We start from the raw sequence: 144,179 nt of genomic DNA, 5'->3' as shown, positions 1-144,179 counted from the left end.
TTATCCAACCTTGTTCAATAGATACTAACTTAGGAGAAATTTTCGTTTGTTAACTAAGTGAACTCAGTTAATAGTGTATATTCACAAAGTTCCTTTAGTAACTAGGTGAGTTCGATTAGCACCAGTTCCATCCAACATTTTCTTCATTAATTCAGTAAGCTCAATTAACACTCAACTTCTACAAACATTCCTTTGATGTCCAAGTGAACTTGGTAGACACTATCCTCTAAACTAGGAAAACTCTAGAATGGTCACTAGACATAAGAAACTATCTTCAATGCCCAAGTGAGCTTGACATACACTAATTGGCAATGATATGACAATTTGTGTAAAATAAAAAAATAATACAAAATTAATCAATTGTATTCAAGAATCTCCCTCTTTGGCATTAATGGCAACACAACATGTCATAATACAATGAAATTTCTAGAGAAAGAATAAAGTAAGGAACATATCCTTAGTTTCATTCAGAATCTCATTTGTGAGAACTCCTTTTATCACTGTGAACATTGCCTTCAGTTTCTCCCCCTATCAGAAAAATTTTGTCTTCAACATCTTCTTTTGATAGAAAACTCTATCTTTGATATCAAATCAAGTTCATTCTCCCTTTTTGACATCTCTTTCCCTTTTTCTTTATAAAATTTCTATGAGATATGAAAAAAAACTTCTCTCTCTTTGACATCTCATGCCAAAGACAATATGTACAAAATATCAATGTACCTCATGTAGTAATTCAGTTGCAATATGCCCTTTGTCAATGCTGCATCAATTAATTGATCTTCAACATGCTCTGGTTGATGCATCACTAAACTTCCTTTAGTGAGCTTCAGATAGGGGAATGACCCCTAGCTTACCTCTTAGATACAGAAATGCATTCTTAGGTAATGGCTTGGTGAATGTGTTTGATATTTTTTCTTTAGTATTCACATAATCCAATCTTCTTTATCTTATACCAATTCTCTCGAAAAATTAATATTTTCTAGCAATGTGTTTTGTTTTGATATGCATCACTAGATTATTTTATATATTAATTGCATTGATGTTATCATAGTATATAACCACTAGATCCTTGATCTCTATCTTCATACCTGCCAATAGTTGTTTCAATCAAATAATATTAGAACAATTAACTATTGCTGCCACATATTCTACCTCTGTTGTGGACTGAGAAATACAATTTTGCTTCTTGCTTGTCCAATACACTAGTTTTTTTATCAAGAAAGAATGCCTCACCACTAGTTCTCTTTCTATCATCAATATTTCCTACCTAATCAACATTTGTGAATACTTTTAAATCTATATTGCCTCCAATTTTGTACCATAAACCATAGTCTTTAGTACATTTCAGATATCTAATGATTCTTTTGATTTTCATCATGTGATTTTCTTTTGGATTTGTTAAGAATCTTGCCACCATACTAACTACTAATACTATATCAGGCCTTGTTTGCACTCCATGCTACAATTTTCCAATCATTAATCTATATGTGGTATGATCTACCTCTTTGGAATCATCATTTTTGTAAAGCTTATGTCTAGTAGATATAGGGGTTCAAATTGGTCTTGAGTCTTCCATTCCAATTTTTTTAGTATTTCCTTGATATATTTAGATTGAGTAATGTAGATACCATCTTTCTTCTCCTAGATTTGCAATCCAAAAAAGAATTTTATTTTATTTCTATGAACAAAGACATCTCAAATTCCTTAATCATTTCTGTGAATAAAGTGTCATCTATGAATATTTCTGCAAACACAATCTTCTCATCTAGTCCTTCTTTGATATATATACTACTGTTATCATTTGTTCTTTGAAAAGAAATTTTTATCAAGTAGTTATGAAGTCTTTATACCAAGCTCTGGGAGCTTTCTTGAGATGATATAATGCTTTGTGTTATTTGAAGACCATATCTCTTTTTCTACGATCTAAAAAACATTTAGGTTGTTTTATGTAGACTTCCTCATCAAGAATTCCATTTGAGAATGTAGATTTTACATCCATTTGATAACCTTTAAATCCTCTATGTGTTGCATATGCTAGTAAAGTTCTAACACCTTCTAATCTCACACCAAGAGAAAAAGTTTCACCATAATCAATACCTTCTTCTTGAGAATAACCTTTACATACTAACCTTGCTTTGTTTCTAGAAACTTCTCCATCTTCATTTAACTTTTTTCTAAATACCCACATTGTACCAATCACATTTTTATCCTTCGGTCTAGGAACAAGTGTCCAACTTTTATTCTTCTTTATCTATTATATTTCCTTATTCATTCCTTCAATCCAACTTTCATTATCCAAAGAATCTTTAACTTTTTTAGGTTCAAATTAAACAAGTAAACATGTACCTTTCAATTTATTTCTTGTCATTGTTCCATCTGATTTGTCTTCAATGATATGATTAGGTGCATGATGTCTTCTAACATATCTTGCTAGCATAGGTACTTTGGATTTGGATTTTGTTTCATTTATTTCTTCATGATTTTCTATGATAAGATTGGGTCCCATTGTCTGTACCTCAAGTCCATCAGACTCGATTTGCTCTAGTAGTAGTCCAATAACTTCTAACTACGACTCGTGTCAAATTCAGACTGTGACTCAAGTTTCACTAATTACTACTCAATAGCTTCTAGAGATTTTGAGGACTCAGGAGGTGAGTCCTCCTTTCTTCTAGATAGATTTGGTAGATTATTAGGTTCATAGTAAACAAATCTTTTGTAATCCTTAGGCTCTTTGTTGCTTTCTTCTTCACTATTTGCTGCAAACTCATCAATTGTCACATGTGCACTTTGTATGATTTTATATGTAGACAAATTCAAACATTTACATGCTTTACTTTTGCAAGAGTATCCTAGGAATATGCCTTCATCATGACCTTTAAAATCAAATTTACCTTTTCTAGATTCTTTTAAGATATAACATTTGCTACCAAATACTTTGCAATAACTTACATTAGGTTTTTAGCCATACCATAGTTCATAAGGATTTTGATTTGAGTTTTTTTTTCAAATGTAATGTATTCAAGGTATGAACTACAATATTCATTGCTTCCTTTTAGTATTTGATTGAAACATTCTTTTCTATTATTAGGGCATGAGCAAGATCATGGTCAACCAAACTATGCTCTTAAGTGGCAATAAAATATCAGAAAATTAGGGTCATGTCAACTTGATGTGCAATTTTCTACTTGTTATTAACACTATATGAAAAAGTTGAGAGAAAATAATCTCTAACAAATTGGATCTAGTTTCTAAACTACTAGGACTTATCTCAAAAAAAAAAAAAATTGATTGGTCAAAATTTTGAATTTTAATGCAATATTACAAAAATTTTAGAAAAAAAAAAGATGTAGATGTATGCTTGACCACCTTAATAAAAATCAAATGATAATATTCTTCAATAATATTCTAGATATAAGTAGTAGACTCATGCTTGGATGTGACACATATTTTGGGGTATTTTTATTCTAAATAAATAATAATTAATTAATTTTTGACTTTAATATTTTTGAAATAAAAAACTCTCATGTCTAACCACCTTAACTAATTCAAAACACTGTGAAATTCAAATTTTCAAAAAATGTTGTACCATTTGAAAGTTCTAGTTGTTTTTCAAGTAGTGTGTCAGTCAACACTTTATACATAAATCCATTAGAAAATAAGTAATAATTTCTTACTATACTCATAATTTGACAAACCTTACATTTATGGAAAGATAAGAACATTCTTAAGAAACCTTTTTCATTTCATCAAATTTTGGTAGAAAAAAGTCATCAACTACATGTTTGAAGTAAAAATCACTTTAAAATAGACCAAAAGCACATTTTTAGGATGTTTTTAAAGTTGACTAGATATAGGTTTGGTATCAAAAGATATAATAGACCTTATAAAGATATTAATTATTTTTATTTAGTATCAATGTGGGTGGGAAAAAAGTTGGAATAGATTTGAAAAGGTTTGAGATATTTTAGAACTACAAATTTTTCAAATTGCCACTTTTTGGCACACCATGATCCTACACACATCCATCAATGTTCTTGCATAATACATGATGGATCTGTTGCTTCTTTCAACTATACCATTCTATTGAGGTGTACTAGGGGTTGATGCCTATCTCTTAATTTCTTTTTTAATGTAGAATTCATTGGAAATGAATTCACCACCTCCATCTGATCTTAATCATTTCAGCTTCTTTCTGGCTTCCTTTTCTACTCTTGCTAGATACCACTAGAATTTTTGAAAAGCTTCAAATTTTTCTTTTAGATATATTATAGTCATTATTCTAAAATATCATCAACAAATAGAATGAAAAATTTATCTGCACTATAACTTTCTATTCCAATAGGTTCACATAAGTCTATATGTACAAGCTCTAAAAAGTCTTTAGAATGATAGTTAATGCTTTTGAAACTAGTTTTTCCCATCTTACCAATTTGACAATTTTTGCATAGACCCATATCAGGTTTCCTCGAGCTAGGAATACCTCTTAAAATTTTGTGTTTTCTTATCTTAACTAGGTTATCAAAGTTCACATGACATAATCTTTTGTGCCATAACCAACTTTCTTCTACTTGAGCAATAAAACATGAACTTTCACTGAGATCAAGATAGAATAGATTACCTTTTGTTTGTTTTTTGGATCCAACTAGATTTCTTTTTCCATCCGACAATTTGGCCTTCCCATTCATAAATTCTACCTTGAATCTAATGTTATTCAATTGTGCTACACTTAGTAGATTATTCTTTATTCCTTCAACACAATAAGCATTGTCACATCTAAGTTCTTTGGTTAATGAGATACATCATTTTCCCTTTATGGAACAAGGTTCATTATTTCCAAATCTCACACTACCACCATCATAATGTTCCATGTGCTCAAACTTTCTTTTGTCTTCAATCATATGATGTGAGTAGCCACTATCAATAATCCATGTATCATTTTTTCTAATATGAGAGATAAGTGCCATTTTATCTCCATCATTAGATTCATCTTTTACAATAATATATATTTTTCATCTTTACTCTTATCAGAATCTTTAGCCTTGAAACAAGATTTCTCACCTTTTTCCTTCTAGTCCTTCTAGTTTTTGAATTCCTTCTTTCCTTTGTACTTATTTCTTTTACTTTCATCCATGTCTTCTATGTTTGGACACCTTGTAGTAGTGTAACCAACTTTTTCACAAGAAAAATAGATTAGAGGAATCTTATGTTTGTATTTTGCTCTACCTTTGGAATGTGTCCTTGCATGTAGGGCTTTAACAACATCAAGATCACTTTCTAAACTTTCTTCTTCTTCTTCACTTTTAGATTGACTGGCCTTTAATTTTTAACCCCTTTTATTGAGTGAAAGCTTAGCTTCAAATGAAAACTCAATACGTTTGGAAGTAGTGACATAGTTATCATAGTTATCCAACTCAAAAGCTATTAGTCTTCCAACTAGAATATCCAAAGATATTTGTCTACTTGGATTACATCTCATCTCTTGATAGAAGATACTACAATTGCATAGATAGGAAGAAGGGTTCGAAGTACCTTGCTTACAACTATTTTGTCATCATTTTCTCCTCCAGATGCTTTGATTGTGCTCACACTTGCTTTAGTTCTCTCATATTTTGCAATGTTTTCATCTTCATCTGGTCAAACTATCCTATAAGAATTTCAGCTTTAGCTCTTCTTACATTATCATCTCAACCATAGATGTCTTTCAGTTTGATCCACATATCATAAGCTATATAGTACAACTTTTGACATCATCAAATTTAGCATGATTAAGAGCAGAAGCAATGTTAATAATCATGATGTTATGTTTTTTTTTTTCAACAATATCTTCAACTCCTTAAATTTCCAATAGGAGTCCTATACTCATTATCAAGATACCTTCAACCTGAATCATTGATAGTTTCCAAATGTAACCTTATAAGTCCTTGTCATGCTACAAAGTAGTCTTAGTTCAACTTGCAAATCTCTCTTTTATAAGACAATTCCTAATCATTAACTTTGGTCAATAAGCCTTCTCTAGAAGCACCAAATGCTTTGATACCAATTTTTGGAAACATAAGAGTAACTGAGAGGGGAGGGGTGAATTTGTTACCACTAAAATAAATCCCAAATCCCTTAGATGTTAGTACAAAACAAAATATGTGAGAACTCAACCCTACTGAAGCTCAACAAATACACAAAAAAAATTATAACATGGTAAATAATGAAATAGCTCAGTAAATTCTTACCATGAAAAATTTAAGATATTATTGCATAAGAGGAGTAACTAAGAGGGGATGGGTGAATTAGTTACTACTAAAATAAATCCTAGATCCCTTAGATGTTAGCACAAACTACAAACTAAAAACTTAATACTACTAATGCTCAGTAAATGCTTAACATATAAACTTTAAATATTATCTATGATTACTATTACTTTGACTTAGTTGCAAACACATAAAAGAAAATAGGAGCCAACCCTGGTAAAGATTACAAAATGTACTGTTAGGTGTGACTCTATTAGAGGATTTAATCACCTTGTTAGGATTGGCCTTTTTAGAGGTCTTGAGACAATTATATAGAATTGCCATCTTATTAGAGAATTTGCAAATAGTTGTTAAGCCAACTCTGTTAGGAGATTTAAATCACTACTACAATGGTTAGAAAGCAAAAATGAGATGAATTGAATAAAATACAATTGAATTGATAATTACATATCTTCGTTATGGCTTGTACTTGATCCTTGCTAATCGAATATATCTTTTTTGCTCCACAAGGATATTCTACTTATCCTTCAAATTTGCGTCCTCTTCTCATCATTAAATATTCAAATAAAATCTTAATTTTCACATCCACACACTTTGAAATATGTATATCTTTTACTTTTTCAAGTAAGCTCAAATAATTAATATTCATCACCTCAGTTAGCTGAAATCAATAGATAAATCAATTACTTGCTTAATATGCAAAAATAAAAAATCCCTTCATTAGTCGACCCAACTCAATAGAAACTAACTCAAAAATGATTTTCTTTGTTAACCAATATAAGCTTAGTTAACACTGCAAACTTGTGAAAATCCTTTAGAAATTGAGTGAGCTCGGTTATCACTAGTTCCATCCAACTTTCCTTCATTAACCATGTGAGCTTGATTAACACTCATCATTTGCATATTTTCCTTTGATTCCTGAATAAACTCGATATACATTACCTTCTGAACTGGACAATCACAAGAATGCTCAGTAGACATAGAAAATTGTCTTTACTGCCTAAGTGAGCTTGACATATATTGACTGATAATGATATGACATTTGTGTGACATTAAAGAAAATACACAATTAATTAGTTGTATCTAAAAATCTCCCTCTTTGGCATTGATTGCAACACAACATGTCATAACACAATAAAATTTTGGATTCATCCTTGAGAACTCCCTCTATTAGTAAGAGCTCTTCCTTTTACTTGATTTTTTCACTATCTATAACAACTACTACCAAGTTCATTTAGATATTTCTCCCTCTTACAACAAACTTCTCCTTCTCTGGAATGATAGTAAACTTCTCCCTCTTTGACAACACATGTGAAAGACAATAAGTCTATTAATACCAATGTACATTAAGTACTAATTCATTTGCAATATGCTCTTACCAATTTTGCACCAACTAATTTATCTTCAAGTTAGCTCATGTTTATGCATCACTAATATTTCATTTAGTGAGCTTTAGATAGGGCAATGACACCTATCTTTCCTCTTAAATATAGAAATGCATTCTTAGGTAATGGCTTGGTGAATATGTCTACAATTTGTTCCTTTGAATTAATATATTCCAATCTGACTTCTTTATCTTGCACCAATTCTCTTAAGAAGTGTTATTTTATAACAATGTGCTTTTTTTTTGGTATGCATCATTGGATTCTTTCACATTTTGATCGCACTAGTTTTATCACAATATATGACTATTGGATCCTCAATTTCTATATTCATTCCTTCCAATAATTATTTGAACCAAACAATGTTAGAACAATTAATTGTTGTTGCCACATATTCTTCCTTTGTTATGAATTGAGATGCACAATTTTTATTTTTACTTGTCTTGCCCAATCAGCATTAGTAAATACCTTTAAGTCCAAATTGCCTCCACATTTATACCATAAGCCATAGCCTTTAGTACCTTTCAGATATCTCATGATTCTCTTGATTACCATCATATGATTCTCCTTAGGGTTTGCTAAGAATCATGCCAATCTTCCAACTACTAGAGCAATATTAGGTCTTGTGTGTACTACATATTACAATTTTCCAATCATTGATCTATATATGGTCTAATCTGCTTCTGTGGAGTCTTCATTTTTGGAGAGCTTATGTCCAGTAGACATAGGGGTTCCAACTGGTCTTGAATCTTCCATTCCAAATTGTTCAATATCTCCTTGATAGAATTAGAGTGAGTAATGTAGATACCATTTTTTTCTACTCTATCTACAATCCAACAAAGAATTTTATCTCACCAAACATGGACATATCAAATTATTTGCTCATTTCTTCTAAAAATGCTTTGCATAAGTCATCATTTCCTATAAATAGAGTATCATCAACAAATATTTCCGCCAACACAATCTTCTTGTCTGGTCTAGCCTTGATATGTAGGCTACTATTATTATTTTTCCTTTGAAACCCAATTTGTACCAAGTGATTATGAATTCTTTCATACCAAGCTCTAGGATCTTGCTTGAGACCATATAATGTTTTGTGTAACTTGCTAACCATGTCTCTTTTTCTAGTATCTACAAAACCTTCTAGTTGTTCAATGTAGAATTCCTGATCAAGAGTTCCATTCAAGAATGTAGATTTAACATTCATTTGATACTCTTTAAATCCTCTATGTGTTTCATATTCTAGTAAAGTTCTAATGCCTTCTAGTCTTTCCACAGGAGCAAAAGTTTCACCATAATCAATATCTTATTCTTGAGAATAGCCTTTGCACACTAGACTTGCTTTATTTCTTGAAATTTTTTTATCTTACCAATTTGGAAATTAAGAGGCATGTATAGAATTAATCATCTTTTTAGAAACAAGCATCTAAAGTAAGGCAACCAAGTGTTTTAGGTATTATATTTTTGCATTCTTGCTTAGTAATATATGTTCCTAGCTCCATAGTTAGAAGCATTATCCCAACAAGAAGTAAGGGTTAAGATCAGTACAACATCCATGTCCAAAATATAATAATTCAATGTTGAGATAAAGCCTTATAAATTGGGAACCTAATTTCAAATAGTAGGGAAGAGAATGGTAGACCATTAAATCTTATGGTTATTTTATGTGATTCTATGTGAGTGAGTATTTCTGAATACTTAATATATTAGGAATATCATGAATACATGAATTCCAATTGATATAGGAATTTGAGACTTCAAGCTATATAATATGTAATTGTGGATGTTTATCTGGTATAATAAGATCTAAATGGGATATCTTTAAGGTCCATAGGAAAAGATTAGGAGCTATTGAATACATTTCATAATGAATCCTAGTGTGTCTATTTTCTCATAAACTATAAAATCTTGTAATATTCTCCATAATTAGTATAACAAGGAATGTTTATGGACACATAAGAAATGAGAGTCAATCCATTAAAAATATAAATTCTTTTCTAGTAAGCTACATGTGGTATTTTTTCCTTAGTCTAGTGGTCATAGATGAATCCTTTAAAAAAAATGGGGCTTGGATTTTTTAGGCCTTTTGAAGCCCCCATGTAGATACAAACTCATTTTTATATCCATAGATAGCTACATGAATTCATTATAAGTTTGTTAGTAGTAAAGAAAACTACTAAAAAATTTGTTTGTCTCATTTTGAAATAGGATATCTTGGTCCAATTTGATATCCTAGAGAAGATAGTAATTAACAATAACTCTATTTTTTCTTCTGAGGAGTTAACTATTTGTTGATATGGCCATGGAATTTTTTTATAATATTATTTATATTATAATTCTAATGGAAATGAGAAATCTTAATCCACCTAAAATACTTTGATTAATAATATGAGGAAAGTATTGAACAAAAATGTTAGCAAAAAACATACAAGAACATAGGATGTACTATGGCCTAATATAAGTTATCATAGGAGACCTAAATTAGTGAATGGTATTGAAGCACAACTATCTCTCTCATTTGAAATCTTTATAGAAATATTACAAAAGATAAGGGAGATGACTTGTTTGAGAATTTCTTTAAGAAAAGAATCATGTCCTTAACCAAAACCATTTTGAAAAAATAGATGATACTTTTCATCATATCACTCATCATCAATTTAGGGTAAAATAAAAATTTTACCAAAACACAAGACCAATAATATTCCTAGTTAGAGATTTTTTATAGCTTTAAGATAAATAAAAGGAACTAAAAGGACTACATCGAAAGTTTGACTCATTCTAGTAGGGGGTGTTTGCAATTAACCAATTCATTGAACCAAAAATATTCAAGTTATAGTATCCACAAGATACTTTCTTACTACTATTACATATAAAGGATAGGATTTTAAAATTTACAAACTATAAAATAAATGTTCCTTACGTTGTAAAAAATTCTTTTTGATGTGACATTTTCCTTTCTATTTCATTTGTTCATTTTTTTAACCATCCCTAGTTTCATAAGGTCTATTATGAAAAATAATACACTTAGTACATTCATAGTCCTTCGTAGTCCTACTCTTGTATAAGAGTTAGTTTTAGCCTCATATTTTTCTTATTTACAGAACAAATCGTGAAAATAACATGTCATATCTAGTAGATGTTAGAATTATTTAGAATAACTGAGAGGAGGGAGGAGGGGGGGGGTGAATCAGTTATCCAAGGTCCAATGATGTCCAATACAACTTTTACTTCTAATTCTTAATGGCACATAACTTAAATTATCATGCATGCAATTGAACATTAAACAATCATGAAAAGTAAACATGCATCACACCATAACACTAAGAATTTTGATGACCCAAAAATCCTCCAAGAATAAGAAGGTAAAACTGGGGTGGGGATGATACCCACAAAATAATTACGCAATTGATTTCAACCACTTCTGATGGTCTGTCCTATTAAAGGCTTTACACATTGTAAGATGTGACCCTGTTAAAGGATTTAAGAACATTCAACTTAGAATGTCACCTTATTAAAGGATTTACATAGAGCTGTTAGGCTCACCCAAGTCCATGGGATTTTCAGTCAGCTTCTCAAAAGAATCTTTCATCCCTCTCTAAGGGTCTTCTATCCTCCTCTCCAAGGATCTCTTATCCTTCTCCTAAGGATCTCTTTATCCTTCTCTTGAGGATCTCTTTATCCTTCTCTTGGGGATCTCTTTATCCTTTTCCTGAGGCTTATCCACCTAGCTATTAAGCTAACCTAGCAATGTAGGATTTCAATATCTAATACAATAATAAAAAAGTATTAGAATGGTTTTGACCTGATATAGATTGCAATCCTAATTGTGCAGATTTTAGATCACTTTTCAATTATTTTCTTTGCTTGGCTTTCCTCCCTTGTAGCGCTAACAACTTGTTTACCCTTCTCCTTGAGTTCTTCCACTCTTTATGCCAAAGCACTCTATGGTCACTTGATGAACTCAGAGTCTCAATGCTCTGTTCTCACTCCTTTGGGCTTCTTCACATGATCACACTTATGACCAATTTCCTCTCAAGCATGCGCTATTGATTTCTAACCTATAGTTGCTTATAAAGAAGTTATGTTCTCAATTTCTCGCTCAAATCTTAATTTTCTCTTGAAAAAATGGTATTGTTTTCCCTCCAAATTGTTTCTTCTAGAAAATTCATAATAAATCCATTAGCATTCGCCTTGAAAATGGTTTGCATGGATTACATAGAATTCTGTGACATCTACTCATCATCCCTATCATCCAACTAATTCACAAAATTTGATTTAACAACCTTATCGCTGCTCATCTGGCAAATCTTTGTCTTAACAAATAATGCAGCAACTCGGCATCATTGGTTTATTGATGCTTGACTTCTTCTGTATTACTTGGCTTCTATTGTTCTTTACTAACGCTCAACACCTAGAAAAATTATGTGTTACTCGGCACCTGATCTTCACTCCACACCTATATCTTGCTTGACACTTGATCTTCACTCAACACCTAAAGGATTACTTGGCACTTGATGATCACTCGGCATAGACTGAAGTTGAACTTGTTCGACTTTAACTAAGAATCTGTTTGGCTCTAAGTAGCTTGCTTGGCTCTCTCCAATGAACTTAGTTAGTCTTTACAAATGACTTAGTTAAACCTTACATCTTTGTTGTGTCTTATTGTGTCCATCCTCTTAGAGTATATCATCAATACACTATTTCATCAATGGTTTAGCTGATCCTTATACTTCATTACAACATCATTACTTCAACCTTTCTCTAGGTACTCTAGTTACATCTTATTGATTACAACCTCCTTGTCAATCAACCAATTGATAGTATTTGGATCACTAAAGAAATTTTCATTCATGTAAGTAGCAAGTTTGACATCAATGACAAATCAATGATTGAAACATTCTTTACCAGTTCCATTATTCATGATCTTTTTCAATCATTTCCAACAGTTGAGTCTTTGAGACATGGGAGAGTCATTTTTTACAACAACATTTCTGTTAAATTACACACTCTTATTGAATTTCCTTGGGGTTAGAACTTTAAAATCAATCTCTATCAACAATATTTATCTTTTAAATATGAGGTCACTAGAAAGTTAAAAAGTGAGGCTTGATTAAAGGGTAAGTGCACAAAGTTGTGGTGTCAAAAGGTGGGTATAAGTGGACACCTTTTTCCTGAAATCTACAAATTTTGAACTTCAACAAGAATTTGAAGATACTTGTGCTCAAAATTTTAAGATACAAAAAAAAGAAGTCATAGTCCTTTGAATCTAGTTTCTAAACTACTAATTTTTTTCCAAAATCGTTTAGTTTTAGGTCCTCAAGAAAGGGGTCCACAAAAAGTGGTATTGTTTATTCCAAAAAAATATAACACAATACAAAGTGTGGCCCCCCTACAATTTTAATTTTTTTTTTGAAATTTTTTAATCGCTCTGGTCAAAAGTTACTTAACACTATGTAGTTTATTCCAAATTTTTCGGGTAATTTTATCTTGTGTATTTTTTTTAATGAATTTTTTAACTAGACACATCCCAAAAATGTTAAATATCTGTGTGATCCCCCTAGAAATAATTAAAAACTAATCTAAAATAAAAACTTTTTTTTTTCAAAGTGTGTAGAATGGAGTCTAGTTTCTAAAAAACTAAGTTGTTGCAAAATTCGATAAACGAGCTAAAATCTGTAGCCCAATTAGTACATGGTGGTTTTTGACAAAAAATGAAAATACATTCAAAAGAAATTATAGATGAAAGATTTGAAATAGTTCAAATTAAAAATAAATTATATGGTTAGATAGCTAACACAGAGACCTATAATTCTATGTAACCTGAACATATCGATTACCAACCACAAGGAATCTTGAAGGGGAGCACACAAGAAAAAACAATAATTTTTGGTATGTTTGCTGGAAAACATGTCTCAGACCTGCTCATAAACTCCAAACCTTTGGGTTGGATCTCTAAGGCAAAACCAAGCCTTAGGCTTGGGTTTAAATAAGCTTTCAATAGTGCATGCGCCCTATAGCATGCACGCACTATCTAAAACATAATTTCTCAGTAGCGCATGCATGCTATAGTGCGCACACACTATTAAGACCTAAATTGCATAAGAGAACTAGGTTTGGGGGGGATAAAGGAATGGCCATGTGTGTATGTGAGAGAGATAGAGAGAAAGTGAGAAAGAGTAGAGGTGGCAAAGAGAGTATAGGATGGGAGAGAGAGTAGGGATGGCAGAGAGAGTACAAGATGCGAGAGAGAGTAGGAGTGGAAAAGAGAGAGTGCGGGATGGGGGAAAGAGATTGAAAGTAGAGGATGGGAGAGAGAGGAAGTATGAGAGAGAGAGTTCAGGTTGGGAGAGAGATTAAGAGTAGGGGATGGGGGAGAGAGAGAGTAGGCGATGGAAGATGGAGTGGGAGAGGAAGAGTGAGAGAGAGGAGGATGGGAGTGCATGTGTGTGAAAGAGGGAGAGTATGGAATGGGAGAGGGGGAAGATAAAGTAGCTCGAGAAAGAGTAGGAGATGGAAGAGAGTAGGTGATGGGAGAGGGAGTGGGAGAGGGAGAGAAAGGGGGGATAGAAATGTGTGAAAGAGAGAAAGAGAGAGAGAGTAGGGGATAGGAGAGAGTGTGAAAATGTAAGAGAGAGTAGAGAGGGAGGGGGGGGGAGGGAGAGAGAGAGAGAGAGAGAGAGAGAGAGAGAGAGAGAGTAGTGGGAGAGGGACTAGGAGAGGGAGAGTGAGTGAGAGAAAAAGTAGGGGATGGAAGAGGAGAGAGGGGGGATGGGTGTGTGAATGTGTGAAAGAGAGAGAGAGAGAGTAGAGGATGAGAGAAGGGAGAGAGAGATAGAGAGAGTAGGAAATGGCAGAGGGATGGGAGAGAGAGAGAGAGAGAGAGAGAGAGAGAGAGAGAGAGATTGAGAGAGAGAGAGAGAGAGAGAGAGAGAGAGAGTAGGGGATGGGAGAGAGTGTGAGAGAGAGTAGGGGATGGAAGAGAGAGTGAGAGAAGGGGATGGGAGAGAGAAAGTAGAGAGGGAGAGAGAGTACTTGAGAGAGAGAGATAGTAGGTAGTGCAAGAGGGAGTGGGAGAGGGAGAGAGAGGGGGGATGGGAGTGTGTGACAAATCTAGAGAGTAGGGAATGGGAGAGAAGAGAGAGAGGGAGGATGGGAGTGTGCATGCAAGAGAGATAGAGTAAGGCATGGGAGAGTGTGTGAGAGTGAGAGAGAGAGTAGATGGTGGAAAAGAGAGCTTGTATAGGATGGGAGAGAGACAGTGAGATTACGGGATGGAAGAGCATGAGAGAGAGAGAGAGAGAAAGAGAGAGAGAGTAGAGAAGAAGAAAGAGAACTTGAGAGAGAGAGAGATATTAGGCAATAGGAGAGGGAGAGGGAGAGAAATAGGGGATGGGAGTGTGTCTGACAAATGTAGAGAGTAGGGGATGGGAGAGAAGAAGAGTGGGGGGATAAGAGTGTGTGTATCTCTGAAAGAGAGAGAGTGTGAGAGTGTGAGAGTAGGGGGTGGCAAAGAGAGAGTATGATGATGGGGGAGAGAAAGTAGGCAGTGGGAGAGGGAAAGAGAGAGTGGGGATGGGAGTGTGTGTGTCAGAGAGACAGAGTAGAGGATGGGAGAGAGTGTGAGTGTGAGAGAGTAGTAGATGCGAGAGGAGAGAGAGAGCAGGGGATGTGTGAGAGAAAGTAAGTGGTGGGAGAGGGAGAGAGAGAGGGGGGATGGGATTGTGTGTGTGAGTGAGACAGAGTAGGGGATGGAATAAAGTGTGAGTGTGAGAGAGTAGGGGATGGGAGAGGAGGGGGATGGGAGTGTGAGAGAGAGAGAGACAGAGTAGGGGATGGAAGAGAGTGTGAGTGTGAGAGAGTAGGGGATGGGAGAGGATAGAGAGAGCAGGGGAAAAGGGAGAGAAAGTAGGCAGTGGGAGAGGGAGAGAGAGGGGGGGATTGGAGTGTGTGTGTGTGTGAGAGAGAGATAGAGTAGGGGATGGAAGAGATTGTGAGTGTGAGAGAGTAGGGCATGGGAGAGGAGGGGGATGGGAGTGTGTGTGTGTGTGAGAGACGGAGTAGGGGATGGAAGATAGTGTGAGTGTGAGAGAGTAGGGGATGGGAGAGGAGAGAGAGAGTAGGGGACGAGGGAGATAAAGTAGGTGGTGGGAGAGGGAGAGAGAGAGGGGGGATGAGAGTGTGTGTGAGAGAGAGATAGAGTAGGGGATGAGAGAGGACGGGGATGGGAGTGTGTGTGTGAGAGAGATAGAGTTGGGGATGGAAGAGAGTGTGAGTGTGAGAGAGTAGGGGTTGGGAGAGGAGAGAGAGAGCAAGGGATGGGGGAGAGAAAGTAGGTGGTGGGAGAGGGAGAGAGAGAGGGGGGATGGGAGTGTGTGTGAGAGAGAGATAGAGTAGGGGATGGAAGAGAGTGTGAGTGTGAGAGAGTAGGGGATGGGAGAGGAGAGAGAGCAAGGGATGGGGGAGAGAAAGTAGGCAGTGGGAGAGGGAGTGGGAGAGGGAGAGAGAGAGGGGGAATGGGAGTGTGTGTGTAAGAGAGATAGAATAGGGAATGGGAGAGAGTGTGAAAGTGAGTAGGTGGTGGTAGAGAGAGCTTGTACAAGATGTTAGAGAGAGAGAGAGTAGAGAGGGAGCAAGAGAACTTGAGAGAGAGAGATAATAGGCAGTAGGAGAGGGAGAGGAAGAGGGAGAGAGATAGGGGGAATGGGAATGTTTGTAAGAGAGACAAAGTAGGGGATGGGAGAGGAGAGAGAGAGAAAGTAAGCTGTAGGAGAGGGAGAGAGATAGGGGGATAAGAGTGTGTGTGAGAGATCTAAAGAGTCAGGGATGGGAGAGGAGAGAGGGTGAGAGAGGTAGAGAGAGTAGGTGGTGGGAGAGCAAGAGTGAGAGAGAGTAAAGGATGGGAGAGGGGAGAGAGAGTAGGAAGAGAGAGAGGGAAGGATGGGAGAGAGAGTAGGAAGGATAGAGAGTAGTAGGGAGGATGGGAGTGATGTTAATTCACATAGTGCATATGCACTATAGTGTGTACGTGCTATCTCAAATCCCCTAAAAATGGCAAAAAACCAACCTTGGGGCCCAGTTCTTGCTTTTGTTCTATTATGCACTCTGTTATTTTGACAGAAATCACGGGTTTCAACATAGCAAACACTATTTCAACACTTTTGGAAGTTAGCAAACTCCAAATTCAATCATTGGATACGTGATTTGAAGACTTTTTGAATATTTCTTGTATAGAAAAGGTTAGTGCAATCAATTTTAAATATTTTTTGTCAATATATAGATACAAAATTGATTATAATTTGACACGTTATTTAATATATCGTGAATTCATTGAAAATTGTATGTTTGAATGAAATGTTATTTCGGAATGGTTAGAAATTTGACAAGTCATTTGATATATATTGTGTATTCATTCAAATGATTATAATTTTTATATGTAATTGAAAAATTTTTAATTTACACATTTTAAGTAATTGGGGTGTTTGAATAATTTGACATGTAGAAATCATCATCATGCCAAGGAAGAAACCAAAGATTAAAACAAATGAAGATAAGGAGAGAGATTTGGCAATTAAAAGAGATAAAATGAAATTACTATGTGAACAAAGAAAATTATAAAGCAATAATGAAGAATTGACTTTCGAAGAGGATCAAGAACCACCAGTACAAAGAAACAAAGAGGAAGAATTAGAAAGACAAAGAGAACGAATGAGATTGTTATGCTCAAGAAGACAATTGAATTTTGAAGCTACACCATTGTCCAATGTTGGAGTCATATCATCCGCTACACCATCTTCCAATGTTGAAGGCATATCATCCTCTCATGTAGAAGAGACACTGATTTGTAGATCTGATGATATGCACAGTCCATCGTGTCATGTTGAAAGTACAACATCAACACATCAAGTAGGTGATATTCCATCTTTTACATCTTATTGCCAAGGCACATCATCTTCAGTTCAAGGTATGCAATACACTCAACCTTATATTGATGTTCAAATTTTTGAGAGAATTGAAGAGATTAGAATACCTTCTAGAATTCGTTTTAGAGGACCAAAATATTTGATTGATATTGATAATAACATTTTGAAATCAATGCCTGACAAGATTAGCAAGCATACTTGTCAAAGAAAAGTTAATAGTATGTGGAGATTATTTTTTGAAGAATTAAATATTATAGGTCAATGCCAATTATTTGTTGAAATGATGAGAAATTTGAAATTTAGGCCTATCATGAAGATTCTTGGGTTAAGAACGATGGACGATTCAAATGAAAGAAATATTGTAAAGAATCTAATGAGTCCTTATGACAAAGTGGGTTCTAAATCATGTACCAAAGATAGTAATATCACAAGATGAGTACTCACATCAACAATAGTAAGTAGCCAAATGAAGAAAGCTCAACTCATGAGAAAGACAAGAAAAACATTAAAAATTGGTAGAGGTACCCTAAGGAGAGCCATGTTAAGGCATGAGCGATTAGAAGATCCAACAAAAAATGAGTTGTGGAAATTTAGCGATAGACTACCACAAAAGGATAAAGAAACTACTCAAGCCTTGAAATCATTGATCGAAGATTTTTGAAAAAATAATACACGTGTTTCTCCTAATCAAAGAGATGTTGTAAGAAGGAGGATTGGTAGCCAAAATCGTGAGCCACATGCGAAACATTTTTTGGACTCAACTCAGACACAATTTTTTGCAAAATTTATTGGTATGTATCCTCAAATTTGAATAAGTCAAAGATTTTTTTAGATGGGTAAACCTTTTTATGTGAAGATAAATCACACATGCACAACTTGTTCTTGTAGGATAAATATTGAATTTTCCAACCATTTTGATATTTTTAGGCATATATGTGTAGTTTTGCATTCTCAATTTGTTTTGCAGGATTGTGACATAAAAGAGCCACCAAGATCTTCAAGGGAATTCATATCCAACATTTTATGTAAAATATGGGATGACCAACAATTTTACAAGACATCATGCTCGGATGGTACGTGCTTATTTTGTGGTTCTTTACAACTTTTATCAACTTGTCAACATATGGATAGTACACACGCAATTGGAAATGAAATAGAAGATTACGAAAAATTCAAGACAGTGACATATGCTCTAAAAGATGGGAAACATGGTAAAAGATGTCATCTAGTCATTGAAAAGATTCTAGTGTATGAGTTCATGAATTTTTTTCATGAAAAGATTATTTACGAGTATGCAAGGCATACCCATAGAGCTTGATGGTTGGATTTGCAATTCAAGTTGTGCAAGGATATGTTTCCATTGGATACCATTGTTTTGGTTGTAGATTTTGTAGAGAACTACACACTAAAACCACAAAATGAGGTGCAAGAAAAGTATTATATGTCTCAATAGGTTTGCATATTTGTTCACATAACATTCATGCATTCACCTACAAGTACATAGGATGATAGGAAGATTTTGAGGGAGTACCATTTTTACATCAACAATGATCGATCACATTCTACGGAGTCCATACATGGTTATTTTCAACTATTTTATGGAGATTTGGCTAATAGGGGCATATCATATTGTCAACACATTATTTGGTCAGACAATTGTGCATCTCAATTCAAGAATGCATGGATGTTCTATTGGTTGAGCAGGATGCACAAGTTGTGTATAATTTAATATATGTGGAATTTCACAGAGGCTGGTCATGGTAAGGGAGAGCATGATGGTCTAGGCCCATGCATTAAAATAGCCTTGGCTCATGAAGAACTAAAGTACAAAGATGGAGCAATATTGATAGATGCAAAATCCATCATCCAATGGTGTAATGGTACAATGGGTCTAGGTACGGAAGGTGAGTCTACAGTTCATAGATTTTTTTGGTTGATAGATAATACTAACATTGCACTATATAAGGATTGTTGCACACTAATAGTATCTAGTGAGTTACACTCTTTTAGAAGCTCTGATGCAGGTTCATGGAGTATCCACATATGAAAAATGGCATGCTATTGTCCATCATGTGCAGAGAAAAATTGGGATGACTATGAGTCAACTGAATGGGTGGACAAATGGGATATACAGGTGTTGGACCCAATTGACACCTATCGTCTCTCACAAGCACTAGAAATGGTAGAGATGGATTCATTTATTGACTTTGACCGCTTGTCAAATCTAGTGCAACCTAGTAATATATATATATATATATATATATATATATATATATATATATATCTTTGTAATTTCAATATGTAACTTTATAATTTTTACCCAAGTATTTTCTGAATTAATAACCGCATTTTGTACATTTGTCAATGCAGGCCATGTTTTTGCTATTATTGCACCTGAAGACAATGAAGAAGGGATAGATTATTATTTGTGTCATTGTGTTGAAGCAAAACAAAAATTGGATCACTCGGTTATAGATGGTGAAGGTTTAGAGTACCATGTCGGTGCAGTGGTTGTAACAATTATATCTTTAAACTTGACTATTATTTATAGAAAGCATATAACTTCCATCTTGTAGGTCCTACTCCTAGTTACAATCAACTTGGAATAAAACTAATCTTATATTCCCATCTTTACTTTTAATTTCATTATCTCCTACTCTTAGTCCTCATACCTTTATTTAATTTTCCTACTTCTTCTCTACTTCTAACTTCAATATGTGCTGCTAGTTCTTCTTTATCTAATTCTTTCACTGCCACTTCTACCTTCACTCCTAATTTTTGAATTAAAAGTAGCCAAAAATAGGGGGCTGACCCTTTAACAAGAAACTGACCTACTATCAACAGATAACCATTAAAAAAAACTACCCCTTACCACTTAGTAAAACAAAAACAAGGTTTCGATCCATAATTAAAAGAGCATCAGTAGGCCTAACATACATACTGCTTGTGTAAAAACCATAAAAGCTATAGTAATATATAAAAAATGGTTAACATTTGAAATTTTGAGATGAACTATTATAAACAACAACTAAAATGAAGAAAATTCTTTCATACCTCCGTCAATGGCTGTGAGCTAGCCACAACTACGGCCACTCCACTATCAACAAATTGTCGCAGATGAGGAGGTGTGTCTGACATCATGAGTTGCATGTCATACAATACAAATTACATCTAACATGAAATATAAAATAAATATAATCAAATAAATTAAATTAACATGAAACAACTATACCTGTGCGAAGCTCATATGATGTCTATGCTCCAAGTCTGTGGTAAAGGTTGAGGGTCCTATGGAGAACTGATGCACATGCATAATTTTTTTTGTCAATCTTTAATATGATTACATAATAAATATATGTATTAATTAAAATAATTAAATCGATGAGGTGGAAGGGACAAAAAATGGGCCTAGAGGATCACTGCTAGGCCCAACAACACTTTGACCCTGAATTTTGAACAATGTCAATAGATGCTAATTAATTAATCATTCAGTATAGATATGAAATGTGATCAAATTAGTAAATTATAATTGTAATTTACCTGCGTGTCAATGCCAAATGTGTTGTTCAAGAACTGATCGGTGACAAGCCCGTCATCTGCACCATCTCTAGCATGAGTGCCAAATGTGCATAGGGATCCGCATGAAGTGCACATGTGACCACGATGCACAAAAGGCTCCCCCTCAACTAATGGGCTCATGGAATGGATGAGGGTTTGCGTCAAAGCATTAATGGTCCCTAGAGTGTTGGCCTCTACATTTTCCTTCACAATTGTAGGAATAGTCACATGCTCGCATTGTGGCTTGACCATAGGTGCCCTAACTACATTAGGGTCATGACATGCTCTCAGCCTCTCAAATGATGACCCCCCAACCTCTACCCTGGGAGTCTAATATATCAAAATAATTGGGGATCTCCCCAAGGAAAAACTCACAATATAATTTCTTCAAAAAATACATGGGGACCTCATGATTGTTGCAAGGCGGGGCATCAAAAACCATCCACCATCTATCCCAAAAATTATTTCTAATAACATCGTGTATGCACCAATGGATGGGGAATCATTTAGTACCCTCTCTAATAGTATTTTGCTCACCAAGTTTTCTAAATAATGCACATATACTACCTTTTGGTATTTCTTTTTTTTTAACATCTTCATATGACAATTTATTTGCATAAAATCTTTTTTGTTCATCCCTCTTAACCCACCAAATATCTAACTGACCACTAACTGAGGCTATCTAGGTGTTAATGGATTCAAGGGATGATGCCAATTGAGCCCTCATTAGATTGGTTTGTCCAGATTCTTTCATCCGAACAATGAGTCTTTCTAATTCAATTTTGCCTCTCACTATTTCATTTATTATATTTTCTTGTGTGCCTGGTGGAGGTCTTGCAATTGGTTCAGGTTGTGGAATTTGTTCTTCTTCTTGAGGAGGGTTTTGGTTTTGAGGTTCTTGAGGGTTTTGATGTTCTTATGGATTTTTTGGTTGATTATGGACATTTCCTGATAAAAAATCAATTGAAATCCAAATAAGTAAACAAATCTAAATGAAATTTGTAAAAACCCTGCAAAAAAATATAAAAAACCTACAAAACAATACGAAAAACATATCAAACAATGCAAAGTTAGGTTTATATCACTTATGACATCATTGTGGAAGTGCTTGTCATCTTGAATTTCGTTGACGAGGAGGCATTTTGGCAAATGGTGGTGAAAATGTAAGTTTTCAACTCGCGTACGCGCTGCTCGCTGTAGGAGTAGAAGAAACTACTGATGAAAATGATGGGTTGCAGGTTTGTAGCCCATCATATATACTTTTTGTGTTTTTCTAATAGTGCATACACACTATAGTGTGCACAAGATATGGCTTGGGTTACCGAAGCCATAATGCGTGCACGCTATAGTGTGCAAACACTATTTAAAATTTTAAAAAAAATTACTTGTCATCTCTTTCACACCACAACTCACTGCATACGCCCTAAACTTAAAACTTTAAAAGTATTTGAAAACTGTTAAAAGTTTTATTTTTAACCACCAAATAGTTTAAAAATTTCACTTATTCATATGCAATGAGTCCAATTTTACCATTTGTACAAATTTGTCACTTGTCACTAGTAGTCATTCAACTTGAGTGCCATAAAGTGACACATTTCTTGAAAGTTTTACAATTCAATATTTAGTGAGGCTTATATTGTAGAGGAAATTATTACAAGCATTGAATTATAAGAGAAAAATAGATATAAATAGTATACATTATATGGTCATCTATGCTGGTGGCTAACATTGAAATAACACTATTTGAATTAAATTTTATAGTGGAATGAATTTCAAAATGTTACATACTAGCTCATAATAAGTAGTTCAACTCATAGTTTTCAGCTAGGAAATGATCCTAGAAAATATGATCAAGAAATATTTGTTTCTACAAAGGATGTGTAAGATTTCAATTTAAGTAGCTTAGGAGATATCATCCCAAAGCTTCGGGTTTCTTAAAAAAATAATTCATTAACCATTGATCAATTCCTTTTGGATAGTTAATTATTTTATCAGAAATTAAGAAGCATTGGTTATACAGAGATGATATTTAAAACTTGGTAAGGTTTAAATCTATTAATCTTCCTATATTATATGCCATGGATCACAAAAATTAAAAGTGTTTGTCAACTAATCAAAATTTTTAAATGAAATCCTTAAAATTAAATCTCTATAGATGGCTACAAATCTACTACAATAGATTTGAATAAGAAATAGTTATATAGCTCTGCAATCATTTGTCAGTACAAATCACATGTGACTCTCTTATCTCTCACTTTAAATTGGTTCATCTATAATTTATAAGGCTTGAATCCCTACATAAAATGAATCCCAATGTTGTGAAAATTCATGGCACAATGATAGAAGCGACAAATAAAGGACATCCTTGTTAATCTAAAATTGGTTTTTACATATGAGTGACTACACACTTAGTCATATTTATAAAGTGCATACTAAGTACATAGTGTATGCCATGAATAAGTTGTCAGATAATGCAAGCCAAAGAAAGATATATAGTAAGTGTCAAGCACCAGTATGTGTTGAGTAGATAGTTAGTGTCAAGTCACTCCAGTGCTAGGCAAGTTAGTATATGTCAAGTGATTCACATGCCAAGTGAAGAGTGGATGTTGAGTCATTTAGAAGACAAGTTACAACATTCAAGATATAGTGGATGTTGAGCATCAAAGGCTTTAATATCCAAGTAAATAGTTTTGGACATAGTTTTTTATAATGGAACTATGTACACCATTTGATGTCTAACTTAAGGATTCTAGATGATAAGAAAAAATCTATATTGAGAATCCCTATGTAGTACATGTAACCAATCAAACTAAGATATGTTCTAAGTGAAAAATTGTGTGAATCACAATCATTTATTTCTACCTAACCCTAAGTCACCTAGGTCTTCTTAAGGAAGAAAAACCCTAAATATTCTAAGGAGAGAGTAGAGAAGTTGGTATGCACAAACATAACATTCATGGTAAGGAGTTGTGAATTGAGATATGCATTGCAAAATTAGTTAGAGATAATAGAGGAAAGTAGAGATGATACAAGTGATACATCTAATCAAAGAGGATCAATTACACATTAGGAAAGAGGTGATTTTTTAGCTATCAAAGAAGTGTTAACCAAATAATCAAGACTAGGACATTCTAACATGTGAATTAGTAAAATATCTTAACCAAGTAGTCCTAGTAGTCTTTTGTGAATCCTTTAATAGGGTTCTTAATTTAGCGCAATTTGAAGTCCTTTAACCAGGCACACTTCTAATAGGGTGTTGAAATCTTTTAATAGGGTAAGATCTAACAATCTTTGTAATTCTTTAATAGGACAGACCTTTCACATGGTAGATCATAGTTTATGATCAAACACTGTAACTTTGATTGGATATAGTTTACAACTATAGTAATGAAGATTTGTGGGTGTCATCCCCACCCCAATTTAACCTTCTCATTGGAGCCTTTCTGTGTAACCAAATATCTTGTGTCATATATGTGTTGAATGCTTAACATTTTCATGCTATGGATGGACATGCTTAGTCTAGTATTTTAGTTTATATGCAAACTATGAGATGGATTTTTGATGAATGTTTCAGTGGATAAAATTTTAAAAGGACTAATTCACCCCCTCCCCCTCCACCCTTAGAGTTTCCTTTCCCTATTATATTTCCAATAGCTGGTATTAGAGCCTAGTTCTCTAAAAAGGAAATCTTTGTAGCTTTGAAGAAATATCTTGAAGATGGAAGTCTACAAGTTGGGAAAGGTCATTGAGAACTAGAAGATTGAAATCCAACTTTCCCTACATCAGCTAAATGAAGCAAGAGATGATTTGAAGTGATCATTAAAGAGAAGGAAAGAGATATTGATTGAGGAGAATGACATACATTACCAAGAGGAAGACACTATTGAATTTTTTGTAGATGGAAACTTGAGTGAATTTAATGTAGTAGTTCTAGGTCTCATGGAAAATAGTGGTGCCCTAAATGAAGATATTAGAAACCTTAAGATAAAACAAGAATTCCATTTAGTATTGCTATGCAAGGTGAATGAGTAGAAGGAGAAAGTTGAGAAAGACAAAGTCATGATTGAAGATGAAAAAAGGATATTACCAATAGACTAGAAGAGAAGACATCAATGGTGCATAGGATTTCTAGCATGCAATTGGAAACAATGAACCAAGTGATGATTACCAATCATGAATTTAATTATAAGGGCATTGATATCACAACCCTGAAGTTACATAATGAACAACTAGGAAATGATCTAAAAAGAGAAAAAGAATTTTTTGAAAGGTTCAACAAACCTAATGAAGCCATCAAGTACTTTGAGAAATAGATGGGATCTCCTTGATCGAACAATGATGATACAAAATTTGGATACACCAATGCTGAGGAGGGAGAATCATCTAAAAGTGGTTAACAAAGAAGCAACAAAGGTAAGAACTACAAACCTACTTTTCATAATTATAGAAAGATAGTTCATAAAACAAATATTTGTAGGAGCAACACTGCAAATCAGATCCCTAAGAAGAAATCCATGGGTTACCATCATAAGTGAAACAAGCAAGGACATCAAGAAAATAAATGAAGGACAAAGACTACAAGCACACAAAGATTTGAAGAACATTGCCATAATTGTCAGAAGTATGGACATAGAGCATATGAACGTAGATCTAACACTAAGTGGACAACTAACAAGAAGACAAATGAAAAATGCAATGGAAAGCCCTACAATTGGGATATCAATACATGGTATAGTTGTCACTATTGTAAAGAGTATGGACATATTGCAAGATTGCATTAGAACACATTTCTAAAGTGACTATAGTAGATGGTTGAGTCAAACTAAATGTTTTAGCTATTTGAAGTCTAGTCACATCAATGGGAATTGTCCAACAAGGTCAAAAGAAAAAATTAGTGAATTCAACAAAGGAAAAGGAAAGATTGATGTTGAGAATGACAAAGTGTAGGAAAACAAGACATGGAAGAAAAAGGAAGATTATAGCACATCAATTTCAAATGAGGTCACTTCATCTAATGGATTAGGTGATTAAATCAACTCCAACTAGGCAATCAAAAGGCATGTGGGATTGATATTCTATTGATATACTTTACATTCATTCCAAGAAAGTAAGTTCTAAAAAGAGTATACATACATGAATTAAAATGTAATGTATTGGTTAGAACCTAGAATAAAACTACAAGTTTTGTTAGTTTTCATGTTGTTTTTGAGCATGAAAAATTTTAGCTAGTGCCAAGCTTGTTGTGGTTTTTGAGTGTAAAAAAAATTATGTGTAATCTGAGTGAGTTGAAAATGTTATGATAGCCAGGCATACAACTGTGTAAGCACTAAGCATTTATTGCCAATTTTTAAGGGCTATATGGTCAATTTTCATCTCATTTGCATTCATTTGAGATCGAAGAGAGCATAGAGAGCATAAGGAAAATTGAGGAGATTGATTTAAGAATTTTTGAACTAGATTCAACTATTGCTTGTCACCAATCATCAAATTCATAATGTATTTATCATGTGCTGAGTTATGATGTTTGAATTATCTCAAACTCTAGTTATTTGATAAGGAATCTAGTTCTTCTACTATAGTTAGTAAGGAAGGAAAATATATTTTAAATGTTCAATTGATAATGAATGAGATTAAACAACCACCCTTCTGAGCTATTTCTGAGATTGCATACAAGGGAGATCCAACTAGTGTGTTATCGATGATACCACCAAAGGTTTTGATGATACAATATGTAAGACATTGTTACAATTGTAAGGTTGGAAGTATTAGAGACATGGAAATCAGAGATGTATATTAAAAACTATGTGTTTGTGGAGTGATGAATGAGGAAAACAAGATTGTAGAGAGAAAAGGGTTAACATGTGCCCTATATTTTCCAAATGTAACCAAAATAAAATGGATTAAGATAGTTTTGAGCAAAATACATGATCATTCTATATGATTAGAAAATGGCCCTACTAAGATCACTAAAAGGATCATTCAATGTGTAACAAGGTATAATACTCTAGATTGACCTAAGACCATGTGAAGTGATGCAAAGGAAGTAATTGAGAAGAATAAAATGGGCTATATGGAACAAAAGAGGAATGACGATTTCAAATCCCCTAATTTCATTTGTAGTGAGAATTATTGATTAGAAGTTCTTTCAATCAAGTAGATTGAATAGTGTGTCTTGTATTGTTGTGGATTTGGGCTACAGGATAGTCAAGAAGGATTACTCTTATGACCTTTCTGTGTTACAACTTGAGTAGATATTAGAAAACTTGGGAGCCATAAGAAAGTGTAAGAGTGTACAGTGCATATTCAGTTCATTACTAGTTTATATATATTTTTATTTGCAAAATACATTTCCTTCATTTGGTAAAGTTTCTTGGAAGACCAATAGGTCAATCATAGTTTAAATTAGAGAGTTCAAAGAGCAAATTGGAGAAAACTTTGAGTTAATCATGACAAGTTACTTTGATCACTTTAAGACATCTTTGAAATTGAGACTATGGATACCAGTATCATGAGTAGACAATTTCAAATGAGGTCACTTCATCTAATGGATCAGGAGATTAAATCACCCCCAACTAGGCAATCAAAAGGCATGTGGGACTAATATTCCATTGATATATTTTACATTAGTTCCAATAAAATAAGTTCTAAAAAGAGTATATATGCATGAATTAAAATGTAATGCATTGGTTAGAACCTAGAATAAATCTACAAGTTTTGTTAGTTTTCATGTTGTTGCCGAGCATGAAAAATTTTAGTTGGTGCCAAGTTCATTGTGGTTTTTGAGTGTAAAAAAAATCATGTCTAAGCTAAGTGAGTTAAAAGTGTTATGATAGTCAAGCATACAACTGTGTAAGCATTGAGCAATTATTGCCAATTTTTAAGGGCTATATGGTCAATTTTCATCTCATTTGCATTCATTTGAGATCAAAGAGAGCACAAAGAGCGTAAGAAAAATTGAGGTGATTGATTCAAGAATTTTTGAACTAGATTCAGCTGCTAGTCATCACCAATCATTAGATTCATAATGTATTTATCATGTGCTGAGTTATGATGTTTGAATTATCTCAAACTCTAGTTATTTGATATGGCATCTAGTTCTTCTACCATGGTTAGCAAGGAAGGAAAATAGGTTTTAAATGTTCAATTGATAAGTAATGACATTAAAAAACCACCCTTCTATGCTATTCCTAAGATTGCATACAAGGGATCCAAATGGTGTGTTATCGATGATACCACCATAGATTTTGATGATACAATATAAAAGACATTGTTACAATAGTAGGTTGGAAGTATTGGAGATATGAAAATTAGAGATTTATATGGAAAACTATGTGTTGGTGGAGTGTTGAATGAGGAAAACAAGATTGTAGAGAGAAAAGGGTTAACACCTACCCTAGATTTTCCAAATGTAATCAAAATAGAATGGATTAAGATAGTTTTGAGTAGAATACATGATCATTCTATATGGTTAGAAAATGGCCCTACTAAGATCACTAAAAGGATCATTCAATGTGTAACAAGGTATCCTACCTTAGATTGACCTAAGACCATGTGAAGTGATGTGAAATTCAAAAGAATATAGGGGCTATATGGAACAAAAGAGGGATGCAAATTTCAAATCCCCTAATTACATTTGTAGTGAGAATTATTGCTCAGAAGTTCTTTCAATCAAGTAGATTGAATAGTGTGTCTTGTATGGTTGTGGATTTGGGCTACAAGATAGTCAAGGAGGATCACTCTTATTACCTTTTTGAGTTACAACTTGAGTAGATATTAGAAAACTTGGAAGCCATAAGAAAGAATAAGAGTGTACAATGCATATTCAGCTCATTACTAGTTTGTATATTTTTGTATGTGTAAAATACATTTTCTTCATTGCGTAAACTTTCTTAGAAGACCAATAGGTCAATTGTAGTTTAAACTAGAGAGTTCATAGAGAAACTGGGAGACAATTTTGAGTTAGTCATCACAAGTTACTTTGAGGACTTTAAGACATCTATGAAATAGAGACTCGAGATACTAGTATCACGAGTAGAGAAATATTATTATGATGTTTTCTTTCTAGTTTATGCTGACCATACCTATGTTCAAGTAGTTGTTCCTAGAGTTAGATGGCTTAGGCCACTATCCTATGAAATCAATGTGGATGAGGCATCAGTAGCTATCACAACTTTATTAGTAGAGGAAGTTGATTAGAGTGCAACCTCATTTGGAAAATATGAGGAAGTCAAATCTAGAATCACAATAGATTTAGACATTTTTTTGTCATGAGAAAGAAGAAAAAGTGAAGAATCTTAAAAAAATATTTGGTGAAGGGGAAGAAGAGGAAGAAGAAGATGAAGATGATAAGGATGAAGAAGATGAGAAAATACTCAAGCCCCTCTTGTACTAACACAAGTTCAAGGAGACAACCAAGAAGAAGAGGAACTTGAACATTATGAAGGTGTTGAGGGAGAAGAAGCTAGTAAAGAACCTAAGTTTGTAGAGAAGAAGAAGACAAAATCCAAGGAGCCAAAATAAAGAAACCTAAGAAGGTTGTGAAGGAAATAAAACAAAAGCTATTAGTACCTATCACCAAGGCTAGCACAAGGGCTACTGCAAAGAAAACATAGGAAGTTGACAAGCCCAATGATAAAAGATTCAATGCTACTATAGAGTAGAGTCGGCAAGAAAAAACAAAGAGGAGAATTTATATTGCTCCAGATGAATTAGATGAGGAGAAGACTAAGTGAGATGACAAAAATCAATTCCAAGTGGTAAGCCACAGTCCCTCTTCTTATTTGGATAGCTTGTGTGATAACACTAAGAACAATGCAGATTTATGAGCGTTCACACATGTTGAGTTTGAAAACCTTAGAAATGTAGAAATGAATAATTTTTAGGAATCTATATACAAGATGATTGCCACATTCAAGACCACTCCTATTGAGATTTCCAAATCTTTACCAAAAATTTTATATGACAAAGTTAAGCGAAGGTGGAGATACAATTTAAATATTGAAAGGAATATAATGGAGACAAGTCTAGTTAAAGTAAGGCTAGAATTGGATAACTCATCTATGACTAAGGACATTAATAAATACAAGGGAAAATTTTCTCCCAAATATAGAGCCTTTAACATTTTATAGAATAACATTGAGAAAGTTATCAAACAGAGCACCTGAATATGGAAAGTTATCTATGGGTTGCAGACAAAAAAAATACTAAGAAAGCACCTAAGGAGGTAAGTGAGGATAAAGATGAAAAAGAGGTATTTGAGGTTATGAATGATGTATCTATCAAGGATGGTCATGAGGGAGACATACAAAATGAAGTAGAGGCAAAGGCAATAACTAAAGAAGAGCAACAAAAAAATTAGAATGTACCTAAGGTACACATGCTAAGTTCTAGTCCCCCTCATGTGGAACAAGTTAGTCAACAAGAAACAATAAAGATCAAGGATGTTTTTGAAAAAACCATATAAAACATAAATCCTTTGATAGAAGATAATTTGAAGAGAATTCAATTGGATTCAAATTTAGCTGCTAAACTTTGAACTAATCCTATATTAATCAGTGTAGATGAAATTGACAAAGCATCAACAAGGGAGAAACTAGAAACTAACACATCTAGTGTGCCCCTTGCACATACAGAGACAAGAGGTCCAAAAGCATAGTAGGGTGTCACCTCTAACACTCATGTGTCCAATGCCCATTCTAGTATGCCAAAGAAAGGACCCAGTGACATCAAATGTTAGCACACTGGTGTCAAATGCTTTGATACAAGCAATTTTAATAGTTGAGAAGATTGGGATAGAAGTCCAAATAGGTCAGGAAGGTAGTCCTACACCTAAATCATAGATTCAAGGTGAAGAAAACATAGAGAAGGAGAAGGATAGTACTTAAGATTTAGTCTTGACTACAAAATCTAGCAAAAAATATCATAGAATAAATGAGCATATTGCAAGAAGCCCTAAGAAGGAAGAAGAATCAAGAGTTACTTAGAACGAAGCACAAAAAAATACAAGTGCTATATGACATAAAAGACATATTTGGTGATGTATCTAGCCTCCCAGAGCCTAATACAATTAAACCTATGCTTGAGAAACTAGTGAAATTAGTTGACAAGATTAGTGATGGAGAGCTAGATATAAACACCAAACTTTTAGAATGGTTTGAGAAGTGATTTTTAACAAAGGTTGTTAGAGAATATATTTTCTCTATATACAAAGCTTTGTGATGTGAAATTTTTCAAACAAGAATCATAGAGGGGTATTGACTAGCTAGAGGGAGACTTGAAGACAATAGGTAATATTCTTAAGTTGTCACCTGGTCATTGTTAGACTCAGTTTCAAAGGTTATTATCTACTCAAGGTCAGCTAGATGCACTACATGCACAAGATGCAAATACTAGCGCTACCTTGATGTTGGGTGATGCAACACACTCCCATGCCCATAGGTGGTTAATTATATGGTGTTCCATGTTCACTAATAGTCATGGCTTTTGGTGCAATGGTAAATGGGCCTTACAAGTGGTATCAGAGCTATGGTTTTATTATTGTAACCCTAGATTGAATCTATGGGAATGCATGAGAGGATAAAAGAAAGGGCAAGATATATGAATGATTTATTGCAGATCTGAGGGTTTTGGGTTTGCTATTATGATGAGATGTTAAAAGATTTGGGCATGTGAAATTGTTGGACAAAAGAATTTTTTTGGATGTTTCATTTAAAATGAGGGTTTTGGGGGTTAGCTTGCATAAATGACCTCTTGGGTAAAAACAGACCTCACCATTGGAATCGGGTCAATGTTTCCATAAATTTTGATATATAATATGCCCTCGTTTGGCCATGTTAAGAGGAAATGAAAGATTTTTTAGGTTTCAGCTCATGATGGCCGTCAAATTTAATCCCGTCAAAATTTTTGTCACAGGAAAAATAAAAAAATGAAAAATCATACTGAAAATGGTAAAAAGACTGTCTTAGTAAAATGGCCATAACTTTCTCTCAAAATATTGGATTTCAGAGTTCTTACATGCATTGGAAAGCTAATTCAGAGCACTACAACTTGGCATAGGTTTGGTTCTATGATTTTGAAATTTTATCATGTTTTAAGAGCCCTAAAGTTAGATGTTATTTATTTTGAGAAAAGATTGTGGCATAACTTGGGCATATGGAGTCGGATTTTGGACTTCGAGTAGTCAACAAAATCCTCTTGGAGAGCTGTACAAATTGTTCCAAATTTGGTGCATGTTTGACATGATTTATTTGGTGATATATTTATCTAAACAGTTTATGGTATATTTTTTTGACTATGATAACATTGTGAGTTTATGGCATTGGCAATTTAAGTTTTGATGTCATTGTATACTGAGTTCATTATTCAGATTGGTGGCTTGGATTTGGGTTGTCTATGCCCTAAGTCACATGATTTTATGATTTTATCTTCATGTAGAAGGGATGAGATGTTGTTACCAGGTACAGTCATGGTGGAGGATTGTGGTTGACTATTTTATGCTGACAGGTTGGACACTTTAAGAGATGATGCTTGGTTCATGGATGTGATCATGGTGCCATGGATTTTGGTATAACATGATTGGATATACAGGTACATCTTTGATGTTCATTAGCTTGGATTTCTAATTCAGTTATGGTGGTATATCTTCTCGGTTGAGGATGATAGTTATTTAATTTCTTTTAAGGAGCTCATGATGTGCACTTTGAGGTCTTTGATGGTTTGATGCCTTAGTTGATTTTCATGGTTAGTTGATGGTTTTTCATCATTATGTCATGGATAGCTTGGATACATGGTTTAATGGGAGCTTGTGATAGTGATGGGGTGACAGTGCTGGATTAGTTCCTAGTTTGGTTTGGATCTTCAAGTAGGAGATGGATTTTGTGATGCCATAGGTGACTTGGTACCACAGCTGAGTGGGATTTGTTGGCATTGATATATTTATTGAGTGTTTGCAGATGTTGGAGGTTTTTCTTAGATCCTATTGCTGCAGAAGCGTCTTTGACATTTGCATGGTGCACTTGTTATCTTCATGGTGTGTGAAGATGGTTAGATCTTGAGGGCTCATGGAGTTCTTGGTTATCTTCATCGTATGTGGAGATGGTTTTCTTCATGGTGTGTGGAGATGGTTGCATCTTGAGGACTCACAGGGTTCTTGGAAAAGGTGAGTTTTATGCTTTTATTTGGAATGTTATCCTTGGTATGAGGATGGTTTCATTATTATGTCATGGTATAGTCTTGATACACATTTAGATTTGTGACATGTTCTGGTGTGTTCATATGGAGCATGTTATCTCTTTAGTTGAGATGGTAAGATCATGTTGTCATGTTTATGTTCTTGAGGCCATGGTTGGAACTTTGACATTGATCTTGGTTTAGTTTGTTGGTATTGAGTACACTAATCATAAGCTGGATACTTCATGATATTGCTATGTTGCATTTGGAGTTGGCATGGATTGATTGGTTACAGGTGCTCACGGATACTTAGAGATGGTGGTGACGCTGATTTCTCTTGGATTAGAGAAGTATTTGTTGGGACAGTTGATGGTTTCAGCAGGAAATCCAAGGGGCAATCACTTGATATGGACTTGAGAGGAGATTGTTCTTAGATCAGTCTTGGTTGGAGACTTGGGTATCTGGATAGCATTCTCATTCCCCACTCTTGGTCTACTCAGTGGTTCGCTACTTGAGAGGTATAGCCCATTGTTTCTCTTAGTTGCATTATATTTATGCTTGTCTTTCATGGATATGGATCTTGAGCTATGGTACATGAGTTAGTTCTGGAGGGTTCATTTGAGAGATGGTTTAGCATTAGTTATCTCCATGTGCATATGTTGTTATGCTGGTTGAGTTTGGTAGATGGTTTTATATTGGGCATTTTCCTTGGATTAGGAATGGTTATTCCTTGGTTTAGGAATGGTTTATTGAGTTTGATCTTCTTGTGAGAGGCTTACATCCATGAGTAGTTATATGGTATGGTTTGGGTGTTGTTGAGGCTTCTTGTTGGGGTTTTATGGAGGAGATCATACTTGCACAGTTTACATCTAGAGGTGTGTGTAGAAGGACATGATATAGGTTATGATTTGCATGGTTTCTCTAGTCTTGGTTATCTTCTTGGATGTTCAGTTTTTCCTATATTGCATTTGATATTGGTTGGAGATTGTGATCACTAGTTTGTGCTCATGTATGTCATCTAAGAGGTGACATGATTATTTCTTTATCTTTCCTCTGTTGGTTATGGAGAATTTGGGAGACTATTGGAGACCTGTTATGAGAGTTTTTTCTTGCAGGATATTAGTTTATGTATTGTGGATGTCCTTGATACTACATGGATTCACTTCTTTGAGATGTTGTGAGTGGATTGGTTATAGATTTGACATTATCTTTTACAGTGGGAGCTTCTTGGTATATATGTGGTAGGTATTGCTCTTAAGGCTTGTGATTTCAGGTTATAGATTGGATATGTCAGTGATATGAGATTCACCTGTTATACTTTTGAGGTATGGATAGTTGGATGGGTTTGGCACTTGTTGTGGGTGCTATTTTAGCTATGGATATTTTGACAACTACGAATACATGTGATTACCTTTGGATTAGGTTTTTGTGCTTGGAATTTTAGTTGGTATAGGATATTATGATCTTCTAATGCGATAGATTGGGTGGATTTCTCTTTGGATGACTTCTATGTATGTCCAATGGTAGTGGAATAATAGGAAGTGAGATCATTCATGTTTGAGATGCTAGATACTTTGATTTTTTTGCAGGTACTAGGATGGAGCACTTGGTGTATTTTGATCCATAGTGGTGGATGTGCTAGGAGGGATTGTTCCCTTGTTCATTTATGTGGCTACGAATTGACCCTATGCAATGTATACAACAAGTGGGAGATTGTTGAGATAATGGGTGTTGCACACATTGCATAATATTGTTATATTTTATTATTTTATTTTATTATGTAATGTTGTGCCTAGATGGCCATGCAACATGTAAAGATTCCCATGAAATATTCTTGATGAGTTGTATTCTAACATTGTGATAATATTTTATGTAATTATTTAATATTGGGGAAAAGAATTAAATGCCCAATATTAAATGTCGAGTCAGTGGGTTAGGTAGCACATGGTTTTAGCACATGGTTTATGTAATACCGCTTAGTGGTTTTGTGGGACTTGCTACTATATAAGCAGCCACAAGGGTAGTTTTTGTAGAGAGAGTAAGAGTGAAAGGCAAGAGTCAAGCAGGACAAGGCTTGACAGGTTAGCCAAGGGAGCATTTGTGAAGGTTGGAAGCATGGCATGGGATATGTGGATTCATGCTTGTTCACATAGTTTGCTCGGTTGTGGCTATGGCCATGAAGGCTTCCATGGTTGTATGGCAATGGTATTTTTTCTGAATAATACATAATGATGGATGCTTTTGGAGGCTGGGTTTTTCCCTCAATGAGGGTTTCCCAGGGTATATCTTGTGTCACAATTTTATGGGTATGTTGTCTATTCTCTTGCATGTGGATTTTAATTCCATGTTTATTTCAGATCTATTATGGGTTATGTGGAAACAATTATATTCTTTGTTGCCAAGTTTCCCTACAATTGGTATCAGAGCCTGGTTTTGGCTTGGTCATGGGTTCAAATCTCCTCGGTGCCTTCCCGACCCGCGTAAGCACCTAGTATGCATGTTGAGGGAGAGATTGTTGGGTGATGCGACACGCTCCCCTGCCCATAGGTGGTTAATTATGTGGTGTTCTATGTTCACTAATAGTCATGGCTTTTGGTGCAATGGTAAATGGGCCCAACACTTGATAAATATTCAAGCCATGTTGACCCCACACATGGAGGTGTTGCAAAAAGAACTGGACTTTGTAGAAAGAGTGATGAATAAAGATACTCATATTTCCACTCATGAAATCTTAGTGGACCTTTCTTCCAAGGTAGATGTACAAATTTAATCTCCAAAGGTGGCATGCAACAATTGAGATACAACTCTAAATATTATACTAGAGGTCCATCAAACATTTTTGCACATTTAACACACTATTCATTTACTACCCATGACATAAGTGTCAAAAAGGGGGATAGTGAAGAAAAGGGGAATTGAGATAGAAATAGAAATTACCCAAGGGGGGAGTATAAGAAGAAATAGAGTAAGCCAACAATTTTGAAGAAAATTTACTCAAAAGGAGTATCAGATTTAGATACAACATAGAACAATCACCTCAGGGGGAGTTATTAAGTTTTTAGGTATTTCTAATGAAGTTTTGAGTATAGATTATAGATTATCTAAGTTATGCTTAAGTTAAGTATATATATGCATGATAAAGTGTTTTTGTCACTCATGTCAAATGGGGAGATTATTAATTTCAGTTCTGTTTTCACATATCAGTGACTACTCACATAGTCATATTCATAAATTGTATACTGAGTATGTAGTGTATGCCAAGAATAAGTTGTTAGATAGCACAAGATGAGTGAGATATATAGTAAGTGTTGAGCACTAGTATGTGCTGAGTAGATAGTTAGTGCTAAGTCACTCCAATGCCAAGGAAATTAGTATATGTCAAGTGATTGACATGTTGAGTGAATAGTGGATGATGAGACATTCAAAAGACAAGTTATAGCATTGAAGATATAGTGGATGTCGAGCATCAGAGGCTTTAAGTGTCAAGTAAAGAGTTTTGGAAATAGTTGTTTGTAATGGAACAAACTCCTATTAAATCATTTTTGGGCTGATTTAAGGATTATTTTGTGATTTGAGATGATAAGAATGAATCTATATTGATAATCCCTATGTAGTACATACAACCAATCAAATTTAGGGATGATCTAAGTGGCAAATTGGGTGAATCACAACCATTGCTTCTTATCTAACCCTAAGTCACTTAGGTCTTCTTAAGGAAGGAAAACCCTAAAGATGTTAAACAATGAAGTGAGAATTTTTCATGTAAAAACAAAGCATTCATGTTGACTAAGGTGTTATCAATTGAGTTATGCATTGTAGAATCAGTTGGAGAGAATAGAGGAAAGTAGAGAGGATAGAAGTGATGCATTTGATCAGAGAGGATCAAGTACACATTAGGAAAGAGGTGATGTGTTATCTAGAAAATATGCGGTAACCAAAGGATCAAGGCTGAGATATTCTAATAGGTGAATTAGTAAAATCTCTTAACCAAGTACTCTGAGCAAGCTTTGTAAATCCTTTAATAGGGTTCTTACTTCATTGTAAGTTGAATTCCTTTAACCAGGAACATTTCTAATACGGCAATGAAATTGTTTGATAGGGTAAGATCTAACTATCTTTGTAAGCCTTTAAAAAGGCATAAATTTCATAGGGTATATCATAGTTTATGATCAAACATTGTAACCTTCATTGGATACACTTTACAACTATGGTAATGAAAATTTGTGGCTGTCATCCCCACCCAAATTTTACCTTCTCATTGGAGGGTTTCTAGGTAACCAAATATCTTATGTTGTATGTTTGTTGAATGCTTATTATTTTCATGCTATGGATGAACATGCTAAGTTTGATATTTTAGTTTATATGCAAATTGTGAGGTAGATGTGTGGTGCATGTTATAGTGGATAAAGTTTTTAAAGGACTAATTCCTTCCCCCTCCACCTACCTCTTAGAGTTTTCTCTCCCATTTGTATTTCCAACAGTACTAAGATTATCAAAAAAGAAGCCAAGCACATTAAAAAAGAAAAAAAAATTCAAACGAAGATGAGAATATGGACAGGGTATAATGTTAGTGGCCACATTGACAATGTAATAGTTATGCTCTCGTCTTCTATGATTTTTTGATGCAAATTCTAAGAAGATAATATTCCAAAGAAAGAAACACGAATATAATCTCATATCTTCAAGATCAAGGAAATTAAAATGTTTCATATATATGTAAAATTTGTGCTCTATGTATCCCACATGAGTTAAGTATTTTCAACTACTTTAATTTTAAAATACATTTCCTAGTATTTGTAGGTGTGTATTTTAAATATATTTCTTTTTGAATAATCATAACCATCAAAATCTGTGCACAAAGCTTCATACACATGCCACACTATCACTTGCATTGGATGCAAAGGCACTAATTAAAAACTTGTGTATTTTTAAACCTTCAAGAAAGAGTTATTTATATTTAACTTACCACCATAGCATCTACAATTATTTGTTCAAATCCACATGCAACATAAGAAGAAATCCCCGACCACCAAATTTCCTTAGCCGATATAGAAGGGGATTTGTAAACATGTATTCCCCACCATTGATAGCAATGAAAGCCTATTTAACTGTGTTTTCTCTCTAATTTACAACTTTAGGGGTTCTACAACCACTCAAATATAAAATTAATGACTGCACAATTACGGTTCTTTAAAATATTGGTAAATAATGTAATTTTTGGCATACAAACATTAGTAAGGAGATATTTATAAACAATATGATAAATTGAATTGGAAGGTAATAAAATGTTTAATAACTAATAAATCAATTTAGTCCTATCTATCATTCTTTATACTGAACTAATTTGAGTTCATTCCCAATTTTTAAATATAATTTTTAAGGAAGAGGGAAGAGATTTCTCCAAGTACATTAACAGCCAAAAACAAAAAAGAAATTCTATTATTAATCTTTTATTATTATTGTTATTGAATTTGTATATGCTATGTCAAGATTAAGAAACAATATCGCATGTCAAAAAATACTAGATAAAATTTGAAAGATAATTAATGGCATTACCATGTTAGTTATCTATCCCACATATGTAGGAATTGTCAAACAATATTTTACATTTTATAGATCTATCAACTCAAATTGATTGTTAGTACAATAATTTTTTTTCACATGGTTCTTTTCTATAGTCCAATTTCTCAATTTTTAATTTTATTTTTGAAAATATTAGAAAAATTAATCTATTTTTTGGAGTAATTCAATATTACACATTTATTGCCAAGATTTTAATGATGCGCATTAGAAAACAAAATTTAAATGTATTCAATTGAAATGATTATAAAGTTGCACTACATTTTAATCTCTACCCTATAATTTTCACTATATTTTAACCATAAACTATATAATACCTTCTTCTTTTCACTAAAAGAGTGGTAAATTTTTCATTGAATACCAACAAGACCAAAACAATAGAGGAAACAAAGAGCACTAAAGAGCTTTATCTTGGTCAACAAGTTGAGCCAACTTATGAGATAAATTAGGGGAAGCATCCTATGATCAACAATGTTCCAATCTAATGCATGCTTGTAGGCCCATTTAGCTAAGCAATCGACCACACCATTTCACTCCTAAGGGATATGCACAAAAGATATAGAATCCAAAGAATTACATAACTGAGTGATCTATTGAATAACTAGAGCCAAATTCTAGTCCACATCCACAAGGTTCCATCTATTCAATAAATTCACAACCACCTACAAGTCCGTCTCATAGGTAATTCTTCTCTAGCCACGTTGACAAGACTGTTCCACTGCAACCAAGATAGCAAGGGCTTTCATGAGGTTATTTGTATGGTAACCCTTGCAGATAGAAAATAGAAAGTGAACATCACCAGAGCTATCACAACCAACTCTCTTAATCCCAACTAGTCTAGGATTTCCTCAAGAAGATCCATCAGTGTTGATTTAAACACCTTCTACTAATTATATTGTACTATATTCTAAATTATGAATACAAACCCTAACCTTGTTAAAAAATTCCAACAAGATAAACAAAAAGAAAATCAAATTCAAAGCGAAATTGAAATAAATTTTATAATATTATTGTTCACTAGTTATTAATTGTATTTATTGATTAGTTAAATATTACAATTTTAAAAAGAAATATCTATAATCTTTCAATAAGTTTGTACACATAAAATAAAATAGCTCTAATTATTTTGATTCTATTTTTGCAATATTAAAATATTTGATTTTAAATATTTCTATAATTCAAAAAAGATAGCTTGATATGTTATGAATAAGCTCATTTATTGTAATTAGTATGGTATTCTATATGTTCCTTTCAAAAGACTTTAATAGTTTCTATTATGCTAATTTTAATAAGATAAAACAAAACTTTAATTATATTATAAATAATTTCTTAATCATAATATTAAAAATGATTATTTGAAATTAAAAAATAACTATATTTGAAATGAGAAAGCATGAAAAATTAGAAAATATCACATTGTATAGATAGAAATTTATTGCTCAACAACATTAACAATATGAGTAATTTTATTTAATATAACAAAAATAATTATATTTTGATAGTATCTCAATAATCTTTAAAAAACAATTTATAAGTTTTAAATTAAATTGTATTTATTTTAATTACTATTTTAAACTGTATTCAATAATCTATTAGGAATATTAATTGTACTAATATAGATTTTAAATGTTCTAATATAGACATAAATTGCTTCAATATCATTGGGAAGGTGGTAGGAATGACAAATATATTCTGCAATGCCTCTACAATCTACCAAACTTAAATTTGTCATCTATCCTTTTATGTGTATGTTATAGTTATTTTTGGAACCTATCGGCTATACCCTTGCACCATTGCTTGGTGCAAACACTAGTTATAAATGGTTTCTCTTTGATTTTTGATTATCACTCAAAGAGGAAAATAAGATAAATGAAAAGGTCATTTAATTGTTGACTCTAAATTTAGTTGTAAGACTTCTTGATGCTATAGTTAGTCTTGGTATGCTTATCTATATGGTTAGTATTGTTAATCTAGAATTTATTCATATAACTTAATTTTAAATTATAATTAGTTATTCATTAGTTGCACAATGATTGATGATGCTAAATGAGTGTATTTCTTAAAAAAGAAATTTAATAAACTATTATCCTTATTTAAGTAACACTTTGCTATCTTAAAACTAAAATCTATATGTTGATAGAATTAAGAAAACTTAGGTGATACAAATAACTAATATTGGTTAGGTTTAGAACATTATTAGATGATATCTCTAAAGAGAAATAGTCCCACCTTGTGTAAGAAAAAACAAGTATGATGCATTATAGTAATTCTTTGAAGAACATAAAATTTGATCTAAGCATTTTGCTAATTTACAAAAGTTGCAAAATGAGACTTCCATAGTTCAAATAATCAAAACTTTAGAATCTTAGTTTAGAGTTGAATGGTATGTCAATGAAAATATCTTTATAGGTAAGTGAGGCATAATACTATAATACTATTAGGTAAGAAAATGAGGTGAGCACATTAGGATGTTAATCAAAATTTAAATTTAAAAAATAATTTATAAATATCATAGACAAGGTTGAAAATATGCAACAAAATAGTTGGAGTACATATCCCAGACTTCTAAATTCTCTATATTAAAATTACTAGAATATTAGGGAAATTGTTAGCATGTGATGCCACTAGAAACACAAAAATTATAGACAAGGAAAGGGAACATACTTAAATGCTTGAAAAATTTAGCATACTAGAATAGTAGATATAAACTAAACTAAAAGAATATAAAAACTCTAACAAGAAATAATATGAATTCTTTCTATTTATATTAAATAAAAGGACACAAAGAAATTTGGAATTCAATAATATAGTTTAAGTATATGATCTTATGAGCTTCTATTTTTAAGTATATTTAAATGTATCTTACATAAGATTTGAACAAAATATCTAATAAAATATAATAATAAAATTTCTATACATCAAATATAGAGTTTCAAAGATTTTGAATATAACATTTAAATGTTTTTTAAGTATTAGATAGCAACCAAAATGACGAGGGTTGACCCCAAGTATAAAAAGGATAAAGAATCAATTGGAGGTTACCTCCCAGTCATCTAACTAATGCCAACTTTAAACTTTAAAAAACAAGATATATGCATAGTTGAATTAACAATACTATTAGTCCTTAAATTAGTATGTAGAAAAGACTCTAAAATAAACTAGTAATGCTTAAAAAAATTGATATTATTAGTCCCATCAATAGACAAAAGAATAAAAGGTAAAATCTTGTGGGGTGCCAAGTTCATGGGTATGAGCATAAAAATGACAAAAATAAACACCAAATCTAGGGTTAGCTACCCTCTTCCTACCCATGGTTTTCCTTCTTCATTTCCTCAAGAATATCCTTATCCATACCCTTCCCCTCCACCTTAACTAGTTTGTCCATGAAGGTCTTTAGCGAATCCTTTGCCAAAAACACATAGATGTATATGCTTGTCTTGATAGCCTTGCCCAAGTCTTTCTCCTTTTTATTTTCTTATAAAAAGTAGAGGGTTGTGGCTAAAGAGTGCATGACCTTGGTTGAAAACTCAACCAAAGTATCAAATCTCTAGTAGACACTAGTTTGATTGTCTACCATGTCCTTCATAGACTTCACAAGCCTTTCCCATCTCTCCTTACTATGGCTATGCTTGCCTTTCTTCCTAAAACCTTTGGGGGTTTCTTTCCTTGGGGGTTTGATATCTTCCATCTTGCTTCTAGTTGGGGTAGCCTCAAGTGTGTTAGAGATATGAGAGAGCTTAGGAGAGTTGGGGGCAAGCTTGGTGTCCTAAGGTAATCTCTTCTTTCTTGTAGGTTTGACATCTCTTTTGGAAGAATTAGAGGTGGAGTTATACTTTGTGGGGGGAGGGGGGGAGGGGGGGGGGGGGGGTGTGGTGGGGGACTTCAATTTTTCCAACTAGAGATGTTTACTAGTTCTCTTGGCACTTTGTCTACCCTTCCTAGTATTTGAATATGAAACTATGAGGCCAATTTTAAACTTAGGGTCAATTTTCACCTTAGAGCTAGGGGTTGTAATGTCCCCTTTTTCATGAGAAATGGAGTTTAGTGGAATTAGACTATTCTTGATCCTCGTAGGCTAATGGAGCTTGATAAGAGGGTCATTTGGCAGATACCCAATTGATTGGTTGGTTTGTTTCATGAAATATCACTTCAATTATTGCAAAGTTGAGGGAGTTGCTTTAGACTTTCTACTTGTACTACAAAGCAAAATTTTATGTCGTTTGGCCAAATTTTGGTGGTTTCAATTTGATGAATTGTTGGAGATATTTTTGTGATCAAAGTCTTCATCTTTTGCCAATATTAGGGTTTGACTTGTAGTGATCTTCATTTCCAAATTTATGATATATTTATTCAGTTATCTTTAAGTCTACATAAAGCCATGATTTTATTGAAGCTACAATATTCAACAATTTTGATATGAAGGTCTTCATTCATTTGGCATTTAAGGAGGTCAAATTGCATTTGGAAAAAATATATTTTTAATGTCAAAAAATTACTAGTCAAAATTTGCATGCCATGATTTTGTTTGTGAAGACTTTATTGTAGTTCAATTTGGGAAAGTAAGTGAGGCGCATGAATCTTGAGACTTAGGTGACTTCTTTTGGTGTGGTTGGAGGTTGATAATAGCTAGTTATGATTTTGTATCTATATTTCCATCAGAAATAGGGGTTGCCTCTTGTGTGTGTGAAATTTTCACCTTGGAGGAGTTAATAAAAACAAATAAAAATTGCTATCAATTTGTTGGGTATCAAGGAGTAGTGGTGTTGCAATTTGGAGGTCAAATCTGCTTTGTTCAAAGAGAATTGATTGAGTATATGATGGCTGTAATAATTTTTGGGTTTACTTCAAACATTTGCATCTTAGTTTAGTAATCTTTAATCTGCCTATTTGGCATTGTAAAATTTTTTTTAGTGAGGTAGTGTAATTTCAGTCATTAGTGTTGCATAACAGTGCATTAGGAGATCATGGTCATTGCATAGTTATTTTCATTTGAAGCTGTAGGTTTGCATTTTTATATTAGCAAAACACCATAATTGTATGTCATTGTAATTTTGCAAGAGTCTCAGCTATTTTGAAATCAGCATTATATTTGAAAGACATTTGTTGTTGTGCACTAAAATATATTAGTAATCAGCATTAGAGTTTGCAAACCAACTATTTGTAAAAATTACTAGTCGGCTATAGGTGATAATTTCTAATGATTGGAACTCATTTATGCATTCAATATTGCCAAATTAGGTAGCACATTCATGCTAGAATATTGTCTAGTAAATTTAGAGTCATTTGTAAGCATTCTCATTGATGCTAATTGAAGAAAAGATTCATTGTAGCAAACTGAAATGTTATATTAGTCATATGACCCTTGCATGTGAGTTGTTTGACGAAATTCCTTGAGCCTCCAATTATCATTTTGAGGTCACATTTGAGTAGGGTCATTATAGTGGTATTAGAGTAGTCTCTTTCCATCTTGTTGGTTGAAGAATGAAGACGTTATGGCTATTCCTAGGATGTAGTTAAATGCTATGATGGGAGAATTGGAGAAGCTTATACAAGGTCAAAGAAAGATGGCCAAATTTCTCTAACCAAAAATCATAGACAAAATTGCAAGGTGTATGACTTTCATTTCTAAGAAGTCTACAACACAAAATGAAAGGAAGGAAGAACAAGATATCTCTACAATTGAGGTATCTAGAAACCTCTACAAGGACTTTGCAACAGTGGGTGACCAACATACAACTTAATCTAGGGAGGACAAAAATTAGATCAGCTTGGAGGAAGATGTTGGGCACACAATACTTCAAGAGTACTTCAAGGATGAAGATGAGCAATAGGTGTTTGAAGACCAATTAGTTTTATTAGAGCATCCACATGAAGATATGGATTTATGTGATGCTTCAATAGGTGAGTTTAACATTGCTTCTTCTTTTCATGATAAATAATTAGATTGTAGTTCAACGAATGTTGATTCATATGGAATTCTATTGGAGGCACAAGATATAAGGGATGATATGGAATTTGATCCTCTACCTAGTGGAGTAGCCACTAGTGTTTTTTTTTCACATAATGAAGAAGGCATTCTACAATGGCATGATGTCATAATAGATTGGTTTGAGGACAGAAACCTAGTGCATTATCATTCTCATAAAAAGGAAGCTTGTGATCATGAACAAGCCAAAGATATGATCTCATTTCTTGATGGTAGCACTGCACCTATTAGAGGAGATGCAGATATCAAGAGGACTGATTTTTTGTACTTTGGCATTGAAGAGATTAGAAGGTCTAAAATGATGAATGATGAGTGGATGAGGAAAGTCAAGGAGGCTAGGTTAGTGGCCGCCAAGGCAAGACAACACCTTCAAGACTTGAAAGAAAAAGTCAATCTCTCCAACTTCATAAAACAAAAAGGAGTAGATAACATTAGAAGACTTTTTGCTTGAGGGAAGGATGCATTTTGTGATGAGGTTGATCATTCTTTTGAGGAGGACATTGATATTAGTGATTACACTCTTAGTGGACCAGCCACCCAAGAGTTGTCCATGGAGGGTAATGAAGGCATCTACAACTCATCTTTGGATTGGTTACCTATTTCATACGATAGGGCATCTATCTATTTGTTGGTTGGTGACTTACTTCTGATCTCACATATTGATTCCAAGTTTGGTAGGTCTTCTACTTTGTTCTCTCATGATTATTAACATTTGATGTAGGACTTTTAGACTTGCTACATTTTGGAGATGGAAGGTATCAGAGTGGCACAATGGGAAGTAATGGGAGGTGGCTTTCCAATAGTTTGGGTGCATAAAATTTATCATCATAGTTTTGGGGTTGAGTTGATTCAGTAGGATGTGCTTGGGCTACAAGAGTTGTTTGGTAATATTTGGGACATTACATAGATTTTCACTTGGGACCTAGGTGGAGATGAGTTGCACTTGTTATTGAGATTGCTTAGGGATAAGCAATTTTAGGAGGGGCGGACTGTAATGTCCCCTTTTTTATGAGTGATGGAGTTTAGAGGAATTAGCCTATTCCTGATCCTCGTAGGCTAATGGATCTTGATAAGAAGGTCATTTGGTAGATACCTAGTTTATTGTTTGGCTCGTTTCATGATTCAGTCTACATATGGAGGTGTTCTAATGAATAGTTGATATGGTTTTATTTCTAGAAACCTCATGTTAGAAAGTAATTTTATTTTTGCACTTTACGTTATGAATAACTATTTTATTATGAAGTGCAAAAAAAAAATTAATAAAATAATATTCCTTCTAGAAGGTGATTGGGAAAGTTCTAGAAGGAGGCTGACCTATTGAGGAAAAAGAATAAATAGGCATCAAGATCTCATTGTCTATCATCCAAATCTTTTGTGGTTGTTGTTTTTTGTTGATGTGCATTGTGGAGCCTAAGGTTTCTATAGTAGTCACAATAGGTGATTGAGAAGGAAAACTCTCAATTGGTATGCAATTTTGAGGGTCTAAAATATCACTTGAATTATTGGAAATTTGAGGAAGTTGCTTCAAATTTTCTACTTGTACTGCAAAGCAAAATTTTATGGCCTTTGGCCAAATTTTGGTGGTATCAATTTGATGAATTGTTGGAGATATTTTTGTGATCAAATTCTTCATCTTTCGGCAATATTAGGGTTTGATTTGCAGCATTCTTCATTTCTAGATTTATGATATATTTGTTTATTTATCTTTAAGTCTATATAAAGCCATGATTTTATTGAAGCTACAATATTCAACAATTTTGATATGAAGGTCTACATTCATTTTGCATTTAAGGAGGTTGAATTGCATTTGGAAAAATCAGATTTTTAATGTCAAAAAATTACCAGTCAAAATTTGCATGCCATGATTTTGGTTGTGAAGACTCCATTGTGGTTTGATTTGGGCAAGTAAGTGAGGTGCATGACTCTTGAGACCTAGGCAACTTCTTTTGGTGTAGTTGGAGGTTGATAACAACTAGTTATGATTTTGTATCTATATTTCCATCAGCAACAGGGGTGGTCTCTTTTGTGGGGGCAATTTTCTCCTTGGGGGATTTAATAAAAACAAATAAAAATTGCTATGAAGTTGTTCGGTATCAAGGAGTAAGGGCACTACAATTTGGAGGTCAAAGTGGCTTTGTTCAAAGAGAATCGATTGAGTCTATGATGGCTATAATTAATCCCAAGTTTACTTCAAACATTTGCATCTCAGTTTAGTAATCTTTAATCTGCCTATTTTGCATTGCAAAAAAATTGTTAGTGAGGCAGTGTAATTTCAGTCATTAGTGTTGCATAAGAGTGCATTAGCAGATCATGGTCATTGCATAGTTTTTTTATTTACAGCTGTAGGTTTACATTTTTATATTAGTAAAACACTATAATTGTATGTGATTATAATTTTCCAAGAGGCTTAGCTATTTTGAAATTAGCATTTTATTTGAAAGAAATTTGTAATCAAGGAGTAATAAGTGCTTGTTGTTGTGCACTAAAATATATTAGTAATCAACATTAGAGTTTGCAAACCAATTGTTTGTCAAAATTACTAGTTGGCTGTAGGTGATTATTTTTCATGATTAGAACTCATTTATACATTCAATATTGCCAAATTATGTTGTACATTCATTTTAGAATATTTTTTAGTCAATTTAGAGTCATTTTTAAGCATTCTCATGATGCTAATTGAAGAAAAGAGTCATTGTAGAAAACTAAAATGTTATATCACTCATATGACCCTTGCATGTGAGTTGTTTGACAAAATTCCTTGAGCCTCCAATCAGCATTCTAAGGAAAAATTTGAGTAGGGTTATTATAGGGGATTTCTTGAATTTATTGTGGCTAGGACTAGGGCTAGGGTCCAAGGAGACTTGGGGGGTGACAAAGACAAGAGGGTTAACCAACAGTAGGAAATTTTGAGGCTAGATTCTTGATATATCATTTATTCATAATCCCCTAGTGCATAAGGTAGAAAGTTTTACCATCCTCATGCTTCCTCCTAGCCTTATAAATATAATCTTCTAGCAAATGCAACAAAATTAATGGGAAGGAAATGTGGTCTATAATCCTGAGGTGATTTAGAATAGGGAATGGTAATAATAGATTAATTGAAAGTGGTCCTCTAGGGTTATATACCACACAATCACATAGAAAATTTCATCCCAATGCTTAGGAAGGGCTTCCTATGAGAACCCACCACACATTCTCATTGGTTCCTCCTTGAATTTGGAAAAAAATTTCCAACTAGCTTCCTCATTAATGTTGACCTACCTCTACCAATTCTTTCCTTCCGTAGTAAATTCTCCAACCCTCATAATGGTTTCCTGCAAAATTTCAAATCCCATTCAATTGATAGTCGCCTTTCTATCCTTCCAATTCTAGAAGAACTACATCAAGACATTCTCATTGTGCTTCACCATACACCCCATATATGGTAAGGCCACCCTCCTATAAGTAAACCATAGCTACCTCTCTACTACGGATATATTACTCCACACCAACTAGTTCAATGTAATTAATAGTACCCATGCTATCACCCAATTCAAACACCAAATCTTTAGATAACATAACCTTCTTGCAGGTTTGGGAGTTGCCAAATACAAAATAGAATGCCTCAATGATTAAAATGAAAATAAAATGCATAACCATCATAATTCTGCAAGGTTTCCTAGAAAACAAGAAACCAACCCCCATAGCTTGTATGACTGATCTCTTTCCATCCATAAATGACCATTGTTAGTTGTAGCTTGTGTAGGAATTCAACAACTTGTCATTTTGATCATTAGTAGACCATTCTCTACATCTCACTAAATCCACCCTCTATGTCCTTTTTTTGGAGTAATCAATACTCACAACAATTAAAACATAAAATCTTTCCAAGCAATCCCTTTATGGAGTGCCTATCCTCATGCCCACACAAAAAATTGAAGACCTACCACACATTTTGATTATTTATATGGCATTCTTGATGGTGCGCTTTCATTCCATTGTAGCTCACATTGATGATGGCAATAATTTGATGTCATTCCATTCAACTAGTTGGATGACACCATGGCCAAATTTTGACAGATCATTTGTCATGCTATTCCTTTCCTAATATATGTGAGCCAAGTGGATCTCTATTGGATATAATTGATAAATTGCATATTTTCTTTGATGTTACACAAATGTCATATTAATTGATAGTTAGTGCATGCTAAGCTTACTTGGTCAGTAAAGACAACTTTCTTTGTCTACCGAGCATTCCTATGTTTTCTCTATGAAAAGACAATGTCTACTGAGCTCACTCAGGCATCAAAGGAATTTACATAAGAAAGAAGTGTTAATTGAGCTCACTTGGTTAATGAAGAAAAAATTGAATAGAGTTAGTTTTAACCAAGTTCACTCAGTTACCAAAGGATTTTCACAAGTTCACAGTGTTAACCAAGCTTCTGTTGGTTAACATTGGAAATCACTTCTAAGTTAGTTTCTACCAAGCTAGGCCATCTAATGAAGGATTTTCTTATTTTTCCATGTGAAGCTTAATTTTTTTATCTATTGATTCTAGCTGACTAAGGTGATGAATATTTAGTTATTCTAATTTATATTTGAGCCAACTTGACAATCTAGAAGGTATAAGTAAAAGATCAAATTGTGATTCCAATGTATGTAAGATGTGTTAAATGAATTGTAAGAGATAAAAGGAGGAAGTGAACTTGAATGATAAGAAAGTATCCTTGTGGAGAAAAAAAGTGATATTCAATTAGGAAGGATCAAGTATAAACTAGAATAGAGATTTGTAATCAGCAATTCAATCACATCTCAATCAAGTCATTTCATTGCTACTCTCTAACCATTGTAGCAATGATCTAAAATCTATTAATAGAGTTGGTTTGATAGCCATTTACAAATCCTCTAACTAGGTAGAAATTCATTTGAATTGTTTCAAGACTTCTAACAAGGCCACTCCTAATAGGATGATTAAATCCTTTAACAAGGTCACACCTAATAGTGTGTTTTGTAGCATTTAATAGGGTTGGCTCTTAATAGGGCTCACTTAAGAATAGTGAAAAATAGTAACTAGTTACAATTGGTGGTTTTCCCCATTTTAGGTTTCCATGTTAAATCCTTGTGTCATATGTGTTCGTGTTATTTCTTTCATGTTTACAATTAAGATTAAGTAATCATTGAAAATATCTTAAGGTCTACAAAGTGAACACATTCAACACTTACCAAGTTACAATATTTTATGCATGTTTACCGAGCATCATTAGTATTTAATTTTAGTTATAATTTGTATTGACATCTAATGGATTTGGAATTTATTTTAGTAGTAATTGATTCACCCCTCCCCTCTTAGTTACTCCTCTTATATTTCCAACAATTGGAGAAGGTTACAAGGATCTAAGGTAGAGATCAAGATGTCTTACAAAAGAGAGATTCCAAAGCTAAATAAAGACAACTTTGGAGTATAGCAATGACTTATGAGGCTTCATCTAGCTACCATCAGTGACTAAGGTTGCAAATATCTTGATGAAGAATTCAAAAATCCCATTGGAATATTATCAGTTGAATATATTGGTGAGAAAAAGAACCATAACATCATGATGATTGATAATGCATCTACTCTCAGTTATGTTGAATTTTATGAGGTCAAAGATTGTAAAACTACTTATGATTTGTGGAACAAACTGGAAGAAATCTATGGGGGAGATGACAATGTAAGAAGAGCCAAAGTAGAAAGCCTTAGGGGACAATTTGATCAAATGAGGATGAGAGAAGATAAAAATATTGTAAAATACGTGGAAAGAATCAAGGCCAATGTTAGTGCATTTAGAGCATCTAGAGAAGAAATCAAAGAGGAAATTAATGTAAGTAAAATACTCAAAACTCTTCTTCCCATCTATGCAATCAGATTGTTTGCTATTCAAGAAAAGAGATGTGATCCAAAAAACAAGATAGGTTTGGATGCCCTAGTAGGAAGAATAACAAATTTTGAGCTAGACAACTTTGAAAACTATGTTCCTTCTTCCAAGAATATTGAGTCTACATTGAAGCTAAACTCTCACTCAGAGAAAAGGGCAAGAAAATAAAAGACAATCAATCAGAAAGTGAGGAAGAAACTGAAGAAATTTCTGACAGTGATGTTGAAATTTTTGAAGCTCTACTTGCAAAGAAATACTCCAGGAGCAGAGGAAAGTACAAAGGTAAAATTTCTCTAATTTGTTTTACTTGTGAAGAAATTGGTCATATTTCTGCTAGGTTTCAAAACAAAGAAAGAAAGGATAAAAAGAAAAGTCACAAGTACAAAGAAAAGAAGGAATTCAAAAGTCACAAATCCTACAAAGAAAAAGGTAAGAAAATTTATTTTATGGCTAAAGATTCTAATGATAGTAAAGATAAAATAGTGTATATTGTTATAAAATATGAATCTGGTAATGAAGGAGATAAGATGGCACTTATCTCTCATGTTCATAAAAATGATACATGGATCATAGATAGTGGATGTTCACACCATATGATTAGAGATAAAAAAAAATTGAGCATTTTTAAAAACTATGATGAAGTGTAAGGTTTGGAAACAATGAACATTGTTGCATAAAGTGAGAAGGTTGTATCTCATTAACCAATGAACTTGTATGTCATAATACTTATTGCGTTGAAGGAATAAAGCATAATCTATTGAGTGTGGCACAACTGAACAACATTTTATTCAAGGTTGAATTCATAAATGGCAAGGCAAAGCTATTGGATGATAAAGTAAATTTGATTGGATTAGGAAACAAAACAAAAGATAACCTATTTTAACTTGATCTTGGCGATTGCTCATGTTTTACTACTCAAGTTGAAGAAAGATGGTTATGGAACAGAAGGCTATGTCATGTAAAATTTGATAATATGGTCAAGATAAGTAAACTTAGAAGAGTAAGAGGTATCCCTAGGTTGAAGAAACATGATGCTGGATTATGCAAAAATGATCAAATTGGTAAAATGGGAAAGACTTGTTTTAAGAGAAAAAACTACCAGTTATAAGATGTCTTGGAAATTGTGCATACTAATTCTTGTAGATCCATTGGAACAGAAAGTTATAATGGAGAAAAAATCTTCATTCCTTTTATTGATGACTATTCTAGAATAATGACTGTGATGTATCTAAAAGAAAATTTAGAAGCTTTTGAGAAATTCAAATGGTTTCTAGCAAGAGTAGAAATTTAAATTGGGAAAAAATTGAAATTCTTAAGATTGGATAGAGGTGGTGAATTCATCTCAAATGAATTCAATAATTTTAGCATTGAAAGAGGAATCAAAAGACAAGTATTAGCCCCTGGTACTCCTGAGCAGAATGGGATAGTTGAAAGAAGAAATAGATCCATTGTGGATTGTGTAAGGACACTAATGATTAAGAAGAATGTTGCTATCAAATACTAGAAGGAAGCTATTAGCACTGTAGTTCATACTTTGAATTGAGTTCAATTAAAGAAGGACTCAAATAAAACTCTCTATGAACTATGGTATGGTTACAGACCCAATGTAAGTTGCTTGAAAGTATTTGGTAGCAAGTGTTATATCTTGAAAGGATTTAGAAAAGGGAAATTTGATATAAAAGGTGATGAAAGCATATTTCTAGGATGTTCTAGTAGAAGTAGAGCATATAAATGTTTGAATTTGTCTACTCACAAGATCATAGAAAGTACACATGTAAGAATTGATGAGTTTGTAGAAAAGAGTGGAGAAGAAATCCAAAAGGAACAAGAGGATTACAAAAGCTTTGTTTACTATGATCCTGATACATTGCCAAACATATTTGAAAAAATGGACACTTCATCTCTTGAGCTCCCCAAATCTCCAATGGTTACCGAAATGCAAAAAGTGCAAATGAAGTCACAGGGACCCAAGTACCATGCAGAGGCTACCGAGCTAGTTCAAACTAAGTCTAAAGAACTTGAGCCATAGATAGAAGGACTTGAACCTAAAGTTGAGGTTCAAAATGAATATAATGGAATTCATTTAAAAAACAAGGAACTTATATTGGCCAAATATGTGAGAAGACATCATACACTTGGTCAAATCATTGGAGAAAAATTAGATGGAATAATGACAAGAATAAAATTAAAAAGTACATGTTTACTTGATGAATTTGAACCTAAATGTGTTAAGGATGCACTAGAAAATGAACGTTGAATTGAGGCAATGAATGAAGAAATGGAACAGATAGAAAAGAACAAAACTTGGACTCTTGTTCCTAATCCTAAGGATAAAAATGTAATTGGTACAAAATGGGTATTTAGAAATAAGTTGAATGAAGATGGAAATGTATCAATAAACAAAACAATATTGGGATGCAAATGTTACTCTCAAGAAAAAGATATTGACAATGGTGAAACTTTTGCTCTTGTAGCAAGACTTGAAGGTGTTAGAAATTTACTAGCATATGAAAAACATAAAGGATTCAAAGTATATCATATGGATGTTAAATCTGCATTCTTGAATGGAATTCTTGATGAGGAAGTTTACATTGAGAAACCAAAAGGTTTTTTAGATCCTAGCAAAGGAGACATAGTTTGCAAACTAAACAAAGCTTTATACGGTCTCAAGCAAGCTCCAAGAGCTTGGTATGAAAGACTCCATAATTACTTGGTACATATTGGTTTTCAAAGGACTAATGATAATAATAATCTATCTATCAAGGAAGGACCAGATAACAAGATTTTATTGGTAGAGATATTTGTTGATGGTACTCTATTCACAAGAAATGATGACTTATGAAAAGTATTTTAAGAAGAAATGGGGAAAAACTTTGAGATGTCCATTTTTGGTGAAATAAAATTCTTTATTGGATTACAAATATAGTAGACCAAGAATGGTATCTACATCGCTCAATCTAAGTATATCAAGGAGATACTCAAGAAGTTTAGAATGGAAGATTCAAAACTAGTTGCAATCCCCATGTTTACTAGACTTAAGCTTATCAAAGATGATGACTCTAACAAAGTAGATTAGACCTTATATAGACCAATGATTGGGACATTATAGTATGTAGTACATACAAGGCCTGACATTGCCTTAGTAGTTGGAATAGTGGCAAGATTCTTACAAAAATCTAGAGAAAACCACATGATGGTAATGAAAAGAATCATGAAGTATCTGAAAGATACTGAAGATTATGGTCTATGGTACAAACTTGGAGGCAATCTTTACTTGAAGGTGTTTACTGATGCTGATTGGGTAGGAAATCTTAATGACAGAAAAAGAACTAGTGGTGGAGCATTCTTTCCTAGTAAAAGACTAGTATCTTGGACAAATAAGAAGCAAAACTATACATCTCAATCCACAGTAAAAGTAGATTATGTGGCAACAACAGTAAATTTCTCTAACATTATTTGGTTCAAACAATTGTTGGAAGGAATGAAGGTTGAAATCAAAGAGCTAATAGTCATATATTGTGATAACATGTGATTAGTGCAATCAATATATCAAAGAATCCAATGATGCATTCCAAAACAAAGCACATTGCTATAAAATATCACTTTGTAAGAGAATTATTATAGGACAAAGAAGTCAGATTAGAATATGTGAATACAAAAGAATAGATTGCAAATATACTCACCCAGCCATTAACTAGGGATGCATTTTTGTATCTAAGAGGTAAGGTAGGCATCATTCCCCTATCTAAACCTCACTAAATAAGAGTTTAGTGATGCATCAATAGGAACTAAGTTGAAGATCATTTAGTTGATGTAGTATTGACAATAACATGTTGCAGATGAATCAGTACTCAAGGTATGTTGATACTAATCAAAATTGTGTTTTACATGTGTTGTCAAAGAGGGAGAAGTTTACTATCATATATTTCTAAAAAAAATTTATTCCAAGAGGAAGAAGATAAGTAGTTCATTCATAGAGGGAGAAAAGTTGAATTCTCATACTGATAGAAGGATTCTTATCCTCAAAATTTCATTATGCTATGACATGCTATGTTGCCATCAGCGCTAAAGAGGGAGATTGTTGGGTACAATTGATTAATTGTGTGTTGTCTTTGATGTTACAAAAATGTCATATCAATTGATAGTTAGTGCATACATAGCTCAATTGCTTAGCAAAGATAGCTTTCCTTGTCTACTAAGCATTGCTATGTTTCCTCTCTGTAAAGATAGTGTTTACCGAGCTCACTCAAGCATTGAAGGAATTTATGTAGGAATGGAGTACTAATCGAGCTCACTTAGTTTATGAAGGAAAAATTGAATAGAGTTAGTGTTAATAAAGTTCACTCAGTTACCAAAGAATTTTCACAACTTTGCAATGTTAACCAAGCTTCTATTGGTTAACATAGGAAATAACTTTTGAGTTAGTTTCTACCGAGCTAGGTCGAATAATGAAGGATTTTCTTATTTTGGCATGTGAAATTTAATTGTTTTATCTATTGATTCTAGCCAACTATGGTGATGAATATTAGTTATTCTAACTTATATTTGAGCTGACTTGACAATCTAGAAGGTATAAGTAAAATGTCAAATTGTGATTCCAATGTATGTAAGATGTGTAAAATGAATTGTAAGGGATAAAAGGAGGAAGTGAACTTGAATGATAAGTAAGTATCCTTGTGAAGCAAAAAAGTGATATTTGATCAGGAAGGATCAAGTAAGAGATCTGTAATCAAAAATTTAGTTACATCTCAATTAGGTCATTTCATTTATACTCTCTTATCATTGTAGCAATGATCTAAAATCTATTAATAGAGTTGGTTTGATAGCCATTTACAAATCCTATAACAAGGTGGCAATTCCATTGAATTTTTTCAAGAGCTTTAATAAGTCCACTCCTAACAAGGTGATTAAATATTTTAACAAGGTCACACTTAATAGTTCATGGTGTAACCTTTACTAGGGTTGTCTCCTAATAGGGCTCACTTCAAAAGAGTGAAAAATAGTAACTAGTTACAGTTGGTGTTTTTTCCCATATTGGGTTTCCATGTTAAATACTTGTGTCATATGTGTTCATGTTATTGCTTTCATGTTTGCAATCAAGATTAAGTAATCATTGACAATATCTTAAGATCTACAATGTTAACACATTTAGAAATTATTGAGCAATAGTATTTTATGCATGTTTACCAAGCATCAATAGTGCTCAGTTTTAGTTTATAATTTGTATTAGCATCTAAGGGATTTGGGATTTATTTTAATAGTAATTGATTCACCCCTTCTCTCTTAGTTACTCCTCTTATATTTCCAATAATGTGGATCTCATGGTAATCATCCATCAACATTCCAATTTCATTGATTATAATTTTAATTGACTAGTTGCTCTAGCCCTCATCCTTAGTAGCCTTAATGATTAACATAGAGTCCCACTCAATGGAAAGCTTAATGATTCCTTGACCTCTTGCAATTTTGAACCCCCACAAGAGCATCAGTGCTTCAACTTCATTATTAGAGCCTCCTTCATAGTTTCTAGTATAGGAAATCTCCATATTTCCAATATTGTTATAAAGGACACCTCTTGCTATGGTGCTACCCATCATGGCCAAACCATCAAAATTTAGCTTGATCAAAGACTCTTTGGTGGGGTGGGGTGGGGGGGTACCACACAATCTTTTTTTTAGCTAAGAATTTGGAATTGTCAAATGGTGCCACAATTTAGCAAACATTCAGAGTTGATGCCCATTTCATATCTAGTGGACACCTAAGGGCTGAGAGGGGGGGGGGGGGGAGGGGAGTTCCAATGCTAGATCTTGCTAGATTATTTTAGGAGCCTATTAATCTATTGAGCCACCTTAGGGTGGTTGTGGCTTGTTCCATTAAAATCCTATTTTTCCCATCCTTCCATATTTTCCATGTAACATATGGGGGAATAATCGACCATAAGTATTTGATGTATGGGTGGGAAGCCAGACGATCCTAATGAATAAATTTCTTCAACTCACTCTCTATACACCAATGGACCTCCCATAAGGAAAGGAATTCTATCCAAACATTTATGGAAAAGAGGTAATGGATAAGTAGGTGTGGAATAGATTCAACATCTTCGAGACACAAAATGTAGTAGTTAGCAAGTTGGGACCCTCTATGCTGGAGGTTATCAATAGTGAGGATTGACCCATGCAAATTCGTCCACCAAAAGAAGTTTATCTTTGGTAGGATTCATTTTCCCCAATCACTCTAGGCCACCTCCCCGCTAGAAAAAGAGACAAAAAGAAATAACTATGAACTCCCCTAAGGATGTGAGTTTCCACACTAATGACTCCTCAACTAGAGTGTGGGGAATCCTATAGTTATGGAGAAGGTCCTGCGGCTCCTAACCAAGCCCCAACTCCATTGGCTCAAGGTTTTGAAAAATAATCCCTTGTTTGTCAGGGGTAATATTTTTTTAATTCCTAGGGCCATACAATTTAGTACACATATCACACAGAGGAAAGAACATAGCATGCAGGAGGGGGTTATGATGAATCCATTGGACTTCATAGGAGTCAATAGAATTACCATTTCCCATAATCCAATGACACCTCATTTTCAGTATCTTTTATGTGTGAGCCACATTTTTCTAGATCATGGAGCCCTAAGGGAGAGCATGTGCCCAAAGGAATTGGTGGGGAGACAATCCTCTAACATATTTAACCATTATAATGCTACACTAGCTACCTTGGGAGATCACCTATTTCCAACCAATTTTAGTTAGTAGGGCCTTATTCAAGTGTCCTATTCTTCTTAAATTCAAAGCTCCAAGATCTTTTGGTCAAAAAAATTTCTTCTAGCTAAACAAATTCATTTTGGTCTTTTCTTTAGTGTTAGACCATAAAAAATTCGACTGGATTTTCTCAAGAATATGTCTAAATCTGCCCTAGATTTTTAAGATGGATAGGAAATACACTAGGATGCACTACAGGGAGGCAAATAAAATCTAGAGTTCCCAACGTTACTCAAAATTTTTCTTTTCCAACATACCAACTTTCTTTCAAAGTGTTCAACTAGGCCATTCTAATATTGATTGGGGAATTTATCTACTGTAAGTGGTAGAAAAAGATAGGTGTTTAGAAGGGATGTATCCTGGTAACCAAGAATACCTATCATCTTTTCTCTCAAGCTAACAATGGGGTTAAAGAAAAAAACTTTTCTTTTCTAGTAATTTATGTATTGACTAGAGACTAGCGCATACTAATTCAGGATGTCTGTCCATTCTTTGGCTTCATGGATACAATAGATTCCAAATAAGAAAATATCATCCACAAATTGCAAGATTATTTGTGGTGGTTACCAAGAGGTAGGTTTAGTACCCTTAATTCTATTAGAGTTAGATAAAGAAACTAAATTTCTACTTAAGACTTTTTCTGTAATAATTAAAAGGTAGGGAGATAAGGGGTTACATTGACAAAGACCTTGCAATGAGTCAAAGAAATTGCCAAGGGCTCCATTAATGAGCACTAAGAAAGTAACAAAGCCTACAATATTTTTTATAATATTATTAACCTTCTCATTAAAGTTGAGTTTGTCAAGAATACCAAAAGGAAAATCACACTCGACCTTATCATAGGCTTTAGAAATATCTAGTTTAAGGGTCACACCTAGGTTCTTATACCTTTCCATAAAGTGTATTATCTCATGGGTGGCCACAATCATGTTAGGAATTTGCCTCCCAGGTACAAGGCCATTTTGATAGGGTCCAATGATTTTTTTGAGGAGGTGATTGATTTCATTCACCATAACCATAGCAAGAACCTTATAAATTATGTTACAAAGGCTACTGGGTTTGAAATCATCTAGCCTCTAAGGGTCCTCAGTCTTAGGGATAAGAACAATGAAGATCTAATTGAGGTCCTTTAATAGATTTCTCATCCTAACAAAGCCATGAGAAACATGGATGATGTCATACTTAACAATGTCCCAAAATTTCCAGAAGAAAGCAGGAGGAAAACCATCAAGACCAGAGGATTTATACTGATTCATACTAAAAACAATCATTCTAACTTTCTCTTCTTTAAACTTTCTTATCATTTCCTCATTCATCTAGTCATTAATCATTGGTTGAAATGACCTTAGGATATCACTTTGTAAGTTACTATTAACCTAGGTAACTAGGGGGTTGTACATTTTGTGGAAATAGGAATTGACTTTATCTTCTATCTATTCCATTTTAGTGACCTCACAGTCATTATCATTCATCAACATGTTGATAGCATTTCTCTTTTGCCTTCTCAAGGTTGATCTATGAAATAATGCCATGTTTCTATCTCACTCCTCCAACCATTAGAACCTATATCTTTATTTCCAAAAGACTTATTCCCTATTCATGATGGTTTTGCATTTGTATATACACTCCCTTTCCTCCTACTATTGCTCAATCTATGTATTGCTTTATACAAGTTGAATTTGGAGAGCTTTGAGATTCTTTTTAGTAGCCTTCTTTTATTTGAATAAATTCCCAAATGTGGATTTTCTCCATTCTCTCACATCCTTTCAGATTCTATCAAGTTTTCAAGCAATCCAAAACATGGTTGTGCCTTCCATTGGATCCTTCGACCACCATGAAATGTTGTCTCTAAATTCATTATGTGAGTGCCACATGATCTCATACCTAAAAGGCCTTCATCTAGTTGAACTCTATGTCTAGGAGATAGGCAACATAGAATGATCTAAAATGATCCTCAAGTACACCTTTAAGGAGGTGTGTTGGAGAATGTCCCAACTAGAAGAGATTAAGGCCCTGTGAAGCCTAACATAAATCAAAATTTTCTATAGTTTGTTATTAGATCAAGTGAAGGTAGAACCTCAGAGATCAATTTCCATCAGATCATTTGTTCTCAAAAAATCCTCCAAGTCCTTCATACTATCTGAAAAATCCTCTGCTCCCCCCAATTTATTTGAATGGTACAATGGGGTGTTAAAGTCACCCATAGAAAAAAAAATCCTTATCTCATGGAATAAGCCATAGTGGTAGCTTCATTCTAGACAGAAATGTTGGAAATATAAGAGGAGTAACTAATAGGGGATGAATCCCAAATCCCTTAGATGTTAGCACAAAATGAAAATAGATAACTAAATACTACTAGAGCTTAGTAAGTACACACAAAATGTTGTAACTCGATAATAACTGGATTAGCTTGGCAAATGATTAACATATAAACCTTTAGATGTTGTCTATGATTACCATTACTTTAACTTAGTTGTAAACATATAAATGAAAATAGCATGAACACATTTGATAGGAATATTTAATGTGGAAACCCAATTTGGGAAAAACCACCAATTGCAACTAGTTACTATTTTAAACTCTTCTAAAATGAACTTTGTTAGGAACCAACCCTATTAAAGGTTACAAAACACACTATTAGGTGTGACCCTATTATAGAATGTAATCACCATATTAGGAGTGGCCTTGTTAGAGGTCTTGAGAACAATTCAATGGAATTACCACCTTGTTAGAGGATTTGCAAATAGTTGTTAAGCCAACTTGGTTAGGAGGTTTAGATCACTCCTACAATGGTGAGAGAGTAACAATAAGATGACATGATTAGAATGCATCTAATTTTTTGATTATAGATCTTTTCTTTGGCTTGTACTTGATCCTTCCTAATTGAATATAGCTTTGCTACTACATAAGGATATTATGCTTATCCTTAAAATTTGCTTCCTCTTCTTATCATTAAATCTTGAATAACATCTTCATACTTGCACTCTTTGAAATCACAACTTCACCTTATACTTATATCTTTCACTCTGTCAAGTTAACTCAAATACAACTTAGAATAATCAATATTCATCACCTTAGTTGGCTAGAATGAATAGATAAATTAATTAAACTTAATATGTTAAAATAAGAAAATCCTTCATTAGCTAACCAAACTCAATAGAAGCTAACTTAGAAATGATTTCCTTTGTTAACCAATAGAAGTTCAGTTAACATTACAAACTCATGAAAATCCTTTGGCAACCAAGTGAGCTCAGTTAGCACTAGTTCCATCCAACTTTCCTTAATTAACTAAGTGAGCTCGGTTAACACTCACTTTCTACAACTTTACTTTTATTCCCAAGTGAACTTGCTAGACACTACCTTCTAAACTAGGAAAACACATGAACACTTAGTAGACACAAAGATTTGTTTTCACTACATGAATGAGCTCTGCATATACTGAGGGATAATGATATGACATTTGTGTAACATCAAATATAATACACAATTAATCAATTGTATCCAACAAGCAAGCCTACCATTATGAGTGTTGGGGGCATAGAAATTAAAAATACTCTAGTTGCTATTTTGGGTGGTTAAATTTGTGGCAATAAAATGGGTGTTGACAAAGATATCCACGCCCATGACCTTGTTAGGAATCCACATCATAGAAATGCCATGAGAAGCTTCATTAGAATCACTGGAGGTTTATTTAGTACCTGTTGAAACATAATTAGCCACTCTTGGGAAGTCTTGCTCATTTTCTAAAATAGAGTTCTAGAAGGTTGGAATACCCTTAGATATGTTGCCATCAGGTAGGACTTATTTTTCTTGTTGGGGGGAGTATATTGCAAGAGAACCTAAGTAACCTAAAGGGTAGACCTAGGGCTTCTTTTGTGTTTTCAGCTTTCATTATTTCTAGATGCATCACTAGAGTAATAATAGGGCCAACTTGGTTCTAAGGTAAAGTTAAATAGGTTTGAAGATTCCCATAATGCAATATTTCTCCTAATTACTCAAAATGTGCTCCTTTGGCTCCATAGAGAATTTGAGGGTTTATAGGGCCAAATAGGGTAATGAAGTGATTTAGGGTCCTTATTAGGTGTTTTAGATCCATCTTATGATTTTTTGAAAGTTTGGTAACAAGTAGAGAAATTTTGGGTAGAAATTTTGAAAAAATTGCAAAAATTGCTCTTTTCTTGTAAAATTGTCATCGACAACTTTTGTAACTTTTCTACAAAAGAAGAAACTTCTTTGTGAGAGCCATTCAAACACTTAAAGTTGTTGGGAACATAAATTATCGGCCTATATAAGGTCAAAATCAACCTTTTCAAGAGTTCGAAAGAAGAAGAAATTACATTGTACGAAATGTAATCAACATTTTGATTATTACAATAGTTTCATCTTTTGAGTGTTTTTTCATCCATTGTACAGATCAAACCTAGGGTCTTATGACAAGGAAGTGTTAGTGAAGGTTATCCTTCATTTATATTTTTAGATTTTGTGTTGTTTTAGAGAGTTCTATGTTTTGCAATAAATTATCTTGTAAGTTAGCAGGTTGATGTTCTGAACTGGGTGGCCAACACAAAATGGAGTCTTAGGGCCATTTCATAGCATATGAAATTTACAAAACCTTTGGACTTGGAACTAGACTCCTTGCACATTATGTAAATCAAAGGAGATCCCAGTGGGAAGATAAGAAATCATTTTTAGTGTGATTCCCTAGGCCAGCAAACCATTTTTGGTTAAGGATCACAAATCTAAAAAAGAGCATTTGGAGTGGATTGAAAGGTCGGATTATTCAATCCAAGAACATGGTGAGTAAGTAGACGGTGAGGGATAACTTCAATCTAGTGGAGGATTTTTAGTAAGGACTTTAGGATCTTGAAAACCCATATAGCACCAAAATCCTTGAAACCCTCAAATTAAGCCTAAAATTGTGCTTGGGTTGTATGAACATGTTGGGGGATTAAGCGTTACAAAATCTTCAAGGAATCTAAAAAGGGTATCTGGAAATGTGATTTTCTCCCTCATGGTTAAGGGATTTTTCAAAATATCTTAGTTTTAGTCCATTTGGAGAGACAATTCTCGTAGCCTTTTTTCTAAGGAACTAGTTACAAATTGACCATTGGATTGCAATTCAAATAGGGTGAATGCGAAATTGGATGCATTTGTTGAAGCAGCCAGGACAAATGAAGAATAACCCTATCTTGAATGAAGAACCCTTCTTGAAGGCTATCAAAGACCAAGGAGGAAAAGTTTTAGAAGGTGTACCACTTTTTAGTGGCAAGATGGACATAGATGCATTCATGAACTGGATAGATGGCATAGAGAACTATTTTGAGTGTGAGGGAACATCAGAGGCACAAAAGTTTAAAATTTCTATGTCAAGGCTTAGAGGCTCAGCTCTAACATGGTGGAAATATGTACAAGATGAAAGAATCAACATGGGTAAGTCCTATAGCTAATTGGAAGGCTATTGTCACTAAAGTGAAGGAGAACTTCCTGCCTAAAGACTTTGAAATTCAGCTCCACAAGAGAAGGCAAGGACTAAAGTAAAAAGACCTATATATGACCCATTATAATGAATAATTTTAGAAATTATGTTTCAAATCCAAGCAACAAGAAGATGAGCCAATCAAAGTGGCAAGATATCTAGGTAGCTTAAAGTGGAATATCCAAGAGGAGTTCAGTTTGTTGGCACCTACCACAGTTCAAATATGCCATAAACTAGCTCTAAAGGTAGAGGAAAAGAAGAAAAGGACAGGAGATTCTAACTTCAATGATAGAAGCAAGGGAAGAAATCAGAGAGGGCAAAGAAGTGGCTATGAGGGTAGAGGTAGTGAGAAAATGAATCAAGGTGAAAGTAAGTTTATAGTGCAAGCTAGTAATAACTCCATAAGAGCTAGTTACAATAGATGGAGAGGTAACCAAGGAGGATCAAGTAGAAGGAAATGATCGAGTAGATCCAATTCATACATTGCAAGTACAAAATATCACATTTATGGTCACTTGGGTTATCCAACCTCCAGATGTCCAAAGAAGCCTTGTTCCTCAAATTAGGAAATAAGAGTGACATATGTGCAAGAGGATTGTAGAAAATAATTTGATGTAGATTAGACTAAATCTAAAAAAGGTGACAACCTCATGTTTAGGATTTTCTAATAAAACAACCAGCTTCTAATAAACTTAAACATAGGAGGGCACTATTTAGGATAAAATGCAAAATCCTAAGAAAAGTATGAAAAGTAGAGGTTGATTTTGGTTCTACTGATAATGTAAAATTAGATGAGGTTATTACTAAGTTGAAATTGTAGAAGATATCTCATGAAAACCCTTAAAAGGTTGCTTTTCTCAAGAACGGACAAATCATCTTAGTGAATGGGCAAGCTTGGGTGGAATTTTGCATAGTGGGATACAAGGACAAACTATTGTGTGATGTTTTTCCTATGGATGCTTGTCATGTTTTGCTAGGTAAGCCATTGAAATTTATAGAGAAGTTTTCTATGATGGTAGGGAAAATGCCATAACTTTGAATAAAGGAGAAAAGGCCTTCAAAATTCAATCCTTATTGGAAGGGGAGGAAAGGCAAGAAAAAGTGCCTAGTGTGCTATTTTGTAGTTCAAAAGAGTTTCTTAAAGATCTCAAGGATGAGGAATGTTAAAGGTTTGCAATAGTGCTAAAGTCTAAAGAAAATGAGAATGCATCCAAGGAACCCTTACCAATTGAAGTCAAAACTTTTCTTAAAAAGTACAAGGACATAGTGAGTGATGGTACTCTAGCTACTCTACTGCCTAGGAGAGTTACTAGTCATCAAATTGACCTTGTTCCAAGTGCTTCCTTGCCTACTAAACAAACACACTAGTTGACTCTAGGTAAAAACTTAGAAATGGCAAGACAAGTCCATGAATTGATGGATCAAAGTTGATACAAAAGAGGATAAGTCCATGAGAAATTCCTTTTGTGTTGGTATATAGAAAAGGAGGTAAATCAAGAGTATGTGAAAATTTAATAGTAATCAATAGGATTACAATCAGGTATAGGTTTCCCATACCTAGGATTTAAGATCTTATGGAATGTTTTGGAGGCACTAAATACTTTACAAAGTTGGATTTGAAGAGTGGTTATCACCAAATAAGGATAAAGGAGGGAGACAATTGGAAAACAACATTTAAGACTACTGATGGTCTTTATAAATGGCTTGTAATGTCATTTGGTCTTTCTAATTCTACTAGCACATTCATGAGACTCATGAATGAAGTGCTCAAAGATTTTAGAAGAAAATTTATAGTGGTGTATCTAGATGATATACTTATCTTCAGTAAGACTAGAGAAGAGCATATCAAGCATGTTGAGATAGTTTTGAAGAGGCTTCTTGAGGAGAAGCTAACCATAAATCTTGAGGAGAGTGACTTCTTCAAGGACGAACTTGTGTACCTATGGTTTGTGGTGTCTCAAGGCACATTAAAGGAGGAGAGGGAGAATGTTTCTGCTATACTAGATTGGCCAGTACCTACCACATCTACTGAGATAATAAGTTTCTATCATTTGTCTCAATTCTATAGAAAATTCATTAGGAATTTTAGTGGGATGTGGGAATTTTTTTTGGATAGCATAAAGGGTGGAGTCAAGTATAAGTTTAAGTGGACTTTAGAAGCTGAAAAGTCATTTGATATGTTGAAGAAACAAGTAGCTACTCAACATATCCTACAATTGCCTAGTTTTTGAGAAATTGTTCACCATAGAATGTGATGCAAGTGGCCTAGCAGTAGTGGTGTTTTGAGTCAAGAAGGTAGACCAGTGGCTTTTAATAGTGAGAAGTTTAATGAGGCCAAGAAGAAGTATTCATCCTATGACTTAGAGCTCTATGCATTAGTTTAGTGTCTTAGGAAGTGGAGACATTATTTTTTGCCCAAGGAATTTGTTGGGAAAAAGCACAAACCCGTGGCACCTTTTATAAAGAAATGAGATATCAAAATGTGATAGCTCAACATTAATGACAAAAAATGTGGTATTTGTGTTTAGAAGATGAAGATGATGTAAACTGATGAAATGTGTAGAATTGGATGAGTTTTATGCCTATACTTTTTATAATTTTTCTGAGTAAGAATTTATTCATTTTATTTTATTTTGAAGTCCCTTTTTTAACTATAAAAAATATAGGTTGTAGCTCCCATCAAACAAGTATATGAAAATCATCTTTTTTTGTTCTAATTTGAAAATATCATAGAGGACATGTATAGCTAGGGGGAAAAAAGAAGAAGAAATAATTATGTTTGATATATATTTTCTTTGTTATAAGTACTCAAGTTTGACCTTATCAAAGTCCAATAGTTTTTTCCTCCCATCAAAACTTTCCCTATAAAATCCATAACTTCTTGAAAAAAAATGACATATTCGTGAAGAGGATTCTCTTCTCTAGAGATAAATATGATTTTTGAATTTTTTTGATATGTTTTACTATTTTTTTTCCTTTTTTGAGGGAGCATCTTATGAAATGTTGAAATATTGACTTATAATATTTTGAAATTATAACATATTATAACTAATCAAAAACCTCAAAAAATTATATAATGATGATATTGAATCTGAGATCTATAAAAGCGTATTTTTAGTTTTAGAAAAAAATTGAGTTTTCATAGAAAAATAAGATTTGAGAAAAATATGTTTTGGTATCATAAATGGTGACACAGATCTATGCTTTTACCCTATTGTGTTTACAAATAATCAATCTCTTAGCTAAATCAACACTCTAGAGAAGTTGAGCAACAAACACTTGAGTTGGATGGAATATTGGTAGGCCTTTATCTTCACAATCAAGCATAAGAAGGGAAAATTGAACAAAGTGGTAGATGCACTAAGTATGAGTATTATGATAGTCCATAAGATTCATCTCTAGAGCATTAGAATACAGAGTTTTTAGAATCTCTACAAACAAGATGAGGACTTTACTGAAGCCTACAAGGTATGTATAGATTTTGAGAATCATTTTCATAGAAAATTTTCAAAATATACCTTGCAAAATAGTTTGTTATTAAAGGTAATAAGTTATGTGTACCAAGGAGTTTCATGAGAGAGAACCTAATACACCAAAAGCATAACAATAACCTAAGTGGTCATTTTGGTATTAGAAAATCCATAGAACTAGTGCAAAGGTTGTATTATTGGTGAAAACTAGTAAGGGATGTAACCAAGTATGTGGAATAGTGCATAGTACATATGAAAGCCAAAGGAGGAATCATAAATTCAGGTTTATATCAGCCTTTACAAATTCCAAATAGACCATGGGATTGTGTAAGTATGGGCTTTTTTGTAGGTTTAACAAAAACCAAGCAAGAGTATCATAGCATTTATGTTGTTGTTTATAGATTCAAAAAAAATGGGGCATTTCATTCTATGTAGGACAACTAATGATGTTAGTCACATTACCCAATTATTTTCCAAGGAGGTTGTATGGATTCATGGACTCCCATTAAGCATTATATCAGATAGGGATGTTAAATTTATGAGTAATTTTTTAGAAACCTTATAGAAAAAGCTTGGTACAAACATGCCATTTGGTTCAGCTTACTATCCCCAAACTGATGGTTAAACTGAAGTGGTTAATGGGACCTTACGAAACCTTCTAAGGTTCCTAACTAAGGAATATGGTCAAAATTGGGATGTTATCATTTCAAAAGTAGAGTATACCTATAATTATAGCAAGAATAGGACCATTGGAAAGAGTCCTTTGGAGATAGTCTATGGAATGCATTCAACAGGTGTATGTGAAATGAGATATCTAGGTGATATGGATCAGCAAAGTGGACAAGATGAAGAATTTGTTCAAACTATGAAGGATACTCTAGAACAAGTCAAGAAGACCATCCAAGATAACACTCAAAAATTAAAGGAGGAAAAACATTCTATTTTCTATTGGTGACTATGTAATGATCCATTTCATTGAAGCAAGGCTTCAATAAGGTGTTCCTACGAAGCTACAGATGAAGAGGGTAGGGCCTTGCAAAATCTTGGAAAAGCATGAATAAAATAACTATGATGTAGACTTACTTTAATATTTAGGCATATCCCCTATTTTAAATCTCCAAGACTTGGTGGCATACATAGGTAGTTTACCTCATATCTGTCCATATGTTTATGTTGACCTTGAACTTTGCTGCAACACCAAATATCAACAAGTTGGAAATAGAGAAAGTGTTAGACTCAGGGGTGAAGAAGTTTACAAGTTGCAAGGTGTCTATGGAACATCTCATTCAATTTAAGGGTAAGAAAACTTCAAAGGTTACTTGGGTTGGAATATCCTTAGACATGTTGCCATCAAGTGGTAGTTAGTATTTTCGATGGGAGGAGTATTGTGTAGGAGCATCTTGGTAGGCTAAAGGGTAGACCTATAGCTTCCTTTATGTTTATGGATTGTAGTGATGCTAGCCACATAACTAGAGTAATAATATGGTTAAATTGGTCCTGAGGTGAAGTTAAATAGGTTTGAAGAGTCCCACAATGCAATATTGCTCCTAATTGCTCTAAAACTACTCATTTGGCTCAATAGAGGATTTTTGGCTTTGAGAGCCAAATAGGATAATAAAGAATTTTATGGTCCTAATTAGGTGTTTTGGATCCATCTTAAATTTTTTGGAAAGTTTGGTTGAAAGTAGAGAAAGTTTTGATAGAAAGTTTGCAAAATTTCAAAAATTGCTCATTTCTTGCAAAGTTGTCATTGACAACTTTTACAACTTTTATGCAAAAAGAGAAACTTATTCATGGGAGCCTTTTGATGACACAAAGTAGTTGAAAATTTACATTACAAGTCTATATGAGGTTAAACTCAACCTTTTTCAAGAGGTTAGATGATGTAGGAGCATCTGAGATCTTTTCTATTTACCTCAGTAGTTTGATGCAAGCGCATCCTGGCCATAGTGTTATCTCACTGATTCTATTGGTTGCTACAAAGTTACAAAAATCACCAAGTGCTAGAAAATATTTTGTCATTTCTTAGTTGAATTTATCCCACATCATGTTAACAAAGTGTTAGCATGTAATCCCTTTTATTTTGGTAGTTTCAACCGAGCCATCCTCTAAGTGCCAAGTTGGTTAGTTGTAGTGTTTGTCAAGTTGCAGTATTTTATGAGTTGCAATGTGTGTCAAGTGTTCCTTCATGTGCAAAGTGTTCCTATTGGTGCCATGTTTTCCTATATGTGTCGAGTGTCATTAGTAGTTTCCTATTCTATCTCTAGTTTAAGTCAACCTGGTGTTTATTTAATTTTGTGATTCATATTTAATATTGTTGGAAAGTTGACTTGTGGTTTGGTTATGCATTTCATGTAAGGGTTTGTTTATTTGGTAATTTGTAATAGCCTCACTTGTGGCCATGCATGTATTTAAAGGGGTCTTGGGTAGAGTCTTAGGATTATGATAAAATGTTGGATTATTGTTCAAGCATGGAGATATAGAGAAGTTTGGAGAAGTCATTTTAGTCAAGGGCTCTTATAATGGAGTAGCTTGAAGATAGAAGTTTACATTTGAGTTTTAAGATCTATCATTCTTTAAATTATTTTTTCTTCTTAGTAATGGATATAACCTAGAAGGTCATACATTTGGACATCTTGGATGTAAACTTCTTGATTCAAATATATAAAATATTGTCTCTTTGGATCTGAATCTCATTCCTCTTGTTCATTTTCCACTATGTTTTTTTATTGGTTTCTAGATTACCTCATTTTGGGGTACACATGAATTAGTGCTACATTAGGTGGTATTAGAGCTTAGTTGTTTTGGTGTGTGCAAGAAGATCACTAAAGTGTGATGTAGTTTGTACTAGGACCTTGGTTGGGTAAAGTTTATTAGAGAAGGGTATTTACTTTGGAAGTCCTAGCTAGTTGGTGATTTTTTGTAGGGTTGTAGATCTATAGATTTGGCATACACTTTCAAAGGACTTGATTTTTTATTGTTATTTGTATGTGTAAAGATGGTTCACAAAAGGAGAGATGTGGATCCCAAATTATTCAACATGTTGAGAAAACTTATAGCCAGAGTAGAAGTAATTGAGTTAGTGCAAGCTCATGGAAGACATCTTGATGATGTTGAGAACAATGAATATAATTTATTTTGGGATGATTTACATAAAAGGATTGATGATCTGGAAGAGTTTGATTTCAGTGAGCATCTGAGGATTAGAAAAAAGGTTTGTTAGCAGGTTAAAGAAATTATGGAGAGAAAAACATAGATCATGGAAGTACATGATGATTTTTCTAAAATGGAGGAACTATCTTTTGGTTTTCATGAGCAGATGGATAGATCTAACATGAAAATTTCAAAGCATCTTATTGTGCACAATGAGATTTCTAAAGAGGAGAGTTTCACTTATGTTGGTAAGGAATTGGATGTTATTATACAGAATAATGTTAATGTTTGAATGGATGTAATTGAGGACTTATCTATTGTTGTCATTGCTGATCTAGAATTATATGTTCATTCTATTATGAATGATATTGATCTAGATGTTTCTTGTGTTAAGAAGATGGATTTACTTTCTGGTAATATGGTTGAGGGTTTTAGATATGTTATTAATGTGGATTTATGTTGTTGATATGGATCTAAACTTATATATTGTTGCTAAGATACTGAAGGATATAGATGTTGTTACTAATGTCAATTTTCATAATGTTTTTTTATCTATATGTTGCTTGAGGAATGAATATACTTGTTGTTTCTATTATGAACTTGTATGTTCCTACTATTATCAATGTGAGTTCATATGTTGTTGCTAATAGGGTTTGTGATTTGGATATTGTTGCTGATCTAGTTTTGATGCTTGAGGATAATGTTATGGATGATGTTGATGATAAGTTATAGATGGAGCATTGTGTTTTTCAATTGAGTTTGTATCTTGATTGGTTGGATGAGATTCTAATTTTTGAATGGATGAAGTATAGATGGTTGATTTTTAGATTCGATCTCTTTTCTTTGATGGAATGGAAACCTTTTGTGAAGAGTAAGTTGAGTACAAAATTTTCTTTTAGAAGAAAAATGTGGGACACATTTTTCTATTTACCTAGGGGGTCTAATGCCAAAGAATCTAAGGTATTTTCTATTTACGCCAGTAGTCTAATGTAGGGGCATCCTAGCCATTGCATTATATTGTTGATTCTGTTGGCTTCTATCAAGTTACAACAATTATAACATGCTATTAAATATTTAATCATTGTCGAGTTGAGGTTATCCCACATCCTGTTAACATATTGGTTAGCATGTAATCCCATTTATTCTACTAGTTTTGACCAAGCAATCCTTCAAGTGCTATGCTAGTCAATTGCAGTGTTTGTCGAGTTGCAGTTTTTTCTAAGTTGCAATGTGTGTCGAGTGTTTCTTCATGTGTAGAGTGTTGTTGTTGGTGTCAAGTTTTCTTGTATGTGTCGAGCACGAGTATTAGTTTTATCTATTTTTTTCTAGTTTAAGCCAACCTAGCATGTTTTTAATTTCATAATGGTATTTAATATTTTTTGAGAGCTTACTTTTGGCTTGGTTATGCATTTAATGTAAGGGTTTGTCTATTTAGTAATTTGTAATAGGGAAAATTTTGGGTGTTCAAGTATATAAAGAGGTCTTGGGTAGAGTCCTAGGATTATGATTCGATGTTGGATTAGTGTTCAAGCATGGAGATGTAGAGAAACTTGAAGAAGTTGTTTTAGTTAAAGGATCTTACCATGAAGTAGCTTGAACATAGAAGTCTACATTTGAGTTTGAAGATCTATCCTTCTTTCAATTATGTTTTCTTCTTTGTAATGGTCATAACCTAAAAGGTTGTATAGCCAGGCATGTTGGATGTAAACTTCTTGATTCAAATATATATGAAACATTTTCTCTTTGGATCAAAATCACATTTATCTTATTAATTTTCCACTATGTATTTTTTTTTTGGTTTTTAGATTACCTTATTTTTTGGAACACCTAGATTAAGATTGCATCAATGGAAGAAGGAGAAATGACATTGTACATAATGTAATCAAAATTTTTATTATTACAGCAATTATTTGTTTTGAGTATTTTTTAATGCTTTGTAGACATCAAAAATAGGGTTTTCTAAGTTGGATGTGTTAGTGGAGGTCATCCTTCATTTTTATTTTTAGTTTGTGTGTTGTTTCAGAGAGTTTTGTGTGTTCAAATAAATTATCTTTTAAGTTAGCAAGTTGTTCTGAACTAGGCAACGAACACCAAATGTAGTCTTAGAGCCATTTCCTACCATATGAAATGTATGGCCTCTTGGGATTTGGAACTATACTCATTGTAAATTATGTAAAAAAATAGAGAGCCTATGGGTAGCATGGAAAATAGTTTTAGTTTGATGCCCTCGGTAAGAAAACCATGTTTGGTTAGGGATCACAAATATAAAAAAGAGCATTTGGAATGCATTGAAAGGTCTTATTCTTCAATCCAAGAATATGGTGAGTAAGTAGATGGTGAAGGCTAACTCCAAGTTAGAGGAGGAGTCTTGGTAAGGAATTTTGGGATGTTTAAAACTCAAACAATACCAAAATCATTTAAACCCTCAAACTAAGCCTAAAATTGTGCTTGGGTTGTACAGACAAGTTGGGTGCTGGAGAGTTACAAAATCTTCAAGTAATCCAAAAAAGGTATCTAGAAAGGTGATAGGTTTTGCTCTTTGTTAAGGTATTTTTAAAAATATATCAATTTTAGTGAATTTGGAGGGATAATTCTTGTAACCTTTTTCCAAGAAACTTGAATACAAATTGACCTATGGATTGGAATTTGAATACCGCTTTGCTATTTTATTAGGTGTAGTATGTTAATGAGTAACCTAAGGAATGCCTAGGTATTCATTTGAAAAAATGGAAAGGTCCAAGGATCATTGGGATTATTTGTGTGTTTGTGGAAGTTTGAACAATCTTGTAATAACCTATTTATGTGCACCAGTTGAAGAAGTGGGATCTCTTTGTGAGAATTCTTAGAGTCATAGGGTGTGAAAGAATCCCTATTTGAGTTAGTGTAAGACCTAAAAAGACCCTAGAGAGCTTTGGGTTTGTGATTAATATTGGTTATCACATCAAAGTGGTAGCAGAGAAAGTTAAAGATTTGGGAACACTTGGTGCATGTTTGTAGTTACTGGAGAGTCGGCAGGTGAAACTAGCATGGTGAAAAATGTAGAACTAGTCAAGGAAATTGATGAAGAAAGGGGGAAAGAATCATTAGGAGAGTCTAATGTGAAACTAGATGCATTTACTAAAGCATCTAGGAGAAAGGAAGAAGAAGAATTTGAGAAGGGTAAAGAGGTAGAAAAGGATGATGTAGTCCCTAAACTTGACAGTATCTTGAATAAAGAGCACTTCTTGAAGGCTATCAAAGCCCTAGGAGGAGAATCTTTGCAAGGTGTACCACTTTTTAGTGGAAAGATGGACATAGATGTAGTCATGGACTGCATAAATGGCATGGAGAACCATTTTGAGTGTGAGGGGGTATTAAAGGAACACAAGGTTAAAGTTGCTAAGTCAAATCTTAGAGGCTCAAATATAACATGGTGGAAATATGTAAAAGATGAAATAATCAACATGGGTAAGACTCCTATAGATAATTGGAAGGGTATGGTCACTAAAGTGAAGTAGAACATCCTACCTGAAGACTTTAAAATTTAGCTACACACGAGAAGAAAAGGATTGAAGAAAAAAAGATCTAGATGTGACCTCCTATACTAAAGAATTTTAGTGGTTATGTCTAAGATCTAGGTAGCAAGAATATGAGCTAATCAAAGAGGCAAGATATCTAGGTGGCTTGAAGTGGAATATCCAAAAGGAGCTCAGTTTGTGGGCACCAAGCATAGTTCAAAGATGTCATTAGTTAGCTCTAAAGGAAGAGGAAAAGAACAAAAGGAAAGGAGATTCTAACATCAAGGATAAAGGGAAGGGAAAAAATCAAACATGGAAAAGAGGAGGCTACTAGGGTAGACGTAGTGAGCAAAAGAATCAAGGTGAAAGTAAGTTCATAGAGTAAGCTAGTGATAACTCCTCAAGAGGTGGTTAGAATAGATTGGAAGGCAACCATGGAGGACCAAGTAGAGGGAGAGGATCATTTAGATCCAATTCATAATTTAGAAGTATGAAATGTTACAATTGTGGTCACTCTAGTGATCCAACCTACGGATACATAGAGAAGCCTTCTTCCTCAAACCAGGACAAAAGAATTGCATATGTTCAAGAGGATTGCAAAAAAAAAATCTTATGTAGATCATATTGAGTCTAGAAAAGTTTATAACCTCATGTTTTAGAGAGTTCTGATCAAACAACTAGCTCCAATGAACCTAAACATAGGAGGGTATTATTTAGGATAAAATGCAAAATCTTAGGAAAAGTATGCAAACTAGTGGTTGATCCTAGTTCTATTGATAATGTAATATAAGAGGAGGTTGTTAATAAAGTGGTATTATAGAAGATACCTAATGAAAAAACTTACAAGTTTACTTGGCTCAACAAGGCACAAAGAATCTTGGTTAATGAGCAAGCTTGGATGGAATTCTACATAGCAGAATACAAGGACAAACTATTGTGTGATGTTTTACATTTGGATTCTTGTCATATTTTTCTAGGTAGGCAATGGAAATTTGATAGAAAAGTTGTGTATGATGGTAGGGAAAATGCCATAAATTTTAAGAAAGGAGGAAAGATGTTCAAAATTTAGTGTTTAGTGGAAAGGGAAGAAACACAAGAAAAAGTGCCTAGTGTGCTATTTTGTAGTGGGAAAAAGTTTGTTAAATACCCCAAGGATGAGGAATGTAAAAGGTTTGTAGTAGTGATAAATTTTGAAGAAAAGGATAATGCAGCCAAGGAACCCATACCAATTGAAGTTCAACCTTTTCTTGAAAAGTATAAGGACATAGTGAGTGATGGTACTCTAGCTACTCTACCTCCTAGGAGAGTTATTAGTCATCAAATTGACTTTTTTCTAGGTGCTTCCTTGCCTAATAAAGCAACATACACATTGACCCTAGATCATAACTTAGAAGTGGCAAGAAAAGCCCAAGAATTGATGGATCAAGGCTTGGTATAAAAGATCATAAGTACATGTGCAGTTTCTATTGTGTTGGCATCTAAAAAAAGGAGGGAAATGTAGATTGTGTACAGATTCAAGAGTCATCAATAGGATTATAATCAGGTATAGGTTTCACATACATAAGATTGAACACCTTATGGATTGTCTTGGAGGTGCTAAATACTTTACTAAGCTATATTGGAAGAGTGGTCATAACAAAATAAGGATAAAGTAGGCAGAAGAATGGAAAACAACATTGAAGACAAATGATGGTCTTTATAAATGGCTTCTAATGCCATTTGGTCTTTCCAATGCTCCTTCCACATTCATGAGGCTCATAAATGAAGTGCTCAAGGATACCATAAGAAAATTTGTAGTGTTCTATATAGATGATATACTTATCTTCATCAAGACTAGAGAAGAGAATATCAAGCATGTTGAGGTGGTTCATGAGGAGAAGCTATCCATAATTTTTGAGGAGTATGACTTCTTCAAGGAGGAACTTTTGTACCAAGTCTTTGTGGTGTCTCAAGGCACATTAAACATGGACAAGGAGAAGGTTGCTACTGTACTAGATTGGCCAACACCTACCACATTTACTAAGGTAAGAAGTTTCCATAGTTCATCTCAATTCTATATGAAATTCCTTAGGAATTTTATTGGTATTTTTGCAACTTTGTTGGATAGCATAAAGGGTGGAGTCAAGTATAAGTTTAAGTGGACTTTAGAAACTGAAAATTCATTTGATATATTGAAGAAACAAGTTACTACTCAACATATCCTACAACTTCCTAGTTTTGAGAAATTGTTCACCTTAGAATGTGATGCAAGTGGCTTAATAGTAGGTGGTGTTTTGAGTCAAAAAGTTACACTAGTGGCTTTTTATTGTGAGAAGTTTAATGATGCCAAGAAGAAGTATTCATCCTATGACTTAGAACTCTATGAGTTAGTTTAGTGTCTTAGGAAGTGGAGACATTATTTTTTGCCCAAGGAAGTTGTTGTGTTTATAGATAGTCAAGCTCTTAGCTACACCAACAATCAAGAGAAGTTGAACAATAGACACTTGAACTGAATTAAGTATCTGTAGTCCTTTACCTTCACAATCAAGAATAAGATGCACTAAGTAGGACAATTATGATATTTTAAGAGATTCAACTCCAAAGCATTATAATGGAGAGTTTTTAGAATCTCAACAAAGAAGATGAGGACTTTGCTGAAGCCTACAAGGTATTCATGGATTTTGAGAATCATTTTCATAAAAAAATTTCTAAATATACCTAGCAATTTTTTTTGTTATTAAAGGTAATAAAGTTTTTGTAGATAGGGGTTCAATGAGAGAGATACTAATACATCAAAAGCATAATGATAGCCTAAGTGGTTATCTTTGGTATAAAAAATCCATAGAACTAGTGCAAAGGTTCTACTATTGGCCAAAACTAGCAAGAGATGTAACCAAGTATGTGGGATAGTGGTGTGCATGAAAGCCAAAGGAGGAATCAACAATGCAATTATATATCACCCTTTACCTACTCAAAATAGGCAATGGGATTGTGTAAGTATGGACTTTGTTATAGGTTTACAAAAAAACAAGCAAGCGTTTGATAGCATTTATGTTGTTGATAGATTGAGTAAAATGGGGAATTTAATGCCATGTAGGAGAACTAATGATGCTCATCACATTTCCCACTTATTTTTAAAGGAGGTTGTATGGATTCATGGACTCTCATTAAGCATTGTTTCAGATAGGGATGTTAAATTTATGAGGTACTTTTGGAGAACCTTGTGGGAAAAGCTTGGTACAAACATGTCATTTGGTTTAGTTGACCATCCCCAAACCAATGGTCAAACTAAAGTGGTTAATATTACCTTAAGAAACCTTCTAAGGTGCCTAACTAAGGAATATGGTCAAATTTAGTATGTCATCATTTCACAAGAAGAGTATGCCTATAATGATAGCAAGAGTGGGAGCACTGGAAAGAGTCCTTTTTGATATAGTTTATGGAATGCATCCAAGGGGTGTATGCAAAATGATATATCTTGGTGATATAGGTTAGTGAAATGGACAAGTTGAAGAATTTGTTCAAAAAATGAAGGAAATTCAAGTCCAAGTCAAGAAAACCATCCAAGATAATAGTCAAAAGCTAAAGGCCCAAGTGGATAAAAAGAAGAAAAACATTTAGTTTGTTGTTGGTGACTATTTAATGATCCATTTGAATAAAGAAAGACTTCAAAAGGGTGTTCCTACCAAGCTACAGATGAAATGGGTAGGCCCTTGAAAAATGTTGGAAAAGTATGGAAAAAATGCCTATAAGGTAGGCTTACCTCATATTAGTCTATATGTTCATGCTAACCTTGTATCTATTGCAACACCAAATATCAACAAATTGGAAGTAGAGAAAGTGTTAGATTCAAGGGTGAAGAAGTCTACCGGGCATAAGGTGCATATGGAACATCTCATTCAATGGAAGGGAAAGCCAATTTTAGAGGTTACTTGGGTTGCTTAATCAAATTTAAAGAAGGTTGTAATACCCTTAGACATGTTTATGTCAAGTAGGGCTTAGTGTTTTTGAGGGGGGGACTATGGTGTAGGAGCACCTAAGTTGGCTAAAGGGTAGACCTAGGACTTTTTCTATGTTTTTTTCTTGGAGTGATGCTATCCACATTACTAGAGTATTAATAGGATCAGCTTGTTCCTAAGGTGGAGTTAGATAGGATTGAAGAGTCCTATAATGCAATATTGCTCCTAATTGCTCAAAAAGTGCTCATTTGGCTCGATAGAGATTTTTTGGGTTTTGAGGACCAAATAAATGTAATAAAGTGTTTTGGGGTTCTTATTAGGTGTTTTTGATCCATCTTAGGATTTTTGGAAAGTTTGATAGCATGTAGAGCAAGTTTAGGTAGAACATTTTTAAAAATATTAAAATTGCTCATTTCTTGCAAAGTTGTCATTGACAACTTTTGCAACTTTTATGCAAAAAGAGCAACTTATTCATGGGATCCTTTCAATGACTTAAAGTAGTTGTAAAATTAGAGTATATAATTTTGAACTCAACCTTTTCAAGAGGTTAGAAGAAGGAGAAATGACATTGTACGAAATGTAATCAATAATTTTGATTATTACAATAGTTTCTTGTTTTGAGTGTTTTTTCATGCTTTGTATGGATCAAAATTATATTTTTATGAGTTGAAAGTGTTATTAGAGGTTTTCCTCCAATTATATTTTTATTTTTTGTGTTGTTTCAAAGAGTTTTTTGTGTTCAAATAAATTATGTTGTAAGTTAGCGGGTTGTTGTTCTGAACTGGGCAACCAACACAAAATGGTGTCTCGGGGTCATTTCCCACTGTATGAAATGTATAGACTCTTGGGATTTGGATCTAGACTCCTTGTATATTATGTAAAAAAAAGGAAGGCACATGGGAAGCATGAAAAACATTTTTAGTGTGATTCCCTAGGCAAGCAACCCATGTTTGGCTAGGGATCAAAAATATGAAAAAAGAGCATTTGGATTAGATTCAAAGGTTTGATTCTTCAATCCAAGAATGTGGTAAGTATATGAGGAGGGATAACTCCAATCCATAGGAGGAGTCTTGTTAAGGACTTTTAGGAGTTTTAAAACCCAAACAACACCAAAACCATTGAAACCCTCAAATTAAGCCTAAAATTGTGCTTGGGCTATACAACCAAGTTGGGGGCTTAGGAGTTACAAATCTTCAAGTACTCTAAAAAGGGTATCCTAAAAGGTGATTTATTTTTTTCGTTCTTAAGGGAATTTTCAAAATATCTCATTTTATTGCATTAGGAGGGCTAATTCTTGTAGCTTTTTTTTGAAGTAAATAAGTACAAACTAACCTATAAATTGCAATTCAAAAAGGGTTTTTCTCTTGTTTTAGGTGTAGTATGTTGATGAGTAGCCTAAGGCGTGCCTAGGTATTCATTTGAACAAATGGAAAGGTCCAAGGAGCATTGGGATTATTTGTGTGTTTGTGGAAGTTTGAGCAATCATATACTAACTTGTTGATGTCAAATAGTTGAAGAATTGGGATCTCATTTAGAGAATTCTTAGAGGCATAGGGTGTGAAACAAGCCCTATTTGATTAGGTAGAAGATCGAAGAAGACCCTATAGAGATTTGGGTTTGTGAGAAAGATTGGTTTTCATATCACTCTACATGTCAACAGTATCCCCCTCTTCCTGAGTAGCAACATCTGTTAAGTTAGTTTCACTAGTAAATTTTGACCCAATTTTTGATGAATTTTGGTTAGAATTTTTACCCTAGTTGGTCAAAACTACCACCAAGTAGTATGTCACAATTTTTCTCATCAAAATTTTGGCCAACTTTCTAGTTGATCAAAATTTCAACAAATGCTTTAGTCGACTATTTGTTAATTCTTTTGAGCCTAATTTATCATTGCTTGTCAAAAATTTGACCAATTCTTGCCCATCCCATGACCAAGATACCATGGTCATAACTAAAGGATTAGTCAAAATGTTAACCAATTCTTGGTGGAAAACTTTCAAGAATTGATGGAAATTTTGACCAATTTTGGCCCATCCCATGACCAAGATGCAATGGTCACAACCAAAGGATTGGTCAAAATTTCAACCAATTCTTGGTGGAAAACATTTAAGAATTGGTCAAAATTTTGACCAATTCTTACCCATATCATGACCAAGATACCATGGTCTCAACCAAAGGATTTGGAAAAATTTTGACCAAATCTTGGTGGAAAATCTTGAGGAGTTGATCAAACTTTTGACCAAACTAATTGGTTTTAAAAAAATATAGCAGGTTATAGTTATATTAATTACCATCAATATGTTACATAGCTATTACAGAAATTTGCTACATGTGTGAATCCCTAAATGAATTTCTACCAATGGAATCTCTCTTAGATCATCTTCTTCCATCACTCAACCAACACAATATTAGAAGAGGCTTCGCAAGGGTCACCCTTCTATAGAACATATTTTCACTGATTTTGATGTTGATCTAATGGTGAGCCCTTGTCTAGCATTAGGTGGCTTCTTGTTTCTCTAGCAATTTGTTTTGAACCTATCGTAGCTAATGGGGAATTTGATAATGAAAGACCCTAGTGACCCTCCAATAGAATTAGTGTTCGTGTTCAAGAAAGACACACTTTCCAAATTTCAAATGTTAGCATTAGCATCCTTTCTATTGGAGGGCCACAAAGCATCCTGATTGATATGCAAGGGCTCTCCAAATTCATTTCTATGCAACTTCATTGGAACAATTTGTAGAATGGTTTGGTTGTGGTTTTCATTCTAATATGTTGTTGTGGTTGCCTAGAAAGTGATCTAAAGGGCAACTCATCATCTAGCAATTGGGTTGCTTATGATGAATGATAAGGGAGATTTTGTTATTAGGAACTCCCCATGGCCATTGAATGGAGCCATTTCCAAGAATGAGAAAAGGATGAATATAATACTAGATTCCAAATGAAATCAATGACATCAAATCTATAAGAGAATAATGAAGCAACAACCCATTTGCTATGTGTGCCTCCCTAAACATGATTTTCTTTCTCACTCCATTAGAAAATATTTGGGAGTTTGGTTCAACAATGGTTGTTGTTCTAGTGTTTCATTGCGGTAATCTAAAAAGTGATGCTAAGGAAAAATCTTGTATTTAGCACTTGGTACGTTTGTGCAAGCAAGTAGGGGAGCTTCTACTATGCAAGCCCAGTCAGACAGAGTCAAGCTATTCATACCATCACCAACCATAGATGAATTATTAAGAGAAGATTCTAGATCCATGAGCTAATAGAGGTGTCAAGTTTGATATTCTTAGGGAGGTCCTTCAAAGAATCAACCAACATGAGGATGCATATGAAGATCTTCCATGATAGCAAGGCTTTAGCATAAATGAAATCATTATCATCACAATAACTAAAATTCAAACTCTCATTGGATCACTGCATTCATAGGTCAAGTGTATTCATTGGGATTACATATCTACAAGAAATATGTCTTCATGGGACTATTGTGCTTATAGATTGGAATAAGAGCTCATCTTGTTGACAAAGGTCCATTACAATGGTAATAATTTATCATGCTAACATTTAAGGAGTTCATTAAAAGGATTTACAATAAATCATTTTCTTCCTATTCATAGATGCTTTCTAATTATTTTCCTAAGGCACTATAAATGGCCCTAAAAGAACCTTAACTCTTTCTTACTAGAAAAGAATGGAAACAATTGATATGTAATTACATCAACAAAACTTGGAACAAGACTAAATGAAGCTTTCCTAAACTAGATATGTGCGACTAATATTAGGTGAATGCTACCAATGAAATCCAAAAAGTGCAATAAAAAAATAATGATACTATCAACATTTGTTATTTTCCCATACTGCCATACTCCAAATGCTTTTTCACCAAGAAAAACTTTTTCAAAAGAACAAGTCCCAATTGACATTAAAATACCCTCCTCACAAAATTTTATATAAAAAAATCTAATCATATTATAAGAAATTTATAAAATCCTATCTAGAACAATGCAAGCTAAATGTCATTGTCTTTCTAGTAACATAAGAAAATCAAATTCATAATCATAAGGACTACAAAGAATAAATATTAAGTACCCATCAATCATAGTGTTGTAAATATAGGTATTTTTCTTGATTCCAACCACATTCATTTCCTTTGTGAGTGTTATACCACTCTACATCATTCCTGCATTGCAACAAGCTTTAAGCAAGGTTCCATATGATATTTCATCAAGCTCCCAACCTCCACTCTTCAACTTTGTAAAATACTCAAAAGCTCTACAATTATCTCCAACAGATGCATAAACATATATTATAGTAGTCTCTATATGCACATTTGGAGATACCTTAGCCAATGACATGTCATCAATAATCTTGAGAGCATTATCCATCTGCTTCGAAATATAATTTCAATGATCTATCAAAGGAAATTTAATTACTTGCCTACTTGAAATAAAAGAGAAAAGTTGTGGCAATCCTTAATATAAGATGCATCATTTGTCTCTTGCATTATAGGAGAAGATATCAACACTGAATGATGCAAATATCTGGTACTTCTTTTCTATAATCTTGAATTGAGGGTTGACTATATTACAATCTAATACCATTATATCCCAAATAATTAAAGGTTAATGGGAACTTACCTAATTCTTTTGAACTAGATCATATAGGAGAACATTAAATGTTTGTACAGTGAGAATGCAACCACATCCCCTCATCGATTTAACTATTTTGATAGTCATCTTCATATCTTGAGATCATTATCCATTTGCATGATCTTGCTAGCTTGTAAGCTAAAGAGAACCTACAATACTTCCCCATCACATGGGGATCCATTGTCCTCCAAATCAATATGGAAATCACATCCAAACTTTCCCTATTAAGAGGAAGTAAAATGATATTCCAATCAGGATAGAACAATCTTGATCAATATTTCAATTCAAACATCAAAAGCAAAAAATCTCTGAGTTGTACAACAAGATACAAGCATAGGATATTAAACAACAAACTAAACCCATTTGCAGAAGATTATATTTTCTCAATACTCTCAAGACAATATTAAGGATTCACAATATTTAAGCACATGTCTAAAAACTCCAAAGTAGGAGTATAAATACCATGCAAATTAAAGAACCAATTTTAAACTTAACATGAAGAAAAGAAGTCCTATTAGAATGATGCACCCATGTTTTCATAGTAAACAATAATAAGTTAATCACAATATTGGCACAAAAATGAATAGAAAGGAAGGTGAACAGAAATGTTGTAATTAATGCATTAATTTATTGTGAATTATTATGAATTCAAAAAACTTGAAAAAGGAATCAACTATTATTTAATTATATTTATGAACAAATAATTTTCATGTAAAAGGATGTCACATTTCATAGGAGCTCTACAATTATAATGGAACATTATCCAATACACTTTTAATTTGGAAGTTGAAGCTAACCCATTATACAAACTTAGGTTGGAAAACATATGATAGAAATCTTCATGCAACAAAAGTTCTCTAAATGTATTATAAAAGTGGATATTATATTCCTAATCAAACATTATCTAAGTGGATATTATATTCCCAATCAAACATTATCTAGGTAGCTAACCTAGATCAAGCTAGGAAGAAGAATTGTGACCAACCATTGTTGGCTTTTGGGACCTTGGCAAAGAATAATTGAAAGATCATTACCCATTCTTGCCAATGGAAAGAAAACTTTGAATAATAATTAGACATGAGGATTTTTTCCATGCTTGGTGTATAATTTGTATTTATTCAGACTTGGGAAAGGGAGGATGATCAATATAAGATAGTACACACAACAAAATAGAGTATATATGATCATTAGTGAATGCCCTTTTTTCTACCTAATGCTAGTGCTACCTTTTGAGGCCATGGACACTATTTCAAAGGCTAATAAATGAGAAAGTCTTTGTGATATTGGATAATACAATTTTAGTTTCATAAATTCAAGATGGCCACATTGTACATTGATGTTTTCTAATAGATGTAGAGTCAGATGTAAGATATTCTAAGAAATCTATATTTGTTGTTCTTTATGTGAAATTTCTTGAACATGCTTCTAAAGATAGTTTTTCTAGTGATGTTGAATGACTTGATGCTACTTTATACCTGACTTTACTAAGCAACAATAATAGTTTTATTTTGATAGAACTAGTCATTTCGAAGATGGTAAAACATGCATGGTCTCTATGGTGCTAAGAAAATAAGATTAATGTTGTAGATAGTTTAATTCTTCGTCGACGGTTTCCTCTTCTAATTTTTTTTAATGGAGTTATACTAATACATATTGAGCCATATAGACCAATTGACCTACTTGGAGATTCCAAGTGAGGGTTGGAAACTCTATTTCAGTTACACCTATAGTTAACTTGCATATGAAAAGACCTGAAGATGGAAAAAATGAGACAACCTTGATACCAAAAAGAACAAGTAGAAGCTAGAATTCATATAGGGAGAGTGAACAATGAGGAAAGATCAAATTTTTTTTAAGTCATTTAGACCTACCTACCTATAATTGTCCTAAAGTATGTACACTAGATATAAATGCTTTGTTCATTGATGTAAGAAATCCATGTATATACTTTGAAGATTCAAGTGATAACACAATCAAATCAAAAATAATTACATTAGTTGGATTAAAGGATAAACACTTAATGAGATCATTTTGTCATGTATAAATGATATCTAATATTATTGTTAGGATAAACCACAGATAGAAATAAAAACTACATGCAAATATAACCAATAACAGAAAAATAATAGATCACATAGAAATGAACACAAGGCACCAAGATTTAAGGTGGTTCACCCAATCCCTGGGCTACATCCACCAAATAGCAAGTCTGATCTTATTATAGTCCAGTGATTACATCCTGATTACAGTCTATAATCCCTTATAGCTCAATACCAACACAAGAACCAATTTCACATCACAACATAATAAAATACCTAATCCTAAACCCTTTTATACAAGTGTTTTATCCATTTTAGGGTTACAACATGTTGGCCATATGTCGGCCATAATATGTCAGCTACAATATCAACCACGGTCAAACCCCACTAATTATGAAGTATGTATAGTACTTTCCCAATCAGTCACCATAATCTAACAATTATAGTGTATACACTAGTAAAAATATGCCCCAAGGTATGAATCTCCAGCCTCTTACTTAGAAACATGTACTTATCATAGTTAGTAACATGACTATCATTATTCACCAAAAAGTGCCATATTGCTATTAGGACAATCACATTCAAATATTACATTAAAAATACAAAGTAACCTTAGCTTACGTATTAAATACATCTTTTGGTTTCTATTAAAATACACTTTAAATCTAATTTGTAAAGTTTAGAAATATCATCTCAAACTCTGATAGGTAATGACTTAATAGTTAGGATGTGGATCTAATTATTGGAGTGTGTTGTAAAGGTTTTGTGATTTTAATAGTGTTTATGGAGAATCCTTAAGATTGTTTCAAAGGATGAAACAAAATTGATTTACCAAATTAGTGATCTTACGGTGACTGGTCAGAATTAGTTGTAGTGACTATCATAGTTAGACACAAAAGAGGGATGACACTAAGAAAATGCAAATGAGAGAATCCATATGAAAGAACAGCAATACATCTAGTTTATCATTCCATCAATACTGAAAAAGTTCATATCACTTGCATAGCTATGACCATTACAACTAGCAGGACAAGTTCCTAAAGTAAGTTTTATCTATACTAGATAAGATTATACAAAAAAAGGACATTAATGAGGGAAATTTATGGGATAGATTTATAGATTTAAGTTTGCAATGGATGAAAGACCCTTTCCTATAGAAAAATAAAGGAGCATGGTTACTTATGTGTGGCACAATTGTCACCTTCATATCCAAGAATAGTCACACTTTCCATCAATACTATCCTTGTTAAAATTATAGGAATTGGCTCATCGACGATAAAAATCTAAGGCTATGTCATGACAAAGTTGATGATAAGGAGGGAAAATCAACTCCCCTGAAAATAAAATTAAGTAGATTTAGAACAAGGATAAGATACTATCATTCATTATGAGAAAAGGATTTCTTTCATTTCAAGTATGGATAAAATTAATTGATGAAACAGAAAGTAGAATACTTGGATAGACCATGAGATAGAATCTAAGATATAACATAATTAATAATATCATTGAAGTTGTAACACCCCACCAAGGGATCCAAAGAAATAACCTAAAGTTTCACTAAGTTTGGTAGCATTTTTTTTTTTTTTTTTGAAACATGAAAGTTAAACCATTAATAATATAGTAGTGAAAGAAATAACATCATTCAACTGAATGTAAACATAAACATACATAACAAGTTACATTATTTAAGGATCCCTTAATGTTGAATCACATTTAATTAACTATTCATGATTCCATCTAATAATAATGACAAGTCTAATGTTCTTTAACCAATATACTTTGTTCCAAATGTTCCTTAGTAAATTATATTACAAAAAGCTCAATCATCCACTGTACATGTCACAGGGTATGAAAGGCTTAAAAGAATATACATGTGTGAAAATTAAGTACATCATCTTATTCTAATCCATGATGCAATAAAGTAAATGAAACCACATGTCATATATGATACATCATCATAAAAGGTATAAACATCCAGCATAAGAGATAACCATAAATCATAACACATAATTAACTAAGTGCATGATTCCCCCCAACCATAAATAGCATCATTAGACCATCATGGGCCCTAGCCATCCCTCCATGCATAACATTCTAAATCACTAAAGAGATCATTGGTATTATCAAATTAGGAATGTCACTCCTAAACATACTACATCATATGTAGAAAGAAATTTAATCAAGCATAATAAAGCATAAGACAAGTAAATAACAACATGTTAACCTCATAATGGTTTTTGACAATTAAGTGCCAACACACTTAATCACATTCTACATTGGAGCTGAGTACATCATGTATGCCGAGCCACAACATGAGCTGAGCCAGAAAAGACATCAAGTGTCGAGTGATCTTTAGATGCTAAGCAGCTTTCAAGTGCCGAGTGAAGATCAGGTGCCAAGTAAAGATCAGGTGTCGAGTGATTACAGGTGTCAACCATGATCCAAGTACCAAGAATCATTCAGGTGCCGAATCTTAAAAGATGCCGAGCAAGATAGGAGCATGTACACAAGTCGAGTTACAAAAGGTGTCGAGCATCAGGAAGTAGTAAGTGCCAAGTAACACAGAATCAACATATGAGTTTGAAACTTCACAAACTCAGATGTAAAACATTTTCATAGTTGACATAAGACAAATCTCAAAGGATCTAACTAATAAGATCAAATCATTTATATTTCCTATGCAATCTACATGCACCCAATAAGAAAAATGGAGAAGGCATGTAACAAATAAGCGATGTGCAAGGAATAAGCAAATATCAAAGATTAAATATGGATCATAGATCCATACCTAACCCTAAGTCTTTGAGTGTCTTTATAAGGAAGACAAAATTAGATTAAGATCAGACAGAGAGAGGCGAATGAAAAAGGTGTGTAAAGAAAACTATTTCATAGAAAAGAGTATCAGATCTCAGAGAGGATCAAGATCATAGAAGAGTAGATCAAGTGCCTATATTCAGAAATTGAAGGATTGTAAGCCATCAGCTTTATCATATCTAATACTCTTTAGCAATTGTATTAGAAATTAAATCGTATGATGATAGGTTAGGCTAGCAGCTATTTTGTATATCCTTTCAATAGGTGATTAAATCCTTTAACAGGGTAACACTTCATGTAAAGTGTTTGAAATCCTTTAAATAGGTCACTATTGATACAGTGTAAAGCCTTTGGCAGGACAGGCCTTTAATAGGGCAGACCATCAGAAGTGGTTAAACATTATTACTGCAGTGATTTTGTGGGTATCATCCCCACCACAGTTTTACCTTCTTATTTCTGGAGGGTTTCTGGGTTACCAAATCTTAAGTGTTATGTGGTGATGCATATTTGTTTCTTATGATTTCTTAAAGTTTATATGCATGCAATTTACTTACAGTTAAGAATTTTTAAAGGTCAAAGCACAATACTTCTGATTCACCCCCTCTTCTCAGAAGCATTCTTTCTAATAAGATATTCCAATAATTGGTATCAGAGCCATAGTTTCTCTCAAAGAGAAGCCTAACAACTTGGAGGAAAAGATCTAAGGATGGAAGTCTTCAAACTTGGAAAGATCATTGAAAACTAGGTAACAGATGTGCATGTCGCTCTACAAAAGGTAGAGGAAGCTAGAGTGGAATTAAGAAAATCTTGAAAAAGAAGAAAGAAGATAGCCATAGCTGAAAATGATATACACTAAAAGGAGATTGATACCACACATGTGTTTGCCAATGGAGACACTAAAGAATTTGATGCAACAATAGCAAAACTGATGGAGAAAAACAAAGATCAAGAAAATGAGATAAGATCTCTCAAGATGGAACATGAATCACACGCCATAATGTTATGTGAAATCACTGAACAAAAGAAAAGAGCAGTTGAGGACAAAGTCATGATGGAAGATGACAAAAGAAATCTTGCAAACAGACTGGAAGAAAAGAGTACTAAATTAACAAGGATCTCAAACATGCAGATGGATACACTTTCTCAAATGATGAACCTTCATCATGAACTTAATATGAAATATATTGAGATCTCTACTCTGAGGATGCAGAATGAACTAAACAGAGAAAAGGAGATAGCCAAAAATCTAAACAAGTCAAGTGAAGCCATAAAGTACTTTGAACAGTTACTAAAATTTCAAAGATCAACCCATGATACATCAAGACTTGGATACAATAGCACTGAAGTTGGAGAATCATCAAAGAGTATTGAGCAAAGAAGTGAAAAAGGTAAGGAGACTAAACCCACTTGTCATGTTTGTAATAAAAAGGGACACACTGCTAATATTTGTAGGAGTAGAAGAATCAATCAGTATAACATACATAAAAGCAAGAGTTACTATTACAAGTGCAAAATGCAAGGACATATGACACAAGACTGTAGATTCAAAATCCCAAGGACACAAAGATTTGATGGACATTGTCATAACTACAAGAAATATGGACACAGGGCATTTGAATGCAAATCAAAGACCATGTGGACATCATATCAACCAACAAAAGAGAATGAAAGTCACTACTATTGGTATTACAATACTAGGTACAGTTGTCACTATTGCCAGGAATATGGAGATACACCCTAAAATTGCATAAAAACACATTTCAAGGGAAACTATAAAAGATGGTTGAGTCAAACTACATGTTTCAGTTGCTTGAAAACTTGTCATACCAGAAAAAACTATCCAATAAGGTCCAAAGCACCAAATACTTATGCCAACAAAGGAAAAGAAAAGTTTGATGTCATATGAGGACAAATGAACAAGACTTGGAAGAAGAAAGATGAGTGCAGTATATCAAGGAAAGGGATCACGTCACCTAATGGGTCAAGTGATCACATTTCATCAAACTAAACATAAGGGAGATGTATGGGACTAATATACAAAGTTATATCATACATCAGTCCCAAGACAAAGAAGCACTAAAAAGAAGAATTAAGCATAAGATAAGATACTAAGACTAAACTCGAACGATGATGCCGAGTGAAATTGCTTTGGATGTTGAGTTATCAGCAAAGTTAGTAGATGTCGAGTAAGCATATGCCGAGTTGAAGAATATTTGGAAGCCGAGTAACAGGTGTAGGTACTAAAATGCATTAAATGCAAAAGTTTCCTCTATTTTTTAAAAGTAAGATTCGATTCATTCCTAAGTCATTCAAACGAAGAGCGATTATTTTGAGCACATCTAAGTGATTTTCAAGCCTTCAACCAGTGATTTGCAGCAAATCAACATCCACCCTAGCGATCAAAGTATCTATTTAGGTATTTCCCACAAGTGTCGAGTTTTACAGTTTGAAAAGTTTTTCTTTAAATTGTTAAAACCCTAGTTCGGATAAAAATGGCGACAAGCTCAAAAATGACCCAAGAGAAAATGAGTCATGAAATTTTACTTGTCAGCAACAAAGCTAAGCAACTTGATTTTAGACCAATACCAGAGGTTGCATACAAAAATGATCCCACTGGTGCCCTATTTGCCATTCCTAAAAAATTCATTCTAGTTCAGGATGTGAGAAAATGCTACAATTGTAAAATAGAAGCAATAGAATATTTAGAATTCTTTAATTCCTATGACAAACTATGTGAAAATGGTATTCTGAGAGATGAGATTTCTATCATAGAAAAAAAGGGTTTAACCAAAGCCCTAGTTTTCCCAGTCGTATTAAAAAATGAGTGGATACGCATTATACTCAGTAGAATCCATGATGGATCATTCTGGCTAGAACAAGGGCAAGTTAAGATTACTAAGAAAATGGTTCATAGGGTTACTGGCTTTCCAACCCTAGATCGGCCAAAAACATTAAGGAGCAAAAAGAAGGAAACAATTGAGAAAAATACAGGTGCAAAGTGGAACAACAAAGGAATGACCATAGATACTGTTACTGATCCTCTTTTAGATTTTGTTGTAAGGATCATATGACATAAGTTCTACCTATCCAGTAGGTTAAATAATGTACCTTGCATAGCAGTTGATGTGGCATACAAAATTGTAAAGAAAGACCACACTTATGATCTTGTAGAACTCCTATTGCAATAGATTAATGAAAATCTTGGAGCTATTAGGAAATCCAAAGGAGCACAGTGCAAATTTGGTTCAGTGTTGGTTTGCATATTCTTCTATGTAATGAATGAATTCCCTTCATTCGGAAAAGTCAATTGGAGCCAAAATAAGACCATTGTTGATCAAATTAATGATTTCATTGCACAAATGGGAGATAGCTTTGATGATCAAATGTCTATCTATTTTGAGGATTTCAAAAATGTAATGAAGAACAGAATGAGAATACCAGTCCTTCCTAGAACAAGATGGCTAAGACCATTAAGATATGAGCTTGATGTTGACCAAGCTTCTGCAGCCATCACAGCTTTACTTGCAGAAGAAATGGACAAATATACCAAGGCATTTGGGACATATGACATTGTAAAATCAAGAGTTGTTATAGAACTCAAGATAGCATCAACAATAAAGAAAAAGGACAAGCTGTTAAAGCAGATAAAGAAGAAATTTGGTGTTAGAGAATCAAGTACAATAGATGAAGAAGAAGAGATTAGTGAAGGAGAAGAAGAAGGTGAGCCAGAACAAGAGCCACCTAAACTGACTCAAAAACAAGGTGAACAGAAAGATGAGAGCGCCGAGGAAACAAAAAACAAGGAAGAACCTATCAGAGGCAAAGTCATTAAAAAGAAAAAAAAAAGACCTCTCCTACCTCTCAACCCTCACCAAAGAAAGTTGTCATGCAAACACCAAAGAAGCCAACAACCAGAGCTACAACAAGGGCCTCTACCCAAAAGGCTAAAGAAGAAGCCACAAAGAAGAAAAACACAAAGTCATAGGAAGATCCAAAGAAAAGGAAAAGATATGTGGCCCAACTTGATATTGATGAAGAAGATTAGACTAAAAAGGTAAGTCCTCCTCAATCTTCAATTGATATATTATGTAAGAAGATTAGGAATGGAGACCTAAATGAAATTAAAAAGCTTGATTTCAATAAGTTCAGTAAAGAGGAACAAAATAGCATAGAAGAATTAGTCTATGCATTTATGGAACAGTTCAAGTATACACCTCTTGAACTAGATGGACAATTGCTAAAGGAATTGTATAAAATTGTAGAAGACAAATGACATTTCTGCCTAATGATGGAGAAACAAATGAGGGAATCAACCCTAGAAAACTTACTACCTAATTTGACAAAAGAATAGGTAACTCAAGCAGTCAAAAGACATAATAAAAGGTTTACACCCAAATATAGGGCATTCTCCATCCTGCAAAACAAAATTGAAGAAGTTGTGCAAAGAACAACAAGAGTATGGAAAAATTTGTACAAAAAATTTGAAGATGTTCTTGAAGAAATATAAAAAGAAGAAGCTGCTACCAAACCAGAATAAAGAAGGAAGAGGAGAGAAGAGAAAATTGAAGAAGAGAAAAAGGTTGAAGAAGAGGAAAATAAGAAAGAAAGAGAGGAGGAAAGGAAAGATGAAGAAAAAGGAACTGATGAACAGAAAAGTGTGCAAGACACACATCCTTCACCTCCTAGCTTGCCTCACTCACCTACCACACCTATAGAAATCATAAAAAGATTAAGGATGTTGTTGACACCACTTTTCAAAACATCAATCCACTAACTGTAGTGGATCTTACCAAGATCCCTGACCAAAAAAATTTACAAGAACAATTATGTACAAATCCCATATTGGTCAGTGTGGATAGTCTTCAAAAGTCAGTAGATAAACTTAAAAAGGTCAAGGTGCCATCACAACAACCACCTCAAATCACTCAAACTACTGGACTTACATTTGTACCACCTCCATCACCACCAAGATTAGGCACTCAAACTCATCAAGAGTCGAGTGCAACAAAAGAGGTTATCATAGGGACAATAGCTTAGACAGTGGGTACACCCCTAGCAGTAGTAATACAACAAGAAGAAGACAAGCAAGAAGAAGAGGAGAAGGAAGAAACCCTGAATAAAGAGGAGTCTGCAATACAAACCTTGGCAGAATTACCAAAAAAGAAACTCCCACCAAATCCAGTCATGAGTAGAGTACTAAAAAGATAACTTTACATATCAATAATCCAAGTTTAAGTTCTACAAGGGTAGCCAGGATCATCCATTATGGTATTCCTAAGCTTGATGAAGAAATCAAACTACCCTATTATGATTCAAGCACTCTCAATGAGGAAAAGATGAATGAAATACAGAGTGCATTGGATAAGAGGAGGAGACAAGAGGCAATGAGAAGAGACTATAAATATAAGTAGGCAATGAATGAAATAAAACATATATTCATGGATGCTTTTAGTCTTCAACCTCTAGATGCAAACAGACCAATACTTGAGCAATTATCTGATATAGTTGATCAAGTAAATAATGAAGACCATGATACTAATGAAAAACTATTGGAATGGTTAGAAAAGAAGTTTTTGGGTAAATTCAACCAAAAAATAGCTAATAACATAATTTTGGGATAGGCGGACCTAGACAAGAAATTAGAAAATGTAAAAAGTGTATTAGAAAACATATTTTCTCTTTACAGTAAATTGTGTGATTTTTCCAGGTTCACACATGAAATAAATCATAAAATTCTAAATCTTGAGAATAAATTAAAACTCTCCAGCATGCAAGTACCCTTTGATCCTACATAGAGTGCAACACAATTTTCTCATACCTTACACACTCAGAGGGAATTAGCTGCATTATCAGCAGAAGAGGCCACTATCGAAGAGAAGCTGATGCAAATTCAAGCCTCCATAACTCCTCACCTAGAAGTATTGCACAAGGAGCAATTGTATGCAGAAATAGTCCTAAAGAAGGATTCTAATATTTCCACACATGAAGGACTTGTTGATCTCACAGTAGAGCTTGCAATCTAACAAAATTCATTGGATATTGCCTTAAATAACTAGGATGCAACTCTCCAAATACTCCTTGAGGTAAACAAGACATTTTTGGCCAAACATGGCATTACTATTTAGGACCCTTTGACATAAGTGTCAAAAAGGGGGAGAAAATATATAAAGGAGATATAGATAATATACACAAGGGGAGATAATGAGTTAATGAAGGAGCATAATACACAACACAAGATAGCACAGATACTGGCATAATCAACTTAGGGGGAGTTACACAAATTTTGAGGTATATATACATTTTGCAATATTGAGTAAGGTTTTTTCAACCTCTATATATATCGAGTAAGTTTAGTACATGTACTTATAAGGTTAGTTAAGTGTTTTTGTCACTCATGTCAAAGGGGGAGATTGTTAACCTCATAATGGTTTTTGACAATTGAGTGCCACCACACTTAATCACATTCTACATTGGAGCTGAGTACATCATGTATGTCGAGCCACAACATGAGCCAAGTCAAAAAAGACATCAGTTGTCGAGTGATCTGCAAGTGTGAAGTAGCTTTCAGGTGCCGAGTGAAGATCAGGTGTCGAGTGAGTATAGGTGTCGAGCATGATCCAAGTACTGAGCATCATTCAAGTTTCAAATCTTAAAGGATGCCAAGCAAGATAGGAGCATGTACAGAAGCCAAGTTACAGAAGGTGTTGAGAATCAGGAAGCAATAACTGCCGAGTAACACAAAATCAACATATGAGTTTGAAACTTCACAAACTCAAATGTAAAACATTTTCATAGCCAACATAAGACAAATCTTGAAGGATCTAAGTGATAAGATCAAATCATTTATATTTCCTATGCAATCTACATCTAGCCAATAAGAAAAATGGAGAAGGTATGCAACAAATAAGCGATGTGAAAAAAATAAGGAAATATCAGAGATTAAATATGGATTGTTGATCCATACCTAACCCTAAGTCTTTGAGTATCTTTATAAGGAAGACAAAATCACATTAAGATCAGAAAGAGAGAGGTGAATGAAAAAGGTGTATAAAGAAAACTATTTCACAAAAAAGAGTATCAGATCTTAGAGAGGATCAAGATCATAGAAGAGTAGATCAAGTGCCTATATTCAGCAATCGAAGTATTGTAAGCCATCAGGTTTATCATACCTAATACTCTTTAGCCATTGTATTAGAAAGTAAATCCTATGATGATAGGTTAGCTTAGGAGTTATTTTTTAAATCATTTCAATAGGTCATTAAATCCTTTAATAGGGTAACACTTCATGTAAAGTGTTTGAAATCCTTTAAATAGGTCACTATTGATACAGTGTAAAGCCTTTGACAAGGCAGGCCTTTAAGAAGGTAGACCATCAAAAGTGGTTAAACATTATTACTGTAGTGATTTTGTGGGTATCATCCCCACCCCAGTTTTACCTTCTTATTTCTGGAGGGTTTCTGGGTTACCAAATCTTAAGTGTTATGTGCTGATGCATATTTGTTTCTTGTGATTTCTTAAAGTTTATATGCATGCAATTTACTTACAATTAAGAATTTTTAAAGGTCAAAGCACAATACTTCTGATTCATCCCCCCCTCTCAGAAGCATTCTTTCCAATAAGATATTCCAACACAACATCTATCATATGCTAATCACCAATATAAGGATACATGTCCACCATCATAATTCATGAACATAATGAAGATAGATGCCAAAAAAGAATGCATCAGCCATGGTGTCACAGACAAATCTCAAATGGTAAGAGTGAAAAAGCACTATGACCCAACCATGTGGGACCTAAATGGTCCACTCCCACCATGCTAAGGATATAGTCTCAAGTCCCAAATATGATATCAAATCACATAAAACAAGATAAAAAATCACAGGTACTCTCTAAGTCCAAGAATCCTTAGAGTATACTAACTCAAGGTTCCAAGACAAACTAACATCTAATCCTAGAGGCACAGAAAGACATGTAGGAAACCTACTATGCAAGTGGGAAAGTTTCATCGCATGAATCATGCTAGAGCTACCCTAGTAGTCTCTCAATAGACCCTGATCCCCTAGTGATCCCTATGTGGCCACTAGTATCCTCTCATACTGATGAGGCATACTACAGAATGCAAGATCACTACCAAGAATTCTCTCTGCTCCCATCCTAGTCTGTACTAGCACTCGAGGCATGGGCAAGAACAAAAAATTATCTTATTAGGTTCATTTAAGTTAGTATTAGGTGTAATGTTTTCAATTATTAAAACAACTTACAATGAGGTACCCTGGCAGCCACTTAGGGCCCCAGCCCCCATTGCAAGCCACTTCTCAATACTACAAGTAGATTACCTACCCTAGGCTCATCGAATCAGAAATCACAAAATCACCACAGTCCTATACAAGTGACTAGAAAAATACCAAAAGATAATCCATAATAAGCGCATCAAATCTCCATGAGAAACTAAAAAGCATCCATTGATAATCATGACCATAACAGTTCTCTATTGGCAATTGAAGGTATCATTGATAATAACAATATCCATTGGTTCTCAACAAGCAACCAAAAAGTATCTCAAAGTAATACTGATTGAAGACTCCACAAATGGTCAAGTCAAAACATGTCACAACATGACATCATCAAGATCAAAACAAACACTTTAGTCCCATTAAGGCAACTGGAAAGTAACCAAAGTATAATTGATCAATGACTCTAAAATGGTTAAGACAAGTATCTCAAATACATACACCTCAGCTTCACACAAGAAGAATGGAAAGCAATAGCAATCAGTAAATACAAACATCTCATAGAGTATACCATCACATTACCATGGTTGGGTTTAGAAAGATCAAGATCAAATAACATCAACATGCCATCACATTCACATAACTCCCAAGCCTCTGGTAGACATCTTAACTAGTCAATACTCTAGGACTACCCAAACCCCAAACATAGATAGCATAGAGAACAAGATAGAAACTCATTTCTTGATTTGCTTTAGACATCACATGGTGATGCTGAGTATAAGGTTTTAGTTTCAGATTTAGGTATATCTTAAGTTGATAAGATTTATCATTTGACCTACAAGTCAACCCGTTTGTTCCCTCGATATCATTATCCTTCCATTATTTAAAATAATATTCTAAGAATAACTTAAGGGTAAATATTTACTCATTAAACTAATCTTCTTTGACCCTTAATTATATTATTCACTTTATTTTGCTAAGATCCATGTTACTAATTCAATAACTCTTTCTTAATGTTACTTCAACTTCTCAACATAATCAAAGGATCGTTATTCATTAAATTATAAGAAAGCCAGTTATCAATCTTTGAATAAGAAGATTATAACAACAAAATTAACTAGTCTTACTTTAAACGCCATGCTTTATTAATTGATCTTAATTTTATCATATACATAAATTAATTAATAATGTATAGATGTACACAATCCATGACTCTTTAACATTCTAATAGTTCTTAATTAAAACTCAATCAAATATTACTAAAATTGAAGTCTCTAAATCACCATTAAAATATCTAAGGTCATTATTCAAGTCATTAGAGCAAGACTTATCAACTTCGATGTAAATACTTTACAACCTCATTAAAAGAATCATATCAATTAAAACTCTATTAGATAACTTGATTATTAATTAAATTTAATTAACTCTAATTAATTAATTAAATTAATAATTACATATCCACAACAACAACCCAATGGATATCAGTTGATTAATAACTAACAATAATTTTGTAAGTTTAAAGTTAACTATAATCCAATTCACTAATATTCATATTAATGGTTCAATAATAACTTGTTAATATTTAATAACAAGTTATATTGGGATACTTATTAATGAATCTGTAATGACCATATTTGTCATTCTTTTTAATGAATACTAATATTTTCTTAACAAACCCATATTATCGATAATCATTTACTAAAATAATAATGATTGGTTACTAAAAAAAAATTAAACCCAAACCCAAACAATCAAATTTTAAAATGATAAATATAATTTAATAATATTTATCATTGATCTATTTACATAACCAAACTAGATAATTAATAATTATTTAATAATCATTAATCATCGACAATTAATACATCCTTAAATAACTAATACATTTATGTGTGTGTGTGTGTGTGTGTGTGTATCCATTAATTAACTTAATTAACTAAAAACTAAATCTTTGAAATCATTATAAAACAATAATAGAATTATAATAATATAATTTATTAATAAAACTATAAACAATATTAAAATCTATATAAAAACATTATTAAAAATAGTACCCACACGCTTCATGAATTATAAGCTGATGGCTTTTCTCCATAGCCATGTTGTTGTTGACATAGATTGTGCGACTTCTATTTGAATGCCTATACAAGGCACCAATCATAGTCATGGATGTGATCAAAATTTACATTTATTAATCCAAATTGTAAAGGTCTTAAGTGATATTTAAATCGCTATCTCACACACATGACAGGCCGTCTGGTCCTGCCCACTATCAGAGGACCTGTGACAGCAGTCACAGTACCTGCGACAATAGGTACAGGCGACTACTAGTGTAGTTAAGAGTGTGGGGATGGGGTGGGGTTAAATCTCCCCTCCCAAAAATATTTTCTTAAAATTTTTTTAATTAAAAATTCTCGAATGATATATATGTATTATTATTTTTAAATTATTTAAAACATTTTTATAATGAACATATCCCTCCAGGTCAGTTCATAAATTCGACAACATAATATCATTTTCACATTTACATATATATGTAAATATATATATAATAATAATAATAATTTCTTATAATCTCTAAATATGATCTAATTGAAAGTTTACAACCAACCATCCAAATTTACAACTTAGAATATTCATAATTAAAAGTCACTCCATTTTTCAAATTCAAACTATCGTCTAATTAAATTCTCAATTCCATTTCAAATTGAACCCAACTCGATATAAAACTAATTTCTTTCTTAATTGGAACTAGGTTTTTCTAATTGACAGGTAATGGAAGGAAGTGGTGCATCGTGTAGATCCCGACTAGTAGGTGACTACTCTCCCTTCCTTAACCACATCAGAAACACCATACATAAAGAAAATAAACATGCACACCATACACATGCAAGTATGGGGTAAGTATCCATAAGAAAATACACATGATAATAAATAATCTAACTAATCATCATATATACATGAACTATAAACTACCAATTAATTTCATCATATATCAACTGAATTTGAAGCAATATCTAATAATCTCAAAACAATGCTACTAATAATCATCAACATAAAACTAGCCCTAAAAGAGTTCGACAATGATAGCAAAAATGCGAACTAGGGGCAGGTAGTATAGAAGCTCAGAAATTGGATTGGTCCACCATTTTCAAGACAAGCTCTCCATTCTCCATCAACAACAGTCTATAGATAGTGCAAAAACACTTTAGACTTAAAACATAATTATCATTAACATTTTAGTTTAATATTGATAGCCACACAATCCTTCCTTGCCACAAAACATTATTATTTGCAATCAATGTATGCCTTATATTTTCAATGTAGAGAAGCATAAGCTCTTGATAAAGGATCAATGGGAATGGTTAAACTAATTATTAATGCTAATTCCAAAAAGTTTCCACCTATGTTTTCTTTTCATAATATTAGTTGCATTTGATAAATCTTGAATCTACAAGTGCAATCAGGGTTATCCAATACTAACAATTGTATCATGTGGATTACAATGGGTATGTCAATAGGAAATTCAATAGGTAGGTAGTAGTATAGAAATTTACAAATATTTTCAATCACTATCCATTCTTTTTAAACGTTCTCATCACAATCTAATTATTTGTTATGTGTTTGCCCTAATAAAAGTACCATTTCTCTAGCAAAATCAATTATCATTGTAAAATGTTAATCATACATGAGTTGAATGAAAAATAAAAAGAACTTAAGTGCAAATAACATCCAAAATCTCATTTTAGTGTCTGCACTCATCCTTTCCATGTAACATGACATTATCCACACTTCAAATTTTGTACTTTGGCTAAAGATTAAATCCATGCTTGCAATAAATCTACCTTTTCCCTCCTCTTTGGAATGTAAATGTTTCACAAGTAGATATTTTGCACACATAAATTTGATGATAGGAAAAACTTCTCTTAATTTTAATATTTAGAGTAATCATAGACAAATATTTAAATGTGCCAAAGAAATCCAATATCAACAAAAAAAGGCAACAATGGATTACTTCTGAATAGTAGTTAAAAATATATAGTGAAATAGAGCTACTAGGAATGGTGAGATTTAGATAAACCTAAGATATTTTCCATCAATATAATTGACTAAACATATTTACCCAATAACATTTTGGTAGATAGTGGACACTATCCTCTAGTCTCGTATATAAAGGCTACCATGTGTTTGAGGTTGAGAAAAACCATGTTAAAACAAAGAATGGAGTCACATTTACTATTGGTATGATTGTGATGGCCTCAAATTCTCCTCTTAATCATAACTTGGAAGTTCATACTCACTAATCACCAAACATGACCTATGATATTGGATTGAAAGTTCCCAAGGGATCAATTAAGTAAGTTGGAATAAAAACATTACTCTGGCACTTATTGCATTCTACAAATAGGTACTGAAAACCTTATTAAGATTTACCCCTCGAATGAAATTTGAAAACTCTCCTTTTTTAATGGTGGAATGATGAATTTGAGTGTAATAAAAGAGCCAATTGGTGGGACACATGATTTGTATCACTATGTCAAACTAGAAGAAAAATAAGATCACGATACCCTAATTATGGGACTGATTTATCCACTAGGGCATGAAGTAACAACCACTAATGAAATTAAGGAGAGTGAAAAGGTGAAAGGAATTCCTAATTGGATGAATAACTTTATGTTCTCTTCAATACCATCTAATTCTAGTTTGAACCAGAATTCCAAGGCTAGTAACACACCTTGGGGAAATGATGGTGCTCAATCTATTTTTCAGGGGAGTGCCAATGTTGTTACAAGGGATCCACTACTAGAAACTATAGAGAATACTTGTGATGATAGGAGTAATATTGAAGAGGCTATTGGTATTTTAAATAAAAAAGAGTCCATTTCAACATGCGAGGATATTACGTTAAAGAAGGAAAGCATTCAATGTAAATGTTATAGAAGTCATGAAGGCTAAAAAAGAATGTAGAAAGAGGAAAGAGACTATTGGTATTGAATTACTGGGTTCATTTCAAGGATATATAGATCGATATTTGGCCTCAAAATTAAGATCAAAATTATGAAATATTGCCAAAGCTAACTACACCATTTGCAAATAAAAGGGACATGTAGAATGCTTTCTATTTCAATTTTGGATAAGTGTACAATTAGTCACTAGTTACACTAATACCATGCATTAGGTTCTAAATCCTTTATTCGTATCTTTCAAAAGGTCTCTTTACCCTCCTTAAGATATGTGTTAATTTTTTTATTAACATTGCATTTCATTCTTTGAATGGATAAATGATTATTGCAAAGATTTAGAATCTCTATAAAGATTAGTATCTTACCTATTGGGCAATAAATGAAAGGTGAATCAAGAAAATAGATTGATTGGAGAAAATAGAGACAAGCCAAAAATGGAATGCAAAATCCAAGAAAAAAAAGAGCCGAAAATTCTACCTCAAATATGCACATGGTAAGTATTTATACCTTAGGCTGCTGCACAATGATCGTAAAAAATCATCAACAGGCTAAGAGAAATAGGCACCTATGCAAAAAAGATGATGTATTTGTGTATCACCTACAAGCTTAGTAGACTAACTAAACTAACATATGTGAGATGAGAAGGATTTTTGAATAATAGATCACACAACATATCTCATCCTAAATCTTTGACATCTCTTGGATCACATCAGTACCACCTTGAACATTATTGATCTTAACTTCTAGAATCTTGGCAATCATACCAATATAATCTATTTAAACATTATTTTCATTGTTTGGATGAGTAGAAATCAAAATAAAAATTGGGATTCCCTCATCTAATTCATGACATGGAGAATTTTGTACTGATGCAAATAATGAATGTAGTTTCTAAGTATCAACTTCCTAGAACATAGGATCATTCTTTGTTCTAATATTCCCTTCTTCTTTTATTAATAAAACCTTAGACTCATTTCTCAATTCTAAATCAAATTGAAGAAAATGGAACATTTGTAACCTTAGAATCCTTTCTAGCTTTCAGAATTGTATTGTTAAAAAGGTGTTGAGGTAGACACCTTTTCATTAGATGGGATGATCATCTAGATAGAATGCAGTAATTGAAAAGAACTATGATTTGTGTTTGGGGTTTAAGTTATATGTGTTTTGATTCATGCCAGTTTTTATGTATTTGTATCCTATGTTTTCATTGGGTTAGATAATTCTAAAGTTAAATTTTATTTTCATAACTACTTTTTCAGTAGTTGATGGGGAACATTGCATGCTACGAGATAAGCTACACATGAATGGTTTCTTCTACCTAAACTATTTAATTCATGTGAACACACTTTGATGATGCCAATTTTTGTAGTATCAGGGATTATTTTTATGTACATTGCATTCAATTAATATATCATAGGGTTGGTAAATAGATTGTTTTTTATGATTTTAACTCTTAGACACCCTAACTCATGAATAATAACTGATTATAATAGTTGGAAAGTTGCTTCTAAAAAGAAAAATTTCCCTTTCAATTACTAGGTACAACTCCTCATTGCAAATTTGCAATGAATTTTGTTTGTTTGTAAATCTAGATAGGGTATGTTATGAACCAAAGAATAGGAGAGGTGAACAAAGATAAACCTATACAAGGTTCAACTCAAGCCACAAATTATTTAGAAAGTTAATTAATTTTATGGACTTACACATCTTATGAACTCATAAAACTTAATTATTCAATGGTGCATGTGTTGGAATGTTCAAATGGGAAGAGTACTTTGGGGGGGTGAATCAGAAGTAACCAATTTTTATCCTTTTCAACCCTCAATAACATATAACTGAAATTAACATGCATGCAAGTTATACATGTAAACAATCATAAAATGAAAGCATGCATCAACACATAACAAAAGATATTTTGGTGACCCAAAAATCGTCCAGGATTAAGAAGGTAAAACATGAGTGGGGATGACACCCACAAAAATTTACTGCAACAATAAGTTCAACCACTTCTAATGGTTTGCCTTGTTAAAGTCTTGCTCTGTTAAAGGCTTTACACTTTTTCAATAGTGACCTATTGAAAGGATTTACAAACACTTGACATGAAGTGTCACCATATTAAAGGATTTACATAAAGGCTATTAAACCCACCTAATACATAGGATTTTCTTGACCTTCTCCAAAGGCTCTCCTACCTAGCTATTAAGCTAACCTATCACCATAGGATTTCAACCTCTAATACAATTGTGAGAGAGTATTAGAAAATTTGACCTAATTGAATGGAATTTTGAATTACTAGGTTCAAGCACTTGATCTTTTCTTTCTCATCTGATCCTTGCTTGATTTGATCTATGAATATGTCCCCTATTTTATTATGATCAACTGGATATATAAATGCTATCCCTTCCACTATGCCTTTTATCTTCATTGAAATTTCTCTATAATTTCACCTTATGCTACTTTTCTTCCATACATACAATGGTGTATTTTTCCTCCTTATAAAGAATGCAAAGACTTAGGGTTAGGTATGGATCTATGATCCAAACTGAATCTCAAATTCCTGCTCATACTTTGCATTTTTCTAATTGGTTGCATGCCTTCACCATTTTCCTGATTGATTGCATGCAAATTGCATAGAGAATGCAAATGATTCATCCTTATCCTTTTCCTCCTTCAAAATTTGTCTAAGTTGGCTCCAAAAATGGTTCACATCTTAATTTGTGTAAATACAAACTATTATGCTAATCCTACATGTCTCGGCACATGAAGTATTACTGATGCTCGAGACATACTATTTTTGGATTACTCAGAATCAACTAAATTTCTTGGTTTTCTTGGGACCTATTCTATCCTATATCACTCAGCATATGCTATTCTGAGATGCTCAACATTTGAATGATTCTATTACTTGGCACATGAAAAATTCCTGTATTGCTTGGCATGTACTATACTATAATCTACTCTGTACTAACTGTGACTTGGCACCTATTGAAATTCTTGTTCAGCATATATTATGTACTTGACATGTATAAAAAATGGTTAAGTATGTTGACACTCATTTGTCAATACTATTTATTTGACCAACAATCTCCCCCTTTGACATGAGTGTCAAAAACACTTAACTAAGAATTGATGATCCTAGCCTTATTGAGTACATTCTTTAATCACTCAACTTACATGCAAAATTTCAAAAATTGTGAGTAGAAATATACCTTATGACTCCCCCTATGTTGATTATGCCTTTGAAGTTGAAATTCTATGCCAATATGCCTAATCCTTTTTGTCCTTTGACCTAGTTCTACATTTTGAGACTATATATTGTATCTGATCTATGTGATGTCCTTGTATTCCATGTGATTACCAAAATTTTGCATCTCTCCTTTGCTCCTTTATTCCTTGTCTCCCCTTTTTTGGCTAATTACAATCATTCCACTTTATTCTCAAAATGAATGAAATAATGGAGTGAAATAATGCATTTGATAATTACCCATAGTATCTACATATCTCCTCCTTTTCTTATTACTCCCCCTTTAATATATATCTCCCCCTTTTTAACACTAATGTCAAAGAGTTCTATGAAATAAGACCATGTTTGGCCAAAAATGAGCTATTAACCTCTAGAAGTATCTTCAAAGTTGCATCTCAGTTTTTTAATGCAATATCTAATGATTTGTTTTGGATTGCAAGCTTTGCTACTAAGTACACAAGTCCTTCATGTGTAGAACGATTGGGATCTTTCTTCAGGATTTTCTTTGCATATAGTTGCTCCTTTTGGAGTACTTCCAAGTAAGGGGTGATGGAGGATTAAATTTTCATTAACTTAGCTTTTATATTAGCCTCCTCTACTGATAATATAGCTAGTTCCCTTTGAGTGTGAAGCGCATGGGAAAAATGCTTCTCACTTTGAGCTGGATTGGTTGGAGTTGCATACTAGAAATCTTTAGATTTCTCTCCAAACTCATTATTGTCTAGCTAGTCTCATGTGTGAAGTTTTAAAAATCACACAATTTATTGTAAAGGAAGAATATATTCCCTAGGACAATTTTAACTCTATCTATTTTCTTAGCCATGTCAACTTGTCTGAAAATGATATCATTTGATATCTTCTTATTAACTTTACCTTGGAACTTCTTCTATAACCATTCCATTAGTTTGTCATTTGTATCATGGTCTTCATTTGTTATGTGATCAACTATATCTAATAATTGCTCTATAATTGGTCTTGATTCATCTAGAGACTATAGGCTAAAACCATTCAAGAATATGTCCTTGATTTCATTCAATGCTTACCTATATTTGTTGTCCTTTCTAAGTGCCTCTTGTATCCTTCTTCTATGCAATGCACTCTAAATTTCATTCATCTTCTCCTTAGTGAAATTACTAGATTTATAATAGGGTATCTTTATTTCTTCATCAACCTTAGGAATTCCATAATGAATTTTCTTGGTTACCATAGTGGAGGTCAAGCCTAGTGTTCTAATTTGCAATTCTAGTGTGCTAGTGCTCGGTTGTCGAAGAGTTTTTGTAGGAGCACCTATTTTGGGTAGTTTGACCAAAGTTTGTATTGTAGATTCCTCCTTATCTTTTGTCTCTTCTTTCTCTTTAGTATTTTTCTCTTCTGCTATCATTTTGATTAGGGGTGTACCTGATGACTATACTAATTTGACTTTATCATCCCCTACTGTTGAACTTAGCTCCTCAAGTGCAACTGCGACTTCTTTTAGTGGAGATGGTGGTGAAAGAAGTAGAAGTCTAGTAGATTTTGTGGTCATAGGTGATTCTTGTGTTTTCACCTTGAATACCTTTAATTTCACTACTACCTTCTGGAGTTCATCAACACTGACCAATATTGGGCTTGAACAGAGCCTAGTTGCTTGTGTTGATTGGTCAAGGTTATTTTCTAGATCATCTACAATTAATGGATTGATTTTTTGACCAGTAGTTTCAATGATATCCTTTATCTTGATTGTCTCTATAGGTGTGATGGTAGAATGAGGAGGGCTAGGAGGTGGTAGTTGTGTGTCCTGCACACTCTAGTCTTGTTGCGCACATATCCCCTTTTCCTCTTCTTTACTCATTTCCTCCTCCTTCTCTTCTTCATCCTTCTTTTCTTCCTTCACTTTCTTCTCTTCTACCTTCTTCTCCTCTACCTTATTTCTTCTTTCTTCTTTTATTTCCTTTGTTTTGGCACTTGCTTCTACCTTGTATTCTTCATCAAATACATCATCAATTTTCTTGTAAATAATTTTCCACACTTTTGTCATTTTGTTCACAACCTCTTCAATTTTTTTTTGTAAAATACTAAATGCTCTGTATTTGGGAGTAATCTACTATTGTGCCTTTTGATTACATTTTTTATTTGACTTTTAGTCTAATTAGGCAACATCCCTGTTGAGGTAGACTTGCTTATTTCTTCCTTAGTTTGTAGACAAAAATGCCATTTTTCCTTTACAATCTTATATAATTCCTTTGGCAATGAACTCTCTAGTTCAAGAGGTGTATGTTTATATTTTGCCATTACACTATAGATTTATTTCTCTTTTTTTAATTTTTCTAATCCTTGTGAGCTTATTAAAATCTACATTCTTCAAATAATTTAAGTCTCCATTCCTAATCTTAGCACATAATTTATCAATAGAAGACTTTGGTGACTTACCACTTTAAATTGACTATGGTCTTCTAATTTTTTCCTTTCTTCATCTGAATCAGATAGAGCAACAAATTTTCTTCTTTTCTTTGGCTCTTCTTTAGTCTTCTTAGTGGATTTCTTTTTCTTTGTTTCTTCTTATTTTTCCTTTTGTGTTGTAGCTCTTGTAGTAGCTCCAGTTGTAGGCTTCTTGGGTACAGGCTTTGCTACTTTCTTTAGCTTTGGCTAAGGAGTAGGTGGTGCTTTTTCGTTTCTCTTGGTGACCTTGGTTTGGATGGATTTTTTGTCATCTTCTTCTCTCTCTGCACCTTCCTCTTCATCCTCTCCTAAGAATTGAGTCAATTGTTAAGACTCTTGTTTAGGCTCATCTCCTTCATTGTCATCTTCTTCTTTATCATCACTTATTTCTTCTGCTTCTTCTGTAGTACCTGTCTCTCCAATATCTGCCCCAAATTTCTTTTTGATCTTCTTGACCAATTTATCCTTTTTTTTAAACTATTGAGGCTACTTTTTAGGTCTATTACCACCCTTGATTTAACAATGTTATAGGTTCCAAAATATTTTGTAGTTTTATCAATTTCCTCTGCAAGTAGAGCTCCAATAGCTACTGAAGCATGATCCACATCAAGCTCATAACCCAATGGTCTAATCCATCTAACTCTAGGGATGACTACTTGTATGTAGGTATAGTCAACATCCACTAGAAAAAAAATCTCTTTTTCATGTTGCTCCACTAATGAGACTGGACTTCTCATTCTTTGTTTCATGGATTGTTTGAAATTCTCAAAATAACTAGTCATTTGGGCATCAATGTTTTCACCCATTTGTTCAATGAATCCATTTATTTGTTCAACAATAGTCTTGTTTGGATCCCATCTTACCTTGCCTACTGAGGGGAATTCTTTCATAATGTAGAAGAACATGCAAATCAATACAACACAAAATTTTCATTGAGCCCCTTTGGATTTCCTTATGGCTCCCAAGTTTTCATTGATTTACTACATCATCAATTCTACAAAATCATAAGTGTGATCCTTTTTCACTAGCTTGTAGGCAACATCTACAACTATACAGGGTACACTATTTAACCTAGTGGATTGAATTTTTTTTTGAGATTTGATCCTAATAACAAAATCTAGTAGGGGCTCTTTGATGGTCTCAATTTTCATACCCTTGTTGTTCCACTTGGCACAAGTGTTTTTCTCAATTGCCTCCCTCTTATCACTCCTTAGGGATTTTGGCCGATCTAGGTTTGAGATACTAGTGACCCTATGTATAGTCTTCTTTGTGAACTTTATTGGCCCAATTTCTAGCCAAAAAGCTCCATCATGGATTCTACTCAACAAAATGCATACCCATTATGTTTTAAAGATAATATGAAAAAGTAGGGTTTTGGTTAGACCCTTCTTTTTGACTATGCAAAATTTTTCCTTAAGTTTCCCATTTTCACAGAGGTTATTGAATGCATTAAAAATCTCCAAATATCCTATTGCTCCTATCTTACAATTGTAGCATTTGCATATATCCTAAACCATAACTACTTTATTAGGAATTATAGATAGGGCACCAATAGGATCACTTTTGTAAGCAACTTCAGGGATGGGTCTGAACTCTAGTTGTCTAACTTCATTGCTAACTAGTTGAATTTAGAACCAAATGCCATATTTAACCAAACTAGGGTTTACTGTTTACAATTTTTTTTTAAACTGCATAACTTGGCACTTGAATGAAATACCTAGTAAATTGATGAAATAGAGTTGGGTTGTTGTTGAATTGTTGTAAATCGCCTTTTGATCGCTAGCGAATCACTTAATTACTTTGCTCATCTTTGCTCTTTATTCAAATAATCAAAAAGTAAGCAGTTTTCACTTTTATAAGGTTTAAAACCTAACACTTCTTGCTTTCATGCTTAGAGCTATCACTTGGCTTCCAAAGGTTTTTCCAACCCAACATCAACTATATTTCACTCACTTGGCAACTACTATCTCATTCCACTCGGCATCTACTAATATTTTTAATTGCTCAACAATCACTATCAAGTCTTACTTGGTAGCTACTAAATTTTTCAACTTGTCTTGTAATAGAGTTTAAGTAGGCAACCAAAGGTAGCTCAGCATCATCTTTTAACTTTTATCCTCACATCTTAACTTATCCAAATTTCTTCTTTGGAGTGCACCTATGTTCTTTTGGACTGATGTATGATACATCTTTATATGTATCAGCCCTTTGTGCCTTTCTAATGCTTAATTTAATGAGGTGTGATCATTTGACCTCTTGGATAAAGTGATCTCTCCATTTGATGTGCTATGTTCACCTTTCTTCTACCATGTCTTCTTCATATCTTCCCTGATGTGTTCCACATTAACTTTTTGTTTGCCCTTATTAACTTCAATCTTCTGTACTTTGACCTTTGTTGGACAGTTCTTGCTGATATGACCAGTCTTCAAGCAACTAAAATAAGTAGTTTGATTCAACCATCTACTGTAATTTCCCTTAAAGGTCCTTATGCAATTTTTAGGAATGTGTCCATACTCTTCGCAATAGTGATAGCTATACCTAGTGTTGTAATCCCAATTGTAGTGATGTGCATGATTGATTCCTCTTGTAGGCTGATTAGATGTCCACATAGGCTTTGATTTGCATTCAAATTATCTATGTACATATTTTTTATAGTTGTAGCAGTGACCCTTAAATCTTGGTGTCCTCATGGTCTTGGTTCTGCAGTCTTGTGCTAAATGTCCTTGCTTTTTGCACTTGTGACAGAGGTTTTCATTTTTAGGCTTATGATGCTGATGACTATTCTTTCTTTTGTAGACACCAGAGATATGTCCCTATTTACCATAGAAATGACAAGTAGGTTTAGTGTCCTTACCTTTTTTTCTTCTTTGTTCTGCAATCTTGGATGATTCCCCTTGTTCAATGCTGATATATCCAAATCTTGTAGTGTCATTACTTGCCCTTGGTGATTTCAGCAATTTCTCAAAGTACTCGATGGCCTCATTGGGTTTACTATAACTTTGTACTATTTCCTTTTCTTTATTCAATTCATTCTACAACTGCTTATGCTGTATCTTCAATGTGGAGATCTCAATATCCTTCATGTTTAGCTCATGATGAGCATTCATCATCTGGCTCAGAGTATCTAACTACATATTTGAAATCTTTTCAAATTTAATTGTATTCTCTTCTAGTCTATTGATGAGATTTCTCTCGTCATCTTCTACCATGGCCTTGTCTTCAATAGCTCTTTTATTTTGTTTAGTCACTTCACAAAGCAACATGGCTTGTGATTCTTGTTCAAGCTTGAGTAATTTGATTTCTTCGGCTTGTGCTCTAATTTTCTTCATTAATTTTTCTATTGCTGCATCAAATTCCTTGGAGTCTTCATTGGAAAATAAGTGTGTAGTGTCAATCTCCTTGTAGTGTATGTCATTTTCAACTATGGCTATCTCCTTTCTTCTTTTCAAAATTTTTGTCAATTCCTCCTTGGCTTCCTCTACTTTGTGTAGAGCTAGTTGCACATCAATCACCTGATTGTTAATGATCTTACCAAGTTTGAAGACTTCCTTTTTTGGATCTTTTTCTCCAAGTTTTTAGGCTTCTCCTTATGATAACCAATGCTCTGATACCAATTGTTGTAATATTCAAATGGGAAGAGTACTTCTAAGAGGGGGGCTGAATTAGAAGTAACCAATTTTTATCTTTTTCAACCCTCAATAACATATAACTTAAATTAACATGCATGCAAGTTATACATGAAAAAAATCATAAAATGAAAGCATGCATAAACACATAACACAAGACATTTTGGAGACCCAAAAACCCTCCAGGAATAAGAAGGTAAAATTGGAGTGGGGATGACACCCACAAAAATTTACTGTAGCAATGAGTTCAACCACTTCTGATGGTTTTCCCTATTAAAGGCTTTCCTTTTTAAAGGCTTTACACTATGTCAATAGTGACCTATTGAAAGGATTTACAAACATTTTACATGAAGTGTCACCCTATTAAAGGATTTACATAAAGGTTGTTAAACCTGCCTAATACACAAGATTTTCTTGACCTTTTCCAAAGGCTTTCCTACCTAGCTATTAAGCTAACATATCACCATAGGATTTCAACCTCTAATTCAATTTTGAGAGATTATTATAACATTTGACCTAATAGAATGCAATCTTGAACTTTTGGGTTCATGCACTTGATCTTCTCTTTCTCTTCTGATCCTTGCTTGATCTAATCTATGAATAAGTCCCCTATTCTATTCTGATCAACTAGATATATAAATTCTATCTCTTCCACTATGTCTTTTCTCTTCACTAAAATTTCCCTATAATCTCCCCTTATGATTCTTTTTCTTTCATACATTCAATGGTACATTCATCGTTCTTATAAAGAATACAAAGACTTAGGGTTAGGTATGGATCTATGATCCAAATTGAATCTCAAATTCCCACTCATACTTTGCATTTTTCTAATTAGTTGCATGCCTTCACCATTTTTCTAATTGGTTCCATGTAGATTGCATAGGGAATGTAAATGATTCATCATTACCCTTTTTCTCCTTCAAAATTTTTCTAAGTCAGCTCCAAAAATGGTTCACATCTTAGTTTGTGCAAATACAAACTCTTATGCTAATCCTACATTGCTTAGCACATGAAGTATTATTGATGCTTGGCACATACTATTTTTGGATTTCTCAGCATCAAATATGTTTCTTCATTTGCTAGGCACCTATTATATCCTATATCACTCAACATATGTTGTTCTGTGTTGCTTAGCATATGAGTGATTCTTATACTTAGCACATGAACAATTCCTATATTGCTCAGCACATACTATACTATAATATGCTTGACACCTATTGAAATTTTGGCTCAACATCTATTGTGTACTTGGTATGTGTAAAAAATGGTTAAGCGTGTTGACACTCATTTGTCAATACTATTTATTTGACCAATAGCATGCCAACTAATGCCAAACTAAGATTAACTTGAAACAAAAAAATTGAAAGGATCTCTTTGAATGTAAGATGAAAATACTTATCATGTTCAGCTCACTATCTCAAAATAGGGGAATGAAGCTCTGTTTGCTCCTTGTTTTAATCCAGATAAAAAGAGAAAACCAAAAATTAATTACTAAAAGAATGGAATAGAAAATAATTGATACAAAATACCATTCAATTGACTCAGCAACATCAAGTACTTCACACCAAAAATTAGTTAACCTTCTATTAATCTTTCTTTTCAATACATATAGGATTCTGAGAGGACCTTTACAATGGAAGTTTAATTGGTTCATCTCCTCAGAAGAATACAAAATGACGAGGAATTATTTTTTCATATTACAATGATTATATCAAAATATGAAAGAGGCAGAATATGAATCACTTTGACTTCTTTCCTTTTTCTAATTTTTCTCTATAGGCCTTAGTGGTGACAAAAATTAGAATTAATTCTTCATGTCTTTGTACATGCACATTAGTATATCTCAAGAGTAATTTAGAATGTTCTCTAGCCAAGTCTTTGATAGCATTCAATCTATCTTGTGATTCTTCCATGGCCCTATGTATGCCTTTGCCAAGTTTCTAGAGTTCTAAAACTCTATTCTAGTGCCCTAAAGATATGCTTGTTAGACCAACTATAAAATTAGAGAATTTTTTTTGCATGATAGTTATCCCAATTATCCCTTTTCCTTGCCCACTATTCTCTGATTCTCTATGCAATCCCTTCAAGAGTTCATAATCTCTATCTTGATCATTCTTTACCTTGTCTTCAGTCTCCTATAGGCCTTTTTCTACCACCAAGATCATTTCAGACTTGAATTGCATGATTTGTAGCCACTTGAACAAAGGCTCATCTCCTTTGGGCAAAATTTTAGCTTCAACAACCTCCTTTGGTTTCATGTGAATGGTAATCTTCAATAGAGATACACAATCATTGCTCTTAGTTCTCTCCATGTCCAGGGTATTTCTATTAGGTGAAATTTTATCTTTCTTTGTTTCTAGTTTTAAGATACCATTTCCAATTTTCTCTATAATGGAATGACCTTCTTACTTACACTTGTCACTCCATTCTTTACCAATCTGACCAAAATTCTTATCTTCTTGAAGCTTAGAGATAAGTGCTTGAGCATCTGCAAAAGTAAGGTTACTAGTCATGGGCATCCCAGAGATGCTCATCAATAGAGTGACTAATTGTTTCATATACCCATTCAATTAATGTATCTCCACCTTCATCCTAACCTTTAACAATTTGAGGTTCTCTAGTTCTCCTTAAATTACCTTGTTTGTCAACTTCCACAAGCCATCCTTGGTATCATGTCTGGCTTCCTTGAGATCTACTAAATGCATGGTGAAATCATCCATAGTCATATACTCAATCCTTCCTTCTTTAGTAGGTTTCACTATATCCATTGTTAAATGCCTTGTTTTAGGGTCTTGCCTAAGGATATAAAAGGTCTTCTACTTCTTTACCTTACTCAATGTAGATCCGAAGAGAATTGCAATAGATAAGTTATCCTTGTTGGGAACCCCTTCACCCTTTCTCTTTCTCTTCTTCTCCAGAGTGTCCTCCAATAAAGAATAAGTGGCTATAACCTTGGAATCCATCTCGAGAGAATCTATGTTGAATATCTTCTTGATTGGAGTAGCTACTCTCATCATTAAAGATAAGGGATTCTTTAGAGTTTATGAAACAAGCTTTGAAGCATCTTGTCCTTTCTCTTCTTATGCATTCTTTTTGCTTGCTTCAACTAACTCAATGAACTTGCTATCACTACTTCCTCCATCTCCTAATTCCGCTTCCTACACATGAGGGCTACTAGGTAGAAAACGTGTAGCACTTGTAGATGGAACTAGACTACTATGAGGTGAGGGGATTGGATTAATAGCACCATCTTTGTGTTCATCCATCTTCCTCTCTACTTTTGGTTGGGAACCAATCATTGGAAGGGAGCCATCTTGGCAAGTGTTAGCCATGGGAATGTTTTTGTCTAGAGGTTGATCACCTCCATCTAATGGTTGTGCTGGTCCTTGAGTTATGACTAAGGTTACACCTAATGTGCAACCTTGGAAGGAAGAAGTTGTAGCTGTTGGAGAAACATAAGTGGATGTGCTCTTACTTTGATTTCTTCTTGTTGTGGTCCATTCGACCCACTTCATAGTCCTTTTGATGATTTTGGCCATCATCACATCTAGCTCTTTTCCAACATCTTCATAAGGCTCAGAGCTAATAGGTGTACCTCTTAACTTTGTGAAATATGTAGTATTGTACATATTTTTCCCATCATCTTCTACTCCTTCACTATCAATATTAATTTGATACAATTTTACTTGATCCACTCTAAATCTAGCAAAAGCATGATCTTAGCTCTCAAATTCATCTTTCCAATTTTCCCAGTGGTCTTCTAGCATGGCGACATGTTTGATCACACTCCCAACCTGCAACGCTTTCCTTGCATACCCACTTGGGTCAAACATAGGTCTTAAGACCTCATACATCTCCAATATGTATTTCATGATGAATGCCTTCAACATGTTCTTTGCATCAGAATGGGACTCACAATTGAAAGCTCCCAGCTTCATAGGGAACTTATATCCCTTCTTCTTCAAGCTCCCACTTAGCATGTTCACTTGGATTTCTTGCCACACGATCTCTATTAGAACAATTATATCACTTGGATATCTTGGTAACTTCAAGGGGAACTCGTCAAAAGCTACAAGATGCAAATATGATAAAATATGAGAATTGGATGAAATATCTTCCAAACTAACTAATAGCTATCATTTCTTTTGGACTAAATCTCCTCTTTGGGCATCCTTGGAACTACTTGCAAATTATCCTTATAAATTCATCATTAACTCTTATATATTTTTCATAACTATTTTCCAATTACAAACATGGGTAGAACTCATAAGACTTTAGAGAAATTTTCTACTGTTGGGAGGCTGGGCCACAACTAAACAGAAGCTAGCATGTAAATTCTCCTTATGGACATCTTTGAACCCAAAGGAAGGAATAAGTCAAAAATAAAAGTTAGAAGGAAAGCCCGAGCAAGGAAATGAAAATTGTCCTTAGAAATTATATGATATATGACTTCTTCTCTTTCCTCTTCAAGTTTTCTTAGGTACAAAATTCTCTTTTCTAAACCATCTCTATAGAGATTATCTGCAGTTACTATACTTAGTTTTCTCATAGCTAACTCCAAGGGTAATGGAAGATTAGCTTCAATCTCGTAGACAAATTCAAAAGGAGATATACCAATCACTCTCTTAGGTGTCACCCTATCTACCCACAGTGCCTCATGGATTTTCTTGTGTCAGGTTTTTTGATTATCTGATACTAGTTTCTTGATAATATTCATCAAATTTTTGTTACTTGACTCTACTTGATCATTTCCTTGCTAGAAATAATCAGATGAATGGCTGATTGTGATGCCATGCACAAAACAAAACTTGGTCATCTCAACTGAAGAGAAATATGTTGCATTATGCATCACTAGTTTGATGGGAACACCAAATCCAACTAGTATGTTTTCTTTAATGAATTCACAAACTACTTTAGAAGTAGTTTTCTTAGCTGTTTTGGCCTCCACCCACTTGGTGAAATAATTAGTTGTGGTTATAACATACTGGTGACTGGCACTTGATATTGGGTTGATCATATCGATGAAGTCAAGACCCCATTGTTGGAAAGCACCTTTAGTGATGATAGATCTAAGGGGTAGGGTGGCTAGCTAAGGTCTCTTGGTGAACATCTTACATTTCTCACATTTTGACACCAAAGAGTTTGCATCTCTAAACATTCCCGACTAGTAGTAACATCATCTTAGTATTTTGAAAATTGTGACAGAAGATGAGAAATTCCCTATGTATGCTTCATCATGAAAGGTTGTCAACAACTTTTCCTATTATTAATTGTCTATGTATTTGAGAAATGTACCAATGATAGCTTTCTTAGACAATTTGTTATCCCATATCATGTATTTTGCAACTTTCAACTTGAGATCTCTTATTTATTTTCTAATCATGCCTTCAGGACATTCTCTGTATGTCAGTAGGTAAGTAATATTTTTGAACCAAAGATCTTGCATGCCTACTACCAACACTAACTAATTTTCTCCTAAGTCTTCTAGTTCTTCCAAGATCTTACTTTTTGCGATCACTTTGCATAAGGCATTACCTCTCACTAGCTTAGTAGGCTTGATTTTGATTTCATACTCTTGTGTTTTTTCTATCCACATTCCTCTTGCATTGTACCCTACCTCTTGTTGTGTCAACACACCTTTTATCACTACATTTGAAATGTAGACCATAGAATGTGAGTGCAAGATATAAAACTTGAAATTCTACAATACCTTAACTACTGCAAAGGCATGTTTTTTAATTTGTGAGTATTTCAACTCATTATTTTTTAGAGGTATACTTATGAAGGCTATAGGGGCTTGTATCCCTTCTCTATTATCTTGCATTAGGATAGCTGATAAGGTGTGTTTAGAGGCATAAAAATAAATGATAAAATATAATTCATAATCTAGATGGCATAGTATTGGAGCATTAGCAATAGCAATCTTTATATTCTGGAAAGCCTACTTCCCTACCTCATTCCATTTAAATTTTGAATTTCCCTTCATCATGTCCACAATATACTTAGTTGTTTTTGCAAAATTTGGTATAAACCTTCTAAGGAAAGTCACTTTCCCGAAGAATTATTTAAGTCCTATTTTGTTTATGGTAGACTCGATCTTCGAATAGCTTTAACTCTATTGGAGTTTTAAAACTACTAAGCAAAAAAATGCTTAATACCAAGATGACATTACTCACACAATCTAAAGACAAGCCAATTCTTATTAACAATTGTATGTGCAAAGCATTTGGGCCCAACTTCAACAAAACCACGAGTGGTTTTCTACTCTTCAGGCTCTGCAAAACTAGGGTGGGTATACCCAAGGATGATTCAAAACAAGTAAACACTGTGTGAGGATTAGTTTAGTTTCATTTTGATTCTCATTTTAAATACTCAAATTCATACACAATTCTTGATAACTTGATAAACACATCCCATATAACAGATATGGTAAAAAATTCTTCTATAGATCTGCAAGAGTTCTCAGCAATAGTGGCTAACTAAAGCTAAAACATTCCATGCAAAAAAACACTGGCCAACTTCTAAGATCTACATGAAATAAAAGTAAAATTGATTTAATTCTGCATTTTTTACAACCATTTGTGATATATTTCTCTTTTAGCTTGATCAAATTTGATCAGTGCCTAATCCATTGGGGCTTAGAGTCTACTACAAATTTCTAGATCTAATTTGTTGCCTTACAAAAAATTTCATCAGCAATTCTTATCAGAACTCATCATTCAAAATCATTTCCCCTACTATAGGAATCTTATCATATTCATCAGAGCTTTTACTTAATCCATTGAATTAAGAGCAGTGATAAATAGATATACAACCTAACTGGATTGCATTCAATTGCATAAGCCTTTACCTATACAACATCAAGATAACCAAGTAATCGAAAGGAGACAAAGTTTAGAAAGAACTAATATGGGGATAGTTCATAATTTTTATTCATTTTCCTTAAAATTTCTATACAATTTACAGTAAACTTAGAATGACCATCAGAAAGAAACAAAGACCATTCTATATTCATGTGTTCTCAAGATCTGACAGACAAAATACACCAACAATTTGATCAAAAAAATGGACCAAAAACATACTAAGTATCACTTAGAAAATACAATTTGAACCCTTTCTCTAGCCCTAGGATCTCACTTATATAGTGTGAGATGCAACAAGCTTTAGGCTAAGAGAAAATGACAGGTGTCCTTTACAAGAAGAAGACACACACATCTGTCTAAAAAGAAAAAGATTAATAGGAAGTTATGTGAACCATATATTCTCTTGTGAGCTTCTGTCTATCACCTCCTTTTGCTGATTTAGCTCCAACTGTGATTCTGTCATATATGTAACTACTAAGCTTGTCTGTGACAAAATTTATTCTAATGATTGCAAACTAACTTGAACCTATGGGTTTTACCATTATTATGGTACTAGGAGGAACATCCTTACTTCCCACTCTTCACTGATTAACACAACTTCTTAAGAAAATGGGATTAAGCCTTAATAAACAACCCTCGAGCATGGAAACAATGTTAAATATAACAAAATGAGAAGTTTCTACTTAGCCAACCACATTTTCATCCAAAACCAGTTTTCAACCAAAATTTATCAGCTACTAACACAAAAAGATGTGCATGAACAAAAAGTCAGAGGGACTATTCCAATGCCACCCATGGGTATAAAGTCTCCTTCCCCTTCTTTAAAAACTCTGCATAGTATCCTACATACTTTTGCTACCATGGCATTGAAGTTTGCCATCTTGAAGATTTCCTTACAGAAAAGTGTTACTACTGATAGGATTTTAATTTTATCAAGTCTACTCTTTGCTTCCCTCATTACCTTAGTATCCTGATCACAACCCATAAAAATATCTGGGATTACTAGTCTTCCTCAATCAAAATTCCACATACTGACATACGAAACAAACAACTTCCTCTTTACAAACCACCTTTCAAACAAACTTAAACTAGTTCAAGAGGAAGAAACACTAGGGATCAAATTATTCTTGTCAAGTAATCCCTCTGCTATCCAAAGTCTAAGAATTATTGAATTCTTTAGAGCTATTTTTGCTATACCATGCAAGACTGTAATAAAATATGCACTTGGAAATCTCTTATCTTTAGTTCTTTTATGCTATTTGGCACTCATGCCAAAATCTACACAATCCTCTAAGGAAATGATCCTATTCTAGAAAAGACTTCAAATCTTTAATTGCATAAGGTGCAACTAAGAAAATATTATAAGTTACACTTTGTTTTTTCATTTCACACACAAAACTTTTCATATCTCATTAATCTACAGAGTGCCACTACCTTCAACATTTAAACCTGCGTCGTTGATCCTTTTAATTCATACAATTAAGGAATGAAAACTAGGCTGACTCAATATTCCTTTTAGCATGCTAGCAGTCAAGCCAATAAAATTCTTACATCTATATCTTGCCTTCAAAGCTGGCATTTCAAACTAGGCCCATGGATGACCAAGGAAACGTGTCATCAATCTCGTTAACTTGCTATACTTATCTTTCGAGCACCTTTCCAAAGTGAGCTAACGATAATGACTAATCTTGCTTTGATCATATGGTAGATATTCAAAGCAACTTTTAAGAACACAGTGGTGGGTCCCTCGCTTGTTAACTCACTATAATTATTCATCGTACATCTCTTCATAGCAAGTTAATGAGCACCGTCGATCAATACATGATCTTGTAGATAGCAATGTACTGCAACAGTGGTGGGCCATCACTCGCTAACTCACTATGCCTAACTTTCAAATAATTTTCCATAGCGAATTAACAATGGCCTTTGATCTTGGTTTGATTTAACAATTAGAATTCTTTGTGTGCTTCGTACATGGGGAGTGCGTCCATATGCTTTTTTCTCTGAGATGGCTAAACACGCTAGCAAAGACGTGTACTCCTTTTAAATATGTTAATGACATCACATGTTCTTGGCCTTGTCACATTTGTGAATTTCGGGTGGGACCCCACATCACTACAAGTAAAAATACTAAATATATGGTTAGCGACCTCTCGGTAGACAAATGTTGAGAAATCAAGCTCCACTTTTGTAGAAGTAAAAGTAAAATCTGCACAAGATTTTCTTTGGTATCCTCAAGAAAATTTTTAGTTATAATAGAAATTCCATATTTTGCAATGATCAAGTCCTTGCTATGTCACTACTAGGAAAGCAGTGTTCTATTCCAGCTAGCGATATAACAACCTTTGATGGATTCTAAATTTTGGTGATAGAAAAAAAAACACATACTGATTGAAAACCCTTCCCATTAATGTTGGTGTTATAGAAGGTGGCCATGCACATTTATAATACTGCGTGGGAACTTCCATGATCATATCAGCCTTTTAAGAGAACACTACCCTTTTTCCAAAATCTGGGCATTCGCTATGTCACCACCTTTCACAGTTTTCTTCACGTGCATTTATTCTTGAAACTGATAAGCTTGGGACACATCACATGCCAAAATTTACCTCATGTTAACAAAATTTTCAGTGCTAGATTTCACTTTTTAGTATCACAGACATGTGCCATCAATCTCGTTAACTCGCTATACTTAACAATTGAGAATTTTTTCATAGTGAGTTAACAATGACCACAGATTCAAAAGGATCTAATAGTGGGTAAAACAATGAACTCACATGGGTAGGAAAAGAATATTCTCTTATCCTCCTACTTTTAAAAATTTTGCACCAAGGAAAAATTTAAAAGGAATGGGACACAGGGTTTTAACAAAATTTTCATAGGCTAACAAAAATATGACTTATCTAGGAACCCTAATCACCATTAATGGAGACAATCTGAATTTTCTATTCTAGGATAGGGGAATTTTATCATTCAAAAATTCACACCAATAGTGGCTCTATCTAGGGATGCATGCCCCTTGCAAGCATGGAAAGAATTCAGATCTCTAGGGAAAGCAGACCACACATAGGCTCCCAACAAAATTTTCTCACGGATAGCTTTACCAAAAGCAAGAAACTACCATTAAGATTATGCATAATCGATGGCCCCGGGCCACCACAATTCAACAAAAAATTTTACCTCTGTCATAAATCGGATTCTCATCTAAACATGCATGAGGTAAATTGAAAATATTTCTTCTATCAATTTCACCAATCAGCTTGGCATCATGAATTAACTCCCTTGGTAAAACTAAAAATACAATTTCACCTTCATAATGCATATAAAAACTAAATTTACTTGCAACCACTTGCTCATTATAAAGGTTCTAATCAGCATTCTCAAATATACCAAACTGAAAATCCTCTTCATTTAACAACTTATGCATGCTATCAATTTCAAATATGAAAGTTTCATATTCAACTTGAGGAAGAGGATCTTTCATACCTTCAAATTTTGTATCCTTATGCATATCCGGATGGTACTCTGAAGAACAATCTAACTGGTAATCATATGTGTCATCAATGTCAAATACTGAAACTAATCGAAGATCTTCAAATGATTCTCTGAGATCAATAAATGGGTTAGTTATCTCATTAGAATATTTATCGTAAAATTCATTACAAGGTGCACGCTGATTTTCAAAAACCCCTTCATCCAACACCTTGTTATCATTTTCATAAGATGCAATCTCATCAATACTTTAACCATCATATTCGAAAGAAATGATCTCTCACAGTAGTAAGATAATGTATGATCATTAAACTCATTCTCAGTTAAATCTGAACTTTTCATGTCTTCTTTAAACAATGGGTTAATGATTCCATGCATTGATCCCTTTTGCACATTAGGAAAAAACATGAGTTGCTCATCCTCACAAGCATCATCATATAAAGTGTTATCATATACTTTAAATTCACTACCCATTTTATTCTCATGGAAGACTTTAGTGTATGAAGAAAAGTCAGAACTATATGAAGACTTCCTTTCTATTTCCTCTACCAAATATATAGTGTCCATAATTTCATCCTCTTCATTATCTTGTTTAGAATAACCATTATGAATAGACCTTGATTCATTCCTAAACATCCCACTATATGTTGAATCTTTACTATCTAATATAAAAACATCTGACAACTCTTCCCTGAAATCTTCATATTCAAAGTTATTAGCATCAACTGACTTCACCATCTCTTTATCTTCATACTTTGTGGATAAATCAGTTTCATATTTTTCATTTGCTAACTGATTTGTATAACACAAAAATGGAGATGCACTTTCCTTTTTAGATTTGAAAGAAGGATTCATACCTTTACTAACCAAAGAGTACTCGCTTCTGCCATTTCTTTCTTCGTCCCAATTTGTATTTGATTCACATGAAGATGAAAATATACTACAACTTTCCTCTTCTTGACTTGAGTAACCTCTCTCGTCATTGTCTTCACATGATGCCTCTTCACAATAGATTGGGTCAGCAACTTTATTATAATCAGTTGAAACATGACTTTCAACTTCCTCCTACTCACATTGATGTGACTATCTTTCAAATTTAGACTTAATAACATTCTCAACATGATGCACTCTATGAAAAATATAAATCATTTCTTACCTATTTAATTGATCAAGTGAATCTATATTACCATCTACTGCTGAGAGATTAGAAACATGTGAACTCTATTCTTCTAACTGTGACTGAGATAAGTGTGAATCATATTCTTCATTGTGTATCTCCTTTCCATGGCATGTCAGATCAGCAATATCAAACTCATGATCATGGAGACAACTCTTAGCTTCCTTACTTGCACAAAACTAAGATCTAGGTGCCACAACTTCATTAGCAATAGAATCATGTATACACTCAAAATTATAAGAACTTGCTAATGTAACTAATTCTTCATCAAAAATATCAACACATTTTTGAACCCTTTCAAAGTCTAAGATAGATCCTATTGCTGTAGCATCATGAATAAGTGTGTTGTCATTTGTAACTAGGCTAACCTTGCCTACGTACATATTCTGATCTAAATTCTGCATTTGATTAAAACCTACAGCAGGGGTATTGATATGTTTATTTGAAACTGAAGCACCAACACCACATTCATCCTTTCTTTCAAATACATTATGATGACACTCATATATAGAAAAATGACCTTTAGTCAATCCGTACCTCAAATTATTTTCAATATCCCTAGTGGTCACAAAAGCCTGATATAATGTCTGTGGTTCTTTATCCCTTAATGGATAATTCATTTTCTTGTTAAATGCATCAAAATACACTACTAAACACATTTGATCATCAGGTCTATAATTCTCAAGGATTTCATTCAAAACTCTTACAAATTTGATGTTAAATTTAGAGACAAGTTCATCACTCTGAATATGAATCTTTAAGAACTTTTCATATGAATCAGATATGCTTACCCTTTCTCCAAATTGCTCCATGAAGGCAGAATGCAATTCACCCTAAGATGAAATAGAACATGTTGGTAGAAAAGAAAACTAGTCCCTAGCATCACCTTCTAAGGTTTGAACAAATAACTTCATGTACACATCCTCATGAGCAATCTCATAGTCACCCATCAAATCAGCAAACAATTCAATATGATGACTAGCTGGAACAAAATGGTTCCCATTAAACTTAGGCAAACTTTTTCTAACATCACTAGGAATGATATTCGAGAAACCATGAATACCATTAAAACATATTGTCATATACCGCTTGGTAGAGATGGATCTAGGGATTTCATTAATTGGCTACATCTTGGGTGAAATGAATCTTAACAACCTTTAAAAGAAAATTTAAACCTCATTCACCTCTAATGATTTCTAATTTAAAATTTGGAGCAAATCCATCCCCTTCTATCCATGAACTACTTCAAACTATACACTTCATAAAATTTGAAACAACAATAGAGACTCGATCCAATGAAGTGTATGAAACCTTTTTAGACTATTCTCCTCCCCTTAGTGCTAAAAATCACTTGATGGAAAACACTTATCAGAATTAATTTTCATGAAAAGAAATTACATGAAAATGAGAATACCTTTAGTGTTGTTGTATGAAAACACTGATCTGCTGATTGGCCTAGTGCTAGTTTGAAATCTTTACACCATTGCCCATAACCTTATAGAGTCGCCATCTTTTTGAGGAGAATTTAAATGACATCACTATTGTGATTCATCTTTATTATTACAAATGCTTATAACAGCACATCAAACAACACTCCAAAACTTACTAGTCAGAAACTTATATACTCTCTCTTCTATTTAAAAATTTCAACACAACTTTTAGATCTGTCTGATTCAACTAAAAGCTCTTGAAAATAATTTATACATCACCAATCTACAATGTTTCAGAGATCCTTTAGATAGAGTCTCCACTCACTTTTGTGAGAAAGATTTTAAACATGATTCATAACACTACAAATCTTAACTGAATTGTCAATTTTGTAAAATTTTACAAATCTTTAAAACACTTAGAAGGGAGAAACCTTTATTCAACAATTCTAACTTTGATCTTACAGTAGTATTCTGAAAACCAAAATCGACTAAATTGATTGAAAATAACACTTAATGACAACACAATCTGCATTCAATCTTGAAGAATACTATTGCAACTAGATAAAAAATATAGTGGTGGATGAAGCTGAAATAAGAAATCTAGAAAAACACATTACAGAACTTACTGTTGTAAATTTTTCATGCCTTTTTCTTGCTATATTGAATCTCCTTTTCAAATTCTCAAGGTTTTTCTATAGCATAGATTCAATACACTCCCCAGTGGAGTCACCATTTTGTTGGAGTTTTAAAACTACTAAGCAACAAAATGCTTAATACCAAGATGACATTATTCACAAAATCTAAAGACCAGCCAATTCTTATTAACAATTGTATATGCAAAGCATTTGGGCCCAACTTCAACAAAACCACAGGTGGTTTTCTACTCTTCAGGCTCTGCAAAACTAGGGTAGGTATACCGAGGGATGATTCAAAACTGGGAAACACTGTGTGAGGATTATTTTAGTTTCATTCTGATTCTTGTTTCAAATCCTCAAATTCATACAAAATTCTTGATAACTTGATAAACACATCCCATATAACAAACATGGCCAAGAATTCTTCTATAGATCTGCAGGAGTTCTCAACAATAGTGGCTAACTAAAGCTAAAACATTCCATGCAAACAAGCGCTGGCCAAATTTTAAGATCTATAGGAAATAAAAGTAAAATTGATTTAATTCTGCATTTTTGACAACCATTCATGATATATTTCTCTTTCAGCTAGATCAAATTTGATCAGTGCCTAATTCATTGGGGCTCAGAGTCTACTACAAATTTCTAGATCTAATTTGTTGCCTTACAACAAATTTCATCAGCAATTCTTATCAGAACTGATCATTCAAAATCCTTTCCCCTACTATAGCAATCTTATCATATTCATCAGAGCTTTTACTTAATCCATTGAATTAAGAGCAGTGATAAACAGATATACAACCAAACTGGATTGCATTTAATTGCACAAGCCTTTACCTATAAAACATCAAGATAACCAAGTAATCAAAAGGAGAAAAAGTTCAGAAAGAACTGATATGGGTATAGTTCATAATTTTTATTCATTTTCCTTGAAATTTGTATACAATTTACAGTAAACTCAGAATGACCATCAGAAAGAAACACAGATCATTCTATATTCATTTATTCTCAAGATCTGATAGAGAAAATACACGACCAATTTTCTCAAAAAAATGGACCAAAAATATACTAAGTATCACTTATAAAATAGAATTCAGACCCTTTCTCTAGCCCTAGGATCTTACTTATATAGTGTGAGATGCAACAAGCTTCAGGCTAAGAGAAAATGATAGTTGTCCTTTACAAGAAGAAGACGCACACATTTGTCTAAAAAGAAAAAGATTACCAGGAAGTTATACAAACCATATATTCTCTTATGGGCTTTCGTCTATCACCTCCTTTTGTTGATTTAGCTCCAACTGTGATTCTATCATATTTGTAACTGCTAAGCTTGTCCCTGACAACATTTAATCTGATGATTGCAAATTGACTTGAACCCATGGTTTTTACCATTATTATGGTACTCAGAGGAACATCCTTACTTCCCTCTCTTCACTGATTAACACAACTCCTTAAGAAAATGGGATTAACCCTTAATAAACAACCCTCGAGCATGGAAACAATGTGGGTAATAAATATAACAAAATGATCGATTTCTGCTTAGCCAACCACGTCTGCATCCAAAATGAGTTTTCATCCAAAATTTGTCAGCTACTGACACAAAAAGATGTGCACTAATAAAAATTCAAAGGGACTATTCACATGCAACCCATGGGTATAAAGTCTTCTTCACCTTCTCTAAAAACTCTACACAAGGTCCTACATACTTTTGCTGCTATGGCATTGAAGTGTGCCATCTTGAAAATTTCCTTAGAGAAAAGTGTTACTGCTAAAAGGATTTTAATTTTATCAAGTCTACTCTTTGCTCCCCTCAATACCTTAGTATGCTGATCGCAATCCATAAAAACACTTGGGATTACTAGTCTTCCTCGATCAAAATTCCACATATTGACATACGAAACAAACAACTTCCTCTCTGCAAACCACCTTTCAAACAAACTTAAACTAATTCGATAGGAAGAAACACTAGGGATCAAGTTATTCTTGCCAAGTAATCCCTCTGCTATCCATAGTCTAAGAATTAGTGAATTCCTTGCAGCCATTTCTGCTATACCTTGCAAGACTGGAACACTTTAGAGACTATAGTAAAATATGCACTTGGAAATCTCTTATCTATAGTTCTTTTATGCTATTTGTACTTGTGCCAAAATCTACACAATTCTCTGAGTAAATGATCCTATTCAAAAAAGACTTCAAATCTTTATTCGCATAAAGTGCAACTAAGAAAATCTTATAAGTCACACTCTATTTTTTAATTTCACACGCGAAACTTTTCATATCTCATTAATATGCAGAGTGTCACTACCTTCAGCATTTAAACCTACATCGTTGATTCTTTGAAATCATACGATTAAGGAATGAAAACTAGGTTGACTCAATATTCCTCTTAGCATGTTGGTAATCAAGCCAATAAAATGCCTCCATCTGTATGTTTCCTTCAAAGTTGGCATTTCAAACTGGGCCCACAAATGATGAAGGACATGTGTCATCAATCTCGTTAGCTTTCTTTGATCATATAGTAGATATTCGAAGCAACTTTTAAGAACAAAATGGTGGGTCCCTCACTTGTTAACTCAATATACTTATTCATCACACATCTCTTCATAGTGAGTTAATGAGCACCGTCGATCAATACATGATCTTGTGGACAAAAATATGCTACAATAGTGGTGGGCCATCGCTTGTTAACTCACTATGCCTAACTTTCAAAGAATTTTCCATAGCAAATTAATAATGGCCTTTGATCCTGGTTTGATCTAATGATCAGAATTCTTTGTGTGCTTCATACATGGGGAGTGTATCCATACACTTCTGTCCCTGAGATGGATGAACATGCTGGCACACACATGTACTCCTTTTTATCTGTTAATGACATAACATGTTCTTGGCCTTGCCGCATTTGTGACTTTCAAGTGGGTCACCACATCGCTACCAGCAAAAATACTAAATATCTGGCTAGTGACCTCTCGATAGATAGACATTGAGAAATAAAGCTCCACTTGTATAGAAGTAAAAGCAAAATGTACACAAGATTTTCTTCGGGATCCTCAAGAAAATTTGTAGTTATAATGTCATGCCCAAACTATGAGGGCAAAAACACACTCCAATTTTTTTTGAATAATAATTAATAATTAAGCATGCTGATGTTGAAATGATAGATAAAAGTTTTAGTGCAGGTTCTCTACATAATTACACTTAAACCTAAATTTCTTTAATTCAGAATCTAATTGTAACCGTTACTAACCAAACATGATTAAAGCTAACAAAATTATATTTAATTAAATATTTAAAGCACTAACCAAATCATAAACTAACTCTATAAAGAAAAATTTAAAATCAAAATAACTTTAATAAAATACTTGATCCATATTAATTTAATTATTATCGCTTTCTAATAATCACATTTTAATAAACTAAATTTTACTAACTTGAATGATAAATAAATAAAACATAAATTTCATTTAGTTATTCATTCAGTATAAATGGGTAAACAAACTAAAATACCAACCTTCTTTTAATAACACTAATACTATCTAGTACTTAAACGAAAATAGAATTAAAACTACATATTCATCACGTTAACTAAACTCATTTAAAATTGATAACTTCATACTAAATAACAATTTAAGGCTTAATTTGCATTCTTACCAATCTAAACTAAACTAACATCTAACTTGCTCAATATAATCTAACACTACCCATACTAATTAAAAAGACTCTTAAATTGCTACCAACTTAAATTAAAACTTTAAATAGTAACAATTACACAACTTAGAAACATAATGCATCAAAATTACACTAACTATCAAAGACAACTAACTAACAACAAAAAAATAAAACTAATACTAACTTGCACTAACCTATACTAACTTCCTGACATCTACCCTAACTACCCTAGCTATCCCTTCAAACAAGCCTGAGTGGATCTCAAGGCTGTCCCACGCAGCCCAAGGTCTGCAAAACGCAGGCCAAGTACCTTGGTCAAGTCCGTGGGTAGCACCAAGACATGCCCACTAAAATTCAACGCCTCCTTTCTAAGGAAAAAGGTAAAAGGGGATAAAGATATAAACCAACACAATGCATCGTCCAGCGTGAGGGGTAGCAGGATGACATCATCACATCATGATGACGCCTTACAAGTCCGCTCCTAGGGAGAAGCATGGGTAGATAAAGACTAGGGGGGGGTAACATTAAGTTAAAAAGTTTATTAGGTAAGACATAGATATTTAGGATGATAGGAATTAGCATAGTATTACTTTAGTTATTCATAATTAATTTATTGATTATTAATAAAATTTGAAATAAGGAATTAGAATGGAATATTCTCTGTTCAACAAGAGAATAAATTATTCCCCCATACAATTTCCAGCATCCTGTAGGTGGATATTTGACAGTTTGTCTTCTCTCTCTCTCTCTCTTGAAACTCATTGTATATTTCTCTTTTGCAACTATATTACCACAATAGGTGTATTCATTCTCTTATAAATTTCTAGTTTATTATTTCCATGAACCTCAAATGGCCATGCATTTCAATGAAACCACATTACATGAAATAACCATCTACGTATTCATTCAACTATCTAATAAAACTGATGGATCAACATTGGAACAACATAATGACTAAACTAGTCTTAAGGTAATTGAGAAAATAAGAGATCAAAATGATAATGCTCCATTCCTTTTGAAAGGAGTATCAAAATACACAAAGTTATTTCTCTATCATGTTTCAATTTTAGCTTGGATCTCTTGACATAATTCTTCCTACATGTTCTTGCAAATTTATTTTCAACACAATCAACCATGAACTAAATCATTTCAAACTTGATAAAGACACCATACATTTACATGGATAAGCAACATCTCTCTCTATAGTCCATATGAATAGAGGCATCACCACACATCACAAATTGAATCATGTATAATTGAACATCATTGTTGCATCTTATCTTTGATACACATTCATATGACAACATAGAATACGAAAATTTAAGAGAAGTAAATTTACTCAATCACTTATTTTATTATCAACCTAATTCAAGGCTCAGCTGGGAAAGAATCAGGAAGAAAACCCAGCTTCGTTGCCATATATAATAAGGTTAAAAAAAAATACAATTTACAATAGGATCTCAATTCCAATTTTCAATAATTTTATCAAATTTTCTTCATGATCATAATCAAGGAGTTTGTAATGTCTTCTGAATCTCATTTCAAGAACCATGGAGGAAACCAAAAACTAATTGGGTGACAACCAAGCAGAACCAAAAGAACATCAAGCATGCATAATCATACATGGTTTACACAATAAGATTCAAAGTGAATCAAGACTAGGGAGAGGTGGATTCTTCCAATTGGAGAAGTCAAGCACAACACCAATTCAAATGCCCAATTGGGGCCAATAACCAAGAACTTTCGTTCTTCCATTTAAACTTTCCATACTCATACCAGGTTTGTGCTGACGGGTAGGGGCCCATAACACCCTAGACTCTACACAGGTTGGAGTCCAACTAAATAGACCTCTCCCAAAATTGGTCACTTCTACCCTCTCTTAGGGTGAGTAATACCAAAACACCCATGCAAGGAAACTCAAAATTGCAAACATAAACAAGAAAGGAAAACAACCAGACTAACAAGGTTTAAAAATCTTCCCAACATACCCACAACCATACAACAGTAAAACAACAACAAGGTAACAAGAACATGAACCAAAACATAAAAACTGAATAAGGGAGATGGGATTTTCCTACCTTCACAAAGAGGTAATGGCAATGAACCAATTTGAGTAGAGTATCCCTCCTTCCTTCAAGCTTCAATAAATCTTCTCTAAATGTAGAGATTGGGCAACCCCCCACCACTAGACCAAGGAAAGCCTCTAAATAAGCCTCCAACTCAACCACCCAAAAGGAGCAATAACTATTTCCACCCACTAGCCACTCTAGAATCTCCTAACTCAACCTACACCATGGTTAAACCCTAAAAGGAGGTGGGGTAAGACAACTCATGACAACCACTTGCAATTTTCGCACAAAGGCAAAAAGGGGATTTTTGAGTGCCCTCAAAAGTCAAAGCTAGGGGCTTAGGGGTTGGAAAAGACCCCTAACCCATACCCATACCCTTTGGTTAGAATAAAAACATGTTAAAAGCCTTAGGAAAGAGGTTTAGAGACAAAATAAAATCTAGGAATAAAATAGGTCCATCTAACAACTCTAACTAGCAAATTAAGCACATAAACATTTTACGAGTTTCAAGTGACACTGAAAGAGCATAATTACGAACAATAGGGTTTCCAAATTTTAGCACATGGAGATCAATTTTGTTCCTCCATAGGGTTTCTCGGCTAAATATCTGCACACTCATTGCACACATCAGTAGTCCCGTAAAATCACATGTATATAAACGTATATGTATCAGAAATTTTCATAATTTAAAACATACATTAATAAAGTTTCTTCCCCCTTCATAATTCTTAACCATTTGAAATATCGTAAATCAAATCTCAATCCTACATCTACTGATTTTGTCAACATACATATACATGAGCATTAAATGACAATCATCAAATATATCTGGAAATAACATCACACAACATGAAATAATAAAATATGTTCTAAGCATTAGATAATGTCTCGACATCTCGAGTCGTGAATAAAAAAATAAGGGTAATGTATCACTATGCTACAATTGGTCGGGGCGAGGCCTCACATATAATAGAAATGTCGTATTTCGCAATGATCAGGCCCTCACTATGTCACTACCAAGTAAGTGGTGTTCTATTCTGGCTAGCGATATAGTGACCTTTGATAGATTCTAAATTTTGGTGATAGAAAACAAAACACATACTGATTGAAAACCATTCCCATTAATGCTAGTGTTAGAGAAGGTGGCCATGCACATTTATAATACTGTGTGGGAACATCCGCAGTCATATTAGCCTTTTAAGAGAACATTTCCCTTTTGCAAAAATTTAGTCATTTGCTATGTCACCACTGGTGAGTCGCATGAATTTTTTCGATAGCGACTCAGTGAATGTCAAAAAAACTTGGACGTCAGTGACACCATTCACAGTTTTCTTCATGTGTGTTTATTCTTAAAATTGACAAACCTAGGACACATCACGTTCCAAAATTTACCTCATGTTAACAAAATTCTTAGCGCTGGATTTCACTTTTCAGTATCACAGACATGTGCCATCAATCTCGATAACTCGTTATACTTAACAATTTAGCATTTTTTCATAGCGAGTTAACAATGATCGCAGATTCAAAAGGATCTAACGTTGGGTAAAACAATGAACTCACATGGGTGGTAAAAGAATATTTGCTTATCCTCCTACTTTTAAAAATTTTGCACTAGGGAAAATTTTAAAAGGAATGGGACACAGGGTTTTAAAAAAATTTTCAGAGGCTAACAAAAATATGACTTATCTAGGAACCCTAATCACCATTAATGGAGACAATATGAATTTTCTATTTCATGATAGAGGAATTTTATCCTTCAAAAATTCAAACCAACAAACTCATTTAGGATAAATTCTTATAACCTCTCGGCAAACTATATGACCAAAAAGCTTTCCCTCTATCACACAGAAAACATACTTTTCTGGATTAAGTGAGATTCCATGTTCTTGACACCTTTATAAAAGCTTCTTCAAATCTTGTATATGGTTTTTTCTGTTCTTTGAAAACATGGCAAGGTCATCCAAGTATATGACTATAATCTAATCCTTTAGATCTGCAAATGTTTTCCTCATGCATCTTTGAAATGTGGCACCAACATTGATGAGTTTGAAAGGCATTCTATGGTATGTAAACATACCCCATGGAGTAGTTAAGGCCATTTTGTGTTGACCCTTCTCCTCTACTTCTATTTCATTATATCTTGATAAACTATCCAGCATGGATATCATTTCAGCTCTAGCTACTATTTGCAATAGGTAATCCATATTTTGAAGGGAAAAATTGTCTTTCAAAGATGCCTAGTTCAAATTCTGGAAATCAACATAGATCCTTATTTCTCCATTCTTCTTCTTAACTAGCACTATATTGGCCACCTAGGTGGAATAAGGAATGGGATAGATAATCCTTGCTTTTAACATCTTGTTTACCTCCCTAAATATAACATTAGCTACTTTAGGATTATAATTCCTCTATTTTTGTTAGAAGGGGACTACATCAAGCTTTAGGGGAATTTGATGTTCTACCTTCCCACCCCTATAAATTTTCAAATCCTTGTAGCTCCAGGTGAGTACATCTTGGTATTTTATGAAAATTTGTCCAGCAGCTTCTTTCTCCTCTAGTGAAAAAAGCTTTCCAATATTGATCATTTTGGGATTACGAACATCTCCAATATTCACTCCTTCATACTAACTAGTAATATGACCCTTTTCTCTCCTCTTTTTTTTTATGTAGACATCATATCTATTAAACATTTTTTCCAAAGATATAAAGTATCGGGGAATGGTATTACCTTGTAATTGGACTTCACTAGTTTGATCTTCTTTTGGCTCATAATTAGAGTGTCCATTATTTTCTTCATTAGAGTGATGTTTGGAAGTAGCCTTGTCATTTTCTAAGAAAAAATGCAAACTCTTTTCATCCTCAAAGACTTGCCAACATTTTGCATTGTCAGGAATAGAGGCTTGATATATGATTTTGACTTGATACTTCTTATCTTTGATTTTTGGATGAGATAATGACAAGGAAGTAGAAATGATCAATGAATCTTCTTTGGAATTCATCTCTCTTGGTACTAATTCGATAGAAAATGCATCACATCCTTCTATTTTGTCCCAAACTCTATTAGTATAGTTTTTTAACTTGTGATTCTTTATAGAGTATTGCCCTTTAATTTGTCTTACAATGAGCTCTACATCACTTCAGGCCTTCAGAATTTTTATTTCTTTCTCCTTCACTGATATTATCCCTAGTAGTAGGGCTTCATACTCTATAGTGTTATTTTTATTTCCAAACTCCAACTTGGAAGCCATGGGTTTAGTTTTTCCCTTAGGAGGCAGTAACATCACACTTGCACTAGATCCTAATGAGGAACAACTTCCATTGAATTCCAATGTCCATATGGATGATGACTCTTCTTCCTCACTAGTGGCTTTTATTTCCAAATCTTCAATTTCTTGTTCATTCAAGGTATCTTTAGTAAATAACATGTATTTGCCAAACTCTAGTTCTTGATAGAGAATTTGGGCCTTTCGGTCATCAAACTTCAAGACAGTAAATTTTTCCTTTTCCTCAGGTTCCAACTTGACTTTCTTACTCCCTATAGGTATGATTTCTTGAGACCAATCTAACATTATTGCACCTCCTAGATCTTTGCAAAAAAAAATTCTTATTAGCATTCCATAGCTTACCAAAATATCTGCAACTGGAATAGTTAGTAATAGTTTCTTTTTTAGATGAGAGGCTAGGGCTACCTGAGCATTTTTAATTTTCCCAAGTAATGGGACTTGGTTAACATTCATTGAATAACATATTCCATGGACTTTAGTAAGGGTGAGACCTAAGGCTTTAGCCATAGAAAAATGCATCACATTATCAAATGCACCTGAATCAATTATGTAATTAATCAATTTGCACCCATTAATATATAATGAGATGTAGAGTGGATCAAGTTTTTGACTAGGAAAGGTTGCCAATATAGTGGAGTTTTCTTGATTAAATAGATTATATGTCAAAGGTTCATCTTCTTCTTCTGTGGTGACATTGTGATTTAAATCTGAAACACCTCCTTTGCAATGATCTACTAATCTTTTCAACTCAAAAGGATGGGATGTCAAATAGTCGAAAGGGAAAATTTGGATCTTTGACTCTTTATAGAATTGAATAAAAAGAAAAGGGCTCTTATCCTTATGTATTTGATATGCCAATGTTCCTTGAGCAATATGAGTTTTATTTGATGGAGAGGTGGGATCATTTGTTGGAATATGATTTGAAAATTGATTCTTGAGCTTTTAATTCTAGGTCAACATTGCGTATGAGTTCCATCAATAGTTGTATAAGTTTCACCCTCAGCTTCAAAATATGACTCATACTCCAAAAATAAATTTCCAGAGTCTCCATTTGAGTATGAACTTGACTTTGAATAAGGAGTTGTAGTATTCAATTCATGGGTGGATAATAGGATAGCTCTCCCTATCATGATCTATTGTCAAATGAAACATGCACATGTTTCCTTTCATTGGTGTGGCTCAATTGCCAATCTTGGTTGCAAACCCTATAGAAATTTCCCATCATTATTCCTTCTTGGTTGATTTTGATAGTTCTATTGGTAAGGTTGATTAAACTTAGGTAATTGTCTCTTCACTACACAAACTCATTTGATAGCTTTTGAATCATTTCATTAGATGAAGTGGTATTACTAGAAGTTTGTTTAGTTTGAATTTTTCATTTCCATTTTCCCATAGAAATTAAGTCCTCTTCAAATTCAACTGCCTCCTTTTTTGCGTCTACCAAATCTATGTGATGTGCCCTTCTTAAGTCATAACTAATATTCAGGGGCATCATACTTATTAAGAATTTTTTCTAATTACCAGTAGTCGATCTATTAGAAGTGGGGATTCTACTAGTGATCTTATTGAAAGATGCAACGAAATACCACATACTCATGATGGGTTATTTTTTACTGGATGTCAATTTGGTTAACAAGACATGTTCATCTTCTACCATTTTGAATCTTGTCTTGAAGGCTGTCCTCATGGTATCCCAATTAGTAATTGAGCCATCATCAAGATGATAAAACCAATCTACTACATTTTCTATCAAAGTTTCTATAAATAATCTTAAAACTACATCTTCATGAGCAACCCCTAAGATGTGAGTAGCTATGAAGAAGGCCTTAATATGTTCATCTATAGTCTCTTTTTCATCCACTAAAAACTTAGAAAAATTTATTCTTGAACTAGTTGGGAGTGGGTGATAAGATGTTGCAACCCAAGGGGCAGCCATAATTGTTCTAGCAAGGTATGGTAGAAAATTAGCAATTGGGGGAGCAATAACTCCATGCAAGGCCAATACCTAGCAAGCAATATGTGAGGAGCTTTGATTTCTAATAGGTGAAGATGGTCTACTTCAATTTTTCCTTTCACCTTTATGCTTGGGAAGATCTAGGATGGTAAAACCAAGTTCTATGAGTTTATCAAAAATAAGGTCTTGCCCACCCTATTCTTTGGTACTTTCGAGGAACCTTATTTGTTCTAGGGTGCTAGATTAATTTTATCTTTGAGCTTCATGTCTTAACTACCTTTCTACCCTTGAAATTTCTCTCCTCTAAACAACTCTTTGTAATGCTTCAACCCTACGTTCTTCTTCTTCCAACACTTGGCTAGGATTCCTATAGTGTTCGACATTCCTTCTATTTCTCCAAAAAAATGTATTAAAAGATGAGATTATGTCTTCTTGGTCATCTTGAAAACCAAGATTAGGCTAGAGCACTAGAAAAAAAATTCATGAGGTAGTACCATTTTTCCTCATGATATGAACTTATTAGTCAAGTGACTATTTGTCTCTCCAGCAGAGTTGCCAAAAATCTATTGGTAAGTAGATTGTTCTTTATGATTTTAACTCTTAGATGCCCTAATTCATGAATAATAATCGATTAAAATAATTAGAAAGTTTCTTCTAAAAAGACTAACTTTCCTCTAAATTACTAGGTATAGCTCCCTATTGCAGATTTGCAATGAATTTTGTTTATTTCTAAATCTTCTTAATTGGAGAATAGGAGAGGTAAACCAAGCTAAACCTATGCAAGGTTTAGCTTAGGCCAGAAATGATAATTAAGTTTATGGACACACACATCTTATGAACTCACAAAACTTAATTATTTAATGGTGCATGCCAACTGATGCCAAACTGAACTTATTAGAAACATAAAATGCAAAGAAACTAAGATTAGCTTGAAGGAAAAATAAAGGATCTCTTTGAACCTAAGATGACAATACTTATCACGTTCAACTTGGTGTCTCAAAATAGGGGAATGAAGATTTGTTCATTCCTTATTTTAATCCAAATATAAAGGGAAAACTAATAATTAATTACTAAGAGAATGGAAAATAAAATAATTGATACAAAATACCATTTAATTGACTCTACAACATGAAGTACTTTACACCAAAAATTAGCTGACCTTTTATTAGTCTTTCATTTAAATAAATATAGGATTCCAAGATGACCATTACAATGGAAGTTTAATCTATTCATCTCCACAAAAGAATGAAAAATGGTGAGGAATAAGTTTTTTGTATTACAATGATTATATCAAAATGGGAAAGAGGTAGAATATGAATCACGTCACCTTCTTTCCTTTTTCTGACTTTTCCCTATAGGCCTTAGCAATGACAATAATTGGAATTAATTCTTCACATCTTTGTACATGCATATTAGTATGTCTCAAGAGCCATTTAGAATATTCTCTAGCAAAATATTTGATGACATTCAATTTGTCTTGCAATTCTTCCATGGCCACATGTAAACCTCTACCAAGTTTCTTGAGTTCAAAAACTCTATTCTAGTGACCTAAAGATATGCTAGTTAGATTATCTATAAAATTACAAAAATTTGTCAACATGACAGTTATCCCAATTATCCCTTTTCCTTGCCCACTATTTTGTGAGTCTGTATGTAGTCACTTCAACAGTTGGTAATTTCTATCTTGATCTTTCTTTACCTTATCTTTAGTCTCCTTTAGGCCTTTTTCTACCACCAAGAACATTTTAGACTCAAACTGCATGCTTTGTAGCAACTTGAACAAAGGCTCATCTCCTTTGGGTAGAATTTTAGATTCAACAAGCTCCTTTTGTTTCATGTTGATGATCATTTTCAATAGAGATACACAATCATCACTCTTAGTTCTCTTTGTGGCTAGGGTATTTCTATTAGATGAAATGTTATCTTTCCCTATTTCTAGTCTTAAGATAACATATCCAATATGCTCTATAATGGAGAGCCCTTTTGACTTAAGCTTGTCACTCCATTCTTTCCCAATCTAACTAAAATGCTTATCTTCTTGAAGTTGGGGGATAAGTGCTTGAAAATCTACAGTAGTGGGATTACTACTCATGGGCATCCTAGAGATGCTTGACAATGGAGTGATCAATTTTTTGATATTCTCATTCAATTTTTGTATCATCACTTTCATCCTAACCTTTGATAATTTTAGGTTCTCTAGTTGTTATTTAATTACCTTGTTTCTCGACTTCCACAAGCCAACCTTGGTATCATGTCTAGCTTCTTAATATCTATTGAATGCATGGTGAAGTCATCTATGATCATATCCTCAATCCTTCCCTCTTTAGTAGGTTTGGCTATCTCCATTGTTAAATGTCATATTTCAGGGTCTTACCCAAGGATAAACAAGGCCTTCTGCTTCTTGGCCTTAATGTAGATCCAAAGTGAACCAAAAGAGATAAGGTATGCTTTTTGGGAGCCCCTTCATCCTTTCTATTTCTCTTCTTCTCCAGAGTGTCCTCCAACCAATAATTAGTACCTATCACCTTGGAAGTCATCCTAAGAGAATCTATGCTGAACATCTTCTTCTTGATTAGAGTAGCTGCTCTCACTATCAAAGAGAAGGGATTCTTCAAAGTTTATGAAAAAAGCTTCAAAGAGTCTTGGTGTTTCTCTACTTCCACATTCTTTTTGGTTGGTTCATCTAACTTAGTTGACTCACTATCACTACTTCCTCCATCTCCTAGGTCGACTACCTACACATGAGGGCTACTCGGTACAAGAAATGTTGGGCTTGTAGATTGAATTGGACTAATATGAGATGAGGGGACTAGAGTAATAGCACTATGTTTATGCTCATCCACCTTCTTCTCTACTTCTGGTTGGGCACCAATCACTGAGAGGGAGCTTTCTTGGCAAGTCTTAGTCATAGGAATATTTTTTTGGAGGTTGATCATGTCCATCTAATGCTTCAACTGGTCCTTGATTTATGGCCAAGGTTACACCTAATGTGCCACCTTGGGAGGAAGAAGGATTTATAGCTACTGGAAAAGCTTGTGTAGATGTGCTCTTACTTTGACTTCATCTTGTTGTGGTCCATTTGACCCACTTCACAGTCATTTTGATGATTCTATCCATCATGAAATCTAGCTCTTCTCCAACACCTTCATAAGGGTTAGAGCTGATAGGAGTACCTCTTAACTTTGTTAGATATCTATTATTGCACATATTTTACTCGTCATCTTCTACTTGTTCGACATCAATATTAATTTGATACAAGTTCACTTGATATACTATGAGTCTAGAAAAAGCATGTTCTTAGCTCTCAAATTCATCCTTTTAATCTTCCTAGTAGTCTTCAACCATCATTATGTGTTTGATCACACTCCCAATTTGCAACACTTCCCTAACATACCCATTTGGGTCAAACATAGCTCTTAATACCTCATACATCTCTAATTTGTATTTAATCTCAAATACCTTTAGCATGTTCTTTGTGTCAGAATGGGACTCACAACTAAAAGCTCCCACCTTCATAGGCAACACATATCCCTTCTTCTTCAAGCTTTGACTTAGCACATTTACTTGGATTTCTTTCCTCACAATCTCAATCAACACAATCATATCACTTGGATATCTCAATAGCTTCAAGGGGAACTTGGCAAAAGTAGCAAGACACAAATATGAACAAGATCAGAACTGGATGAAATAGCTTCTATACTAACTAATAGCTACCATTGCTTCTAGACTGAATCTCCCCTTTGGACATCCTTGGAACTCCATACAAATTATTTTTGTAAATACATCATTAACTCTTATATATTCTACATAACTATTTTCCTATTTCAAACATGTGTATAACTCATAAGACTTTACTACATTAGGGAAATTTTCTATCCTAGGGAGGCCTAGCCACAACTATAGACAAGCTAGCATGTAAATGAGAAAGGAGGATGTATAGAATGTGCTATAGAACTTTGTAGCACAAAGATCATTAGATAGATTCTTGCTTACTTCATAGGCCCAATCAATGTATTGAGTATTAGAACAAATAATTTTCACTAGGATGAAGTATTTTTCAACAAAATTCAAAGCTTCTACCTCAACTTTCAACCTATGCAAAATGATAAATATGTCAATGATCTCAAGCTTGAGGTTAGTAATAGATAGAGTGTTAGGGACCTTACTCTTCACACCTCATGGCTTTTGAAACCACGATTGCATGATCTTCTTTCTCCAAGTCATCTTCTTGGTGGAGAATTAAAAAATGACTCCTCCAACTATTAAATATGAAATCTCCTCCAATTCAAAAACTCTAAGGCAATTTTTCACAATTTGCCTATCAATACAGATCAAAACTATGTCATTTGGGAACACAATTTTTCTAGTGTCTAGGTTATAATTATTTATGCATTTGTAGATCAATTTTGGAGCTTGGACCATCACTAGGAAACCAACTACCTCAACTAGCCCACATCCTCAGAGCTTCTCAATTGTAGGATGAATTGGCTCCGATCTCACTTTCTTCTAAAGACATGCATATCATAGAAATAGAGAGAGGTGTTCATGAAATTTTGCATTCTAGACTTGATTCCATTCAGCCCATCAAATCCTAAAAATCTAGTTTCCATTCTATTTGGAGATGAATTTTGAATGTAGGAAGCAAGAGGAATATAAAATGCACCAATACTAGCTTTTTGAAAAACTTGTGCAATGTAACAAAATAACAGTTCAAGAAAGAGTAGTAGTTTTTGTAACTATTCATGTTATATAGGAACTTCAATTCATCTATTGATCTCCAAAGTTCTTGCCACATGAATGAATTGAAGGAGATATGTTCAAGTAGTAAAAGCAAGGTTTTAATGGATCTCTCAATGTCTTTTCACTTTTCTGTTGTTCAAATTTTAACTTTATGTTCTCTCATACTTACTTTCTCACAATGGTTAGATTATTTTAATTATAATCTCAAGAAGTCTTGCATAATTTTTTGGTCACATTTGCTTACATACTTGATTTTCCTTAAAATGCAAAAAATTGTCCATGTGGGTTGAAAGCCTATCGAGGAGAGGACAATTTTATTTCTTTTCTTAGGCTTTCCGTTTAACTTTTCTTTTTGTTTTATTCCCTCCGTTGGGCTTGGATATGTCATTAAGGATATCAAAGCTTCATTAGGGATCCACCTTTCATTTCCTTTCCTTTAGCATTGCCTTTTGCAGAAAATGAACTTCATGGGTTGAAAACTCATTGAGGAGAAGTCAATTTTGAGTTTTCTACCTTGGATGATTTTGATAGCTATGATGAATGTTTAATACTTCTTGAGGTAGATAATCATAAAGGAAATAGGAATTTATCATAAGGTACCTAATCATCTTCTTATTGTGACTCATATGCATCATTGGGTGCTCTTTATAGGAAATTGCCTTCATTGGTTAAAAACCTACTGAGGAGAAGGAAAAGTATAGATTTTTACAAGATTCTCTTTTCATGGAGAAAACAATAGGCTGCAAGCAGCTATAACTCTTGTGAATGATATTTGCATGTTTCATGAATCTCCATCAGATAAGGTACTAGATTGCTTGTAGGATCCCTCGACACAAAGGAACAACAACCCAACTATGAGATGTGGAGAAGGGGAAGATTAAAAATTTGATGAAGATTCCCTCCACTTGAGGAGACTTAGACTTAGACTTAGACTATACCTAGGACTTCACTAAAGCACAAATTTACACTTTACAAATTGATTAAAGGATGAAAAGTGGGGCAACACATAGATCCACAATAGATGAATTTGTTAATCTTGTGTTGGAGTTATCTTTCACTACCTATTGTCAATGGTCAAGTTCCAATGATTGTAATATATTTGAACTTCCACACTTTGCATGCATAGATTTCTAGTCAAACTATAGTTGAGTACATTAGGACTTGTGATCAACATTCACAAGTAAGAAACTTTGCTAATTGCTCATGATTTAATCTAGAGAGTGCATGTTAAATGCTCCTTAAGGATGTGTAACAATGACACTTCAAACTATGATTATTTTTATGACAATTTGTTTTTTGACTAATGCAATCATTTTTGTTTGATGAACATCTACTTAGACATGTCTCTGATAAGCTTCCAAAAGAACCATATACAAGTTACTTCAAGATTGCAACCACCAAAAATGTAATCTAAGATCTAGATGTACAAAATGGCTATGATGCCAATGCACTTGAGTATGATTTTATTCTCAAATTTTACAACAATAATTTATTGGAGGAAAATCCATTATGTGAACTAGTTACATCAAAAAACTTAACTTTACTTTAGGATTGCATTCCTATTATGGATAGATTGACAAAATGCAATGAAAAAAATATTTGATATACTGAATTTTCCCAACTTAACAAGTTTGATGATCCCACTCTAGTTAGTGAACATCAAATAGGTGGTGGAAACATAGATGCAAATCCACTACACTAATTCATTTCCATGTTAGACACAATGAAACATGAATGCATATTGAGTCATCTTAAGTTTGATGAGGATTGTAGTTATGGTAGTGACTTGACAAGGAATGAACTTGAACTTGGTTGAGTTTAGTAAATTAGGAATCCCATGCTTGTTAGCTAGGATTGAGTTTTTGACATTTTGATATTTTTAGTTGTTAACATGTGAACTCTGTTGGAATTTAGTGACTTGTTTGTGATAGAGGAAAGAATATAATCATATCTAGTCTTGTACTTTACAAATATTGACACTAGTATTATTCCTATAATACAAATTTATAGATAACTTGACTTAGCTCCTAAAAGTACATTCCTACAATATTATTCCCACCAATTAAGTCTTTACTTAGCTTCTAAAAATTATTTGGACTGAAAGTTTAGTTTTATTAGTATATTGCAAAAGACAAAAACTTGACCAATTTTTATATATTAGAAAATTCTTTCCATAGTTATTCCCTACGATGGAAAAAAAGGTTCCATTCCTTACCTTTTTCCCACCTTTTAGCTCAATTTAGGATTAAATTATATTGCCCCAAGTTCAAGGAATTTCTAAATATTTGTAAATGACTACAAGTATCCTATGTAGCCAAATCAAATGTTTTACCTACTGAACCCAAGTATGAAATGTTTCAAATTGGATCTAAATTTAGACCATTCAGACATATTATGACCTTTTTCTTCTGTTCCAAGCATGTAAAAGGTGAATAAACCACTAAAATGTGATGCGATCTTCATTTTCATTCATTTTATGTACACATTGAATGGAAAATGCATCAAAGAATAGTTTTTTTGGACTAGAATTTCAATTGACTAATAATATAATGTCACCTCTCTTAGAAGGATATTGAAGAGTTAGTAGTGATGCAACCCTATTTTTTGGAAAAAAGTTATGGCCTCCATTTAAGAGATAATGTTGAAGATTTAATGGAAGTATTATGGCTTCATATAAATCTAGTTTTAAGAACAAAATTAGTAAACATTTAGTCACCCAATTATGGGATAATATACTTAGTGTTCAAATTAAAAGAAATTAAAAATTTTATCAAATAAAGGCTACCTTTAAATATCACATACTCACATGCTACTTTCTCTACTAGTCTCTTTAAATAGCAATACCAATTCTAAGCACCGGTGAGAAAGAGGAGAAATTAGTTTAATAAAGTTGGAATATGGATATAAGTTTACAAGTATTTCCATGGTATACAAATACAAATTAAATGAGTCACCTTGGTTTGGATGTAGTAATGAAGGTTGCTCCAGTAGTCCTCATTGACTATGGTTTGCAGATTTTTGTTGGGGTCAAGGTAAATGGCTCCGATGGAGGACATGAAGTGTTTAGAGCAACTATCAAATGACTATTGGAAATTATAATACCAAGGAGGGCTATAATTACCTAATTATAAAATAGTTAAGACCAAGAAAAACATCTAATTGTGACTATATTGGGATAAAAAGTGCTTATCTAAGGCAAGATTGTTCTCATGGCTAGCACTGCAAAATAAAATCCTTATAGCTGATACATTTAGAGAAAAAGGATATGCAAGTCCAAGAAGGTGCATATTATGAACCTACAAATACTCTCACCAATGTTGGAGTTGGTTACATAACAAACTTGGATGAAACTCAACAACACCAAGGTCAATCCTAAGCATGTTTCAAGCTTGGCCTATTTGAAATAAGGATTGTTTGTATGGTGATTTGTGGATTGCAACACCATCTATTGTCATATGGGAGTTATGATAGGAGAGAAAGAGACACATTTAAAAAAATAAAAGGATAGGATAGGAACAACTTACCAACAAGATGGAGGCTACCATTATCAAGATTGTGAATAATAAAATATTGAATATGCAAAAAGTGGTAGAAAAGATGACTTACTAGGATGAGAAGATGAGAGGAAGATGGTTTGAGTTTAAGATTCCTTGGTATGTTACTTTGAGCTTCACTTGGTTTCAAGAATACTTTAGTATTATCTACTTAACAATGCCAACCATGTGAAGGTGGAAGCTCATCTAGCCTCATTCCCTTCCCCCTAACATCAATCTAAATTTCCCATTATCATTTAATTACATACTTCATTCATTCATTCATTCATTTATGAACTATAACATTCAATAAATACTATCCCATAATGTCCAATAATATGATATAAAATTCATTAGTACACAATACTAATCAAGACTTCATTAGCACGTAACAATATTCATTAACATGAAATAAAAATCAATATTAATATGCACCATTCATAGATAATTACTTAAATCAAAGTTCTTTCCTTCTCCAACAAAGTTTATCAAAGAGTACTTTAAAAAAAATCATTTCTTATTTTTCTTTTTCTTAGCTCTATTAAGAAAAAGGCTATTAGGAGCATCAATATCTTCCTCACTCTCCTACTTTTGTGGGACATGTAATTTTAAATTGTGCTACCTCCTCTTGTTTGGAGGAGCAAGAGGTTCTTGTAGTAAAGGGGGCTCTATTGCAAGAACAAGTAAATGGGTCATATTTTGGGTATAGTTAGATGACCTTGTTAAAGTTCTTCTATTAAATTTTTGGAAAAAGTATAAATTTGTAAAAATATGCAAAAGATGGAAGCTCAACAATTAGAGCCTTTTTGGATGAGATTTGTGGTTGCTAAAGTTGAAAATAGAAGGGAAGGATTTAAATATTTTTTTATTTCCCACCTTAAAACATTAATGACACCATGTACAAATTTGGGAAAAAATGGAATGTTTTTTACAACAAATTTGAGTGCAGTTAGCAATATTATTTCTAAACTTGGAGTATTGTGTGAGTAAGTAATTGTTTTAATGTTATATATATATATATATATATATATATATATATAGTGAAGAGGGAATATGATGTTAGTTTGAATAAGGAACATTCCTTTTTAAGTTTAACATTTGTTCATGCTTGTTGTTTACCTTAAGTCTCAATTGAGCTTTTAGAGGTAAATTTTTGTTATGTTTCATTATTGCAACCCAAACTTCTTTGCATTTAGAGGATAATTGTATTGGAAGGTAGAGATAGTATGAAAGGTGAGGATATTGGGATATTTCATCAAATGGAGATGCAACACTAAATTTCAAGAGTGTGACTACAAGTTTAACATGTTGATTGCTAAGAATCATGACACAAAAGGTGTTCTAGGACTGGTGAAGGAAAAAGCTTTAGTGGAAAGTATGGAAATACCATGCCAATGATTTTTGTGGAAGAATTTTATTCATTGGTTTCATGGGAAAGAGCCTATAAGGCCAAACAACATTTGTAAGCCTAAAAGGCCTAGGAAATAAGGCTCAGTAGAAAAGAGCTGAAAACTTGTGATAGTAAACCAATATTAAAGATTTAGATATGGTCTTACAACTTCTAAGAGATTTTGTAAATATTTTTGGTGGTTGTGTGGAAGTTTGTGAAGTTTAGAGTAAATTTGGCAAAAAGAGGTGTACTAGGAATGAGCCCCTTTTAGGCCTCCTAGTGTAACTTTTGAATTTGGAATATTGGGAAGGGATAGACCTTTCAATTGGCTAATAAAAATTATAAAAGGTTAGAAAATGAGATCTTAATTTGTATCGTGACTTAAGATCCTAGAGGATGTAGGTTAAGAGAGTTGAGTCAATTGCAGAATAGTTATTGTATTAAAGAAGAAGTTGGGTTATTAAATCTATTAGAGATTTGTAGCTTTAGCCAGATTACTCTAATTAATGCAATAAAATGTATAAGTGTCATGTTGACCTTGAACATTTTATCTCTATCTTTTACCTTATCATAATTAATCTCTATGATATATATGATTAATTATCAGTGAATTAATAATCACCAATTGTGTATATGTATTCAATAACAGTCATATTATTAAATACACATACATGAATATGTTGAAAATATTATGATAGGCTATGCTACTGAGAGTGAAGGGGTGAATCAGTAACCAATAAAACTTAATCCATAACTATAAATTAATCCTCCATGTATATTCTGATCCAATTGCTTGCATGAGAAACTGAAAACACTAGAGCATTCATAACACTTTTGACACACAATTTGGTGACCCATAAACCTTCCAAATAGAAAGTAAAACTAGCATAGAAATGATATCCAAAAGCTTTCGTACTGTAGTACAAAGTTGTCTTGTTA

This window comes from Cupressus sempervirens, chromosome 11 (assembly GCF_028749045.1).
Source record: "Cupressus sempervirens isolate cs-2001-9-10 chromosome 11, ASM2874904v1, whole genome shotgun sequence".
Taxonomy (NCBI): Eukaryota; Viridiplantae; Streptophyta; class Pinopsida; order Cupressales; family Cupressaceae; genus Cupressus; species Cupressus sempervirens.
This window is presented reverse-complemented; position numbering follows the sequence as displayed.